Here is a 127,872-nt window from a genome sequence, read left to right as displayed (position 1 = left end):
TCCCCCTCCAACTTGACCCTCCATCTCGGTCCACTCAGATCTTCAGGACCAGTCCAAGCGCCGCACTTCCATCCATGCAGTTCAGCAAGCAGCCGTGCAGCTTCAGGTTTTCACAGATGGCTAGGTTGTCCCAAGCTCTTGGCAGGCGACCGCATCCTGTACCATCGTCGAGCTGAACCTCTCCAGAACCTCAACAAGTCCAAGACCTGCCGACTGGACTTCCCTGGGAGCTCGAGGGCTCGTGGTAACTCGCAGGACTACACCTTGCAGCAGACGTCCTCCCAACTCCGACGTCCGACCCGTACGACCAGTTGCCAGTGTATGGAACTGCCGGGCCGTACTCCAAAATGTCAGACGGCAGGATACCACCCTCGTAGGGGTCATCCTGTGATGCAAGCTCCATTTCGTGCAAGACGTGACCACTTTCTTCCATCCCACTTTGGAGCCCCTGGAAACAAAGAAGATGACAAGCTTGCCAAAGCAGCTCATGGCTTCGACACACCTAGTCTCCACAGCAGTGGTAGCCTTCAGGGGTTGCCATCAAGAAAGTCATCATCATTAGTCACCTCCTAGGCCACTGTACTGCATCTGGTGCCCTCTTGAAACGGCTGCCTGATAAGTTCACCCATAGGGAAAGCTATCCCTCCTCCTCCTGCGCATCGGCTAATATTGGACGGCGGCAGGCGCCCTCCATGGGGGACACCAGTCACCAGCCTGCCCTGCCTCCGGCCAGGACGAAATCGTGGACCACCTTCTTTGTCACTGTCCAGCGCACGAACCCCATCGAAGGCCTCTCGTCCAAGACTACCGGAACCTGGGCCTGTCCTCTGACCTAGGACACCTCCTGCTCCTCAGTGCCCAGCTGCCTTCCAGCCCTTCAAACTGGACTGCCCAATATTTTCGAGCCGCCACGCGGTCGGTGAATCGCCGCGCCCCGAAAATGACGACGCCCTCACCCTGAGTTCCCTCCCCTCCGCCCTCCCGTCCCTAGATATTGAGCAGCACGTTGGTAGCAGTCCCCCAGAATGAGGGAAGCGGAAGACAGCGTTTCCGTTAAACAATAGTTATGTGGGATGTCGTTTCTGCTGAGGACGAATCCCAACATAAAAACGTAACAACTGTTTATTCGATTAGCGATGGCAGCGGACGAGCACACCAACGCTACGCTCGTCTCGGTAGCGGAAGGAAGAACGCCGCTCTTCCCAGCCGGGCAGCCTAGCCACCGTCGGTGACGCATGCCTCGGGTGACGCAGCGGTGGCACTGTGTTTTATCGGTAACGCAGTGCAGCGTGTGGCCGTGCCACGCTGGGCCGGATGATAACAAGGCGGAGGCTGCGCAGAAATATGCGCAGAGTGTGTCGCTCGCCACAGTTACAACAAGCGAGCAGATCTTTAGATATAGCGTTTTTTTTAGAAGGTCTAAAGTTTAAAAAAATGGGATTTTGGGGTAACGAGAATCTTTTTGCGGCTTAGTAATACCAGTGCTGGCAGTCGCCAAAAAAACAGGCGAATCATGCTAACTAGTGAAGTGATTAACTAAATCCTAATGCATGTTTAACTTTTTAACTAATACTGAAAGCCACCTTATTTCAATTAGAGATTTGTAACCAGCCGTTAGTAATAGCCATATCAGTTTTTAGAACTTCGAAAACGCGATTACACTCACCATTGTGGCTCGACTAATTTGGGGCATTTCACGCAACACTCGAAAACCGCGCGCTTGTGGGAAGCCGCAAAGCGACATCATTCAAATTTGGACACACTGTGACGCACGTGCCGCGCGAGAATCGCAGCTATTCTCTACAAAGCAGTGTAAAGCGTGGCTAGACCACCCATGCTATCTCTTCATGTATCAACAGACCCCTACATTTCCCTTCCTCAACAACCCAATTCCCCAACAAACGGCCTTGAGCCCCCCTTAGTAAATAAACAGCTCATTCATTCATTCATTCATTCATTCATTCATTCATTCATTCATTCATTCATTCATTCATTCATTCATTCATTCTCAGCCCCGCACGTGCTGCAGTGCTCTCCGCTCCTCGCCACTTGCAGGACGGGGCAGAGAATCGCACCTGTCGGAATCGGTCGCCTATGGGTAATAGTTAAAAAGTGAACTATTAGAATCTAGTTACCATAATCATTTTAGTAGTTAACATGATTCGCCTATTTTTTGACGTCCGCCAACACTGCCGCAAAAAGGTTCTCTCTAGCTGCAGTGTCGAGAACAGGAGCTCGAAAACCCTATTTTTAAAAATAAAAAAGAAAGTGTAGACGATCGGATTCCGAGCCGGCATCGCCGGAGTCTTGAAACTGTTGTAACCGTCGTCACCAGGAAATCGACCCCCTATCCTCTCTTCCTGTCCCCTCACCTCTTTCATTTAATTTCTCCATTCTGCCTGCTATCCTTTATTTTCGCTGCCCCAGCTCAGGTGCTTCAGTATCGATGGCAGATGCCGGGGCTAGAAAAAATCTTTTACTTCCTTTTTACTATTATTAAAAAAAAAACCACCACCACCACCACCACCGTCGTCACCAAATGAGGTGAGAAGTTTGTAATGATTCGTCTACGGTTTTGCTGTCTCTTTTGTGTCCGAAAAGCTTCTATTTGATTCCGTGTTCTCTGATGGCTACATATTTAGGCTGAGAGCAGCGGCAGCAGCTTCTTGGCTTTCGTTAACGTTGCACAGAAAATAAGTGTCCAGCAGGCCCGGGGTGCGCTCGAAAAGCACAAGCCTCACGACCCACCACAAACGGGCCGAACAGGGGTAGTGCAGAGTAGGGCAGGGCATAACCCCTGGTCGACGCTTGGCCAATGCCACGACGCGTTAAACCGTCGGTTTCCGCCATTTTAATAAGGTTATTCCTATCCTAAGTGTCTGCTGCAGCTTTCCAGAATTGTCGGCTTCTCTAAGCAGGGGGTTCGAATTGCGCGCCCAATTTCGGTCATCAATATTTGTTTTTCTTTGTTTAAAAAATTGTATGCAGCATCAAAATGCTACCAAAAGTTGAATACTACGTATTTTAGTGAGAAATAGTAATAGAAATAGTAATATAGAAATAGTAATAGTAATAGAAATAGTTTTTCCATGGGCAAAAAGAAGGGGAGGTCGTCACCAGTTCGCTCCAATCTTTCATCGTAATTATAGTCTGAGGCGCTAGCTACATTCCGTACTGAGTTAGAAGCGACAAACTGGGATGGTGTCTACTCGGAGGAAAACCCAAGTTTATCTTATGATATTTTCCTACTTAAGGTAAAGGAAAGTTATAACAAAGCATTTCCTTTGCAGCCGGTCAAAGTTTGCAAGAAATCCAGAAAACCCTGGGTAACCAAACAGTTATATAAAAGAATAAAGGCACGCGATAAACTGTACGACAAGTTTGTTCGGTCAAAGAACCTTGATATCTTAGCTGAATATAAACGAACCAGGAACAAGCTCAGTTCAGATCTTAAGAAGGCCTGGTTACAATACTACACGCAAAAGTTTGAAGCCATCTCCAGTAATACTAAAAAGGTATGGAACTGCCTCAAAGACATTATTGGAAAAACTAGCAACAAGATACCTAACGTTCTTAAAATTGATGGTGTTGAGTATAAGGACACTTGTTTGGCAAATAAATTTAACACTCATTTTGTAAACTCCGGGGCTAAGACACAACAGGTGGTAGATATGGATGGACTTGACAAATACTTATCTCTTAGTGTGGTTGATTCATTGTTCCTGACTCCATGCAGTGAGCTTGAAATTATTTGCTGTCTTAGCTCTTTAAGCAAAAATGCTGCCCCAGGGATGATGATATCAAGGCTCTGCCTATAGCATCTGTTGTTGACCTCATATCTCTTCCTCTGCAGCATATATGCAATAGCTCGTTAGCTACAGGAATCTTTCCAAACAGCATGAAAATTGCAAAGGTGGTGGTTCTGCATAAAGGTGGTGCGCATGATGATATCAACAATTACAGACCTATTTCAGTACTGCCATTATTTTCTAAAGTGCTTGAGAAAGTGATAAAATCACGCCTAAGTAAGTTCTGTATTGAAAGAGAGCTTCTTGTGAGGCAGCAATACGGTTTCCGTCCAAATAGCTCAACTGAAATAGCCCTTCTGAATATTAAAAACAAGGTTATCAATAATTTTGAAAATAACCGATTCACACTAGGTCTGTTCCTTGATTTCAGAAAAGCGTTTGATTCTATTAAACATCAAACATTATTTTATAAACTTCCTTTTTATGGAATCCGTAGCGTTGCTCTCAATCTGATTCGTAGCTACCTGACGGACAGATACCAATTTACAAGCCTTAATGGACATTCTTCTATTCTAGAACCGATTGCATATGGTGTTCCACAAGGTTCAATCCTGGGACCCCTGCTGTTTATAATTTATATTAATGATATTGTCCTCATACCAAATACACCCGATATTATACTTTATGCAGATGACACCAGTGTGTTTTTTTCAGGAAGACAGTTATCTACACTAGAAACCCTCACGAACATCTGGCTACATGAGCTTTCATGCTGGCTCCGGATAAACCAAATGCAATTGAACGTTCGGAAAACAAAGTACGTAATGTTTAAGCCACGAAATAAACCTGAAAATTTTAATATCCAGGTCAAGTACCAAGACTCAGCCCTTGAACGCGTTTCCATTTATAGGTTCTTAGGTGTCCTATTTGAGGAAAACTTAAGCTGGACTTCTCATATAAATAAGGTTCACACAAATATCTCTAGATCTCTAGGCATTTTGTATAAAGTGAGATATTTGGTTCCCAGCTCTATTAAACGTCAGTTGTATTTTGCTTTAGTACAGTCTCATTTACATTACTGTCTGTTAATCTGGGGCACCACTACCAAGACAAACTTGCGCAGGCTTGAGATATTGCAGAAACGAGCTCTGCGTTGCATAGAAGATGTAGGTCCGCTAGAACATACATATACCCATTATTCTTAAAACATAATTTACTCAAGATAAACGGACTGTTTCAACTAAAGCTTGCATATCATATATATCATGAAGTCACCCGTGACCCAGTTTCCTTTTATGCATTATACTTCCCTAACTAGAAACCTTATGATTTCAGGTATAGTCACTTTCAAATGCCTCTGATGAGAACGAATTATGGTATGCAGCACATTGATTACTTAATTCCTGATTTACTTAATAAACACCCACGTATTATGGAACTTCTGCAGCAGCCTCGTTCCCCCCGTAACTTCAAGAACAATGTTAAAATGTACCTTCTGTCCCTGTCTCCTCCATAAAGTGTCCAGTTTCTAGTTTTTTTTTTTTTACTTGCTGGGTGTATGTCCAGGTTCGCTATTTTTAGTTTTGTTGTCCAAAAGACGTAGGAGACATGCGGTGCGGTTTTTCATTGTTTTTGGTTTGCGTGCTATTTCTCCCCTTGCCTGTATGTTAATTCTGTGTATCTCATTGTTTGCTATGTCAATTTTTTTGTTTTGTCCTAGAGACATTTTAGCTATGCGTTGTTGTTTCCTTCATTTTTCATTGCATTTTTGTTATGTGTAACTCATTGATCCTTACATATAATTCATGTAGTACGTATGCGATGTTGTTACTTTTCTTGTTTTGCTTTGTGTATTTTGCTGTGTAATTTTCCACCCCCCTGAGCAATGTAACGGGTGACGGGGCCACGTCAGGCAAAAAATGAATTGCCTTTTGTCCCGTCACCTCTGACAAATTGATGTCAAATAAACTTCAAACTTCAACTTCAACTTCAAATTCAATTACCTTTTAAATTATTTATAATCTACGCACATTACCTTCCTTTAGCCACAGCCAGCCAGAGAGATTACTGGTTGCTATGGCAATTGTGACGCCCATCGTTTGGTAACTTCCAAATATGGCCGCTCCGTAATGAAATGTTACGTTATTCCGCCCTCGCAGTGCTGTGGCATGTTGCAAGTTGCGCGTCCGCGCCGTAAGTGTCGCCACGGTCGGAACGATTGCAGCGATCCTGGTATCTGGCGGCTCATGTGTTCTAGGTTTCCATAATGGAATTTATTAATTTTGATTTTTAGAACGATTGTCACTGATATTGCAATGCCCAAGATGCCTAAAATCACTTTTGTACATCGATTGTCACTACTGATGTTTCCTTTAATAAACTGTTCTTTGGAGAAAACTATTTACGTTTTTGGTACTCGAGCGAGCGCCCTAAGCAGCTGCTAATCAGCCGCGCTGGCCGCGCCGCCAACTCCCAGGCACCGCCACCGTCGCATTTCAAAATCGTCCCCATTGGCTCTACGGGAATGTCACACCCTTGGCCCTCGTGTAGCTGCTACCGTGCTGCAGTCCCTGCGCAGTTGTCCTCAGTGAAAACTCTTGAAAGTCATCAGTTTCTTTCTTTGGACGGATCTGCCACGAAACCAATCGCTGACGCTGTGTCAAGCGGCGAGACTGGACGGCATTCACAGCGGTTGCAGCCCGGTTCCATGTGACTTAACGCCGGATGCAGAATCAGTCTCACAGCTGTGCGTGTCGCGCGCTGTGAAAGTGTTGTTTGACGATGAGCCGCTCTAGCTTCAACGAAAGGAGTTCCAGCACATCCTGCGCCCTTTAAAGACAGTGGATTGTGTTTTAAAACGGCAATGGCGCTCAGGAAACGTGGCGAAGCGAAGAAGCCCGCGGTCGAGAGGGCTTCGCCGGATGCCGGCTCAACCCCGTCCGCATCGTCCGCTGTGCCTGTGTTTCCTACTCGTCGAATCGTCGTGCGAGTCGTCGTGTCCGTGGCGTTGCTGGCAGTCCTTTACATTCCAGCGAGGTGGAAGTCGGAGACGGTCACGGTGTTCGCGTCCCGCGGCGAAGTCTTACCGATCAAATCGGAAACAGTGGAGTGCTCCGATGACTACGCCAAAGACCGCCGCCTTTTCGAAGGTGCGTTTTTGAGGTGCTCCGGGTGGTTTTCATGACTTGCAGGAGAGGTACTCAGTGAAGAAAAGTCGGAGCTCTAACTTTACTGAAATATTCAAAACTGAAATTGCTATCCAGTCGTGTTTTCAAAGTTTCCTTTTGATTCCTTGCATAAGTTGTTAAAAGTGGAATGCGCAAATCAGCTGCTATTAAATGCATCCGGAATGTCATATATTTCATTGTCTTAACTAGGGCCTAGTTTGTGCAGCAGTTGGCTTCCCGGGGCATATTTGTGGTGCTGTCATGGGTAGGCAGGAAAGTGACAAGTGTTTCATTGTGCAAGAGAGGAATTATCCGGGCCAATCGGTATGTGACATAAAATTAGCAGTGCAACAGGCAGAACATAGAACAAAGAAGACACACACCACAGTGCTGGTGTGCCAGCACAGGTGTATGTCTTCTTTGTTCAATGCCCTTTCTGTTTCGGAGCTAATTTTATGTTTCATTATGGTTCACCGTCTGTAACCTTTTCCGTGCCTTAAGATATCCGCTGTAGACGCCTTTTGCGTCTTTGTGGACTACTGCTTCTCTTGTCATTCGCAGATGCCATGCATACTTTTACATCTGGCGTAAACTCTTAAAGGACATTGTGGCATGCCATGCTGACCCCATTGTAATTTTGTGGTCCTGTTGCATGCTGTCAATTCCCATCTCGCAGACTGTGCACCGTTTAAGTGCGGAAGAGTGGTGTCTGACAGTGTAGTCACAGGAGAAGAGAGCAGTGCACTATTGAGGTGAGCAGCCTTTTCAATTAAATCTTGTGCCTAAAGGGCACCCTTTCGCACTTGCTGCCTAAGATCGTACTGACATTTTGCATGTACAGAACACCCCACATGTCACGGACAGTTTTGTAGCGATAGCTACATTACGGTAGCATTTCGGGCCTTCAGCGTGGCGGCGCTGCGCCACCACGCTGTCACGTGGTTGGTCACGTGGTGCGGAGCAGCTGCCGGCGGCGCGGCGCCGTGGCTGGTTACGTGGTTCGTCACGTAATTGGTCGCTTGACCGAGTTCCACTCGGCCAGCTGTAGCTATCGTGTCACTACAGGTTTAACCAGAGCTAAACCACCGCCAATTTTTCAAGCGGGCAAAGGTTCGTTTCGGACACAAATGTGAAATATTTTTCTTCATGATATTTTGGAGAAGTAGTACCACAGCTGAGAAATATTAAATGGCGAACAAATTTTCATCTTCTTTGTAGACAGGGACGCATCGAATATTCAAAACTCCATTATGTTTCACTGCCATAGTGTATACGCATATTTCCACAAATATTCTGCGATGAATTTACACCTTATATAAATGAACAGCTCTTTTTTTTTTTTCTTTCTGGCTTCCAGCCTAGCAAAAAGAGGCCTGGCGCTGAGTCGTTCCGATGGGGGAGCATCAATTTTGGACCTCCATTCTGGGTCTATTTCTCTCGGGAAAAAGTTTGTCAATGTTTACAGGCAAGTTGATTTTTCATCTCCAAGTATTAAACTGATTGGTCCTCCAAGTTGACCACATATTGCTTTGATATTCAATTTCCTTACTGCTGCATTTCAGCAAGCTTTATATGTTCTTTGTCCTCAGGCTTCTTGAGAACAAAGGCACTACGCTATTCTCTGACAATGACCTGAAAGTCTACAAGTGAGTTCATCTTCTATCTGCCATAAGTAGTTTGCAGGGTATTTAGCACAAACCTTGTTATAACTGATATGCATTTGCCTTATGATATGTTCAATCCATTAACTACAGTTAATGGACAACCTAATGTTTAACTAGGCATGAAACTCTTCTCGATTTTCAACAAAACAGAACTGTTGCCCCCCCCCAATCCCTACAACACATTGTGGTTAATATTTGAAAAAAGCGCAAACAAAGGGGAAAACACAGGACGAAACGATGACACAGGCGCCGACACAGTCGTTTTGTCCTGTGTTTTCCTCGTCAGTTGTTTGCGGTTTTTTCAAATATGAATTTCTACCAACTCGCCCAACTTTCGGTGTTACTTAACATTGTGGTTAGCCATGACAGCATACTTCTTTCCCTTTGAGCTCCGGGAAACGGATTTTGCACAAACCTTGCTGGCCGCTAGTTCTAAGTCTAAGCTTCCTGTTTTATTGAAGCTACCTGCCCTTAAATCTCGAGTTGTCTAGATAGCCGATGCAAGAAATTAAGTTGTATAGGACTGTTATTGCTAGTGTAAATTGGTATAATGTATGGAATGAAAGCTTCGTGTATACTGCTGAAATCGCTGAGCAAACTGGTAGCTAAGACATGATGTGATAATTGTCAGTGTTTCAGTATGCATAATGTAATCATTTTTAAACAACATTATGTTGCAGATATAGAACAGGTGTGTAACAAAATTTTGTGCTTTTGCAAACCGTTTCCTCTTTTTCCCATTTATGATATTCATCACGGCACATAATGTTTTGTCGTGTCTGCCAGAAATGGACATGGGACAGATCAAGGGCTTCACAGTCTGTGTTGACAGTACACAAGGCTGCTTTGCAAGTGACTACAACACTCATTCAGTCCTGAATTGGTGCTCTTATGGCAGTTCTCACCCTCAGGAGCAAGAAATTACTCTCATTTTCAGTTGCTTCAGCCGTGGAGCTGCAGCAACGTTACAGGAGCCACAAACCATGTCCTGGCAAATGCACTAGCAGTGCGCAAACAGGCCTGCCTACTTTTGATGTTCTTCATATAGTTGTGCTTCCCAGGCACAGCCTAGTGCTGACTAGCACTGGGTTTTTATTTATTTATATATTTATTTTGCAAATGGCATACTGCAGGCAGGTCAAGGACAAGATTCGAAGCCTCATTGGGTTCCAGTTTGGGGTCAAACCTGAGCTGCTGCATCTGACGCATCCGACCTTCTTCTCTGAAATGACAGCTCGGCCAGCTGTCACTGTGCATGACGAATACTGGCACGTGCACATTGACAAGGTCAGTCGCCAGTGCTCGCTTATGATATAGTCACCACCAACTGTTTGAATCAATATTTAAAGACAACAAAAAGCAGTGTGGGTGGTGTTGTAAGGTAACTGCATCGGAAACAGCTCAGCAAGCAGCCAAGGTGCACAGCTTAGAAACATGGAATACAACTTGCCTTCCGAGGTAAGAATGCCACCACCTCCAAAGTTTGCAGGTTGTGAGGACAGGCCCATCTCAGACTCGTGGAGGGCACATGGTTAAGTCACTGCTGTTGTTCAGATACCTGCTGCAGGTAACTGCCACAGTGGAAGATGTGTTGAAGAAGAAGGAGAACTTCTCAGTGTAGCTCTCACTGCCACGTCCTGACCCTCAGTTGTGGCAGGGGGTTCAGATATATATATTTCTTGTTTTTGGTGCAGCCTAACTTTTTCAATTTGTGCTATGAGGTAAAGTGAAACTTGGTTTTCTGATTCCCACCACAACATGTGGATCTGTGGACCCCCGATTCAAACACACATGCGTACACTGTGAACTGATCAACCACAAAATTCTCAGCTTCCATTACAGTCAACTGACTCCTCACACATCTCCCCATTGTTGCTTTGCAGGAGCAGTATGGATCCTTCCACTATACCTCGCTGCTGTATCTGACAGACTACAGTGCAGACTTTGGCGGAGGCCGCCTGTTTTTTGTGGATAGCGTGAGAGGCAATGCCACGGTAGAACCCAAGAGAGGCAAGTCACCGGGGCACAGTTTTCACAGTGCTCTTTATTGCCTTTGTTAGAAGCATCCAGCCAGCCTACTTTGGACAGCATTGAAAGAATAGCTGAGTTGCATGGCAGTGCTTCTTTGACACTGCTTTGAATGTTTTAAAAAGTTGTGCGGATGATCTCCTTCATTCATAATCCTTTCGAAGTGTGCTGTCAAACCAAGTGTGGCCGACAACGCTCAGGGTTGTGGGGATACAGTCTTACATTTGCATGGTGTCATGAGTCGGCAGTTGTACTTTGCAACGGTGAAGAGAAGTCTCACTGTTCCTGCATTGCTTGTTGCCCCATTTATATTTACTATTGCCTTTTCTGTGTTTTGCTTTTCTGTTTGTTGAAAGCATCATGACTGCCTTTACAAATTGTGCCATTGAAAACTTGGGTGATTTATGGTCAGTGCAAGCGTGCAGTGGTGCAGCGGAGCACTATCAGAGCAGCAAAGTTCTTTCCTTCTCAATGTGAAGTGCTTTGTGGGATTTCTGTTATCATAAATTACTCACAGTTAATGAAATACTTTGACATGTCTGCGTAAGCGGTGCTTCAGTTGTATTGTGCAGATCAGAATACGACCTTTTCTCTGCCACAAGATAAGATTTCGTTACAGTTTATTTCGGTTCCAGCTTTGCCTTTGTCAGATGTCTTTCAGTATTCTGTGCATGCATGTTTGACGCAGCTCTTACATTCAGCATGCCTTCTTCCAATAAATCAGTTGCAAGTGCAGTGCTCGTCTGTGCGCTGTTTTCTTATTGTGTGCATGGTTCTTGCACTGCAGTAATGTCTCATGTATCCAGCCAACTTGCCCAAAAGCTTGTTGTACTCAGTACTCAGTAATTGATATAGTGACCACTTATTTACCTTCTAGACTGCTGTTTTATACTGTCATCAACAATGCAAATGCTTAACATGGCCTCTTTTAGGGTTACTCCTGTACATGAAAATATGAGCATTCAAGACAATAAATGTCTTTGTTTTTATTGTTCTTGTATCTAAGCATGCGCCTTCCATGTGCCCCCCCTTTCTTTAGGTCGCGTCTTGGCCTTCACATCTGGCTCGGAAAATCCGCACTTTGTGGAGAAAGTGGACAGTGGCGTACGGTATGCGCTGACCGTGTCATTTTCCTGCGACCCTTCGAAAGCCATTCAGGATCCTGGCAGACCAAAACAGAGCGCCTGAAGTGCATTTTGCTGCAAGTGTGACATGGTGTGCAACCAAGACAATACCGGTGCGGATGAGACTAGGATATGTGGGCAGCTTTTTCATGGCAACATTCCAGAGGATAAGTTATATGCGCTTAGCTGTTCTAGCGCTGTAAAGAACGACCGGTTCAAATGCTCTTGCTGCCTAAATAGTTGGTATGCAGTCCTGTACACGTGTCTTGCTGTGGTGCCGAGGGTTCTAACTGGTACCCAGTTTTCAGGCAGTTTTCTGCTCAGTTTCTTTGCAAACGAATTGAGATGGATTTTTAATGAATATATTAAATTGTTATCATACTGGTTTATATGGGAAAGAACTGTGGTAATGCCTGCTGGCAAAACCAAGTGTCGGCCAAACAAAGTGCAGAAAGCTGTGGACGTTTTGCCTCACTGTCAACAGATGGTGCTACTTTATTTAACAGAAAAATTCCAAGTTTTCTGTTATACACCCATACACAACTTATTGTTTAATTTATTCTGAATACAAAATGTACAGGTCTTTACATGTCTTAACAGACATGGTGGAATACAAAGCATGCCTCCAAATGCGATCTCTGTGCAAAACCTTAGTGAAAGCAAGGCAGTTGCTTACAAAGTACAAGCTTTCATACACGATTGCGCTAGTGTTACATATGCTGCTTATCATAGGACGTTCAATGAAGTACGTTTTTTTATCGAACTACAACAAGCGAGGCCTGATGACTCGCTTGTATAGGACAGGACAGTAACCCCATTTGTTGGTTCAGAGCATGCATGCAGTGCGGGTTGCGTTGTTCTGTTGCCCTCAGTGATCAAGATTCTGCTGTGCTGCGCTGCTACTGTGTTGAGAAATGTGCCATGTTTCCTTTGTGCCTTTGTGAGCCTTTACTGCACTGGAAACATAGCTCGCCTGCAGTCTTGCTTCCTTGCTTGAAACTTTCACGAGCTTGTCCTCGGGTGGTTTATGTATTTGCTAGGAGTTGCAATAACGATCAAATTGGTTTTTCAGCACAGACCGTTTCAATAATTTGACAGTATTAGCATAATTGCGTGTATACTCCTTTTACGATGGTACATTCCACGTTAATAAAAGTATTTTTACTTGTTTCCAATTGTTTCCTTGATGTAATTGCATGGTGCATGCACAGCATTTTTCACTGCAGCGTATTTACTGTATTTACAGGACTCGACTCCAGTGTAAGTCCGCACCCATCTTGTGTAAAACAAAAGAACTTGGAGGTCGCTTAAACTTCCCCTTTAATAGTACAAGGTGATAGCATTACCTGCCCAGTGTCACTTCGGGCAGAGCGCGAGCGCCTCAACCGCACGTCGCCACACTCGTGCATGAGGCACGCAGCGCGCCTCTTCGGCGAGTGGACGCCGCTCACCGGCAACATCGCCGCCCCACACCGCCCGCTGTGCATCGAGACAGAACTCCCGCGGATGGCAGCGGCGCAGCAAGGGCGTTCAATGACAAACTGCCGCCCACGGCGAAGAGAGAGAGAGCAAACCTTTATTAAGGAAACAAAGAGGATGAGCCGGCGCAGTTGGTGAATGCCGACATCTTGGTTCGCGTCCCTGGTCCGGGATGCCGCAATATCCCGCTGCATCGCGAGCTCGGCTTGCGAGGGCAGCTTGTGCCGTCGCACTCGAGGAGGGTCTCCCAAGCCTCTTTAGTGGGTAGGGAGGCGGGGCATGTGTTGACAGGCCCACACCGTGTGGGATAGCTAGGACAGAGCCCACGGCGAAATTGGCGCCGCTAGCCAGTAAAGCGTTCGCTTTAAAACTGGTAAAACGTGGCGGGTAGTCGGCTCATTCCGTCAGCTACCGACTCTCCCCGCCACCACTGCCGTTCCGACTGGCGGTGCCGCCGCGATTAGAACATTGGCCCTTCCGCCAACTAACGACACTCCCGTAAGCGCCGAGTGCACAGTTGGAAGTACACTTCGCCTTTAAGAGTAGAAAATGATAGTGTTATCCTGCCCCTGCGGCTTATCAGCAGCTGCAGTCTGCAGCCAAGCGCGGGTTGCCAGTTTGACCCTTATCGATCCCAGCAACCAAGCCACCATCAGTTGCGGCGCGGGGAGGGGGTGCTGGTTCCAAGCGTAGACAGACCAGATGCTCAAGGCCGGCACCGAGAGGGATGCGATGGAGCCCCACAGCAAAAATGCAACCACACTAGCATGAATGATATCTCGTTTGTCTTCCCTTTATTTATGGTGTCATGCTTTGGTTTCGATTGTAAGTCGACGCCCCCACTTCGGATTTCCAAATTAAAAAGATAGGTCCAGCTGTAATAGTGTAAATAGCGTAATGTGTGCCACATTAACGAAAGTATTTTTCAAATTGATAAGTGGTCAAACCCGCCGCAGTGGCTCAGTGGTTAGGGCGCTCGACTACTGATCCGGAGTTCCCGGGTTCGAACCCAACCGCGGCGGCTGCGTTTTTATGGAGGAAAAACGCCAAGGCGCCCGTGTGCTGTGTGATGTCAGTGCATGTTAAAGATCCCCAGGTGGTCGAAATTATTCCGGAGCTCTCCACTACGCCACCTCTTTCTTCCTTTCTTCTTTCACCCGCTCCCTTATCCCTTCCCTTACAGCGCGGTTCAGGTGTCCAATGATATATGAGACAGATACTGCGCCATTTCCTTTCCCCAAAAACCAATTAAATTAAATAAGTGGTCAATTACCAATCTGTTAATGATACAGGTGGTCCGAATGGAATGTTTTTTTTTCTAACCTGCTTTTTTCTCTTCACGGTGTTCACCTGCCAGCTTTATTCAGCCACATGATAGTACGGAAGTAACTGGAAGGCTGACTGTCGATTACCCATTTGTAGTGAGCAGATAGAGGCTAAATGCAAGAACATCCACGTAAGAGGTCCTTGTCGTGAAATTCAGTATCCTATCATTACTGTTTGTGTGCAGTAACTAAATATGTGTGCAATGTGTAGGAAATTATGAATTTCATTTTCAAAAATGATTTCCCCATGCATGTCCTTAAAAAAAAATTGTGAATTGTGGAGTTTAAAATCCCAAACCAACACATCATTGTGGAGGGCTCCGGATTAATTTAGACTGGTTGGGGGTCTACAATGTGTGCCGACATTGCACAGCACGTGGAGTTTTTGTATTTCACCTCCATCAAAACATGGCCTCAGCCGTTAAGCCATTTTGGCGACGAAATGTCGTTGACTACAGTGTCTCTCACAGTCCACATGCAGCTTTAGGAGGTAAAAAATTCACAAATTTTCTACATATTTTCAACTTTAGCAATATTTGACAGTTTTTGAATTGACCCAATTGATGTGCTACAAAGAGTAAGTCGAAGCATTGGGAAGGGTTATCATAAGGAAAAGCCTTTATTATACGAGTTGTATCAATGTACACAGCAGAAATAAAGCAGCTCCGATATACATATCTATATACTTACAAATATTGCCATTACACCATTTAATTGTTCTTTGAAAATTTGAAAAGCATCATTGAAGCAAGTGACTAAACACAAATCAAGGAGACAGTCACATGAACAGCTGTGCTTGGAAAATAAGAAAGCATTTTTTGGGCATGAAACAAACTAGTGAAGAGAAGCTGTGCTTGCAGAGGGGCAACCGACTCCTGTGCTTAACAGCCAGGTTATTTTTGTTTATCTCTGTAGCAAGAGCTTTTTAATCATGTAATATTCAACTATAAGAGCAGGGTTAACAAGCCAGCAGTGCACAGTTTAATAATGTGCGAGGTCCGAACAGCTGCTGTATTGAACAAAGATTAGACTGCGAGCAAGTTGCCAGTGAAATTGGCGCTAGTGGGCATTAAGGCAAAGAAATTTAAAAGAAATCAAGTTTTTTCCAAACTGCCTGTACAAAATGCAAGAAACACCAAGGCAAAATTTAAGAGCCTCAGTAATAAAAACGTCTGAAAGCCAACTAGCAGCGGCGACAGGCATGCTCTGTTATTGTCAGTTAATCAGTTAAAATAATGATTTTCCAGCTCCTTCATGCTGCTGTAATGGGTTCTTCACTGCTCTCAAGCCTAGCAATCTGCCAGCAGAAAGAACATCCACTGATACACTGCTGATTCAGCAGGGGTAGTAGCAGTTAATGCCTCCTGGCAGACAGCAGCCTGTCCACTGGTTAAACACAACCAGCAAACTACATGTTACAGGAGACTTGCAGCCTGCCTTGTAGCCTGCAGTGTGTGCTGCTGCCTACGGTCTGACTGTGGCATGAAATGTGCCCAGCACTACAATCGTATAGCCTTGATTCCCCCTCAAAATAAAAAAAATTCCAAAAATCTACGATTCTGCTCCATGCCCAAGGCTTTCGCCACTCCCTCTTTCACCGTTGCAGACATCGACCAGCAATGCCCATCTTGTCGAAGAAGAATGACAAAAAGCATCAATTCTCAGTTAAGCAACGCGAAATATACGCACAAACAGACATCCTACAAAGCTCAGACTGTACAACCGCACTTCAAACTGGCCCAACTGAGTCTGTCTCTCTCTCGCCACAAAGTAGAAAGCTTTCTCTTGACCACAAGCAATTAAGACTGTTACGGACTGAAGTGCCTGATGATGGTTTGCGCTCAGTCAAAGCTTATGAGGGCAGCCTCCTGCACTGGCGGAGCGGCCGGGGCAGCGGTGTTGGACTCTGCTGACGGACTGCTGGTTGGCGGACGATGGTGCTGCGGTGGGGAGGCTGGGTTCTCTTGGGGCGGCATGCCGTGCATCATGGGCACACCCATCGGCATAGCTGTAGAGGGGCAAGGAGAGAAGAATTCTTTGTGCCAACTGCAACGGCCACTTTGAGTGTCACCAACAAAAGATTTCCTGTATTTACTAGTACAGCTGATCTCGGATACAGTGAAAGGGGTTGTGAAATAGTTTGATATATAATGATAATTCCATACATGAAACATGGCAACAGATAAGCTTGTCTGCAGTTGCCAAGCAAGAACACGGTCCACCCACACTAGCGGCGTGGTTCCTGAAGCGACATGCTGCCCCTGTGTTAACTAGCAGTGCACTGTTCGCAGGGAGCAGCCAGGCCTAGCCTGTTTTGCGGAAAAGCAGCTGTAGATACTGGTATTGGCCATTGCCTATAACAAGACATCTAATCCCATTAGAAGCATACTATAAACAATACTCAAACAGTAATCGGGATAATGAGAGAAGCAATAGTGCATAGCAATGGGACATCCTGCTAAGAACAAAAGAGGAAGTGAAGAAAGCCTTAGGAGCAATGCAAAGAGGGAAAGCAGATGATGAGGATCAGGTAACGACAGATCTGTTGCAGGACGGAGGGGAGATTGTGCTAGAAAAGATGGCCACTGTGTATACGCAATGCCTTATCACCTAGATCGTACCGGAATCTTGGAAGAACACTGATATCATCTGAATCCATAAGGAAGGGGACGTCAAGGATTTAAAAATTACAGATGGTAAACTTGCCATCTGTTGTCTACAAGGTATTTACTAAGGTAATTGCTAAGAGTAAGGAAAACGTTAGACTTTAATCAACCAAATAATCAGGCATGCTTTCATAAAGGCTACTAGACAATAGACTATACAGTCAAAACTCGATTTAACGAAACCCAATTTAACGAAAATCTCGATTTAACGAAGGTATCCTAATTCCCCCTCAGACGCCCATAGGGTTCAATGCTTTGACTAACCCGAAATAACGAAACCGATTCCGTGATCTGTCCCGATTTAACGAACCTTTTTTCGAAAAATAAAGGTGAAAAAGTGTTAATTTTTGGTCTATTTTGTACACAGCACCCCAAAATTTATTGATTGCGAGTCAGCGGTAACAGCGCGGAGCATCTTCATCCCGTCGCTTTTTTCAAACTGCGTGGCGCAAAACGAGTTTTAATTTTGAGTCGAGCTCACGAGATGGCGCCAGCAGTAAAAAAGTTTCGTGCCACATTTCATAGATGGCGCTTTGCAGTTCACGTGTTTTTTTTTTGTGTGTTTGTGTGTTGTGCTCTGTGTTGTTTTAAAGGCACCAAAAAGCTTCCTGTGAAGTACGTTGCCAATTCAAAGGCGTGGATGTCGCGTGCCATTTTCGCTACATGGCTGAAGGAATTTGACAGCGACATGTGTCGCCAGAAAAGGAAAGTGTGCCTGTTGCTGGATAACTGCACGGCCCACTACGTTGCAGAGGTCGAGCTGACCAGCGTGGAGCCCCGCTACTTCCCCCCAAACGCAACGTCCGTGGTTCAGCCCTTGGATCAAGGGATAATTAATAGCGTGAAGTGCGCATACAAGCGTCGAGTCGTCGACAGAGTTCTCCTCAACCTGGAGCTGAAGCGCGAGACGAAAATAGATATTTTTATGGCGGTTGAGATGGTGGCGGCGGCTTGGAGAGCATTGAGGCCGTCGATAATTGTCAACTGCTTCAGGACTGCCGGTTTCGGTACACTAGGCCCTGAAACTGCCGAAGCTGGTCCGGACTGCGCGAGCGCCGTGCACGAGGATGAAGATGCCTGGGAACACCTTCGCTCAGTGGATGAAGTGCCCACAGGCATAAGTTTCTCAGACTACGTGAACGCCGACGCAAACGCAGTCACAACGGAAGTTTTGACTGATGCCGATATGTTGCGGCTTGTAGGAAGCGTGGAGGGAGTGACGGCTGAAGACGCTGCCGACGACCCTGCAGGTGCCGAAGCTCCCGTGCCGACACCAGGCCAGGTGATGGATGCTCTCGATCTGCTGCGACATTTTGCCGGCGCACACGAGGGGATGGAAGACGCGCTGGACGCACTTCAGACCTACGAGAAATCGGTGCGGCCGTTGCTCACAAAGCGCACGCAGGCAAAGATCACCGACTTCTTTGGCGGAAAATAAATTTGTAGTCCCCTCGGGCCTTTCTTGTCGAGTAAGAATTTTTGTTGTTTCTTTTCATACGCGCTAGTGGCGCCGGTCGTGGTGTTGGCGCTACCCACTCGAAAGTAGCGCGGGGGGTCATGACGATGACCATACGGACCCCCAAAGATTGCGCTAGTTGTATGATTACCAACTTTGGCGCCAATTTGTCATTAGCTGTGTGGCTTGCCGTCCCGTCGGCGGTATTTAGGGAAGATTGTTGCGCCGCTAGCCGAACCGCCCTTTGGGTCGGTGCTACCGGCGTGAATTCGTCACGCGCGAGTGCGACGAAAAGTGAAAATGGTACGTGCTAACCGATACGACCGCGATAAGCTGGTACGGTTTATGCGGATGCAAAATGCATTATGTTCAATGGGTGCTCAGTCGGGGACTTGACTTTACTACTTTTAAAACGAAAGTACTGTTTAAGCGGGTACGTTTTAACGAGGTTTTACTGTAATCGAATGTACTGAATTATGTGCCCAAGAAATGCCTCATTCAATTTAACGAAGTTCTCGATTTAACGAAATAATTCACGGCTCCCCTCAACTTCGTTAAATCGAGTTTTAACTGTATTCACACTGTCAATCAGGTGATAAATGCGCATTTCATAAAACTGCTGTTTTGTCAGCAATGTCTCGCCTTTTTTAGTGCACTGGCACTAAGGCTTTCAATCTCTAAAAAAACCCATTGTCTGAAGCCAGCTAGACCTGCAGAAATAAAATAAATATGGCTGGGCCTTGAAACCCTTGCCCCGAACCAATGAAACGCGACGTGCTGGTGCACATACTTAACATTTGGCCAAGTAAACTGAATCCGCTGTAGTTTTTTTTCTTTATGGCGTTTCTGGGTCCCAGCACTCTTTTCAGGGGAAGGTGTCACAGGCAGCCGGAGGGCAAGAGATGCTCTTCCATCTCCGCACTTAACATAGGTGCCCAGGAGACAGAGCCACTTGCAGCACGCCATCTATATGCAACTCACACCCAAGACGCATGGGCTTACCTTGCTGCATGCTGTATGCCTGGAAGTCCATGGGAAGCCCCATGGGACCAGGCATGCTCACGGGGCCATACTGCCCCATCATGGCGTGCGGTGGTGCCGTCCCCATCATGTACGGCACGGCACCTGGTGCCGCATGGGTCGGTGACCGGTACGGCGGCGGCGCCACCGGCATGTGCACTGGAGGTGGTCTTGCCTGCTGCGGCGGCATCTGTGAGGGCATCGACATCGGGCCCGACTGCGGTGGCAGCGAGTGCATCGAGAGGTGTCCCTGCGGCGGCATCGTGTGGCCCTGCGGCGGCATCACCTGTCCCTGAGGCGGCATTGCGTGTCCCTGAGGTGGGACCCCGTGCTGTCCGGGTACTGTCACGGGCGTGCCGTGCTGCTGTGGTATGGAGTGTCCCGGTGGTGGTAAAATGGTGTGTCCCTGTGCTGTGGACATGGAAGGAGGCATGCCCGGTTGGTGTGGAATGGGGTGACCTTGAGGGGGTGGCATCATCTGGCCTGGTACCGGTGGCATTGGCCCTCCGTGAAGTTGCGGCGGGAGGTGCATCTGGGGCTCCTGTGGTGCCCCCATGCCGACGGGTGGCGGCTGCTGCGATGGTGCCATGCCGACGGAGTGCGGTGGCATGCCTGCGGGTGGCGGCATCCCTGGTGGTGGCTGGTTCGGGAATCCGGCACCGCCGTGGTGGTACTGCTTCTGCAGCTCGTGCCGCATCTGGAGCTCCCGCTCCTGCTCTTGCATCCGCTGAAGGGCGAGCTGGTGCTGGTACTGCAAGTACTCCTGCAAGGACAGGTCGCACATACAAACACTGGTGAAAGATCGTGTCTCGGCAATAAGAAAATGGGTTTCTTGGAACACCGTTTTACTGGCAATAACCTGAGAAACATTCTTCCAGGATGAGCAAGTGGAAAGTGTTTCCAATGAACATCCTGGACAATCAAAAGAAGTGAATCTTCTGTCAATGCCACATAGAACTGTGCTAAATCTAACCTTTAAGCTTTGAAGGCGCAGACAAGCGCAGTACACCCCAATTTTTGCCAGCTGGCAGTGCCACAAAATTCCCGAGTTTTTCAACTGACTTCTTTCAGTGACATGACAAAGAACCAGTTCCTAAAGCCTTGTTTTGAAACACTTAGAGCCTTTAAACCTTGTACCAGTCCAGTTTATACCAATTCCCAGAAAAATGAGATCCGTGAAAAGTCAATATACCCACGTAAGACATGCAAGGCCATGACGGAATGCCTTAAGTACTGTAAGTGTCCACTTACACAAACAGCTTCGAACCACACTGACTGCAGCGAGAGAAACCCACAATGTGTTAAGAAGTCAAGACATTCTGCAATGCATACCAAAATATCAGAGCAAGCACAGCCACATGAATGTCTTGTGCAGCCAATGGTGAATGACTTCACTGAAGCATTGCCCTTCTTGCAAATAGCGCACATGTCTAGCCAAGAAATAAAAAAAGCTTGTGCAACTGCACTTAGTATGTCACTAATCCCAATGTAAAGAGAAACACAGTTCATGAAACAGCGAGGTTATCCATGTATATAACCGACTGCAACTGCTTCCTTGGCTGCTTTAGCCAGTAAAAGCATTCTGTGAACAATTCGTTCACCTCGGATAAAAACTGGAACACGAATTCCATTTCTGTGGCCCTAAAAGAGATAAGCTGATAACTTCAATGTAAAAAAAAAAGCTGAAGAACCTGTTCTTGCTTACCCAAACTAACAAGAGAAGCAAAGTAAAGTGACATCGTGCATTCTGAAAGCCTCCTCACAGAAAAGCAGCCTACAACAAAGTACAGCCGTGTAATGCTGCGTATTTTTACACAGCGCTGCTACTTTGCAAGTGCCAAGCGTGGTGGAATTTGGAATCAAGTTATGTACCACGTACACAAAATATGCCTGGTAGGTAGGCCCAGATATCAGCTGTAAATGGTGCAATGCACTCAGAGTAGCAGCGACGGGCATCCATATGCAAGTTCCATTTCATCAGTGCATACAGCGGCATTGCTGTTCAGAGAACAATAGCTGAATGCAGGCTAGTTGGTGCGACATTTGATGCTTGAATTGCTTGCGGAATTTCAAAGTAGAATAACTGACATATACACAAAAACGTAACGAATCATGAAGAGCTCAGCTCAACTAGCAACTGTAACGCCACTGAAATGTACAAATTTCAGGTAAAGTCAACCGGTGCAATGAAAGGAAATCTGAAAACAGCTAGTATGTTCTTGTTTGTTCATCCTCCAGCACTGAAGTTTTGGAACTACACTGGCTAGAACCTCAGTACAACAAAGAGGGTTCCTAGCCCAACGATCAGCACACGTTCACCCCTCTCGCACCCGTCAACAGTGCACCGAGAAGCATCGACGTGGACGATTGTAGCCTTGCAGCTTTCATTCTGAAATATCATTTTCCATGCGACACGGCTGCAATGAGGGAAAGCCAACTTAGCTGGCGCTTAGTTTGCGGCCTTTGCGTACTGGCGGTGCTGTGTGGGAAAGCCAGCCTAACGTGCTCGTTTTTTTTTTTTTTTTTGCAGCCTCCAGCATCGTCGCAAGCACCCTTGAAACGTTGCTACAACCTGGGAGGTTTCCCTGTATCTCTAGGAAGAATCACCTGAGTCGTGGCCCCTTCACCAACTAAACTGAGCTGCTCTTGTGTGTGTTCTTGACAATATTTTATACCACAAATTCCGGCTCTATCGAACCGTTTTGCGACTTTTTACCTGTTCACTGTAACAAGGTCCAAATGTAGCTGTGTTCAGGTGTTTGCAATTCATTGCAATTCATTGCTGTTTCTACACCTGCTGTTTTCTGTAGTTACACAACTGCCTCAAGCATCAACTGTTATGAAGGTATTACAGCTCAGATCATAGGGTAAACCGGGCGTGAAGATACAGCAGGAGTACTACGAGCTCAAACAGTGTGCCCATGCTGCTGAAGCATTGCATGTGTGTTGTCACCCCACCTGCTTCTTCTGTCGCATGATGTGCAGCTTCTGAGCCATCTGAATCTGGCGCTGCCGCTCAGCTTCATCAGCCTCCCGCCGCAACTGTTCGCGGTGTTCGTCCCGCAGCGCATCCAGGGCTGCCCTCGCATCTCGGATCTGGGCCAGCTTGTCCTGCAGGCCTTCGTAGTACTCTGCACACGACGATGACACAGAGATGAGCTCTGTTTACAGTGAGTGACTTCATATCCCAATGTCCTCTGATGACACAAAGAGCACAGGTATTTGGGAAGAATAAAAAAATGCAAAAAGAAAGCAATTTTGCAACGTAAAACACTTTTGAAGTTTGTGAATTCCAATCTTTCACCCCATACTGTTTCATACACAATGGATCGATACCTCACTCAATGACTGCAACTGAAACATGCTGAATGGCTATACTGTACGTAGAGAAAACAAGTTATAGCTGCCATTTTTTTAGCAGCGCCTGAGGTCAAAGAGGTCACAGAAGGAATGAAAATTACGAATGGGAAAAGCTTTGCTGAACGAATACAGATCAGCACTTCAGCTAACCTTCAGAGGGGTACACAGACAACAGCATTGCAAAGACCGAGAGAGGACATGGGCGCCCTTAATTATACCCTATGTTGGTGATTGGAATTCTATATTGAACCCCTTTAAAGGGAAATTTACAATAAAACTACTTTTGTTGGTACTGGCACACACAGCAGTCATTCCATAGCGAGAGAAGGAATAAAAAGAAAAAGTGATGAACATAAATATGCTATGCTCAGGCAAGTATCCAAGGAGAGGTCCCCCTCCAATCACCTTCTGAAGATCAATAAATTGCCTTGGGCCCCTCCCGAAAAAAAATTTCTGGATATGTGCCTGGCTATGCAGTGCAATGTGAGAACCCAGACATAGCGGTCATACTGGTTATACTGTGCTACATAACAACACCCCCCCACCAATCCACACCGGCTGTCGGTGCATGCCCTCTTGCGTCATACTGCAGCGCCACCCTCCGTACTGCGCCTCTGTATTCCCTCTCACACACACATGCACAGCATAACAACTATCACACCCTCCCATACTCCTTCACTACACGGACGTCTATGCTACTGCCATGCATCAGGTTGTTCCTCTGATTAACAGCTCTGGCTGCAAAAGTGAATGCGCAGCACAGCACAGAGGTGTGCTCACCGCGCAGGTCCTCCTGCTGCTGCAGGTGGTGCAGCAGCTGCGAGTGCATGTTGCTGACACTCAGGAAGAGGCTCTGCACGTATGAGTCGTTGCCCACGGGCCGCCCACGAGCCGCGTTGCTCTGCAGCCGGTTGACAAACACTTCCAGCGTGGAACGAAGCTGGGTGACAAACTCCTCCAGCTGGGAGTCCGCCTCGCCAGCGATGCCATCCACTTTCTGGAATAGCAATGCCAGCCACAGTGCTACATCATCAGGGTACAGCACAGAAACTAGCAGCACAGTGGTTAATAATTCAATGAAGCAAGCAAGCAGAGAGAAAAAAAAAGGGAAGCTAACTGCACTAATTTTATCTTTTTTTGCTCACCAAAATATGTATTTAAAATCATGGGCTCCTGGTAAACCTACACATACACAAAGCCAAAGACTGACTGGCCCGACTCTGAACGCATGCAGGACGGCACAGCAGGAAGCACAAGACTTGGGGACATGAAATCTGGTGAGGGAAGAACTGAACTCCTTTGGGAAGTCCTTGACAAGAAGTGGTCTTTCAGAATTGAAACCTCGAAGAAAGAGATAGCAAAAATGGCTGAATAAATTTTTGCACAGAGCCACAGATGCATGCTCGTATAGAAGCGTGGCTTCCTCTCATACTACACGTGTTCACCAAACAAGCTTATAGTCAGATTTGTTGCATAACATAAGCGAAGTGAAACCTGCCATAAAGAATGGTACAGGCACTGCACAACAGCTGAGCATTTATGCTATGAACTGAATAATATTGGTGGAAAAATGAAATACAGTCAAATTTGGACGCCTGACTTTTCGGGCATACTTGATTATTCGGACTTTTTTGAGGCACCGCGACATAGCCCATAGAGCCAATGTATAAGAGCGCCTGAAATTTCGGACGCACCGCAACTGACCGCTCGATTCTTCGGACCTCATTTGCACTCTCCGCCAGTACCCAAGCCGCCATATAATGTGTACAGTGGAACCTCATTAATTCAAACTGCAGCAGAGATCGAAAACTTGATCAGACAACGAAATTCAAGCTTAAAGGGAGCCTCTTAACTTGCAATGCTGAAATGCTGCGAGAGTCTGCACACTGCACCCGCGTGGTTTTGAATTCGTACTGTTCGTGAATGTCTTCTGCCGCACAAACTTGAACCGTAGTCAGAGTTCACGGAACTCATCTGTGCCGAGTCTTTCGTCTCGAATACGGAAAGAGGTAGCAGCGAAGCGCGTGGGAGGTGTACGGCCTCACGGAGACAGCGGGCGTGGGAGGAAACGGAGGTGCATTTCAGAGCAAGGTCAGCATATCCGCGGCATAATGCACCACAACCAGACTTTTCTATTGTAAAAGCGAAACAACTGGCGTTTCGATGACAGGCAAGACACCTCATTATACATAAGCCACCGCAGAGTGTTTATCGCCGGATATGATGTCGATTTTGGCTCTAGTCGCTAGGCCTAATGGCGAAGGCCAACGCTGACGGAGCGCTTGCTCCAGCCGTTTCTCGGTTCTTGTTGTTTCGCCATTCTCGTGTTCTCGTTCCGGGCCCATCATACTGTGGGCGCAGCGCAGTTCCCACAGTGGAGCGGCCGCTTTCCCGTTTAGACTTTGTCCCAACTCGTGCGTTCATCGGTGACATGCCGAAGGCAGCACAGCCAGGCCAAGCTCATGAAAGCGGTCGCCGCCCGTCGTCTGTGCACATGTTACACGGTGAAATTTAGTCACGAGGAGCTTTATAATGTGTGCAATACAACTGACCCCTTCCTCCGGCATATTCGTTATAAGTTCGTGATTTTCTCAGTGAAATTGTGAAATTTGATTTCCCGGACTGTCCGATTTTTCAGTCGTTTTCGCAGCCCCTAGAGAGCCTGAAAAATTGGTCGTCGACTGTACAAGATAAACTAAACCAAATGAAAGCTGTACAATGATGTGACCAAAAAGCACTGACATGCGATCGTGGCGATGCATTGATCACAAGCCAGCAAACGAACATTTAGTTGTTAGCACCAGTGGCATCCTTTCCACAGTGCCAGATTTTAATGATTTCATGCAGAAAAAAGAAAAAAAAGTTTTACACATAGTGCATGTGAGGCATTGCTAACTGAACAAAGCTATGCCCTTTGAGCTAATCTTTGTCACCAATTGGCGCATTCATACACCCTGACACATTCCGTGCCTCTGACATCGCAATACTTCTGCACCATAAAACCTTTGAAGATGCCCAAGCAGTACTTGCCACAACTGCAGCTAGTAACAACTAGTTCATTCAAGCATAGCCCACCACTGACCTCCGCATTCTTGAGGGGAATGGTGTATGGTGACCCCGTGGAAGTTGGTGCGCTGGGTATGGGGCTCTGCCGCGACGGCAATCCGTCGACCGCGGCCCCGTCCTGTTGCTGCTGCTGCTGCTGCTGCCGCTGCTCCCAGTAGGCGCGGTTCAGGTAACGCGCCAGTTCAGGGTCCCCATCTGCCAGGTCCTTGCGACGCATCTTGTCCAGTGTCTTGTCCCCAGCCTGTTTCGCAGTTAGAAGACAGACTGCTCATGAAATGCGCCTCGAAACAAAGCTGTAAGCATGTATCGCGCAGTGTGAAATGAAAGTTTAGCTCTCATGCCAGCGGTCGCTTTCTCGCACGAACGGCTGCAGAGCACACTTCTGGCAATCTCAGAAGGGTGGGACGCGCCAGAATCCGAAACTACTAAACCGTTGGCTGCTCTGTTTGCCACTACTAAGCCGGGCCACATGCGAGGGTGCTGCTTTATCACCTTGTATCTCCATTTGTCTCCGACAGCTGGCTTATTACTTTAAGCTGCACATGTGCCATCATGCCATTGTGCAGGAAACTACATAAACATGGGTCAGGAATGGGGTGGGGGGTGGAGTGCGAGCACGGCCTGGGTGGAGGATATGCGCTGACTTATATTTGAAATCAACTCTTTTTGTCCAGTGAGGGGCGCGAGCTGAGGAATTGATTTTTACGCGCCAATATACCGTATGCATTTTGCGTTGTGACCTTTAAAGAGTCTTTGAGGAAGTGTTCACAAAGTCTCCGCGCAAATTGCGCAAGTAAATAGGACATTTCATCACAGCTAAGCCAACACAGTGCCACGTAAGCATGTGTACGTAATGATGCCAAACACATCAAATAACGCATGAAATGTTGGGCGAGTTGGTTTTGCACGATGGTCGAACAGTGTAAGTGCACACGAAAACAGAAGAAAAGATGCAACACAGCAAATAAAAAGGCTGCACCCCCTAACTGACACGTCACAGCGGTACGATCACTACAGACTTCACATGAAGCTCTCACAATATGACAAGTGCTTCAGGACAAGCATAAAAGTACGAGGGGACCCTACTATACGATCAACAGCAACACGGAAAACAACCAAAGGGAATTAATGTGGTCCCAAGTGAAAAGAAAGAGAACGTGGCACTCACGTCTGCAGCAGATGCAGGCGTCGCATTGGTCGTGGTGGTGTTCTGCACTGTGCTGGCAGGCTGCCACGACCTCCGCTGAAAAACGGAGGAGGAAGCACAGGTGAAGCGCACGAGGATGAAACAATCCAGAATCTTAGCCAGAACATTTCCTCGTTAGCAGGAACCGCTGTCATCTTTTACACTCCACGGTCTCTGATAAAAAAGCACAGCTTCACTGCACATAGAAGTTCACAAGAATTCTTGCGAGGTACAGTAGCCGACGGACAATTCGGACTCGTAGGATATTTCGGACCTCGATGTGGCACCGTCAGTCACCCCATAGAAGCGCATACATATTCGCGACGAATATTTCAGACTTCAAAAGTCCGAAAGTTCGATTTTTCGGACAAATTTCAGTCACCTATGGGCCAAAATCGGCCATCTTATCGTTTTTTCGCTGGCGCAAAAGGCACCATCTTGGATTGAGGTAGATTTACACTGCAGTTGGATTGGCTAGACATGGTACCTCATTGCTGCCAGTAGAGGTCCCTGCGACCTCTGACACTTCTAGGTGGCAGCCGGATTGTCATCGCCGTCAACTTGCTTTTGTTGCTGACGTTGTTGCGGGAAGTTATCGCTTGTCTCATACGTTGAAAATTGGTTGTTGGGGGAAGGAAATTGTGCAGGAGCTATCCCACATCTCCGAGGGAAGGGATAAAGGAGGGACTGAGATAAGAAAGGAAGAAAGAGACGCTGTAATGGAGGGCTCCGGAATAATTCGACCAACTGGGGATCTTTAACGTGCACTGACATCGCACTGCACACGGGCGCCTTTGCGTTTCACCTCCATCGAAACGCGGCCACCGCGGTCCGGTTCCAACCCTGGTACTCCGGACCAGTAGCCGAGAGCCCTAACAACTGAGCCACTGCGGCGGGTCTCATACGTTCACCATTCGCCGTTTCGTCACTTGGGTTTCTCTGACCGTGTCGACCGAGTGGCGCTCAGTCTTCACGAAGTCACATCTGTTCGCCATTTTGCGATTGCGTCCGGCAGTTCTCCGCTTTGAATGAAAAGTGCCTTATCTTTGCGTGTGCTTGACGAGCAGTGTGGTGCACACTCGGGTTGTGGACAACGTGGCCCTGCCGGGTCCGTCAAAGAAGCGTGGGAAGTATTCCAACTAAATGCGGTGACCTTGCTGTCTAGCATGCACTTTGAAAGCACAACTTTAGAGCAAATACAGGCGCAAATCGTCGCCAGCAAGAGAAATTTTCCACAAGGTAAAATAAGTGACATTTTTAAGCCGATTTCATCTCAATAAAGTGATTTTTTTTATACTTCATGGATTTTTCGAACTGTTCCGATTATTTGGACCATTATTAGGGTTTCTTCGTGTCCGAAAAATCGGTCGGCGACTGTATACGCATCATGAAATGCAGTATTTGGAAACCCCCCCCCCCGTTTTTCATTACGATAACTTGTTGTTCAATACACCAAGAAGAGAAATTCTAAAACTGCAAAATATGGTGAATCAGAACTGAAATGGGGTAGTGCTTTTGCATGACTCAGCAACCTAGTTAAAAAAATATTATTGCACCACAAAACTATTGTTGCACACTGAATGGTTGAAATAGTGGCTGCAAACAATGACTTCATTCACGGGATGTCTAAGATGAGCAAATGAAAGTCTCAAAATATATGTTCACCGAGCAAACAACAGGTACCTGCATGTGGGCAATGCTTGTGCTATCACAAGTGCAGTGATGCCTGTAGAAATCACTTAAACTGGTGTTTCGAGAATGGCAATCTTTAAGATTGATATAAGCATGAACAAAACACTACATAGCTGCCTGAATAAGTGGAAACAGTTGAAATGGTGAAGAGAATAGTATATCTTTCGCTATTTTAAGTGAAACCCCCCCCTTCCCGAGAATTTTAAACCAAGCTAAAACTTTTCCTGAAAGAATGTAGACAACCATCTAAAAGCTTGCTCTCTACTCTTACTATACATCTTCTTAAGATGACTAATGTACAGCTCACCTAACTAGCCACCTTACAAGTCTTCACTGGCCCCTGTAACTACATTCAATGCGCCTTAATCCAGGAGTCCATTCTCCTTACCATTACTTCTAGCACTGTTCGCTACCTCTACGACCCTTGTTGCCACTCACGGTGGAACGCTGGTTGGTCTCCACTTCACTCTTGGAGAGTGCCAGGGCCAGCTGGAGCTCTTCTTCCTCCTGCAGCTCCTGCTCCGATTTTCCGCCAGCAGGCTGCACAACATCAAAGGCACGCTCCTTCGAGACCACATTCTCCAAGTTCAAGCTTTATTTAGTGGGCACACTGTGAAGTAACTCCCCAACAGCCCTGACAGCTCCCAACAGAGGCGAGTACAAAAGGGGAACCCTGACACACCATAGAAGTCCCCTTTTTATAAATTGAGCAAAGAAAGCCTAAATGCCACTGTACAGTTTCCATTGACAGTGCGGTACAGGTATAGACTCATGCATCCCTGATACACACATGTTTGTCTGGGTAGAACACGACTGTGCAAAACAATGCCTTTCAGAAACCTATGCAATGTGTGGAACATTGCATAGGAACAAAGCCAAACTGTAAACGGAAGCTGTAACCTTTTCATACTATACTGACCACTGCTTTGATGTTGGCCCTATAAAAAACAAAATAGGTCAAACCAGTCTTGAAATTTTGGAGAGCTATTGAAGCTGGGTTAAAACTGCTAAGTTAAGTACAGTCCATCTGACTGCCTAACAGGTATAAAATACCTGGGACAGCGCACCTGAAACACACAGTTGCAAGAATTTGCTTTTTGTTTTTGAATTTCTACTGGTGAAGCAGATGCTTGGACTTGCTGCAGCTGACCAACAAGCTACATGCAGAATAAACCCTGTATGCCAGCTGAATTTCTAATGCATCATTGCAGGATGGGCGAATGAGAGTGAAGAAGTTTCACAATGCAACTCACCGCAGATGAGGTCTGGCTAGGGGAAGACTGCTCCGAGCCGCTGCCTTTCTGAGACACCTTAGCCGCCTGAATCTTGCTTGCACTACAGAGCAAAAATAAACAAATAAAGACTAAAATGAAAGGAGCTGAAGAGGTCATCCTTCCAAGCAAAAAAAATGCAAATTGTTAGAAAAAAAAAGGCGATTTCTCTCTTGTAACTACTGTTTCTTTACCCCCCCCCTTCCTTTTTGAGCAACGCTGCAGCCAAGAAGTACACAAAACATGGTAAGGCTCGTTTTGACACCCAAATTTTGAAACATGAGCTATGATATTATTGACTGAGAATTATGGCAGTGAACCTTAACAACATCAAATGCCCAAAAGTTTCAGGCACCACAAATGACTTCTAGAACTTTCCAACCACCTGCAGTGATCTTATCCAATTCCTGCAGTTTCGTTTGACAGAGGAAAAATAAGGAAAACTAGGGAACTGCGATCTACACAAGAGCCTATCAGTTTACATTTTTCAGGGTCTCTCTTTTGCTGACCCTTTTAGAGGAAATGCCTATGTCTTCCCATTTGAATAGAATGTACAAGGCCCACCTATACAAGAAATGCATTAGTTAGGCACACGTGGGTGCAGGAAATAATGAACTATAAAACTACTAGTCAACAATTGCTTTAAGACTATGAGATCTAATTTTAGTTACTCAGTGTTTAGTCAGCAGTTTGCAACAAACGAGCAGTACCCCTGTCACAAGTGGTGGTAGCGGTGGTGAGGGGTTATGTTAAAAAGGGAGCACTTCACTTACGCCGACAACTTCTCAAAGCAGGCCTCGCAGACACGCACTTCTTTCTCGATGCCGAAACGAGGGATGGGCGCGTTCTGTGAGGAACACTTCTGGCAGAAGATCTGGCCACAGTTGCGGCAGTGGTGCTACGGAAACACAAAGGCACGACATGTTGGCTCAGCAAGAACAACGATGTCCAAGAGCTAGGGTCTGAAGAAGGGTCAGTTGGACACTTGACCTTCATTTTCCCCTAGAACAGCACAAAAGATCCTTAAAGTTTTTATGAGTTTTTCTAGTTAACCTAACCAACTGTACCTGCCATAGTGCAAGAGCTGAGCTGACCTTTAAAAGTTATCACTGAGATCATTTTTTTTTGCTTCTTGCTGAAAAAATCTGAAGAATCGAACCCTAAACCACTGAGAACTAAACCAGCAGAAAAACATGTACAACACGTGTAACTTAACAATTCATATATAACTTCAAGGGTATGTAGCTTACCAAAATTGAAAAACATGCATAACACGTGTAACCTAACAATCCACACATACCTTCAAGGGTGTGCTTAGCAAAGTACACTAAAAAATTGCAGTGCTTGAAAAAAATGTGGACCACTGACCAAAGCAAACACCACGCTGCGTTGCAAAACAAGAATGCAGCACAGCAAGAATACTGAGAGAGTCTTCTATTCTTTATCAGAGAATAAGCCAGCATGCCTAATGTGATGTTTAAAAGAATACTAAGGACAATCCCACCAGTACTTTCTTCTTATTAAAATGTGATCATTCAGCCTTTCGTGACTCTATACACATTTGTTCACCCCTACAAGGTGCTTTCACTGCCGCGAAATCTGGAAGTATAAAGTTGGAAAAGTTTCCCCCAGTACAATTCAAGCTCCTGATGTCAGTGATGGCACTATAGGTTGAGAGCTTCCTTTGTTTCATTTTCTTTTTCTCCTTGTGTGATAAAAGTGCCACCATCGAAAACAAAACAGTAATCCTTCATTTTCTGCCGTGTGGAGCACAGAATCTCCCCGTTACTCCAGTTAGCTGTGAAAATGGCCGGCGGTGGTGATAGCCACGCCTTTAATTTTTCACCCTTTTCTAGATTATAAAAGCTTGGTTTCAAGTAGAAGTGGCCCGTCTGTCGTTTAGAAAGTGATAATTCGATGATTATCACGGCAATCTCAATTCATCCTCAGTGCCCCTTTAATACCCTTGTCTGGCTACACTGTAAAACCATGGCAACAAACAGCGCATGCTGATTAAAAAAAAAAATTCAGTATAATTTTCTCCAATTGCACACGTCTAGGGCAGAAGGCATTTCATGGTGGAGGATGATGGATGATAATGACTGACGGATGAGTGACTGTCTAACGGTGCTCAAAATGCACATTTTCATTATTACTGCCTCAGTTTGGTAAACCCATCACTGTACGGCAAGTGTAATTAATAGTTCAAAAATTATATTTTCGGATGCTCACTAGACTGAGCTTTACGAAGATATCATCTGTGACACCCTAGGTACAGCTCCTTATCACAATGGCTCAAAATGTGGACATTTCTGCTCTAATACTCTATAAATAAGGAACCTCGAGGAGCAGCCTTTAAGTGCATTCTGCATTAAAACAACAAACAGTCCGTGGCTTCGGGCAGTACCTTTCTCTGGACGAGGGAGAACTGCACACGGCACCGATGGCAGCAGTCGCCGTCCGCCCACTCGGGAGCCTGGTCTGCCGAAAACATGGCATCGCTCTCCTTCAAGTATGGGAACTTATACCCTGGTTGCAAAAACCAAAAAGGTTTACAAAAAAAAAAAAGAGAAAAAGGCTTACTCAGCAGTGCTACAACCCCGCTACACACATCTCGAAGCAGAGTACAGCGGATTTTGCTATGTTCGCAATAGAAAAATATTTTACAGCACGCTCAATCAGTGAATTAATACGCGGAGCTTTGTATTAAATGCACCTTAAAAAGTTGCCCGATACACAAATCACCACTTCCCCGCCAGCCCAGCTTCTGTTCATGGCATAACCTCATACCATAACAAGTTAATTAGCTCATGTACAATAGAGTACACATCAGTCATACCAATGTAGATGTCAAGCTAACTTCCACAATATGGTTACAGTGTAGAAGATGACAAAGCAAGCAGTGGCAAGACTGCAGTGCTCACACTGGGCTCACCAATCATTAAGCCATGTCATCATCCTCTCTCGTGCTATGTTATTCTTCAGCTTCCTGCCAAATATCAATATCATGGTTTTCAGCAAACAAATTTCACTTGGTTAAGATTTAAAATAACAAATGTACTATCGCGATCAAAATATACGAGATGTGTGTTCATAGAAAAAAGTTTATTGAAGCTCTACCTCGCTACCCAGACACGTGGTATGGTCACGAGCGGAGAGAGCATGCACGTTCCCTCATATCTTGACACATATCAGGTGCCTGGATTACGTGACCGCGTCGGAATAAATATTTTCCCACACATTCGCGTCCCGTAAACTTCCGATTGCAACAGTACATGACACTAGTCACCTTTCTCCAGCGAATCACTTAGTGGCACAATCAGTTTGTCAATCTACTTTTTTAGACTACACATGCATAAGTAGCAATATCAAAAGTTAGGTGGAGACAATTTTTTAAACTTTTTCTTTCCTGGAAAACATCCAAAGCCGTGACACGTTGGTTGCAAGACAAGAGTGCATGACGCACATTTAGATCAGTTTATGATTTTTCCGCAAATATGGGGGGTATGCACTCAAGCCACAGCAGCCATCATTTTGATGTCCATTCATCACGACGAAAAGCACTGGCGAGTTTGTGATAAATTATCGCCTCCTCCCCCTCCAGCCTGCATAACTGAAGCTGAGCGCTGGATGCCAAAATGGCACCCATGATGTCATGAGAATACCCCTACACTTTAAACACCAGTTACCCTACATAGGAGTGAAAAGGGGAGTAAGCACTCTTCTAGTGCACCCATTTCAAGTGCAGGATAAGCTTCCTAAATCCTGGGGTAGATTCCCATCATTAAAAATACGGAATACATATGGTTCACTACGGAAACAAGCTCCCTCTTTAAAACAGCCGAACTTCTAGCAGTTTCGAAGATTTTAACCGAGGTTTCAATCTCCCTTATTTGCTAACCTCAAGACTGCTGGTGCCATGTTTTAAAGCCTCCTCCCATTGTTAACTGCATCAGGTTACTATGCTTTGTAGTGGGAATATGCCTCCATTGACAAGAGTAAGCATCCCAAGTATTTAGTGACTGAAATTTACTCCAGGACTTGGGTAGCATGCCCTGCCCCTAAAAGTGAGTGCACTAGAGAACATACTCCATTTTTACTCCTGCTTAGAGTGTATAGTGCCGACTGGTAAGCAACAGACCGTTATACAAAATGTTGGTCATAATTAAATATCTTACCAGCCATGACAGCGATTGATTTCTGCTTCAAAGAGCAGTGGGCCTCAGGACAAAAAGCCGCAGCTTAACTTAATTTGACATGCCTGGTTAATAATACCTAGGTACTGTCGGCCACAAAAGTTTGCGGGATCTGCGATGCGTGGCGGAGTGAAGCGAAACTGCATTGCTGCGCCACCTGCCGTCACAGAGCACGGTGTCGAGGCTCACGGCCCGCCTGCGGCAGCAGTACTGTCAGTGAGCCTCGACACCATGCTCTGTGACGGCAGGTGGCGCAGCAATGCAGTTTCGCTTCACTCCGCCACGCATCGCAGATCCCGCAAACTTTTGCAGCCGACAGTACTTCAGTCTAACAAAGGCTGCTGAAGCTGAAAATTTTCCAGCTTTGCCAGTGCTGTTGCAAATGGACTGAAAGAACCTCTCGCGCAGGAACGACAGCAGCCAGTCATAAAATTGTCTATATTAGGCTTTACAGGCAGTGGCACAGAGACATATGGCAAGAAGACAAATGGAAAATCGACGTCCACCATCGGTGGCTCACCCTCCATCTTCATCAAGTTGACAGTGTCCTGCACAGCCCTGTAGTTGGGATCGTTGCGGAATGCGTGGGCCCAAGCCTGCACCAGCTCTAGCACCTTGTCCCGCACTGCCTCGTTCGTATTAGCCTGCAAAACGCACCCACTGTTAGGGTAGCGAGGAATAACGGCATGCCTCCTCAGCATAAGGATAAATAGCAGAGAGGTTTGTGCTGCAGAAAGCAGCAAACGCTCGCCTTTGAGAACCGCTGCCCTTTCTGCGCTTAGAGATGCAGACACCAAATTTCAGTGTGGCTTGTTTTTTGTTTTTTGTAAAGATGCTTATGACATTCGTTAGCATAAATCCCATGCCTGAAATTTGCTTGTACCCTGTAAATAATTTATAATTAAATTTCGCCTCTCGTATAGCTTTGGTTTCAGCAATTGAACAGAGGCTGTGATGTGTAAGCAGACTTGAAGTCATATGAGCCATAAAAAAAAGTGCGGTATTATAGCTACTTGTTCATAAATTCTCATTCCAGCTCTTAGTAGGCTGGTGTATAAATTGGAATGAATTAGAACAACAAGACAGCGAGTATACTGCAGTCTGTTTTTCATAATGCACGTAACCTCAAGTCCTCTCGCACATCTCAGCTACAGTTTGGTTGTTGAAACTGAAACAAAAAAAAAATTCAGAGAAGAAATTGGATCAAAAATTATTTACCAGCCACAGGCAGATACCACACGGCGATCATGTCTATCCGAGTCTTATGCACTATTCCACAGAAAAATACAATGTGACCGAAAATTTGGTCTTTGTGTTTAAGCTTTGCACACTACAAGTACTGCCCCTTGCCTGTTCTATCAAAAATAAATAAAAAATTTGTCAGTGGCACTGACTAAATGACAGACAAAAGATATATTTCATGGCTCTAAGTGCAAAACATAACCTGTCACCAGCAAGGCCAGATGCTTGCCACATCCTCCATTTCGTTTCTAAATGGCGTCTCGACCTCCTAGGAACAAGTGTCACTGCAGAGTTTCTCAAGAAGAAATTGCACATCACCTCAAAAACCATCAGCAGACAACAGCTTATTCCAACTTTTGGAAGAACTACAAAAATACCATCAACAAATGAGGCATTTATCAAAATAAACTGCTCCTACCATGTGCAGTTAGAGCACAAGCAAGCTAGCAGATTAAATGTACTGCACTCGATTCAAACTTGTTTCCATTAATGATGATGCAGTCAGTAAACCGGAATGTGCCTTACAGTGTGAGCATGCTTATTTGGTCAGTTTAGCAGTCTATCAACACAGCAGCACCCCGCGATACCTGCCTATTTCTGGTTGTGAAGCAGCCATTAAGCTGGACTAGATCTATTCATAAGGAGTGACAGTTCATTTCTTCAGACATAAACTAAACGGGCTATGAGGGACACTGTAGTGGATGGGGTCTCGATTAATTTAGGCCACGTGACTTTCTTTAGTGTGCGCTGACATTTCACAGAACACAGGCGTTTTCTTATTTCACCTCAATAGAAATATGGCTGCCACAATTTAATAAGAAACTGGATAGCCTTTTCCAGCATATGTGTAGCTCCCGCCTTTGTTGACCAGAATTAATCCCAACACATTTTTTTCCACAGACCACTCGCTTGCAGCAAAACCATGCAAGCAACGAGACATGCACAAAAGCAAGTCACTTTGGCAGGAGACTTGGAAAATTTGTGTTCACCTTTACTAGATCTCTCAGCTCTTCCATAAAAGGTTTTGTGGCAATCTCATTGTGAACCAAGGTGCCGCAGTTCTTAACGCAGGACTCCAAAACCTGCAAGTGAGACGTGCAGTCAGCAAGGCCACATTCTGCGCAGTTCTGAACGGGTGTCACTTTTTTTGTGCACGAAACTGGCAGGACTGGACACAGCAGAAGCAACTGCCTCAATACAGATTGAAATTTACAAATCACCTGAAGGGCAAACAGTGTCACATGTGGGTTTCGGGTGTACAGTCGCTTCTTGACCGCACTGATAGCATACTTTGGTCTGCAACGGAAACAGGACAACGCTTTAAGCAAGCACACAGCAATTCACCTATCAGTGAAGACTGAAGTGCTCACATTTGGGTACTGAAAGTAACGTCTGGGCGTCGGAATTAAACCTGTGAACTTACTGCACGTCTCCCTGGCGAATGCAGTCGCATATCTGAATGATGGAAGGCCAGTCGGGCTCCAAAAGCAAGTGGCTCGTAGCCTTGTCTGAAAACCACGCGACGAGCCGTCAACATCTCCAGAAACTATGACCGTCACTCAAGCGTCACAAACATTAAATTATCGCTCTCTCTTTGTACCTTGCAATCACGAAGATTAATTGCCCTAATCTGCTTATTTCACAAGATAGTCTATAGCACTAATCTTTCGACTCTCCCTCTTGCCCAACCTCACCGCACCTCGCGCCGTTTAAACAACCATCTCAGCTTCAAACGCCTTTCAGGTAAAACCGTTGCATTCAATTCATCCGCTTTGCCGCAGGCTATTGTTCACTGGAATGGTCTTCCGGAACACATCGTCAATATTCGTGATCCAGCTTCTTTTAGGACCGAAATAACAGCCATTTTTTCTAATTACTGACGCGTCAATAACTATTGTATAATGATGTTCTTACTGTTTAATGAGTACTAACAGTCAATCAGCATTATATAATCATGTCATTCATGCTCATTCATGATCCAGCTTCTTTTAGGACCGAAATAACAGCCATTTTTTCTAATTACTGGCGCGTCAATAACTATTGTATAATGATGTTCTTACTGTTTAATGAGTACTAACAGTCAATCAGCATTATATAATCATGTCATTCATGCTCCTGTTATTACCCCTATTTATGTAATCCCCCCCTCACACAATACTCCATGCTTGGAGCCTGTGAGGCAACGTGAATAAAATAAATAAACATATGACTAAGAACCCCCGTCACAACTTGTTGCGTGCAAACCAGTCCGCAAGCGACAAGCGCTGAGAAAAGAAAAAAATATCGCTTCATATCATGCAGTACGGGGCTTGCAGCAATAAGGATACGCGGACGATCACACACAAATGACGTAAGCAGGCAACGCAAGTATCAGCGCGGAACTGAAATTATTTGTACGGAGTATGCACGGTTCAGTTCAAACAAGAAAGAAACTGAACTCAACCGGATTAGAGTCGGCACATACTTCTAGCCACACACGCAGCTACAGATGGTACAGGATATCCCGATGCGGTTCTGGAAGCCGATGACTGTATCTATTCAAGAGCGTAAACACCGATAAGCCCAAAGCAGTGGTACTACTTCTGTCGTGCAACGCTACAGAAAGCAAGGATCGCAGCGCACTGGCAACTAGGAGTCAGTGACGTCATCGCACTGTAACAGAGCTGGTTCGGAGAACGCTGGAACGTAGAGAAGTGTAGCTGTAAACGAGCAAAGAGGCACGCTCACCCAACAGCTTGTCGAAAGCCGCCGTGGACCAACTGAACATCGCGAATTTCGCGGGGCACTGCTGGGGCGGCTCGAACGAACAACGTAGAATGTAGAACGGAGGTTTTTCTTTAGTTTTCTACGGGTTTGAGTCCGCCTCCAAGCGACCCTAAACTGCCGAATGGAATGCCACTTTCTTTGCTGGACGCTGCAAGGAGCGGCCGCACTGCAATCAGGTGACAGCAAATGGCCTTTTAACCGGAAAACAGCCTCTCTTCCTGTTTCTCGACTGACCGACGCGTTACCTAGCGGACAAGAATATTTGATTAGTTTCAGCTCGTACGTTTGCTGTATAGTTTTAAAGCAAAGACCAGAAATAGCGAATTAAAAGTAATGTAAGGCCGTATGTTTTACGTGAGCAAAAAAAAGAAACTACTGTAAAGTAGCTTTACAAGTGTTGGTTTCGGTTTCCTAAGGCGCTTTTTTCTTCCTCCAGTTTTTTTCCTCCATGCGCTCAGCTGCGGGGCGCACTGACTCGGAAGTGCGTTTATCTCCAGTAGGATTAGTGTCTATATTTTCATTTTGAGGCGCGAACTGCAGTTATCGTGCGCGGCTAGACGGTGGCTGTCAGGATCGCAAGGGCAGTGCGAGATGATTACTGCTGTAGTACGTTCAACATTGACTCGCTTGCGTCCTGTGTCAACTCGCGTGAAGTTTGTGCACGCGAGATCCGTGAGCCGTCTTCACAAGTGTCTGTCGTGAGTATCACGTGCGCAGATAGATCGTTCTCCAGAGCTCATTTAATTGTGTATTAAATATTTCTTTTGCAGTAACAATGATACGGATGGCTGCTGGGAAGTCGTGGAGGACCCACCACATGAGTTAAATTTCTCGAGGGATATCATTGACTTCTGGGCGGCGGAAAAGCAGGTAAATTTTGAGTTGAGTGGACAAACTCCTTGTCTAAATCGAACGATACTGTATCAACTGACTTACATTACGCAGATTTTTACTACGCTGGCGAATGTTTTCTGAATTTTGTGCTTGTCTTATTTTCAAGGCTTGGTCTTCTTGATAGCATATTTACTTACACGCGAGCCATTGAGTTCTTTTCCTCTGCGTAGCTGCGTTGATGAATACCCGAAAAATTTCACCACCGATCACTAATTCTCCTCCAGTTGCCTCAATTGAATATTCCTCATACTTTCATATATTCGTATTCTACTGTATGCATACTTCCCAGTTATTCCTTTTTCTATCATGTATGCTAATGATGGCCACCCTAAACATACCTCAGATGACTTAATTATTCTGCCATGTTTTACTTCAAGTGTAGAATTGTTTCCAACTCCCAGGCATGCAAGAGCATTTATCAGGCCTGATACCACTTTTTCAAGTTCCACAAATCACTTCATGAGATCCAGATTTTGTTTCTGTCTCTTTCCTTTTTATTCCCTAGCGCTCATATGGCTCAGCTAGGAGGTGTGTTGTTCGTCCGTGCACTGTTAGCAGAAAAAGTGTACGGGATGTGCTTATATGAATAAAAAATTATTTCGGCAGCGTCAAGTTAATCTAGTCGCACTAAATGTGTGCAGGTTTGAGGGGACATGAATGCGTCATTTGCTGGCATCATTATCATGCGATATAGATCACCGTTAAGCAGTACAGTAAATTTGTTTCTGAGCACGCGCATTCCGTAAACTTCTGCTGCTGACTGTATATATGATCTGATCGCTTGCATGCCATATTTTCCTCTGTGCAAATTTTGCAGTGCAATCATGCTGAGGTCATAATAAACTCAACTACACTCTCAAAACTGCCATCTGCATGCAGGCCCACATATCGCCAGTCTTGGAAATCTTTTCAATTTTCTGCTAGAAGAACGGTATGATATGTAGGTAGGCAACTTACCGCTACTATTGGCCTCATCTCTGACATGATGAAGTCAAACCAAATCTGCTCATTTGTAGTTTTCTTTCAACTACTCCATACATGCATAATAAAAAGTAACAGCAGTAATTAATTAAAATCCCTGCCTAAGACCTTTGCTTCTACACTTACTCTGACTATCTGTTTTTTCTCCATGTCACCGTCACATTGTTCACATTGACAAGGCTACCGCAGCAGTGGCCTTGTCGTTTGAGCATGCTGGAGGTGTGGGGTTCGATCTCCAGTGCTGCCGGGTGCCCACCGGTGATACAATGGGCACAATTAAGCTTTCCCCGTGTCTGGTGCTCAGCTTATTTAGGGTGAAATGCTTGGGAAATGGGTCTTTGACCCCACCTTGAGTAGAAGAAAAAAACCTTGTGTCATGGTGCTCTTTGGCCACAGATGCCCTTGCGCCATAAAAATCCATCATCATCATCATCACATTGTTCTCTTTGCAGATATATTTTTAGTAAACCTGCCATTTTATTAACTGCACTATCATTTTTTAGGATTTGCCTGGAGGTGGCTAATTTGCATTGTTTATGCCCCTGTAATATATAAAAATGCTATCTCCAGTGACTGTTGCTCAGTTGAAGGCTTTCGGGTCCTTCTATTCAAAGGCGTACAATGTGCATGCACATGGCACAAGTGTTGGGCCTTTACTGTGAAGGGCCCTGATGAAGGTCGTCATCCGAGGGCTCTGAAGTGCAAAGGAGCAGCCTTCAAGAAGCTGCGATCATTGCGTCAACCAGCATACAGAACTAAAAGCAAAGATTGGTTTCATGGGGTTTAATGTCCCAAAGCGACTCAGGCTGTGAGGGACGCCGCAGTGAAAGGCTCCGGAAATTTCAACCACCTGGGGTTTTTTAAGTGCGCTGACATCGCAAAGTACATGGGCCTCTAGAATTTTGCCTCCATCGAAACTGAAAAAATTTAAGTAGCAAATAAGCTTTCGAAACATCTCATGAATATAACAAAAGTCTGCCTGGATTAAGTTTTTGGATGTGTGTTTATATTTCATGTTTAATCACAAGAAAAAATGCAGTAGCAGCAGCTAGTGCCTATAGTGGCCAGGACAATAAACACATTCGGCTGCTGTTGACGAGAGAAGCTGCCAGTATTTCTTCAGTAGAGAGTACATTGAAATAAATTTCTGAGCTCAACGAATGAATTAGATACTCTACTTGAATTTTGAAACTCTTATTTCCGTCTCTTTATGCAATGCTAAGGACTCCAAAACCTTCGAGCTTCATTTCAAAGCAACATCACTGCTTCTACCAGGTCTTGCTGCTTTGGTGAGACAAGATGCCATTGTTGGAAATGCCTTCCAGAGTTATCTTCTAGTCTATAACCTTATCTAAAACCATTCTGCAGTTTCACTGATAACACAGCTCACTTCAGGACTATCCTGCAGAATTGTTCCTTGCCTGCTTGCATTGTTTTCCTGTACAGCATCAGAGTTACTATTGTTTTTGGCACTATATCGCTTCTTTCTTTCAAAGCCCTTGTATGTCAGGCCCATCATGCCCTCTTCAGCTGCGGGAATGATGCAGAAAGAATTCATCATATGTTGATGATTTATTTCAGGCTCTTTTATACCTTTCTACTTCCTGTGCTTTAGCCACCAAATAGCCATCACTCAGGTATCAAATGTTTGTGTTGCATGTACATATGAAAAACATATCCCAGGTGAAATTATGAAGTGGAAATTCAAGTGGTCCCACTTGGAGGCAAGTAGGAATTCAAATGGTACGAAATGCAAGCCGCCGCGGTGGCTGAGTGGTTATGGCGCTCGGCTGCTGGCCCGAAAGACGCGGGTTTAATCCTGGCCGCGGTGGTCGAATTTCGATGGAGGCGAAATTCTATAGGCCTGTGTACTGTGCGATGTCAGTGCACGTCAAAGAACCCCAGGTGGTCGAAATTCCCGGAGTCCTTCAGGACGGCTTCCCTCATAGCCTGAGTCACTTTGGGATGTTAAACCCCCATAAACCATAAACCAAATGGTACGAAATGTGGGCTGTAACATCGCAGGTAACCTCTTGCTGTGTCTGCCAATGCTGTTCATGCTTCCTTGTTGTCTGCCTTCGTGACATCCAGCCTTACGTGCACATGCAGTTTCCAACATTGAGTAGCAGTCTCTACTGGAGTTGGCTGTGTCCGATTCCCGAGAAATTAATCCCTCTAATCTCACTTGTTTTTTTAGCATGATTAGGCTGTGCTGCCTGCATATACTGAGCATTATTTCTCCTGCCTTGTCTGTCTGCCTTTATAATTCTTCTATGTGAGTGTTCTTATCCCAATCATAGCGATCTCTCCTTGGCCTTGCATTGCTTTAATCGACGTGTTCCGGCAGGTGCAAAACCAATTAAAACTTTCTCTTCTTTCTTTCCACCATTTTGCTGCTCCTAATAGCGCTACCTGGCCTGCAATAATATTGCATTTTATCCACAAGTTTTCCTTACGTTTCTTTGTTACGTGTCAGTTAACTGCATCGTTAACTATCATTCCTGCCTCCATCTTTGGGTCTCCAGTTTTTCTATTGCACTCTTCCAATCTATACTTTAAGATAAGTGATGTTTCTTCAAGGTCTGTGTGGTGGGCTATCGTAAATGCATATATGTATTGCTGCGCACTTTGCTCCTAACTGCTGCTTGATTTCAAGCCAATATACCGACATTCTAAATTCTTGCGGTTGTGCTGGCTACAGTCTGCACATGGCTCTGTCCTTCGTCCCCCTGCTTTGCTTTTGTTTCTTTGCTTATGTATTGCTTGCCCTGCTCTACCCCACTGCTCGTCCTTCAGCTCTCCAACCGTGCTGTGTACCCATCACGGGGGCCATCACCATCACTGGGTACCATGGAAGCCGCCATCTGCCTGTCGCCAGCTGCTCCTCCTTACAGTGTGCTTTGGGACCCCCTTTAATAAGCTGCTGCTAGGATGCTGCTGCCTGTGGGGTCATCTTACCTTCTAGGCCAATCCCAGCCCCCATGCTGGTATGTGCGGGAGGCTGCAGTAGCCCTTGGGTGTATTAGGCTAGCTGCTTGTCACACTTTGTAATTGCATCTTCTTGCACATTCGTTAACTTGATTTAAGGCTGGCTGAATGACGAGACAACCTAGTGTAGTGTTACGTGACAGCTTGGGCCATATCATGTCTGGCAAAAACTGCAGCTTGCACGGAAGGCATTCTGCACTGGTATTATGCGACGTGGACAAGTATAGCTTGCTTGTATTTTTTATTAGAGAAAATACGCACTTAGAGTAGATCTGTTAAGGGTATTAATTGTTTTCTGCAGCCGAAGGTATATATAAGACCAATTGGAACGGGCAAAACTTTAATTGAAACTGTCAGACTTAAATTTGGCTGCATCTCTGTTTTGGCCCATTCCATTTTTTCTTTTTTTCTAAACTTGGGTGTTAAAACAGGGAAAGCAATGATGTCCTTACTTTAACAGTGCTCTTTTTGGTGCATGAAGTACTGCATGCAGGCACAGGATGTTTCTTGTGTCTTGCACCTGTTTGGCTGGTTCACAAAAAAAGAGCAAGGGTGTACATGGAAAAAATGTTACCTAACCCCCTGAGTTGGCACTTTTGCAAGCAGCTATGATGTCATCAGCAATAGGCATAGATCAATGCAAAATGAGTGGCAGGCATTATCGGTTTGGCCACAGGACGTAACTGCCAAAGACCTCTCCGGTGAAAGCAATTTACTACTACTGAAAGAGCAGGTGTTTAAGGAAGAAGAAGCCAGGGGTTGGGCCTAAGTCAAAAAGATAACAAGCTTGTTGTTGGTGGTTTTCATTGTGTTAGACATGCAAAAATTGGTGTTCCTCAAGCCTACTTTCATAAGCTTGTACCCGTGCAATGTTCAGTGCACAATGCACTGAAATAGCTGTTCTTGACTTTAGCTTTCGTGAGCTATCCGGTGTGGTACTCAATTAGTTCTGCAGAAGCTGAAAGGTGCCTGTTCATTTTGTGTGTGCAGAGAAAAGGGCGTGATGGTAGTCCGGCATTCTGGTTTTCGAGGGAAACAAGCGGTGAACCAGACATCACCTACACTTTTGCTGATCTGAGCACCCTCTCGCAAAGGTAAGTCATATACACTGCATTTCCTGTGAGTTGAGATACATTTCACAGGAGCATGAAGAGCAACAGTCAACACTTTTTTTATTTTGAAGGAATTGCCACACTTATTCGGATACGACATAACTCTGCAGCAAAGCTTCGCTCACATTGACGACTGCTGCACACAATTCTGCCACGATAATAAAGTATTCAATTGCTAAAGTTTTTCTTACCTAAAAAAAACGAAGCTAACCACGAGACGAAATCATCAGCTCAATAGTTTTGATGTCTCTGGCTTGTCTGATGCCTCTGGCAAACAGTAAAACACTTATTTCATTTACTGTTGTGATTGATCAGCAGAGTAATACAGGACACTAATAACAACGATGATCCCGCTGGCTATTCCTTTCGAATAGGAGACAAACGGTACGAAACTGGATCAAGCCAAATGAAGCCACGGGCCATATGGCCCATTGTTACCAAGGGCTGTTTTTTTTTAAGTTTTATTCTACTATATTAGCATAATTAGCAGATAGGCATGTAATGGGCAATCTTTTTTTGAGACAAGAAAGACGTTTTCGTAAAAGGGTTCAATAAGTGCATGCATCTGAGCTTAGCTGCCTGTCTTTTAAGCTTGGTGAACATCACAACTAAGGGTAGTGGTGACAGTCTATTTGTTTACTAACTGGACTTTTTAATTAACTTCCTTTTGTTTCTGACTTGAAGCAGGACAGTTCTAACATCTCAACAGCAGTTGGCAGGGCTTCCGGCGCTTTTGCATGTTTAGTTGTAGATTTAAAGTGGAAAAGTTGGCGCATATCTCAGCAGTGGCTGGCTCCATCGAAGTTCTATAAGTTGCATTACACTGCTGGCTTGATGACCTCCTCCCTTCAGAATTGCTTTTGAAGTATTGGCCTTGAAACGAGCAGTTCGAAAACTATGCAGTTTTAGTTATGAAGAGACTGACTATGGTAGTTTATTGCTTATATATAGTCCGCCGAATTTAAATTACAAATTTAAGTTGGCCTGTATCAATAGGCTACCGCATTATAATGGCCAATAAGGCTACTGTTTTCGCTGAAAATGGAGCTTTAGCAAGGTAGGTGAGACCAGAAAATAAAATGTGCATATCATTGCCACAGGCTGTTTTCAAGCAAACTGCAGTGGCAAACTGCAAAGCGGATAGACTGCACACAAAAACAAGAAAAAAAGATTGTGTACTTCATTCGACAACACAGGGAAAAAAAATTAAATGCATAAACTGTTCAAAGCATTGCCAACAAAGCATAATTAAGGAAATAATGCAAGGAGATTAGTTAATTTCTTACACTGCAGATACACAGTGATAAAGCATTATGCACTACATATACTCTTCGAACAGTAAAAGCAACAAAAAATGCAAGTAACTACATTGCGTGTGTCTTAACGAACAGAGGGATAGTGCCTAGCATACAATACGTTTTGTTATAGCGTTTGCATATTAGTAAGCTGTATCCAAAAATATTTCTTCAGTGCTGTTTGTCTTTCAACTACGAAGGGTACCTCGCAGAAGATCATTCCAAACTTTTGACCCTAGTAATTTAATTCTGGTATCAAAAGCTTTCCTTGGGATGCAGCGCATTAATTACTTTGGGAGGCTGAACATAATTATGTATCTTGCTTAGGTTGCACAAAACAAAGCTGATGGTCATTTCATACTACAGGGTCGCTGGATTCTTTAAGCAAGAACTCGGTCTGGGGAAGGGCAGTCGACTTATGGTGATCCTGCCCAAGACCCCAGAATTCTGGCTGGTCCTTCTGGCTGCCATCAGATGTGGTGAGTTGGTATATCGAAGAAAATGTGTTGACACCATGTTCATGTTGCCATGACATGTTGTAATATCTGCTTCTTTAAATAGCGTTGTTTGGTTATTGCTACTGACTCATCTTATTGTTATCTGCATGCCATGTGAAGCAAGCTGTCTTCTGTATGTCTGCTAGATGTGACTGAATCATGTATGAAAGATTGCGATTACGTGTGATCAGTATCTAATTTAAGATTGATTAAGTTGTTTAAAGTACAGTGAGACTTTGAAAATGGTTTAAAACAATTGGTTGGAGTGGTTGTAAAAAAAGCAGTGGCTATGAAATTTGCTAGCATTCTTCTAAATGGATGTAGCTTGCATTAAAACTCCAAACTAGACAAATTTTTTCTGGCAGTTTATTTCTTTTGTTTAAACTAGTGAAAATTTTTCTCTAAAAACTACTGGATGCAGAAGCCTGAAATTTTGTTTGGGAATAGAAACAGTCATTATACGCAGCTCGGACCAAAAGTATGACCTTTAAGGAAAAATTAGCTTTGTTACTTTTTTTTTGCTGCATGCAGTAAAATTCCCACCCATGAATTTTTTCTAAGTAGGAAAAAACTAATTCCCATAGGTTGTTGATTTTAACTGCAGTCATGTAAAAGGATGCGATTGAAATCTGAGGAAAATTTTGTTTGCTTATGCTCTTATATTTGCTGAGAAAAAGGTACATACCGTATTTACACGACTGTAAGTCGACCCCCCCCCCCAATCGCATGTCCGAAAAAAAAACACCGGTGGAGCGCTTCAAAAACGAAAATTTATTGCATAGATGGGCTATTCATCCTCACTTGAGTCATCTTCAGTGGTACTGCTGTCGTCGTCGCCGCCGCTGCGATCCCACAGCACATCGTCCTCCATGGAAAGCCCGCACTTCCCAAATGACCGCACCACGACATCGCGTGGAACGGCTGCCCAAGCGGAAATCACCCACCCGCACACAGCCGCCAGGGAGGCTCACTTCACGCGCCCCGCTGGCGTAAGTTCCCGCCCTTCTGCCGCCAGCCACTCGTTGTACTCACGCCGGAGAAAGTCCTCGAATGGCTTGTTAATGCCAACGTCTAGCGGCTGCAGCTGCCCCGTCAGACCGCCGGGAATCACCAGCGTATCTGTATCTTCTTTTCGGAGCTCTGCCTTCACTTTCGCGGTAAGGAGGCCGCGAAATGAGTCCAGCATGAGGAGGTTCGGATTGCGATTTTTGAGGGATGCCCCTGGCCTCAAAAGCCACACCCGACGGTACCAATCAATAACTAAGTCATCTGTCATAAAGCCTTTTTCGTTCACTCGCACAATCACACCTTTCGGGAACATTTCCTTTGGCATAGTTTTTCTTTTGAAGACGATGTACGGTCGGAGCTTTGTGCCATCTGCCAAGCATGATAGCATAACAGTGAACCGAAGTTTCTCGTTTCCTGTCGTGAGAAGCTTCACCTCGCGAGCTCCCCGCACGCTCACTGTTGTGTTGCTCGTCATGTCGAAGTAGACAAAAGTCTGGTCCACATTGCCGATTTGGCCGAGCAGGTATCGCCGCGAGTCGCAGAGCTTGAGGTAGTGCCTATGGAAGGCGAGAACTTTCTCCTCATAAGCAGCAGGCAGCTTCTGGCATACACTAGTACGCCGACGAAGAGAGAAGCCAGCCCTCTTCATAAATTTCGAAGCCCAAGCCCTGCTGGCTTTGAAGTCTGTTCGGAGTATTCCAGCTTCCGCAGCAAAGACCCGGGCTTGTTGCGTGATCATTTCGCATGTCACTGGAAGGGACCGATCACGTATTTCGGTGACATACGCTGCAAGCCTGACCTCCAGCTCCAGAAAGTGTCCCGACTTCGGCCCGCGGAAACCTCTTCGCTTGGAGTCGCAATCGAAAATTTTGTCTCGCTGCTTCGCCACTCCCACACCAACCGTTCAGAAACGTCGAACTTGCGGCCCGCCGCGCAGTTGTTGGTTTCTTCAGCGTAAATGATGGCCTCCCTCTTGAACGCTGCAGTGCACGAGCGCCGAATGATTTTCGAACCTGGAGAGCTCATGGCGAAGCACGCGCCCGGCAGTCGAGTCAAAAGCACCAACTCCAAGCACGACCAAACAAAAAGTGATCGGTGTCGGGGCGTCGGCTCTTCCAGCAAACATCGGCATTCCCCAGAAGCGCCGCTGTTACGTATTGCGCAACCAACTGAAATAGCGGCTCTTCCATCAGCTAGCAACACTCCCGGGCACTGGCGCATACTCCGCGATTGGAACAGCGGGTTCCCGCGAGTGAAATGAAATTAAATTGGTTTTGGGGGAAAGGAAGTGGCGCAGTATTTGTCTCAAATATCCGCGGAAACCCAGTTGTAACGGAAGACATAAATAAGGGAGTGAAAGAAGAAAGGAAGAACGAGGTGCCGTAGTGAAGGGCTCCCGAATAATTTTGACCACCTGGGGATCTTTAACCTGCTGTACTGACATCGCACAGCACACGGGCGCCTTTGCGTTTCGCTTCCATCGAAACGCTGCCGCCGCGGTCGGGTTCTAACCCGGGTATCCTGTTCAGTAGCACTGAACCATCTGGTAACGGTGTGCGCAGTAAAAATAAAAAAATGAGAAATCCTGGCCAAAAAGCCCACGGAATACCTGAATGCTACGCTTGGAGCCGTAGAGCAAACAAAAACTTCTAACATCGCAGTAGCGTCCCTGATAGATTGTTTTTCCTGCTTTTATTGGCAGTTCAAGGTTTCCTTTAGATTGTAAGTCGACCCCCCTACTTCGGAATTTTAAATTAAAAAAAAAAGGGTCCACTTACAACCGTGTAAATACGGTAAGTCTGCAAAGATGCTGTTTTGAGATAAATGCAAATAAAGCTTCTGAACACTCCTACTTTTCCGCTCAACATAATGACAAAAAGAATCGGAGAGTATTTTTGAATTCGCAAATACCGAAGCGTAGTATATTTTCTGAAAGTGGAAGAAATGCTCTTATCAGTCTGATGGTTGCAAAACTCAGAAAGTAACTTTTTTTACAAAACTAGTCTCACCCCACCCTAAATAGAGCATATTCAATAGCTACAGTCATTCTGATCCTAAGAACTTCTACATCAGCCCGGTCTTCGGCCTGTCATCATGACTGCATGGCAGAAAGGGACAACAGTCAACCCTTGTGAGGTTGCTCAATAGTTTTGCAACGTTAGGGTGGCTAGATTGGGAAGGTGTGAAAACCGGCCGGGGAAACACGGCCCCACAGCGCGCCGATGCCGTGTGGCGGCGCTGACGGCAGAGGCGCGGTAAGGCGCGCAGCCAGAATGAGCGCATCGCGTAGGCTAAATTTAACCACTGAAGCGAAAATGAGCCCGCTTTGCTTATCACGCGTTTTCTGCTAGTGTCAAAGAATGGATCTTTATCACAAAATAGTGTTTCGTCAACTCGCATCATTATTCCCTTGAAATATGCTGCTTCACAAGCCGAGTTTGCATTGCATAGCTGAACTGATGCGCGTTTTGTGCGTGCACATTTCGAGACGCTGCCCAGGATGTGAGGGACGCTGTTAATGCCGCAGCGGAAGGTTGCGGAATAATTTAAACGACCTGGGTTTCAACGTGCACTGAGTCTCTGCTTTGCGCCGCCAGCGAAACGCTGCCACTACACGTACGTAGGTACCGTGAGAAGAGCAGGTTGTAATGCCTGCTGTAGGACCTCAAAACTGCAGTCGCATTGGCTGAAGGCGAAAATTAAAACTCGTTTTTAGGAAAAGGAAATATCGCAGTATCTGCCTCACATATATCGGTGGATGCCTGAACTGTGCCAGAAAGGAAGAAAGAGTGGAGGCGTAGTGGAGGGCTCCGGAATAACTTCGACCACCTGGGTACCTTTAACATGCACTGACATCGCGCAGCACATGGGCGCCTTAGCGTTTCGCCTCCATCGAAACGCGGCCGCCGCGGTCGGGTTCGAACCCGCGGGTACTCCGGATCAATAGCCGAGTGCCATAACCATTAGTAGCCACCGCGGCGGGTAGAATGAAGGCGCCCCAACGCACAAATCGGTTTTTGTTGCCGCTTGCGAACCTGTAGCATGTATGCCATCTTGACGCTCATGTAAGCAATGAAGCAGCACATCTGGCCATGAAATCGTTTATTTACAAGTCATGGGGAAATTTTTTCAGAATTTGATCTAGAACACACAAAGCTTCAGTATTTTCCGTTTCTTCTCACTATCCTCCTGATTTATACCCTTAAGGGAAAAAAATCCTTGTGAGGCAATAAAAGCGTACAACTGATGCTGTCAGCGCAACAGAATGCTAAAAACGACTAATTTTGGCACATATCACTAATTGATTGTAGAATACCTCTTCCGCAGCTTCGACATGCAAGCGCGTTCGGCTGAACGCATGCGCAAGTTCGTTTTCAAGGATGGTGACAAGACTGTAAAATGATACTGACGGCCTTGGCACTTGGGATCACTCGAGACCACTTGGCAAACATTCTCAGCTGGCAGACAGGGGCACGGAACAGAAAGTTTTTTTTATGCTTTTCTGTATCCCGTGCCACACCCAGGCGCAAAGCACCAACGCTCCGTCTTCTTTTTGGTTGTTGAAGGCATATCGCCCTCAGATGAGAAAACGCTGCTATAGACACTCCAATACAGGCGACGAAACGAACTGAACTGCTACGGGGTGCGCAAGGCCGACGCGGATGAGCTTACCGCGCCGCAACTAGCAGCGCCACATTCTTCCTGGCGGCATCGGTGCGCACAGGGGTCACGCGCGGCCGATGGAAAGCGCCGCGCTCATCACACCTTTCAAATCTAGCCACCTTAGCAACGTTGTTGGGGTTTCCCTGGGTCTGAAAAGATTGACAACCCATGGGCTAGACTGCAAAGAAACTTGGGTTATGAGCAGTCATGCCTTGTGGCACACACAACTGAGGATTTTGATGCAGAGACCAGCATTTTTGTTGATTGAGGGCTATGCTGCTAATGCAGTAAAAAAAAGATAAAATCTGGTATCGTTGATCTTGCCAACAGGAAAAGGGCATACTGAACCAACATGGCCAGTACCGCCATCTGCCAAGGAAAAAACAGAGCGAGCAGATCTACTGCTGCTCTTTCTATTAGCCTTTTAGGGCTTGCAGGCAAACTGCAAAAGTGCCAGTGGCAAACATTCAGTTAATTGAGACAAAGTGCATGATTGCAGTCTCTGCACTAGACTTTTGAGAAGACGGGCCAGGTTAACGTGCCAGTGAGATACCTAAAATCGTTGGCTCAAATGCTGCATACACAGGAATTTCCAGCTTCATCATAAAATGAATGGCTTATTGCTGTTGGGCCAGTCTCTTGAACATTTAATTTTCGGCTTTGAGCATGTTATTTTAACTTCCCCAGCTTTAGACTGCCTTGCTTTGTTGGCCAGCCTCAATGCGGACAGCAGTGTGCTAACATGGTGTGCATTTCAGGAGTGCTTCTCACCACCTGCACCCCGATGCTGACAGCAAAGGATATCAAGTTCCGGCTTTCCAAGTTTGAGCCAGACTGCATCATAGCCGGCTTGAATGAGATGACGGCAGTAGAAGAGGTACTGCAATGTACCCGTTTGCTTGCACAGTGTGCTGTTCCTGTCTTGTTCCTTGAAGCTTACAAGTGTTTTGTAATTTCCCCAGTGCACTAGGATGTTTTCATAATCCATTTATACTGCATTATGATCGAGGCATATTGTTTTCACAAACCTGCTTTTTGCGGTTTTGACTGTGCCATTTCCTTTCTCCAAGAACCAATTTTCCAATTTTTCATCGACCCGCCGCGGTGGCTCAGTGGTTAGGGCGCTCGACTACTGATCCGGAGTTCCCGGGCCCGAACCTGACCGCGGCGGCTGCGTTTTTATGGAGGCAAAACGCTAAGGCGCCCATGTGCTGTGCGATGTCAGCGCAGGTTAAAGATCCCCAGGTGGTCGAAATTATTCCGGAGCCCTCCACTACGGCACCTCTCTCTTCCTTTATTCTTTCACTCCCTCCTTTATCCTTTCCCTTACAGCGCCGTTCAGGTGTCCAATGATGTATGAGACAGATACTGCGCCAATTCGTTTCCCCAAAAACCAATTATATTATTATTATTATTACGGTTTTGACTAGTAGTCAGTAATGAGCTCAGACGTCTGTTCACTTGGTTTTGTTTGCCCATGAATAAATGAAGACATCAGATTATGGCTGTCTAAATTTGAGTGCCACTGCATTAGATATAACCTGGTACAAAACTGGTCACTGCGGCTGGTGTGGCTTTAAACTGTTATCCATAGATTATTGTTTCCAGTGTTGCTGTTGTGCCTATGAAATACTGTGAGATTTTTAAATTTTTTTGTGTATTCCTTTCACGCTTAAGGGAGAAAAGTTGTTTATTTGAGTAGTGATAATCGTACAATCAAAAAATAGAATAGCATTCATTGCCTTGCATCTGAAATTGGAGCAAATTGGTTTTGCAGGTGGTCGGAAGCTTTGATTGCGTGCAGCACAAGGTGCTTGTGTCGAAAGAGCAAGTCGGGTGTGTAGAATTTTTGTTTATTTTTTCATTTTCGTATACCGTCATGGCCAAAGGTGTTAGAAATGGGCGAAGTTACAGATACGAAAAGAAAGAACAAAAAACAATAAAATGGCCATTATTGTTAAAACAATTGTAGATGTGTCTACTCATACCATGTTAGCAGCTAGCTAACGCTTTCTTGAACAGCTAATAGTCTGTAATGATTGCCATCGGTGCCGAAAGACGATTCCACTGTTCTGTGTGCGGTAAAAATGACGAAGAAAATGTTAGTTGTGCAGTATCAGATACCGACTTAATAGACATGATCCAAGCAGGATGAATGGTGATGCGATAGATTTTTTAATGAAATATGTAGCGTGGCACTATGGAGTGGTTAGTTTGTTTGTTTTTAACAAGAACTTGTTGGCTGCTTGTTTATTCCAGAAATGGTTGGAAGTCATTCAGTTCTCTACTTCGAAAGTCTCAAGAATATGAGGTACATTTTCGATGCACACTGTGCTCAATTTGCAGAACTGTCATGGTTCTAGATCTCTTCAAGAGAAAAACATACTTCACAATACTAGTACTCTTGGAGTAAAGTGTGGCATACAATTTATGTTCTATTCAAAAAGTGCTATTTCCAGAAGATTAACAGTATTTAAAATTTGTTGTTGCAAGCACATTTTTTGTAGACAAATATCCTGCCAGAGGAGCCATTATTTCAAATTAATGCTAGTGTTCATGTTTTTAACCATTAAATTTCAATGTAGTTTTTCTGATTATGTGAAAAAAAAAGGTAGTGGAAAATTAAATTTCTCCACTTTTTGTTTACTTCATTCAGGTAACAGATTGCATTTCATAAATGTTTCCATGCTTTCAACTTCCAAAGCAGGCAAACTTTGGCGTTTTCCTGAGAAAATGATAAAAAAAAAATTAGTTTTGTTTATTGTATATAAATTTTTAAAAAGAAACCAGTACCTGAACAAGCAGTAATGATAGTAATCTGTCCCTCGGGGACTTGTGAGTAATTGGTTCACTTCTTGATCTGGGTCCACTGCGTCAACTATTAACTAATGTGACATCGAACTGATATTGGTAGGAGAATGCGTCTGTCAGCAAACCTCTAGGGCGGTTGCAGGAAGCCAGAAATCAAGAGCTTGGTGGGTGGCTGTTCATCTGCATTTTGACAGAGGTCAAAGGCACAGTGCCCCTGTACTGATGTTCTGCCCATCGTTCAAGTTACAAAACCATTTGGAAAAATCCAAAACACAGTTGGAACCAATAGGATTTCATTTAGTTCCAGTTGTGTTTTGGCCTGTTCCAATCTGTCTTTTTGTGCCTGAAGACAAGGCAGATGGCTCAAATTTGTGCAAAGCCTCATACTGAAGAGTCCTTTACATCCCACGTTAATAGCGCACAGAGTAGGTATGGACGGTAAAACGCGGCTGATTCTTGAAACATCTTTTGCTGTTGTCAACAGGGTGAGGCAACATACACGGATGACCCTGCCCTCGTCTTCTTCACCAGTGGCACTACAGGACCACCCAAGATGGTAGAGCATACGCAGGGGTACTACCTTGCTCACCTGTCAACAGCATGGTGAGTTATGCCTTCTCTAACTTGCTCCGTAACGATTTGAAAAAACATTTTAGAGGGAATTCTGCAGGTACTGTTGGGGACTATGTTGCTCTTGCATTTTTACATGTAATAGGCATGGTAGTTAAAGATTTGGAGGTGGGGGGGGCACTCCAGTTGCTAGAGTAATTTGAAATAGTTTAAATTATTCCAGAGCCATTCACTATAGGCACCTCTTTCTCACTCCCTTCTTTCACTCCTGTCTTCAAATTCCTTACCTTATGGCTCATTTGACATATCTACCAAAATGTGAGGCAGTTACTGGGTCTTCCCTGTCCTCATTACCAGGTTTAATTTTTTTTTTTTTTCATTCTGAAGGTGTTTTAAAGATAGGGTGATCCTAAAGTCCCAGAAAAAGTAAAAAATCAATAATTCGAAATGTAGAGCCAGCAGTGCAATGTGTTTTCACAGATGTGTAGAGAAAGACGTGGGATTTCTTGTGATAAGCAAAAATTTTGTTGTCACATTTGTGGTCAAAAGGTGGCGCTGTAGCACCACTGTACAAACTACTGGCACAACTGAAAGACTAAACTATCACCTTTTGGTGGCACATGTAACTATTCTGGTGGTAAAAATTCCCCATTATTAACAACATTTTGGACATTTTTCTGCTCATTTCTGTGAAAACTGCATCGTGCTACTGTCTCTATTTTTAAGATGTATGAATTTTTACTTTTCCTGTGTCTTCTGGATCACCCTGTAAATAAATAAGTCTCTCAAGCTAAGCGGCGATGTTACCTTGTGTCTCTCTTTTGACACAGCCACATGCACAACCCCGAGCAGCACGACGTGTTGTGGTGCATCTCGGACACCGGGTGGGCAAAGGTCGCATGGGGCACGTTCCCCACGTGGCTCAAGGGTGCTTGCGTCTTCCAGGCCCAGATGCCTCGATTCCTGCCTGCCACGATGCTCGCTGCAAGTTGACGACTTTGTCTTGTGCTTGACATAGCAGCGCAGCATTACAATTAATTGTTCAACATTCTTGTGCAGGTTCTCAGGGATTATCCCATCACACAACTGTGCGCACCGCCCACAGTTTACCGCGCCTTGCTTCAACAAGACCCTTCCCTGCTTCAGTTTAAAAGTCTTGGGGACTGCATATCGGCGGGAGAGCCCATGGTATGAGCTGAGTGCAAGTCGTGCTTTTTGTTTTCTGCATTGAGGGCTCGTCCCTCAGTTTTGCACCTTTGGCGTCCGCAGTGCTTGTTGCAACAAAAGCGATGAAGACAAAGTGCCAGCCACATTTCCTTGCCATCGCTGATAGCCCACGCACGAGTCTCATGCTTGAGCTGACTGCTCTCGTTGATGGTTCCTGCCCAATCTGATCTGCCTTAGCTTCTCCACGTGCTTGTGGTCTCTTCAACATCACTAAATCGCCTTTTCAAATGGGATAATGTTTTCAGTGACTTACTCTTGTTAGCTCGTTCCACAGTTTAGATCCGATAGCAAGCATCAATGGTGTCCACTGCACTGACCTTGGCACTGCACCAAGATGCTGTGCGCCAGTAACTGCATAGCATGTTTATGTTATGACAGGAGTGCCGGTGGCGGTCACTCGCTTGGCGAACTTGATAGTGCACCAGGACGCTGCTGCAGTCTGCTGCGGCACTGTATGTATGATAGGAAAGGCAGCGAGACTGTGTGGAAGGGGCATGGTGCACAAGGTGATGCTTGTTTCAGTACATGTGCTTGAGCATTAGAGAGAAGCCTACTTGTTTAGGCCAGAGTAGTATAAAAATTCTTTTCTCTCACACCACAGCTAATGCTTAAACATTTGCGTCACACACATAACTGTCCTGCGAGTTTTTTGTGCCTTCTTGCATGTGGCATTATTGCGGATGCAGTTGCTTTTCCATGCAAAACATGAAGGCACACCTCGACACTACAAGCCTTTTGAGCTGAAGAAATATGGTGTGTGTTACGAACTGGGATTGTAAAAGAGCACTGCAGAAAAAAGGGTGTGGCAAAGACAGAACGAGGCAGGACAATTAAGCATTGACACTTGAAAGCATCAGTGATTGGTTATCAGCAGCATGGCTGGACATTCACAGAACAAACCAAGGGTGAACAAGCACACACTGCATACTGCTTTAAAAATTCACTCTTTACTTTTGAGCAAGTTTTTTGTGTTCTGGATGATGCTTTTTGGCTGCAGTTTTGTTTCAAAGGTGGGTAAATATAGCAACGAGCGTACAGAGAAAGTTAGACGGAAATTGGCAGCACCTTGTTTCATCTTTTATCACTTTGAGCGTTGCACTGATTGCCGCAAATGGAACAAATAGAATGCAGTGGAGTAGAAGGACACTGGATAGTGTTTTTATACGGATCCCCGAGGCTAGGTTTTACCATCATTCACTTCCAAACGATGATACAATGATCATGGAGCCCTTTTCTTTCTTGGCTTTCCAGAGTCTGGATCAAGTGACAGGAAACCTTTAAATCTATTTTTCTCAGCAATAAGTTTCTTTAGCGGCTGGATAAAAATGAAAATAGTTGGAAAGAGGCATAGAATCAATTTTTACGCCGAACACATACTGTCAGGGCCACTTATAATGGCCGCTGCTGATAAAACAAACGCTCATAATTACGAACGTTTGATGTGTACCTTCAAAATATGCATTAGGGCAATGGCAATTGTTCTCAAATACAATGAACATCTGTGGCCGCACAACTCAGTTTTAGCGAACAAGGAGGTGTTGTAAACTAGGCCCCGAAGTTGGAAAACCTGCACTTCCAGCAAGCACAAAGACCGACAAGCGCCTCTCACCGACCTGGAAAGAAAATAAAAAGGCAGAATTGAAACTGTACGTAACCGCCAGTCAAGCACTTGCTGATCTACAAGGTCAATCACTGCCTGCGTGTGCAGCGCTGGTGAAAGCATCTGAAGTGGAAGCACAAGCTACTGCGCATGGTCGTGGATCAAGTAATGGCAGTGATTTTAAATGTTTGAATGCCTCACTGGCTATGCTCTGATATGCACCGTCAGCCTGGTCGGCTGCACCTTTTGTGCTGCACCTTTTGTGCTGCTAGCACGTACAGGTAGCGCTAGATGGAAGACAATGCAGCTGATACATTGTGTGCCCACTTGTGCTGTGCTGCTTCATCACTGCATGTTCGTAGGGACGATAGATGACGCTGCCGAAAGCAGATGTGATAGGCTGCTTGTAGATTTGGGGCAACGTGTTGTTGTTGCATAGCTGGCCAGATGTTGGCTTGGATCACGACTCGGATCACTACGTTTGTGCGGAGATGACATCGCAGAGCCGTGCTCTAATAAAGTCGTTCCATGCAAAGTATCAGCATTCTCCAATCACTCGGAATCTGATTAATGTGACCGGAACACCACCACCTGCCGTGGACTCTTGAACCACGATTAGTTATATCCTATCCTTAAGGCAGATTTTTGGCAATAAGGGCCTTGGCGAGCAAAACATGACTGCCCTGGAGAGCCTAGAAATCACAGCGGTACTTTCTGCTTTCATGATGTAGATGTACGTGACGCAGTTTTTACGAAATTAAAGTCGCTTTTCATGGACTTAGTAATTTTGGTTGTATTTGGGGGAGCCCACTCACTATGAACATCGATACAACGGACGCAGTCCGCATGACCATCACGTTCATTATGAGCAGGCTCGACTGTATTGGATGGAGTTGCCCTTAGTGTCCCTTTTATTTAATCTGAATGGAATGAATAATCCTAGGAAATGATGTTGGGGAAATGAGCTTGCAGTAGTCTTGACAGTGAGGCAATTGTGCGCATGTTTGATTGTGATTCTGAAGTCTATGCTTGGCTTGTCTAGTTTGTAACAGTTGCTGTGTAAATGACTAGACATGTCTGTTTCTTAGTTTTTATAAATTCTCACATATTCGCAATTCAGGGTGATTTTATGAGAAATGTTAAGGAGAACAATTTGCGATTAGGGAAAGGGGAAAGAAAGGGAGATGGACATAAAATGTGGGGGTATTGGAAACTGCACGTACCTCTTGTTACAAGTTTAAAGATCTGCATTTTTAATGTTTATTTCAAATTGGCATTCATTCAGAAAATAAAGTTAACATGCCTTGAATTCTTATTTCTCTCAACAGTCATTGTTCTCAACAGACTCTTCCTTACCAGGTAGGTTTCACAGTAGTAGCATGCTTCAGTGCTAGATTCCTTGGAGCACTTGCCAGAGCAGCGGAGACTGCTTGCCTCTTTTGTCTTTTGATGAACAGCCAATGGTTGCATGTCGCTGTTCTCTTCCAGAACCCCGAGGTCATGCTGAAGTGGCACAGTTTGACAGGAGTCCAGATCAGGGAAGTGTACGGTCAGACAGAAACGGTATGTGGATGCCTCGCCTTGTTCTCTGACCATATGCATGCTCTTACTTGGAGTTGGTGCTCTTGTTTCCAACTGCGTAACTAGAATATGTCATGTGCGGAAAAACTTCACAGTGCCTATTTGATGGAGACATTCAGAACTCTATTTTCTGAAATAGAAGCTCACCTTTTAAACTGCCGCTTTGATGTTTAAGTCTGCATAACAGGTGATCAGTACTAGAAAAGCGACGTAGGCACCTTGAAATAGAAGTTTAGAACCCAGTTTTTTTTAATGCAGGCACAGCGGTTAAAGAGGTGGTTTGATGATTTAAGTCCTGCCAGCTGGTGACCAGTGCTCAGATGTGAAATTTGAATCTAGAAGCATTATTTGTCTTGAGGTGAGTGAAGATTACCTAAGCCCGAGCGGAACAAGTTATGAAAAAATGGAAAGAATAAAGAGGATATTTTGCGCTGTAAATGGGGATGCCGAGAGCCAGGTCTTCCATGGCATGCCCAGTGCATTAGAAGCTAGAATAGAACTGTTTGTTATCCCGCTTCTTCTAATAAGGGGCTGTTGCATTTGCAGGTTGTACTGTGTGCTGCGCCAAAGCATCATCCAATCAAACCTGGCTCCATGGGAATTCCACCACGAAATATCACACTGCAGGCTAGTGGCTTTGGCCCTCCTTCTCATATCTGATTTTGCTTCTGACAGGATGCCTTGAATATGTTCATTCATGCTTTTTTTTTGTATTCAGGTCTAATTCTTGTGAGTTATAAAAAGAAAGAAGTTTTGATATACTAATGGCAAAATAGCATTCAGCTGATACCACTTACGTACTGTTGGCAACAAAAGTTTACGGGACGCGATAGTGCAGAAAAAAATTTATTTTGCTGCAGTCACGTAATCCAGTTTTAAGGTACCAGGGACTTTATCCGCTGGCAGCGATACCATGCGACTAGGCCAAGAGGCATAGCTAATGTATATATTTCCCCAAGAACGCGTGTTCCGTAAGCTTTTGCTGCCAGTAGTACATGTTGACAGGCATGCCTTGCATACTACAAGATTGGGTGATACTTGCAAAACTGTTGCAGGTTTTAAAGTGTCAGCCCACTCAAATTTTTTTAATAATAATTTTTCCGCACATATAATAAAATGCACTTTGAAAGCACATCTGTAACAAGCAGCTGTACATGACTGTGACTTTGGGGCTGGCAGGCAAATGTGATACCTGCATAAATCCCCACAAAAGATTTTGGAACATGGGGACCACAAAAAAGCTTATGTGCTTGGCAGGCTAAACATGCAGCCGCAAAGTGATAAGCACACATTTCGGTGCCACCTGCACAATACACTCCTGAATGTCAGGCTTGGCCTGAAGGCAGTGAGGAAATTCAGCACATATGTGTCTTTCATGTTGTGGAAACTTCTGTGAGTATCTGTTCTTGTTTGCCATTGTGAATTTTCACAGCGTGGAAATTAACCATTTTCAAACAGCGAAAGTCTGGGATAGGAATGGTACTTCAATTTTTTCTAACAGACAACAAAGGACATAATTCATTGTGACTTGTTGTGCTGAAGCATGATTAACAATGAGTTGCATGCATGAATGTTGTTTCATAATTGTTACTTGTTGTGCTGAAGCGTGGTTAACAATGAGTTGCATGCATGAATTTTGTTTCATAATTGTTACATAAACTTTTCTTAATATACCCATTTCTTTGCATAGCATTTCCACTTGTTTGCCTACCTGTTATTCATTTTGCTAGTTTCAGTGCTAGGTTCAGTGGAAACCTTAGAGAAGTCAAAGTTATTTGTAAGCCTAGCCATTTCCTATACCTTTTTACTTAAGTGTTGGCCTCTTTACTAATTTCATTGAAGCGTAACTAATATGATTGCCACCAACTAGCCAAGCTTCATATACCGCACTCATTAAAGCATATGTCTCTTTTGGACTGACTAAGCCTGATATACTCTTCGTTTTATCAGATTCACGACGAGAATGGAAGAGAGGTTGCTGTTGGTGAGACTGGTCTCATAGCTGTTGATGTGGGCAAAAAACGACCGTTTGGCCTTTTCTCTTGCTACAGGGTAAGGTCTCAGTGCTTTGAGCACAGTGTTAACTCATATTTTGGTGGAGTGCAGTGGATATGTCCGAGGTCATAAATTAGAATTTGTCAACGGTTTTTCCCCTGATCTTTAGTGGGGAAAAAAGAATTGAAATCATGATTAATGCCAGGGCTGTGATTGATACAGGGCTACTCTGTAAACTTTGCTCCTGGGCTACAACTTTTTCATGAATGATGTGGTGAAAATGTGCTAGATTGAAGTAATGTCCTTTTTCCTCTGCATCCATACAATATCAGTTTTTATTACACTAGTCCCACTAGCGGCAATGCGCTTCCACTGCTGTTGCACTATAGTCTCTGCATGTCATCATAGAAGAATGAGGGCAGCTGTTTTATGTATTTCACCTGACCTATAGACCTACAGACATATAGACCTACAGACCTCCTTACTTCGTGTCATTGGACCTAAGATTAATGAAGAAACAGTGGAAAGGCACACACCTGGATTTCCATTGAAGGGGTCACCAATGCAGCGCCCCATTGGTGTCAACTACTCCTCTCATCTTCATGATGTGTAGAGGCCGGTAGACCTGTGCACTTGGTGAAAGCGCGTCGCCACTCGTGGAGGCCACTACATAAAAATTAATCTGCGCTTGAGTAAGAGGACATCTTATACTTTCATTTGAACATGACACCTTTCTATACTGCCACTTGGCAAAAAATTTAGTCCTGGCAACACTTACTCATCACCCATTGTAAATTTAAGATTTAGATAAGGGCTTTGTTGTTACATGAACCTCTTTCGTCGGAATGCAAAGCGAGCTGACGGCTGGTATATGGCCTTAACTCGGCCCTGCGTTCAGATCTCTCTTCATACTTGGGTTATTTGCCCAGAACACTCTAGGCTGAAAGCCTTAACAGACCCTCGTTTTGAAAGTTAAGCAGTCTCTTCCTCATTAATGCTGCTATTCCAGGACTTTGAAAAAGTAGGGTAAGAGGTCATAACTTCAATCATTTTCTTTTTACTCTATTACATTGCAGGAATGTAACAACCTAGAAAATTATTTCTGTATTAAAATATTTGTAAATTGGTTCAATTTTGGAGTATAAATTAACCTAGATAATTCAGATTAGAAAATGTGAAATTTAAAATCCATTCTCCAAACTGCTAACACAGCTGTACATCTATTGAAATTCAGGGTTTCCTTGCGGAATGGGTTAGTTTTTGCAATGAGTTATCTTGCAGCATACATGTTATACCTCTGGCGGCTGATACATGAGTTTACACTGAGAAATACTGCATTGAAAAAAGTGGTTAGTGCAATCCGTGTTGATTTAATACTCTTTTGCATGCAGGAACGAAAACTATAGACTTAGATGATTACAGTAGCTCCTGTATGTGTTACACAGGAGCCTACAGGGACAAATTCTCTGTCTTGTGTACATCTGCGTTGTCAGAGTGGTGCGTCATTGATTTCTAGTAGAATGTTATGGGATTGTGTCCTGTGATCTTGTACATACAGTGCACTATGATCTTATCGTACAGTGCATTGAGATCTTCTATAGTATACTTTGATGTTGTAGGTGATGTGTTGACTGTGATGTCGTACCAAATACAGATAGTGCTACTTCCATTGCATCACAGTTGAGCCACACAATACATTTCTATTGTGTGATGTGGTTTCTAGGATGACCCTGAGAGGACAGTCAGCGTGTTTCGGAATGGTTTCTACTACACGGGTGATCGTGCTTCGGCGGATGCGGATGGCTACTTCTGGTTCTACTCTCGTGCAGATGATGTGATCATCTCAGCAGGGTGTGTTGTTTAGCTGCACTTGTCATTTTGGGTAGCTCATTGGCGCAATTAACGTTAAACGCCCCATAGTCATGGGCACCATTCTCTTGATGACTTAATATAAAAGCAAGGGAAGTTTCCTGAATCTGGGTTTAATCACCATACCAATACAAATGCTTATTCAAGGTTGGTGAAAGAATCCTGGATAAATAAAATGTCTCGAAAGAGCTGAGGTTAGCAGATTTACAGCTGATTACTGAGAGGGCTCAAGTTACCCTAGCTGTAGGGTACTTTGAGCAAAAGGTGAAAGGGCAGCATCGTTGCACCTTATGGATCATAAACAGTGCGCATTCCTTTTAGTTAAACAGTTACCTGGACATGGAAGTCCAAGTTTTAAATGGAACCTTATTGCTGTGAAGACGTTGACAGCCCATGTGTTGTAAAATGTCAGTGCAAAGTAATGATCCCTAAGTGGTCTAAATTAATCCCGAACCCTCCACTGCGGCGTCCCTTACAGCCTATATGGGTCGCTTCAGGACATTAAATCCCACATACCATACCATACTGCACCCATGCTTGTGGCAGTTGAATGCAAAATACTGTGATCTCGGGCACATGTAGAGTGAATAGAACAATTTTGTTTTCACGTCATGAAGAATACACTATGGAATCTGAACTGCAGTTCATACACCAGAATGCAGGTAGCTTCCTCTTAAACCTTACTTAACGTTTGAGCATGCAGTTTGGGGCTGTAGGTAACTTTCAAATTTGGAACGTTGTGCCAAGTAATCGGCCCAGAAACGCTTATTGGGCACAGAATTCCCCCTGAACCTGGGATTTCCACTGAGCAGTGATGCCATTGCTGTGCACTCAGCTTCCCTGCGCATCGTCTGTGTCATTCAGGTACCGTATTGGGCCGTTTGAAGTTGAGAGCGTTCTCGTGGAACACCCTGCTGTCGTGGAGTGCGCCGTGGTTGCGAGTCCGGACCCTGATCGGGGAGAGGTTGTCAAGGCCTTTGTTGTGCTGCAGTCAAATTACAAGGCGATGGACCGCAGGAACCTGGCCGAAGAACTGCAGCAGCACGTCAAGAAACACACCGCGCCGTACAAGTATCCCCGGAAGGTTGGCTATGCTTGTCTTACATTCTAAACGTGCGGTGAATGGCTCTTTGACTGCTGGTGTTGTGAGGCAGTCTAGGGTAATTAAGCAAAGGTTCAGCCATCGGCAGCAACACTCTGGTGTGCTAAAACTCTCATGCTTGATAATTGTGAAACAGAAAAATGCACTGAACCTCTAGTAAAAGTAGTGCTCATTTGCAAATTGAGAAATTCCATTCAAAAGGGTTCTTGCATTTTTCTGTTCTGTTATTTTTATTTATTTATTTAGCAATACTATGAGCATTGACAGGTCCATACAGGAAGTGGGTTACAGGAGTATTCACAATGTGTATCACTTTGTACAGGATATTAGCATATCAGTGTCATAAGCAAACACATCATTCCATCCAGGAATGAAGGTTATAAAGGAATGGTACAAAAGACTCCCTTAAAAAAAAGCTCTGTTGAGCCAAATTTGCAGTATTGAGTTCCAGTCATGGCAGCTGCATTTTGATCGAGGCAGGATACTAAAACAACGAGGTAGTGTGTGACATCGCTGAACAGGAAAGCAGCCCAGATGGTCTAAATTAACCTGGGGCCCTCCACTACAGTGTAATAACAGCCCACATAAAGCTTTGGGGAATTTAACCTTACACACAGCACCACACCACACTGCACAAAATTCTCTGGTAAGGTGACCAATTTAGGAGCCTTTTATTTTCCCATGGGTGCCATGCGAAAAACATCTAGTTAATGCAAACCATCCGAATTGTGTACATTGACAAACTCTATCAACGCATACTATCTGGCATTCTGCAAAAAGATGCAGTCAGTAGTTCCTGTTGCTCTGCTGTGCTGTCTAAAGGAAGAGACGATTCCAAATTGTACACGTTGACCGTCTTGGTCCATTTTTGAGAAGTGCAAAGGAACCAATGGTGATTGTTAACTGCGGGCAATCTGACAAAGTTTTGGGAACTTTTACCCCGTGTGCCGCACATTCACAAGACGTGCATTGTGATGTGTATAAAGGGTCATGTCGCGTGTACTGAGAGCAGTTTGTTTTCAGGAATGCTTGAGTGTTGGTAATATCAGAAAAGTGCTCTGGCATAATCGGCATCAAGCTAGATATGCAAAGATAGCAGCTGTTAGGGCTGTGGCTTTTTCCTCTCGTGTGCCTTTCTTTGGAGCTAGACTTATTAACACAGTTTTTTTTATTACAAATTATCTGTGTGAGCAAGGCGATAAGAAATAACACAAATAGAAAGCTGACAGCATAAAATTTGAAATTGGTTTCGAGGAAAGAAAATGATGCAGTAACTTTCTCGCAAATCTCTGTAGACACCCGTCCATAAGGAAGGGATAAGGAAGGGAGTGAAAGAAGAAAGGAAAAAAGAGGTGCCATGCTGGAGGGCTCTGGAATAATTTCGACCACCTGGGGATCTTAGGGATCTTTAATGTGCACTGATGTCACACAGCACAGGAGCGCCTTTTTGTGTTTTGCCTACATAGAAACGTGGCCGCCGTGGTCAGGTTCGAACCTGGGTGATTGATGAGGTTTTTGCATGCCAAGAGAAGTGGTGAGTTGCAGCTGGCCTTGTTTGCTGAAAATGCAGATAAGCTTATTCCGCTCTTGGATCAAAACAGCAGGTTTTTCAGAAGTACGGGAGTAGTCTGTATATGAAGCGCACATTCGGCAGGTGTTTCTCAATGTGACAGAAGAGCAGTCATTGCAAAACAATAAAGAAACCACGTTGTGACCCTGAAATGTTTTAAATAACCCCAGCACTCATATGTGGGGCTGAACAAACTAAACTACTACTGTATTGACTGAAGATGTTTTAAAGTGCAGTACTATTATTTAATGCGCTGCTTAAAAAGTAAATATAGGGGTTTTTTGAACATTTTGAGTTGATAATCACATCACATTCTTTACATTCCCCTCTCTCCGGTACAAAAAGACGTTTTTCAAAATACAATAAAGTACTACGAGTATTTTAAAACAACAGAAACCAGGAAACCGAAAGTGGATTTCAGTCAAAACTGACGTTGCGAGCACTGTCCCAAAACTTCTAATAGCGTGCGTGTGAACGTGAGCAACAGCTTCGGTCGTTATTTGTTTGAAGTGACCAGAAACTAGTGTGAAATTTTGTTGTTCAGGAAACGCAGAGCGAATATCAGTGAGTGTGCCAAACTGTGACATCACACACACAAGGTTGCCCATATAAATCGCCTGAATTGTTGTGATGAATTGGAAAATTTTGAAATTCATATGTGCTGCAACAAGATGTCACCTGGCTGTGAAATTTGGTACAAGTGATCAGATCTGTACACAGAACTTGTCCTGAAAATTTCTCTAAAAGCCATGGAGGTACAAAAATGCGGGAGTTTTTCTTTAATAAGTATTTCCTTGTGAACTCTTACACATTGATACCTGTTTGATTGCTGGTGCACCCTTAATTCCTATATGTTCTCATACAACTTAAGATTTAAGCCACTTTTCTTTAGTTAACTTTCGTAAGCCGCAGTCTTAACAGAAAAGAGTGACTCATATGTGCACAAGAAAGGGTACGATAGATTCTTTTTTGTGTTGTAAAAATATTTAGGGGCTCAGGCTTAGCACAAAGGTTTCAGTACTTTGCAGTGTAACCTTAAAATGGGTGTATTCTCACTATTAGTACTTTCAGATATAATGACTGATTTTTTTTTTCCATCTCAGAATACTTCATGGCTATGAGGGACATGTTAGAGGGGACATGCAATTTTATTTCAGCCACCTGGCATACTTCAGTGCATCTTATGTCTTTTAAGTTCTTGCCTCCATAAGGACATGTCCATCATAGCTGGATATCAAATGTGCGACCCCTCAGCTGTGTGTGAATTCTGACGTTGATTTTTACATCGCACTTCGCATTGATTGCCAGTGCTTCCTTGAATGCAGTCGAGCTTGCATTCTGCTAAATGGTGAATCCTGTTCTCTGAACAGGTGGAATTCGTCGACCAGCTGCCCAAGACAATCAGTGGCAAAATTCTTCGGCACCAGCTTCGCGAGAGAGAAAAGTTGGCTGCTGGCGTCCATTGTTGAAGACTGGCTCGTCGCCAAGCTGGCTCAGACCGCAATGATATCCTATGGGATGAAGCACTGGAAAGCAGGCATTGGTGTTTGCTCAAGGGAAAGTAGCTTTTCTAAGTGGATTTTTATGTAGTAGGACTGTACTAATCTTGCCAGCTTTCCACAGATGTGCACTGTAGTGATTGAATGCATAATATCAGAAGTCACATTTGCACTTTATGAATGTACAAAACTTAACCGGTGCTGACACTGTCACAAGACCTTTTCTTTGTATAGGCTATACCATGACTTTGCGAGCATTTTTAGAAGTGTTTCATTCAGCAGACTTGGCACATTTTTGACTAGCTTGGAGTTACTGTGATGTCCACATGTCCCAGTTTAGGTTTGCACAAGAAGGCACTCTAGCTTTGTGTGCCTGTCTAATACCTGTGCTACACGGGCGTTTTGAATGCCTTCCAAACGAATGTCATTCGACTCGACTGCCAAACCTGCGCTGCTACACGACGTTTATGAACGGCATTCGGTTCACATGACATTCGAGTCGACGGAGCTCCGCGGAGACATTCGAGATTTTGGAATGCCTTCGAGGCGCAAGCGCGACTACTCTCTACCGCAGCGTCTTCGTGCCACAGGTGGCAGCATAAGTTTTGAAGAGCAAATACGTTCGTTAAACGATGAAATTCTAAATACTACTTATATACACAACACGGATCTTTTCCAGAAGTTTTGTTAGCAAGCAAATGTTTACCGCATACGCTGGAATCCATCGTAGGAAAGAAAGGCAGCCATTTTGGCCCGATGCCAGTTTTTTCACTTTGTGCTGTTGCTTTTGCTGTGTTTTGTCTTTTTATTTTGTGGGCATGTGTGTCTGTGCTTCTGTGTGTACATTTTAAGTGAGCTTTTTTTTTATTCAGTGAAGTTTATTGCACTTTTTCGTATTTTTGCGGAACATGCAGGAGATAGAGCCCAATGTAGCCAACAGACCGCACACAAAAAATGGCAGGGCTATGGGCTTGGGCCTTGGTTAGAACAGAGGCGTTTAGTAATGAATAAATAGTAAAATTTATTAGAAATGACATATTACTTTTAAAACTAGCAATTTTATAGCAGACTGTAAAAGCAGCGCCCCTGTAGCTTGGCGGCAGAATACTGAAGCTTTCGACTGCTTTTGGAATAGTCGTGTAGCACCGTGCGGGTCCGTCCAGTCCGAATGCCATTCGAAGTTTCGAATGCCGTTCGACTCGAATGTCATTTCAACGTACCCGTGTAGCACAGGTATAATACATACATTCAGACAAATGCTTTGCATCCATAGTCAGTTTGGCTGTTTAGAGTTCAATTTTGTGCTTTGGCTTTGGTATGTGCCTGTGCGTGCATCACTGACGCTGGTTTTACTCCTGGATTATGGAAACTGCGTGTCAGGAGTGAATTTTTAAAAATTCTACTGGACCACTTTTTGGCGCATTTCATGCTGTCATCATTATTACGCAAAAGCGTAAAGGCCCCATGTCACAGAAAAGCTGATGTCAGCGTTGCCATCGGCGTGTCAGAAAAATTAGGACTATTCGATTACAAGAGGCTTCTATAGATGGCGCCAGCCACACCAGTGGTGCATTGGAAATTCCTGACCCTCGGACCCTTGGGTTGCAAATCAGACATGCTACTGCTATGCCACAGAGACACGTTCGTGCAGCTTGGTTAAAGTAGTGGTTTATATGTACATTGTGTGGTGTTTCACATAATGATATTTAATGTAAAAGAAGCAACAGTGTCTGTGTCTGCATGGGCAAGAGGAACAGCTGTCGCGTCATAATCTTGAAGGCAGAGCTTAAGTGTCCCCTAATTTTTTCCTTAAAGCATTCGTGTCTTTAGTGTCACATCAAATTTTACCAGGCACTGGGAAACTGTACCATAATATCCACAGTAAATTGAGTGATAAATCAGTATGCGATAATTTCTGTGATAAAGCAGGTTTTATCTTTTGACAAGATGTTTTCATAGTTACTGTATTTGTTCACATAAACACGCTTCCCCTTACCCCCACCACCACAAAAGTAAAGAAACGGTTATCAAAATTAGGGAGATGTGTTTGTTATCTGGGGTAATTATTAGCAAAGGTTTACATTTTGGTGACCAAATAGTACATTCATTATGATGGTAAATACAGTACAGTTGAACCTTGTTATAACGAAGTTGAAGAGGTCCAGTGATTACTTCGTTACAGTCATAGCTTCGTTGTAGCCCATGTTGGTCATGCTTCAAAGTTGAATCGTCATTCCTTCGTTATATCCATTATTTCTTTATAAACCGCTTCGTTATGATGAGGTCTGACTGTATGCACATAAAACTCTAGTGCCTGTGTTATTAGTTCCTTAGGGGAGAAATAAGAGCTCTTTAGTACGTGCGCTGCTGTTTCACCTTGTTTACGGATCTATGTCAACTCTCTTCACATTCCTTGGGATAAAATTAACATTTTCAAAACTAGTTTTAAAGGGGCCATGAAACACACCTTTAGTGCATTGTTTTACCTGTTGGTTGCACTGAGTTACAGTGATGTTATTAGGATCGGTTGTACCACATGTACTCCGCTTTTTAATATTTTAATTAGCTCACAAAAGCAAATTCATGGCGCTGATGGTGTCACCACACAGTGATTGTTTATAGCACTGGATATGTACATCATCGGGTGGGAGCCTGATGATTGCACAAAAGTAAATTGACTACAAGTTGTGTTAATAAATGAAGATACGTTTTATCAGGCTTTTTGGTTTTATGTTATATCAACAAAACCAATGCGTTTTCCTTATGTAAAAGCACTGCAAAGCAAGCAAAAAAAAAACCACCAGAGGCTCTGGCTATTGTTTTGCATCGAAGGGCTTCACACCTCTCAGTACTCATCTATGACTTAGCTCATACCACTTAAGGCTACTCTCTGTGTATCTGAGAATGGCTTGGCGAAATCGATCCGACCGAGCCATTGCAGTGGCGTCGCTAGGGTCAGCTGCACACCATACAGTGGCCAGCTCATCACCCCACCTCCCGTCACCCCTCTCTTTCAGAGCATGCCGCTATTGCCGTTCTCTGCCTCTGTGTTTAGCTCGCTAGATACCATACGACATACAGGGTGTTTCACCTAAGACTGTACGCAATTTTTAAAAATGGGCTTTTTCAGTTTGGACAGCACTTTTTTCGGAAAAGCATTTTCAGCGGCATAGTACATAAGAATTAGCCCGCTAACCAGCAGGCTGGTTAACTCATATTTAATAGTTAAGTTTTTAACTATTGCTGTTAGGCTCTTTAATTACTGAGAGGCATGTAGCCCACGATAAGTAATATCCATATCAGTTTTTAGAATTTCGAAAATGCGGTACTTTAGCGCAAGAAATTTTGGCAACTTCGCACCAAAATATATGTGCTTTCATGAAGCTTGCAGGTAAAACAATTTCTCCTGTGCACGTAATTCGTTGATATCACCAAAATTCGTTGGGCCACAGCGCCAAAGGTTACAGTGTTTTCAAAATTTTAAAAACAGATATGGATATTACTTACGGTGAGTAATGCGGCCCTCAGTAACTAAGGAGCCTAACAGTAATAGTTAAAAAGTTAACTATTCAATATCAGGTAACCTGCCTGCTAGTTAGCACATGCTAGCTCTATTTATTATGTACTATACTGTTGACAATGGTATGCCTCAGAAAGTTCCCTTCAAACTCAAAAAGCCTATTTTTAAAAATTGTGTAAAGTCTTAGGTGAAACACCCACTATAGTTCAGTAAGTAAACAATTCTATGAAAAACCAACCTGGTGAATTTGCAGCCACAATTTACAGCGGAGGCAAAAAAAACCCCTCTGAAATCTGGTTTTTGAACAAAGGCACACTAATTAACAAATATAGACAAGAGTGTTTTGAAGGCATGGGTGAATGCGGGGATTGAGAGTGCGAAAAGAATTGCAATATTTTGTGAGCATTTCAAAGGTTTACAATGATATGAGTTGGAAAACTTAGGAGGAGTTAAAAAATTGTTATGAGCAGTCCAAGTAAGACCACCAGAGCTTGTTATCTACAGTAATGGAAATGTGAGTGACTTTGCCTGAAGTTATCTTCTTGATAAATTCACCATGGTGCAGGCAAGATTACTTGGGTGGTCCTTAAACAAATGACGCTGAGTAGCTGCCTGCCCCTACTTAATATGTCACTCACCTGGAGAAGGTAGAAAATCGAAGACTTAAAATGCGTTTTTCTATCGAACCTCGAAAAGGATTTTCCTTCATTTTCTGTTGCATGCTACAAAAGCACAGAACTTCCTTTATATTCGTGAACACTTACGCGACAAGCTGGTGCAGGTTATTTTCCAGCAACTTTTACACTTTGATACGTGCAGCTGCGGCTGCCACATGCCCTCCGCTCTAACGTTAGTGCCTCATAAACCTTTGTGTTCGGAGAAAACATTTCACTCTAGCTCAATAACTCCATTTATGTAAGAATGGCTCAGTGGAAGTTTCCTTTCATGGACACGTACTGATGAGCTCGTGCCGGCCATTTATAACTATAATGCCTGAGCGATGACGCAAGAAAGGAAGCCTGCTGAAATATTAGGCCCGAAGGCACCTTGAGGTCCCCAGGAAACAGGCAGAGAGCTCTGATAACTGAGCTCCAAGAGCCAAGATTCAGTTCCTAAGCTCACCAGATAGCCCGCTTAGGTGAAGGAGACTCCACCTGAAAAACAGAATGACAAGGGTGTTGCAGCCGAGCAGATTGTCACCATTGTCTAAAGTTGAAGATCTACCCCCTGGAGCCATCCAAATTTCGGTTATCGTAAGTAGAGTTGCCTTTTCTTTCGGAACCGCTTCATTAGTTGTGGAAGAAGGCCCATGACGTATAGTTTATGCAACACTAGAAGACGGATGAAGAAGGAAGGCACTGGCAGTAACACTAGGGATTACTCAAGAAATAACTCTAAATAGGTTTTATTCATGCTGGCGGTGGATGTTAGTTTTAGTTTTATTAGTGTGCTTCCCGTAGCGCCGGTCCCGAAGCAACAACTGAAAAGAAGAAATAAGAATGAAATTCCTGAATTACAGCCTCCGCGTCTTTAGTGAACAACACGCATGATTACCCACGAAAAATAAGAAGGGCTACGCAACGTGTAACAAACGTCTACAAAAGTATACGGTAATGTCTAGAAGAAATATATTTTCAGATTTTCTATAGGCAATGAGGCAAAAAGAGGTGTTATGTGCCTGCTAATGCTCCGCCAGAAAAGATGTAGGAAACTTCGTAAGAACTTGTTAAGAACATATTAAGACTTTTATTTTTTAGAAATTTCTCCTTATATGAAGCCTATAGACTCAAGATCAGTATACTATATATTTAGAACCCTCTAAAACCACACCAGTGGTATTTCATTACGTTTAGTGCTCATGCTTTCTTTAGAGCATGCAGATTTTGTTTGCTCAGATATGTGCAGCGTAGCTCGAACTGCAAAGGGCAGGCAGCTGCCCTTTGCAGCATAAATACACATGCAAATGAGGCAAGAAAACCCACTACATCAGTCTCTGCCATATAGTTTCATCAGTTCATCAGTGGAGCTTGAAACCAGCATAGTCGTAGAAATTGTCTCGCGCTCTACTATGTACGGTACGTCCAATGCGCACTCTATATTGCTCTTATTACTCTTATTGTATATTGACTTCGAAGAAGGATGCTATTTGCAACATTTGTTGCGTGGTCATTCCTGCTGCCCTAACGACCGGTGCGCAATTATCCTATGTTAATTGGCACTGAGTCATGTGCATGACTAGCTCAGTCATCACTAATCACCAGAATAAAAGATGCATAAAAAATCATATGATTGGACTTATAGGTTCACTGCGGCATTAGTTTACATCTACTGACTGTTTGTGTCAAGTACTTGGACATACATGCAAAGATATGTTCGGAACAAATTGCTGTAAAAAACCTCGCTAAAACTTACCAAGTAAACTTCTCGTCAGAGAAATTTTTAAAACGTTACGCGGAAAGCGTATATTTAGAGAAGTCTTTAGAACGTTTGTGAATAAACCTCTTGTCAGTATGTTTCTAAAATGTTTGTGAACAAACCTCTTTTGTCACTATGTTTTCAAATGTTTGTGCATAAACCTTCATTGCTGAGATGTCTTTTAAACGTTTCAATCTAGAGTTAGACATTGCTAGATGTTTGAAGTTGTTTGAAGATGTTTTATAGAAGTTATCTGTTTCGTGGGTAGCAAGATATAAATATGTGCTGGCTTTCCTGCTGGAGAGAAAGAGTTGCTGTGACTCTATTCCTCTTCAGTGTTGTCTTCTGGAAAAGAGAGTCCGCATACTATTACGAATGATAAATGCCTGTCTCTATCATATGGCAATGAGAAAAAGGAATCGTTTTCTTGCATTCATTTTCAATGGGGATGCAATTCCCTATGCACTTCAAATGAACATTTGGAGAGGCACTTAAAAATTAATGAACTGTAACGCAGTCACCAAAGTTAGTCTAGGTTAATGATAAGAGGGCTAGGAGGTCGGCGATATCAATCTAACTTACCACTTTTCTGCTCTTGAAAGTGTTGAGGTTGCTCGGTGGTAGCTAATTTATGAACACATCGAAATTCATAAAAAAATACGATAGGCAGACCTGTTCCTTTATTATTGCACGTTCCCAGAGAAAATTCAAGGATTTAAATGTTTTGTCTTGAGGAATGAACAAGAAAACCTGCCGTTGCTCTAAAAAATAAACAAAATGAGCAGCTTTCTAGCTTGTTTTTATTCATAGATATCGATGAAACAAGGCCGTGTATACAAGTTTTGCGCTTGGTGAAGAGATGAAGCAGCCTATAAACTCAAAGCATAGGGAGGAGCCCGAGTTTTGAGTCATAGTCGAAGACTTCCAGCCCAGACAACTTTTGTCCACAAATTCTTGTCCGTCCAGCCACATTTACCCACAATATCTTAAGATCATCGCCCTCTTTTGTTGTCATTTATCTTTTGTTTTGGAGTAAATCGCACATTTGAAGCACATTAAATAAGCACTGTAGAATTTGGTCCCTAAATTTAGTTGTGCCTTTGAAAAAGCAGCAGAAACAAAATTTATGTAACATCAAATAACATAAAAATGAAGATTAGCAAAACTGGAGGAGACACTTCAGCTTTGCCTGACGGGTATGACGCGATAGCGCAATGGGTTCATTGCCATATATGCAGAAAGCCATCCTCTACTTTACATTCATAGATCCCTGTGAGTTCTTACACCCCTCTTGACTCAGTGGTGCAGGGGTTAAGCGATGGCAGCTGCTCCCAGCGGTGGGCCTTGTGTAGCCCAGGTTGCTCTTCCTGAGTGACCTGAGCTACCTGCCACGGTGGGCACGTTGGGATGACACCGCAAGGTCACGTGACCTACGTGGCTGTCAGCCTCCGAGGTTCCTGGAGAGCTGTAGATCATACTTAAAATCCTCGAGCAGCGCTGAATCCATCAAGGCACGATTTATGTAGCTTTATTTATTGGCCTTCAAGGAAATGACCAGCTGCCGGACCACATCTGTGCCCAAGTGTGCACGCAAATTCTCACTGGGGAAAGCACTCCAGAAAAAACGAATTTTGTTCTCTGAGGCGCGTCTCGGGACTCTGGAGTGGCGCCGTTGTCACGCGGAGGCTTCTTTTATTGTGCGAGTTATGGCTTAAAGGTGCACTAAAGAGGAATCTGAAATCGTCTTTTTACCACGTGAACTCGATCTACACTCTCCGAGCATTCTTAGAAACTTGTCCTGCGCGGCCGATTTCCCTAATAAATTGAATTAAAAGTACTGGCTCTCGCCTTATTTTTGAACTCACCTCCGAAAAGAGGAGTCAGCCAACGCGCGGAGTTCCTTTCAGCCGGTTGCGTGGCGGCTTCGCTTTCGCTTTTATTTTGTATTTTAGGTTTGCGTGAATAAATAGTTTCAATCACAGACTACACAGCCGCAAATTAGGCACACAGAAATAAAACTACGCGTGGACTCTTTCTTCTCGCCGATATCGCTCCGCCGATGGGTGAGCGGCAAGCCGCCACGCGACTGGCTGAAAGACACTCCGCTCATTGGCTGACTCCTCTTTTCGGAGGCGAGATAAAAAAAAAAAAGGCGGGAGCCGGAACGTTTAATTCCATTTAATAGGGAAATAGGCCGCACAGAATAATGAGCAGTTTCTAAGAATGCTCGGAGCGTGCAGATCGAGTTCCCGCGGTAAAAAGACAAGCTCAGAATCCTCTTTAAAGCACCTTTAATTAAGGCTGGTAAAAAACTACTTTTTCGTAAAATGCTACCTTGGTGCAAAAGTTTCCGTCAGCGATTTTTCAAAGTAATCTACAACTTCTGTAGCGAAACTTTGATCCTAAAGTCAGTAATGAAAGATTACCTAACTAGGCTTTACTAATTACTTAAATTTGAAGAATGGAAAAAATACTGCAGGCTAGGCAACGCCTTGGTTTCACGGGGCTAGATAACATTCTGTATTGTTAAAAAGCCTGGTTACATTTAGCTGGGACACATGGCATATTTTTGTGGTCGTGTATGTAGCAGAGCCTGTATATGTTTTCTAGCATTTTCTGTTCATGTAGTCGCCTTACACTATACTCCACCTGGAGTGAGTGAGGTAAATCAGGTCGACGATCAATATATAAATTTCACTACGCTTGCCACAGCCGCCAAAAGGGCGGTCACAACCACAAGCGTCGTCCGTTAAAAAGCAATGCAATTAAGGTTCGTGCACCACGAGTAGGGAGTGAAAGCACACTGAGACGTCAATTTAATTGAAACACGTTAACAGAAACGATGGATACAGACCACTGCACTGAGATTTCAATTGCACAGCCATAAAGCTATAGTGAAAGCATTTTTTCAATGCAGAATACTCTTTAGTGCAACACATAAAGGGGACAAGACTGGCGCGGTGGCTCAGTGGTTAGGGCGCTCGGCTACTGATCCGGAGTACCCAAGTTCCAACTCTGCTGCGGCGGCAGCGTTTCGATAGAGGCGAAACGCAAAGGCGCCCGTATGCTGTGTGATGCCAGTGCACGTTAAAGATCCGCAGATGGTCGAAATTATTCCGGAGCCCTCCACTACGGCACCTCTTTCCTCCTTTCTTCACTCAGTCCTTCCTTTATACCTTCCCTTACGGTGCGGTTCATTCAGGTGTCCGTCGAGATGTGCCAGATACTGCGCCATTTCCGTTCCCCAAGAGCCAATTTCCATTTCCTAAAAACGAAACTGGTTTGCCTGTGGAATATAAGTATTATATGCTTTCATTCACAGCGCAAAGACGAACACGGACCCGAGGGGAGACACCACAAAGCGCCGACTTCAACAACGTTTATTGCTGTGCGCAGCGAATACATCCAGAGTACAGCGGGCATGCTCAGCAATGAAAAGGAATGTCACGCTAAGACTGGTAGCACCGCCAAACCGCAAGGGAACACATTATCGTCGGTACAAGAAGGAAAACATTAGGCTAAAACCTAAAAGGCAGGAGGCAGACAAGAACAAAAAAACAATACTCTAGTTCGAAATTCCCAAGATACGATGCTACTTATCACTTAACAGCACCGATGGAGTGCTGACACAGTAATCTCCTTTTTCCGCGATCTCACCAGCCTCAGCTATCTCCTTGGCTGTTTTGCTCACATACTTATGAAGGACTGTGGTTGTTCCCCCCAAAAAAGGGAACCACGTTCCTTACACTGTTGGAAATCGAGGCAGTGTATGCCGAGATGACGAGATGCCCCGATGACGTTGTTGCTATGTTCCATGAGCCTCTCGTTAAGACATCTGCCCGTTTGGCCAATGTAGGCTCGGCCATAGGGCAAAGGTATCGAGTAGACTACGTTTTTCGCGCACTCACAAATGGGTGTCTGTGCCTAACAGTGCACGAATTACTCAGAGTGACGGTGGAATTCATCTTCTTGCACAGTTTTGATAGGAAAAAATACAGCGCGAACATAGACGACGGACGAAGAAGGACGGACGACGGACGGACGACGGACGACGGACAAAAATGTGCGTAACCCAACTAGCCCAACTTTCCATCCTATTACAGTTTTGATAGCTTCTCTGGTGCGGAAAACACCACACGTACACCCGCTCTTTTCCCTATTTTCTTGAGCTGGTGGGCGCGGGTGTGCATGTAAGGTAAAACTTTCACATTCTTTCTCCAATCTGTGTCATCCCCGCCGTTGTTTGGAACCACTTTCCTGCTTTCTATGAGCATGCTCTCTGCAAGCGATAACAAGATAGGATAGGATAGGATAGGAAAACTTTTAATATCCAACAGAAAGAGGGTAGCCAGAGGGCTACCCGCCTAGACGACGGCCGAAAGGTCGTGACTCTCGGCGGCGGCTTCGGCCAGTCGGACGAGTTGTAACTGAGTCGCCGGGTCGGAGCTCAGTAGTAAGGTCTCCCATTGATATTTTGTGTTAATACCTCGTCCCTCCCGGGGAGCATGAGGACATTCCCATAGTATGTGGTCCAAGGTGGCCCTAAGTTCGCAGTTCGCGCATTTTTCTGAAAATTGCCCTGGGTACATAAGACTCCAGAGGGCCGGGTTTGGAAATGTGTAAGTTTGTAACCGGCGCCAGTTGATGGCTTGGTATCTGGACAAGGATCTATCCGCTGGAGGAAGTCTAGCTCGTTGCAAACGATAGTGTTGTGTAATTTCTCTGTAGGTCACCATGCGATCCCTGTCGGTAAAGACCACCTCGCTCGGGTCCGCCCGGAAAGAAAAGCCTCGGGCGAACTCGTGGGCCGTCTCATTACCAGGCAGGGATGCATGTGCTGTTGTCCAGACTAGCGTAATTTTCCGGTCAATTACATGACGGCTTAGAATTGTATTCGTTAGAGGGGAGACCCGGCCCCTGCTGAAATTTAGTATGGCAACTTTGGAGTCACTGATGATGTATCTCGCTTTTGTGCCTACACAAGCCAGTGCTATGGCAGCTTCCTCTGCAGTCTCTGGGTTACCCGAGAGTATGGAGGCACTTATTTTGAGGAGTTGTTTATTATTGACGACCGCGACGGTCATCGTGTTCTTACCATACTCAGCGGCATCCACGTAGACCACGTCCTCGTCTTTGTAGGAGCGGAAGCGTTTCTCTAGCGCCTCTGCCCGCTTGGCCCGGCGCACTGAGTGATGAATAGGATGCATATTCCTGGGTAATGGGGGTACAACTATATTGTCTCGAATTTTTCCGAGCATGTCAACTTTGGCGGTTGTTCTGTTATCTCGGCTAAGATTGAGTTTTTCTAGAATGGCCCTGCCGGTTGTGGTCCCGGCTAAGCGTTCGATTTGGGACGTTCTCACTGCTTCCGTAATTTCTTCCAGGGTATTATGCATTCCCAGCTCTAGGAGGCGGTGAGTGGATGTACGGATGGGCAATCCTAGAGCTTGTTTCGTGCATCGCCTGATAATTCCATTTATCTTTTCCTTTTCTGAAACTTTAAGATCAAGGAAGGGGGCAGCATACGAGATACGGCTTACTACGAACGCCTGTACCAGCCGTAGGAGATTCTGCTCTTTCATGCCGTGTCTTCTGTTGGCAATCCGCTGTATGAGCCGCATAGTTTGTTGCGCGCAGTTTTCCATCTTAGTTATTGCATCACCGTTATACCCGTTGCTTTGTATAATCATTCCTAAAATTCAGATTTTTTCAACATGAGGAATCTCCGCCCCTTGAGTTTGTAATTTGATGTTAGGGATGGTTCTAGTTTGTCTTTGATGCAGAGGTCTATAAAAAAGAAGTTCAGACTTCTGCGGCGAGCATTGCAAGCCCCTACGGCTGACATAGTTTTCGACCTCATTTATGGCCTTCTGTAGCGTACTTTCGATGTGCGCGTCGTGGCCACGGGTCATCCACATGGTGATATCGTCCGCATACATGCAGAAATTCAAGCCATCTATCCCCTCCAATCTCTTCGGGAGCCGTATCATGGCCACGTTGAAGAGAATAGGGGAAAGTACCGAACCCTGAGGGGTGCCTATGCTGCCCAAGTGTATGTCTTGAGACTGACTTTCACCAAAGTGGATGCGCGCTATCATGTCCGAAAGGAAATTGGCAATGTAGTTGTATGTGCGCTCCCCGACGTTTAAAAGAGCCAGGTTTTCTAGTATCGCCTCGTGTTTTACACTATCGAAAGCTTTAGTGAGATCAAGTCCCACTATTACTTTCGCATCCAGCGACTTAGTGTCTAATATGTCATGTGTGAGCTGTATCATGACATCTTGCGTGGACAAATGCGATCTAAAACCTATCATCGAATGGGGGTATAAGTCGTTGTCTTCCATGAAATTGGTTAGTCGCGTTTGTATGACATGTTCCATCAGTTTTCCAACGCAAGAGGTGAGGGATATAGGCCTTAGATTTTCTAGATTGAGCGGTTTCCCTGGCTTAGGTATGAAAATTACCTTAGCGGTTTTCCATTGTTGGGGAATCTCACCCTTCTCCCAGCATTCTTGCATGAAATTGGTCAGCGCCGTTATAGATTTGTCATCTAGGTTTCTAAGCATTTTGTTGGTTACACCATCGGGTCCGGGGGCTGATTTGGTTTTCAGTTTTAGTATTTCTGCTCGAACCTCGAATTCGTGAATAGGGGCGTCTAGTTCGCTGTTGGATTTACCCTCATAGCGCGGTAAGGTAGTTTTGGTGGCGGAGCCTATATATCGACAACGAATTGCATCGAGGAGTTCCTGCTCCGAACCTTCAAATTTATAACCTAATTTCTGTAAATTTTGTCGCTGTGTTAATTTGCTGCCTTCTGGATCGAGGAGGTGCCGAAGGAGGTTCCATGTTTTGGCGAGGCCGATATTGCCCTCAAGCTGGTCGCACATTGTTTCCCAGTTCTGATCGCAGAGTCTAAGTGCATATGCCTCAATCTCTTTGTTGTGGCGCGCTAGGCGTCTTCTGAGATTGCGATTCCACTTTTGTCTCTTTAATCGCTTTTCCATACTAGCTTTGGCCTCCCACATATGAAGAAGGCGGCTGTCTAGTACTTTAAGTTCCACGTTGTCGTCGAGCGTTTTAGTCGCATTCTTGGCGTCCCTGCGGAGTTCCTCCGCCCATTGTTCTATGTTTGTGATTTCTGCCTTTCTCCCGTCCTGGTTACGAGCGTCGCGGAAAGCGTCCCATTCGATAATATGCGGGGAGCGCGTGTGGCGCTTGGCAGGGCCAACGTCAGTTTCCGTGACAAGTATGTAATGGTCACTGCCTAGGTTTAGCAAGGAGTTGGACCAATTAGCTGTACCCGCATTCTTCACCAGGGTGAGGTCTGGGGACGTGTCAGCGCACACGCTGTTACCCATTCTTGTGGGGGTAAGAGGATCCGTGAGCAGGGTGAAGCCCATTTGCTGTATGTCTAGCCATAGCTCTCTCCCCTTCGTACAGGGCCGCGGGTAGCCCCACGCAGGGTGGTGGGCATTGAAGTCACCTAGAATAACCAGTGCGTGCTTGTTGCCGATACGCATCACTTTCCTGAAGAGGGAGTCGAATTTAACTTTCTTTTGACTTGGAGTGCTATAAATATTCAGAATGAAAAGACTGCGTTGAGTCTTTGTGGCCGGAATAAGTTCGACGAGGACGTGCTCTATGTGGCGGATGCCCGTGTCATGTTCAATGGCCGTAATGTTCCTTCTAACGAATGTGGTAACATTAGGTTTGTCGCCTGTGGCGTTAAAAGCTTGATAACCAATTAATTTTGACGCGCCTCCAGTCTCCTGGAGGGCGATAACCTCTGGGTGGACCTTCAGACACGCAAGGAGCTGCTGGAGGATCGGCCTTTTCCGCCGATACCCCCGGCAGTTCCATTGCCACAGCAAGTAGTTGTTATTCTTTGTGTATATGGCCATGTTGAATTTGCTGAATGGTATGTTCCACAGTTTGCTGCCATATATTGATGGCTAAGAGCTCATTCCTGTGTCCTTGTGTTACGTCTGTGAGTCCCTGTATTGCGGAGAGAATCGACTGAATTTGGTTTTGCATGTTTGTTTCCAATGCCTGAAATTGAGCTTGTATTTTGGTGTCCAGGGCCTGAATCTGGGTCTGAATGTTGGTCTCCAGTTTATGGCAGACTTCCTCCAGCGTAAGTTCGGGTTGTGCGCCCTCCAACGATTTTCTCTTGCTGGGTGATGGTAGGGATTTCTCCACCACCATCGTACTCTCCTGGGTATTATGTGGAGGTTTTTCGGCTTCCTGTCGTTTCCTATCTATCTGGATCTTAAGCGGCAGCTGCTTCCTAAGTTCCGCGTTTTCATTTTGAAGGGCCGTAACTGCCCCGGTTAATTTTTTCACCATGCGTTTAAGTTGTAAGATGTCCTCAGACCCACCGGGTGGATGAGTATGGGAGACCTTATCTACAAAGCTCACCCTCTTGTGGTCATCCGGCACGTTGGTCTTTTCCGTGGGCGGCGTTGACCCTTGCTGATGACACTCAGAGCGTCCCTCGATTTTGGGCCGGGCTCCGATGTTCCATTTGTTGCCAGTGTTGTCCCGCCCCCTGGAAGCGGAGCGCTTGCGAGAGCTGGAGTGGCCCCTGGAGCTGGAACGACCCCGGGAGCCGGAACGACCCCGGGAACTGGAACGAGCCTGGGAGCTGGAAGGACCCTTGCAGCTGAGGCGGTCCCGGGAACCCGAGCGACCTCGGGAGTTGGAGCGTCCCGTGGACTGGCCGTGACCACCATAGCCTGTCCCCGACACCAGGCGCGGGAAGGAGTCCTGTCGCATGTGAAATCCCCCTTCTGCCCTGGTTGTTGGTCTGCTCTGTCGTCCAGATGCGTTGTTCTCGCTGTCTGTTGTTGCCTTGCTCTCATTGTCTTGCGTTCGTTCCTTCCACTGTCGCTTCTTAATTATGTGCGGGGTTCTGTACAGTTCCCGGCACTTCCTGTCTCCGAGTATGTGCCCTTTCCCACATAGGGCACACTTTGGGTCCCAAGTATGTTCTTGAGGGGGGTTGCTCATACCACATCCTCGGCACTTAATGTTGTCTTGGTTCGGGCATACGTCGGCTCGATGTCCGAGTTGGCCACATGTCACACAGACCTCATATTTTTTCTTGTAGAGATGGCAGCGTAGCGGCATACTTCCATAATAAATCCAGTGCGGCACTGTCTCATCTTCAAAGAGTAACAACACGCTGCGAGACTCACGCCCAAGTCTCCTGACTCCCATCACCTCCGGGTTACGCGAGCACTTCAACATATCTTGAATGAATTCCACGGTCTGCGAGACCGGAATTCCATGTATAACTCCTTTCCCACAGCCGTCCGGAGTAGCCAGGTAGACGAACGCGTCAACGCGTCCCTTTGGCGTTGGAATGGAGCCGATTTTCAGGTACTTTTGCATCCTCTCCTGGCTGTCAGTGCCAATGAGAATCGAGTTTTGCTTGTGGTTGACGAGCACGATATCTTCCTTAACTTCCGCCGGTTTAAAACCTGCCGCTATCTTCACCGCCTCCGCCACTGTTGCGTCAGTGCGTTCCATGATCAGTTTGAGACCCCCTTTCGGTCTGAGCACTATTTTATGAAGCTCGGGGGAGAGGCGCGCCTGCTGCGTGCCAACAGATTGCCTCGCCAGCTTCCTTCCCTCTCTCTTTATCGCCATTATGTGCGCTGAAGCTTTGTCTTGCCTCCCATCTCGGGTCGGGTCGGCAGCTTGCTCTCCCTCCCCTGTCTTCGAGAGGGCCTTGACTTTGGAATAATTAACCTTAAACCAACCTACTTGAGAGTGGAGCTCTTCAGGCTGGATACTCTCTCCTTCCACAGTTACTTCCATGCGAGACATGGCGCAGCTGAGTTACACCGCGACAAGCCAGCCTGTGCGTCCGCTCGGCGGGCGGCTCGAAGAGCCGCTCACCAGGTTAGGCTTAGCAGCCTGGCCGCGTGGCGTGAGTCCAAAAGTCTGTAGAAATTGCAAAAGAGGGCTGCACTTGCCGAAAGAGTGGTATCCCGGTGGTCGCGAAGACTTCCGGCGTTGAAATAGCTCAGTAGTTTGCGAGCACAAACGACAAAACCGACGAAAACATCGAAAATTTGCGGAGCGCACATATATAGGATGCGTCCACTCTCCTCGACGCCGGCGTCCGCTCCCGCGATAACAAGAGTGTGCAATGTGCATGGATAGCCAGAACTAGAGCGACTCTAGCCAGAGCCACAATCCTTCATAAGTATGTCAGCAAAACAGCCAGGGAGATAGCTGAGGCTGGTGAGGTCGCAGAAAAAGGAGATTACTGTGTCAGCACCCCTTCGGTGTTAAGCGATAAGGAGCATCGTATCTGAGGAATTTCGAAATAGAGTATTGTTCTTGAAGCGAAAAGCTTCACTACGCTAGTCGACACCTCGCTTCGCGCGAGCCGGCGTATGTCGGAGCACGAGTGACGTCACGCACGGCGCAGGTGGCCGCCGCCGATTCCGTCGCCTTTTCTCTCTCTCTCGCTCCCTAGTCACATCGAGCCACAGGTGTTGCACCACTGCGCAGCGCCGCGCTTTTCTTCAAAATGATAATAATAATTGTTTTTTGGGGAAAGGAAATGGCGCAGTATCTGTCTCATATATCGTTGGACACCTGAACCGCGCCGTAAGGGAAGGGATAAAGTAGGGAGTGAAAGGAGAAAAGAAGGAGAGGTGCCGTAGTGGAGGGCTCCGGAATAATTTCGACCACCTGGGGATCTTTAACGTGCACTGACATCGCACAGCACACGGGCGCCTTAGCGTTTTTGCTCCATAAAAACGAAGCCGCCGCGGTCGGGTTTCCTCAAAATGCAACTTTCAGTTTTGCACCTTGATTTCGGTGACTGTTGGCTTCCTAAATATGTTTGTCAAACGAGCCCCTCACTTCATTTGCCTTGTCCGCTAATAGCTTAACGGGGGTCTCGGTTCTGGCATTCTTGATGCCATAGGTAGCATAAGAGGGCTCTCGCACAGTTTCCGCCCTCGCCGTTAGATGACGTTCTACGTCACACTTGCGGTATTACAGGACGTGCTACGTCCACCGCTATGGACGAGGGTGGCGCTGGTGAACTCTCAAGGTTCGCTTACACGCAAAACATGAATACCCACGAAAGCAGCAGATTGGACATCCGTCGCCGTAGCTCAGTTGGTAAGAGCACCGGACGCGATATTCGGAGGTCGTGGGTTCGGATCCCACCGGCGGCATGGTTGTTTTTTCTGCTGCTTTAAAGTAATTTTCTTTTTAAAAAGTAATTGATTGGCACCAGATATTAAAGAAAGAAACATTCCCCTATGCACCTTGATTTCGGTGACTGTTGGCTTCCTAAATATGTTTGTCAAACGAGCCCCTCACTTCATTTGCCTTGTCTGCTAATATATATATATATATATATATATATATATATATATATATATATATATATATATATATATATATATATATATATATATATATATATATATATATATATATATATATATATATATATATATATATATATATATATATATATATATATATATATATATATATATATATATATATATATATATATATATATATATATATATATATATGGTCATTAGCTCATTATCGCTATCAAACAAGTGAGCCGACGGCGTTCATAGAATTAATTTGCGTTTACAACTTTGCAAAAGCCGTTTATTTTCACGAAAGGAAAGGCGCACAACCGTCTCCGTGGGTCAGTGGAGACCTCAATCTCGCTTTCATGTACATGGCGTTGGTGTCAAAAGCCTGCTTTTATTGCGTTCCGCACATTGGATAGGCAGCGCGCCCTCCCTGCCACCCTGGGAGGTCGCATGCAGTTAATGGTAGATCGCGAGAGATTGATCACCAAATTAACGCTGCGGCCTAGCTATTGCTGCAGTGCCGCATGTCAGCCACAACGCTGTCAGCGCTAATTCATTCATTCCACATCTCTCTCTCTCTCACCACGAATCAAAGCATGAATGAGGCGTCCACATATCTAGGGAGCCAGTTTGCTCAAAGCCATCGCCTTCTAGAACATTGTCAACGCCAACGCCAATGAACACAGTGAACGCCGATATATTTTGCTTTGTATATTCTGGATTAGCTGAGCTAACCCGCATTAATTTTTTGTTCTTGTTCGCGTCCTGCCTTTTAGGTTTTTAGCCTAATGTTTTCCTCCTTGTACCGACGATAATGTGTTCCCTTGCGGTTTGGCGGTGCTACCAGTCTTAGCATGACTTTCCTTTGCCTTGCCACGCATGCCCGCTGTACTCTGGATGTATTCGCTGCGCACAACAATAAACGTTGTTGAAGTCGGCGCTTTGTGGTGTCTCCCCCTTGTCCGTGCTCGTCCCTGCGCTGTGAATGAAAGCATGAAATACCAACTCGCCCAGCAACTGATTTAAAACAAGTATTATATGCTTGGGCACAGAAAAATTCCATGCACTTCTGTCTCTCACTAGTGAATATTTGACCTAAGTGAAGCCCAGCCTGAGGGAACAGACTCCTGAAAGAGCATTACCGTATGTGCTTTTTTACAGAAAAACCGAAGGAACTCCGTGATTTATCCCGAAAATATAGAACCGTTCAAACTTTTTTCCCTGCTCGTAAAAGGAACTGTGACGAGCACAAACCCATTGTGAGTATCTCTACGGAGTTTATTTTTTTTTCGTAGCCGACGTACCGTGACATAGAACCAACCACTGTGCAGAATTTGCACAATGCATGTTAGGACTTCACCTGGAGGTTCCTGTCCGTATAACCGTCTTGTAATGCCGTTAATTTTTTTTGTACTTTTTGTAAAGCTGTACTCTTTACACAACTCCCAAGGTCAAGTTTGGTGGACGTTTGACCTTGAGTCGGCAGAGCGGAGGTATGGCAAGTGACGTCATATACGTGACTCGTTGTAGAGAGGCGCCAAAGCTGCGCTCGCTCGGAGCCTCGCCGCTGCTCTACCACGTGACTAGGAGGGTAAAACAACTGCTTCGCTGGCGCTCCGTCACTCAATCTTTCCACGAATAAAGGCACGCACAGGACCGACTCCGGCGCCAAAACCATGCGTAACCATGCTTAACCTCTGCTAGTTTTTCCGCTACGCTGTTCTGCACTGTGCTTATATGGTAAGAGGTGGGCATTTGACCTTAAAAATCTGGACCTCACCTCAACCTCAAAAAGAATTTGCCGACCTCGGTTGAGGTCTCAGACGCCCTCACCTCACTTTTCCTGAGGCCACCGCTGACCTCACTCAACCTCAAATTGTGAGGTTGAAGTCGGCTGCTCGACCTCAGAAAACAAACGAAAAACAAAAGAAAAAGCGATTAAGAAGTTTTTCAGTTAACAATGTTGAGAATCCCGTGAGACAGGAAAGCCAAAACGATGTTGCTATTATTTAATAAGGTGTGTACAGACACTATTCATGCGCACGCAATAGGACAAGCTTATAATCTGGGATAAACCCTCAGAGAGTATATGGCCAGCGGGCAGGGGTGTCCCATACGCGATTACCACCAGTACGTCGGTGAGCACTTTATATGTGTCAATATTTGGCAACCTGCTTCGTGTATACTTGTTCGTATTGGAAGCCTCTCGCTCATTCGCGCATGAACCGGCAATTGACAAACACAGGCTTTCTACACCATCAACCAGAAATTGGGAGGAGGGGGGAGGTGTTCACGATACCCTTTTCAGGCTTGAGAATAGTTACCGAGCATAAGAAACTGGTCGTCGATAGACTTTCCAATGCGACGGTTATGCAGACGCGTATCAGTATATTTCGATTTTCTAGCTCTATCCGGCATAGCGAGTATGCCCTTTTCAGTCCTCTGTATGTTGCCTTCGAAAACACTTAACAAGCTGCGACTGTGGTACACCAACAGAGGCACGTTGTATTTATGCCTGTCAGAAGCGAGCGGCTTCTTTTATTAATGCGAAAGCATTAGATGGCTCACTTTTAAGGTCATATCCGCAAAAAAGTGTCCGCAAGAAACGGCGCCAAGCGACGTCACGAGCCGACGAGTCACGCGACGATGATGACGTCACATAATTAATAATGCCAATATAACTGTACGTAACGCTAAGACTAATTAGTATAATTATTAATGTCGTCATGTGAGTGTGAGGTCATACCAGGTCACATGACAGTGATGTAATGTGCCATCAAACCTAGTCACGTGACGACAGTGTAATATGACATCACACCTACTCACGTAACAACGATGTAATTTCTCGCCATACCAGGGCCCCATCCACCCCCTTTCCACCCCCATTTCAAGATCCATACGGATACCATATTACTACACATGCGCGCATGGCGCATTACAAAGAGTGACCACAACCCGGTCCACATTAATGACATTCGGATTGTCCAGCAGGTAAACGCGCCAGTTCTCATGTGTATCATACCTCAAAGATCATGCAACGACACATGCCTTTGACTCTCGAGATGATGGCGATGATGATGATGCTAACAGTGTATCCTCATGAGCCCGGGGAAGTGGGATATACCGCTACCAAATTAAAGGTTTCCAGAATATTGATTAAATATTGTAATTACCCATCAACCGAAGACAATTATTGTGCGGGAAAATAGGAATACGTGCAGCTGGTAATTGAGCATGATGATGATGTTCCTGGGAGGTCAATACCCTCCCCTTTCCGCCACTTCCCTCCAGGTGGCGATGGTAATGGTGTCGAAATCCTGGGAATTCTCCGATGACTCAGTGAACCCGCGGCATTTTGAAAGAAAGGGCTAGATTACGTCTTCGAAAACTGTGCCAACTATTAAAATCACACGGGTCAAAATAACTGGCCTAGAGTAAGCAGCGTGAACCGCTCTCTTTGTCAAGAGCACCATGGCTCTCCACTCAAATTTCCCCGCAGCAATATATTTTTTCAGCCCCCCCCGCCCCCCCCCCCTCTCGGAAAAAAACAAAAACAAACCGCCTAAGTACTCATACGCCTCAACAGAATTCTGGGTACCATTTCGTCAACCAGTCTCGGCTTCTGATCCGGAGTTCCCGGGTTCGAACCCGACCGCGGCGACTGCGTTTTTATGGAGGGAAAACGCTAAGGCGCCCGTGTGCTGTGCGATGTCAGTGCACGTTAAAGATCACCAGGTGGTCGAAATTATTCCGGAGCCCTCCACTACGGCATCTCTCTCTTCCTTTCTTCTTTCACTCCCTCCTTTATCCCTTCCCTTACGGCGCGGTTCAGGTCTCCAACGATATATGAGACAGATACTGCGCCATCTCCTTCCCCCCAAAACCAATTATTATTATTATTATTATTATTATTATTATTATTATTATTATTATTATTATTATTATTATTATTATTATTTTCCTTCAAAACTGAACTAATCAATGATACGCCAGCATCCTCGACGTTTTTTACCCACGAGCACCGCGCGAGCATTCTTCGAAGCCGTTTAAAGTGAATCAGGGGTCTTTGAAAAGTGGTTAAAGGAAAGATAACGTGTAGTGCCTGTTCGTCTGCAAGGCAGGCCACCAATGTAGCTGATCCCATACGAGAAAAAAAAAGAGAATGATTATAAACCATACAAACAAAAATCGGACACTAAAAACAGAAGCTAACAACAGCGTGCCCCATTAAACGTCATATTAGAAGGTTTAAAACAGCGACTCAGCAGCAAAGCGCGAGCATGTAACCAGTTCCATTCGCACATCTTCATTAAAAAAAGAGGAAAAGGAATCAGCTGCCACATCACGATACATTCATTATAGTTTTGCATTTTTTCGCCGCTGCGACATCGCTATGCTGTGCGAGGTTTCGGCATAATCAGCGAATCTCCGAGAAGGAACAAGGAATGGGAGACCAAAGAGAGGTTATTCGGAAGGATAAAAAAAGCGAAATTATATTTGCATCTGCTTGCATTACGGAACGAGAATATACAGAATTAGTGTGAGATTCGAAAGGGGAAGACACAGATCAAAAGCATCGACAGTGTTATACAGGTTTTTCTGGCTTCGTGCTTTTTTAATCAAATCAACAGGTGTCCTTGTTAGGAACCACCTGAATCACATTCTCTCGCCTGTGCCGACTACTCCAGTTTCTGTTAAGCCAGCTGGTAATGTACAGGAGGATCCCCTTTATTCGACTGCAAGGCAAGAGCCATGACGTCAGTGCCGGACAAAAGCATGAACACGAAGCAGTCTTGTTTGGGGCCATCCGCACTGCGACGAATTTATTGCGTGCTTGTTGGACTGAACTTATTTCTTTTCGGCATCAAACAAAGCTACCGCGGGTAAACGTGAGTTGCGTGCTTTGCGCGATCCCGGGAGTTTGAGCCGACCGGTAGCCAGCCGGGTGCTACGCCAGAGGGACAAGGGGGAGGGAGAGTGGCGTGCTGTGACAGTAAGACTCCTTCCGGGAAGACCAGAGGGGTGCATCTTCCTGTAAGCTCGGACTGAACGGACATTACGGCGTAGCACCGGAAGCTAATAGGGAACTGTGGCATCCGGTTGTCCAAACAGGGGAAACCGAACAGCAAGCGTCATTGCGGTGATGTGCTGCAACTCCGCTTCGGAAGCGGCACTCGTCGGAGTAAGACGTGGCAACTGCAAAAAGTCTCGACCTCAAAATTTCGACCTCACTGAATGACGACCTCACTCAACCTCAAACTCACGCGTGAGGTTGAGGTCTGATTTGCTGACCTCACTCACAAAACTTCGAGCCATCGCCGACCTCACCTCCACCTCACCTCTCGACATGACGTTGACGTCATTTTAAGGTTTAGGTCGACCTCATGAGGTTGCCCACCTGTGTTTATGGTACTGTTCCTGCTGTTTTGTCGTCGCTTCGTTTTTTGCCGCCGTCTCACGAAGGGTGCGGAACTTTGTAGTGTTGGTTTGTTACCGTGCTGATTTATCGCATTGCCATATTTTGCCTGCTTAGCTTACACGTTTTCCCTCTTCTTTGAAACTTCGCCATGCTTGCTTTGCAGCTGTGTTTGAAGCCTCGGTGCTGTTCTTGATCGCTGGTTGGTTGGTCAATAAAGTTTGTCCCAAAGCGACTCACGCTATGAGGGACGCCGTAGTGGAGGCCTCCGGATAATTTTGATCACCTGCGGGTCTTTAATGTGCACTGACGTTAGCACAGTACATGGGCCTCTAGCATTTTGCCTCCATCGAAATGCGACCTCCGTGGCTGGTATCGAACCTGCGTCTTTCGGGTCAGCAGGCGAGCATCTTAACCCTCGTAACACCGCGGGGGTTGATTGCGCTATGACTGCGACTCCCCCCTGGGACTGCGTTTCTCGAAAAAAAATCTCCAACTCGTACTGACGAGCCCCTGGGAATTCCGGTTTCCTGTTGAGGACGTAGGATTAAGAGCGTTAGGAGTTTACTTGTGACAAAAACGCAGAATATAATTGCGCGACCCATCTGTCCATGTAGAGTTTCCCGTAGGCGCTTGGACGTCAAACGTTCTCTCGAAGCTCATTTTCCCCGGATTCATGATAAAGCTTGATCCAGTGTTCTTGCCATCGCAGGCTATCAAGTGGTCCTGGCGACTGCCGAATTTTCTTGGTAGGTGACTTCCAGGGCGCTCGCAGGACGAGCTTGTGAATTATTTCAGCGGAAGACTTTGTTACTTGTGGAATATGTAGCAGCTTTTGAGCATCACAGGCTGTAGGCATGGGCGCTATTTCTGAAGGATAGTGCCCGGGTGCACATCTCGTTACCGCTGGTGTACAGATCGAGTGCCGCCGTCTGGGCGGTACTTCGATGACTTGCTAAAATTTCTGGTAGTCATACGGAGCTGCTTGTCAAGAACAATTACTTATTCACTTTTGAGGTCTTCGGAGGATGCTGATCGCTGGGTTCTCGGCAGCGGAGCATATCAAGGGCTTTGTGGAACTCTACCCTATCGAAGAACACAACAGAACATTTTCTGTGGTCACAACAAATTTTCCCATAGTATTTTGGCACCTGACAAGAGATATTCTTGTAGTAACGACAGAACGCTCTGTGGTATACAGCAGCCTCCTGTCGTAACGACGGAGTCAGCTCTGTCGCAACAATAGACAACTTCGCAATACTTTACAGAAAAGTCAATCGTAACGACAGGGCGACAAAAAATTTCTGTTGTGTATTGGGACTGGCTTCGTCATATTTTTCGACTGGGGTGCCTATAGGGCCTGTGTTCGGGCGCTCACCAATTAAGTTGTGTGGCCACCGCTCACTGCATGGTAGTCGGAGATGAGGTGGCAAGGACGGCTATTGAGGACAGCTTCGTGGCGACGAACTCGTCGTGGTGGGCGCAATCGAAGATGCGTTCATCCAATTCCATGTCAAGACGCTGTCTAACGCGATTTAAAGATGATCACTTCAGGCTTAACCCACTCGGATTAAACTCCTCTAACACTGTTTTTTTTTTCGAAAGAACGCTACAATGAATCTGAGCTTAGTTAGACGAAGGATTCCTACAACCATGTTTGTTGTGGACCGTCACGCCAAGAAAAATATTCTTGGTCCGTTTCAGCAATAACGAACGTGGCAATCTTAAAACTGCGGTATAGACTGTGCATCGTCGGTCGGCCGCTGTCTTGGGCGGATCCTCCAGGATGCTTTTTAGAGAGGCCACGGACTTGGTGAATACAGTACACAGGAGCCCTCGGCGAGATCTCAGTCGGCCAGTGAGTGTGGATTGCAGGGGCCAGATGCTCAACGCTGGGTTGATTGAGCCATCCGGTCTTTGCAACTGCTAGAAGCGAACTGCTCGTTGCGGCGATAGCTGCTCCTGATGATGATGTTCCAGACAAGAAATGGCGCGTACCCACACTATTGGATAGAGCAAGAATTGGGAGATAAGGCATATCAATCAGAGCTACAGCTTGGGAAAGAAAAGTTGAAAGAAAACAAGGTAGAGAAATAAATAAATAAAGGGAAAACCAGAAAGGTGGACAACAGCACATGCAGTGGTCTTAATTAAAATGAGGCAGAAATAGAAATTTTGTAATAATTATAATAGCAGAAAGTGTGATTGCGAAAGCAAATTTTCAACGGCGGGGCAAACAGTCCTGTGTATTGTTTACGCCTACACTGGTGCTGCATAATGAGAAAACGTAGCTCTCACGGCGACACACATAAAAACAAATAAAAGCAAGTAAAAACCGGAGAATTGCGATACCCCAGTGAGATCGGGTCTGATATTTCTTTTATTTACCCTAAAGGCCCAGAACTGGACATTAAACAGGGGGGAGAATGTTTGAAAGAAAGTAGCAGCCGATAATAAGTGATAGAAAATATGGAGTACATAAGCAAAATTGAGATAACATTTACGCATAAGAGAAGAATAAGAAACTCTGCAAACTCGTTGGTACACAAAACAAGCTCAGGCATTTTTCAGCATAGCGCAAGGAATAGCAGAGCATAAGCAAAGCAAGAAGGTACCGGCAAAAATGCAGCCGCATTCATAACAGGAATGAAGCACTATATGACTTATTTTCCGTGTTCAAGAATGTTAATTAGTAAAGCTGTTTGAAAAGGTGATAATTCGGTACGGCTGAAGATGGTCGATGGCAATGCAGTCTATTCGTAATTATTGCCAATACCAGCGGTGATTTCTGATATTTTAGTACGTGAGTGGTAGACATGGTAAACAATAAACAACAATAATTAGGGCAAAAAAGAAAACATTCTATAACATACGCCGACAGACCGACAGACAGAAAAACTTTATTCAGCAAGTGAGTTTTAGACCCAGCTGGGTCCCTGGGCCACTGCGCGGTCCCGCACTGCATCAAGTAGGTCATGCCGGGATATGACGTCGGCAGCCCGAGTCACCGCAGCAAGCTGCGATGTCGGGTCTGCAGACATAAGCAGGACCTCCGAGTCCTCCCAGTTCGAGACGGCGTGCTGTCCCCGCGGGGGAGGGTCAGCAGGGCAGCCGAAAAGGATATGGGAGAGTGTGGCGTGGGGGTCACCACATAGGGAGCATGCAGGGGATGTCCCGCAATAGTGGGATAAAAGCTGAGGGGATGACAGAGAGCGGGTCTGGAGGCGTCTGAAGAGGATCTGTTGGGAGTGCGTAGGAGAGGGGTGGGGAGGAGGGTAAGTCCGACGGTCCAAACGGGGTATTTGCGTGAGCTCCGCAAAGGTGTGCGCCCGCTCCCTCGAGAATCCTGGATCGAGACTGTCCTGAGCCCGGCAGATCAGACCTCGGGCCAATTTATCGGCAGCCTCGTTTCCAGGGTTCCCAGAGTTAGCCGGCACCCACTGAAGCTCTACCCTGCGCGGTAAATTTTGGGTAGGGGTGTTCAACAATTGCCAGGCAGGGCCGTGAATCCTGCCCCTGGAAAAGTTAATAATAATAATAATTGTTTTTTTTGGGGAAAGGAAATGGCGCAGTATCTGTCTCATATATCTTTGGACACCTGAACCGCGCCGTAAGGGAAGGGATAAAGGAGGGAGTGAAAGAAGGAAGGAAGAATAGGTGCCGTAGTGGAGGGCTCCGGAATAATTTCGACCACCTGGGGATCTTTAACGTGCACTGACATCGCACAGCACACGGACGCCTTAGCGTTTTTACTCCATAAAAACGCAGCCGCCGCGGTCGGGTTCGAACCCGGGAACTCCGTATCAGTAGTCGAGCGCCCTAACCACTGAGCCACCGCGGCGGGGTGGCAAAGTTGGACAGAGCCGTTTTGGAGTCGCTGAAGATGTATTGGGCGTCCGAATGTGCAAGGGCTATAGGGCGATGGCGGTCTCCTCTGCCTCCTCAGGCGAAGAGCCCGAGGGAAGACGGTGAGTTAGGGGGTGAGGTAGGGTTGGATTGTAGGCAACTGCTACCGCTTCATGCGCTGTACATGCAGCATCTACCCAAACGGCATCGTGGGCTTGCCCATAGTACTTATGGAGGGCATTAGCGCGAGCTACGCGGCGAGGGATGTGATATTGGGGATGGACGTTTCGAGGAAGGGGTTTCACAACGAGAGGTGTATGGATGTGTCGAGGGATGGGTATAAGGGTTGACTGGTTAGCGGGTATGTTGATGCGAAGGGAGGAGAGTATATGGCGGCCAGTGGCGCTCGTGGCAAGTCTAAGGTACAATAAAGGTGCGCGTCAACTAGTTCCTGAATGATGTTATGCATGCCTAGTGCAAGAAGTTTGGCTGTGCTAGTGCTAGGAGGTAGGTTTAGGGCTGCCTTAGTCGCAAGGCGGATCATTGCGTTCACGCGTTCGGTTTCCGTGCGGTTCAATTTAAGATATGGGGTTGCGTATAGAATGCGGCTAAGCGTAAATGCGTGCACTACTTTCATGTTGTCCGCTTCGTCTAAACCCTTGTTAAGGGAGGACACTCGGCGTAGAAGCTGCAACACGGATTGCGTGGAGGCCTTGAGCCTTTTAAGGGTATGTTCATTTCGTCCAGAATCCTGCAAGTGGAGGCCAAGGATGCGGAGGGCGGGTGTGATGGGGATAGGGGATCCTTTTAAATTGATTTGGATGGGCGAGTTAGCGCTAGATTTTGGCCTGATTAGGAAGAGCGCGGACTTAGATGGGGAACATTCGAGCCCGATGGATGACGCGTGAGAGGAGATGGTGTCTGCTGCTAACTGAAGAGTTTCCTCAATTTCCCCGTCAGTGCCATGAGTGGTCCATGTGGTAATATTGTCACGGGTGGTACAGCTCGGTTGGATACGTCAAAGTAGGTGACTGCAGCGGACGTCAGTAGCAGTCCCAAAAGCGGAGCATTCGCAGCCAGACACTTCGGCTTCTTTTTCTAAGGCCAGCTCGCGCGCGCATTCCGCGCTCTCGTGGTTCTAGTAGAACGACGACGATGAATGGGCGGTGTCAATACTCCCCGGCAAAAAGAAGCATCGTCCCGATGCTGGGAGTGAGTGGAGAGGTCGGAAGGACTGAACGGGGTTAGTGGGCGAGGCTACCGATCGTGATAAGGCTTCAGGCGGACCACGTGAACCACTTCAGGGCACGGGGACCGTCGGGACTTCTGAAATCCATCGGGAATGACCTCGTAGTTGAGGTCGCCCAATGACCTGACCACGCGGTATGGTCCGAAGTAGCGATGGAGGAGTTTTTCGCTCAGTCCTCGTCGCCGAATGGGGAACCACACCCACACACGGTCGCCAGGCGCATAATGGACGTCGTGACGGCGCCGATTGTAGCGATCTGCATCTCGATGTTGTTGGTCCTGAATTCGAACTTTGGCCAGTTGGCGAGCAGCTTCGGCGCGTTCCAGGAACATGTAGGTATCAGTGTGAAGGCTAGAGTCGTCCAGATGTGGTAACATTGCGTCGAGCATCGTCGTCACTGCACGGCCGTAGACGAGTTGGAATGGGGACATCTGCGTTGTTTCTTGCATGGCCGTATTGTAGGCGAAGGTGACATAAGGAAGCACTTCGTCCCACGTTTTGTTTTCAATATCGACGTACATGGAAATCATGTCAGAAAGGGTTCGGTTCAGTCTTTCAGTCAACCCGTTTGTTTGAGGGTGGTACGACGTTGTTCGGCGGTGGTCGGTATGACTGTAAACTAAGATCTCCTGCAGCAGCTCAGCCATGAACGCAGGGCCTCTGTCAGTGATCAGCACTTCAGGTGCCCCATGGCGGAGTACGATCTGATGAACGAAGAACTTAGCGACTTCTAAAGCGGTGCCGCTGGGTAGAGCTGACGTTTCTGCATAGCGGGTAAGGTAGTCCGTCGCGACAATTATCCATTTGTTGCCAGAGTTCGAACGTGGGAACGGACCCAGCATGTCCATTCCTATTCGTTGGAAGGGCCTTGTGGGTGGTCTAATGGGCATCAAGAACCCAGCTTGTTTGGTTGACGGTACCTTGCGACGCTGACAGGCTCGGCACGTTCTGACGTAGTGAGTGACATCAGCACGGAGACGAGGCCAGTAGTAATTCTCTTGGATTCGGGCTAGCGTACGGGCTATGCCCAAATGTCCAGAAGTGGGTTCGTCATGGGAGACTTGGAGGATTTCATTGCGCAGGCTAGGCGGTACGACGATTAGGTATTGCGTATTGTTTGGAGCGAAATTTTTCTTGACCAGAAGACCATTGCGGATGCATAAAGATGGCAGCACGCGCCTGAAAGCGCGTGGGGCGGTCGTGTTGCTGCCGTTGAGAAATTCCATTACGTCTCGAAGTTCAAGGTCGGCGCATTGTTGGTCAGCGAGGCAGGAGGCGCTGAGAGCAATCAGTAAGATGTCGTCATCATTACAGGCGTCGGTAGAAGGATCTACTGGGGCGCGGGACAGACAATCGGCGTCAGAGTGCTTGCGCCCGGATTTGTACACGACAGTCATGTCGTATTCCTGGAGCCGCAGACTCCATCGGACGAGGCGAGCGGACGGGTCTTTAAGGCTTGCGAGCCAGCATAAGGCATGATGATCGGTCACCACCTTAAAATTTTTGCCGTAAAGGTACGGTCGGAATTTCGAAGTGCCCCATACAATGGCAAGGCATTCTTTCTCGGTAGCGGAATAGTTTGATTCAGCTGGTGACAAACATCGACTTGCGTAAGCGATGACCCGTTCTTGACCTGCTTGGATCTGGACCAGGACAGCACCTAAGCCGATGTTGCTGGCATCAGTATGGAGCTCCGTGTCGGCGTTTACGTCGAAGTGAGCCAGAACGGGAGGCGCCTGCAGGAGGCTTTGAAGGCTGCGGAATGCATTTTCTTGCGCTGCTTCCCATGTGAAAGGTGTGTCCGAGCTTGTTAGGCGCGTCAGCGGCTCGGCAATGCGAGCAAAATCTTTCACGAAGCGACGGTAATAGCGCACAATCCAAGAAAACGGCGGACAGCTTTCAGGTCTTGCGGCGGCGGAAAATGGGCAATAGCTGTTGTTTTTTCAGGATCAGGCTGAACACCGGCTTGATTCACAACGTGCCCTAAGAACTTCAGCTCTGTATGCGCAAAGTGGCATTTCTCATTTTTGAGCGTGAGTCCAGAAGACCTTATTGCTTGTAGGACCTGTTGTACGTGAAAGAATACGTGCTCCACGTACGCGTTCTATATATCCGGTCACAAGGAAGAAAGATAATCCGGTAAAACTTAACTTGTTTAATTGGCCGAATGGCAAAAGAAAACTTTACAGCAGAGGTTGGAAACACGGCCTTTCCGTTCAGCGTCCCGCACAACCCCTGTCCCGATGCCGGGCCGAGTCCTCCCTTTCCTCCTTTCCGGCGACAGGCAGACGAGCCGGCCGATGACCCCGCAGACCGCCGCCCGGTTCATCCGGGCGCCCGCCGTCTGGTCCGCCCGCGCGCACACACATACACGTGCACACACACACACACAGCACTCCCGCCGTCCTGGGTTCGTTGGCCGATAACATCGCGCACCGCACGGCGCCGTCTCAACTCTTTTGTCTCCGACAGGACCAATTCGAGGCGGTGAAGATGCTCCTGGAAAGTCGGGGCGAAGACGACAACATCGTCAAGATAGACGAGACACGTCTGCCATTTTAAATCGGCAAGGACGGTATCCATGAGGCGTTGGAAAGTTGCCGGTGCAGAGCACAGTCCAAAGGGCATGGCCGTAAATTCATACAGGTCATCTGGAGTAATAAAAGCTGTTTTTTCACGGTCCCGCTCATCGACCTCAATTTGCCAGTAACCTGACTTGAGGTCCATCGAAGAAAAGTATTTAGCGCTACAAAGGCGATCCAGAGCGTCGTCGATCCGGGAGAGAGGATAGACATCCTTTTTGGTGATTTTGTTTAAGCGACGGTAGTCTACACAGAACCGCAATGTTCCGTCTTTCTTCTTCACAAGGACGACTGGCGCTGCCCAGGGACTCCGGGAAGGACGAATTACGTCGTCGCGGAGCATTTCCTTGACTTGGCGGCCAATAGCGTCGCGTTCAGCGGGAGACACGCGGTAGGGGGACTGTCGGAGAGGGTGCACGTTATCGTCCGTAATAATGCGATGCTTCGCTATGTGAGTTCGTCCAACACACGATGGTACCGAGAAGATGTCGCCGTAGCGCAGAAGAAGATCTTTAACTTGTTGTTGCTGCGTCGGGGAGAGTGCTGGATTGACGTCGAACGTGAAACCAGTGACTGGGCTCTGCTCTTGCGACAACGACATTGTGGAAATACTGGGTGTGCTGCTGACATGGGCGATGGCATCAACGTGAGCCACAACGGTTCCCACGTTCAGATGTTGGTGTGCACCACCGAAATTGGTTATCAGCACTTCTGTTTCTCCGTCGACGAGATTAACGACTCCTCTGGCGACAGCAAGGCTCCTGGCAAAAAGCAAGATCTGGTTGCCTTCCGCGACGCCTTCGAAATTCCGCACAGTCTTGGCGCCGACAGAAACCATAATACTCGAACGAGGTGGGATGGTGGCGTGGTCATCCAGGATGCAAAGTGCGGTCGGATGGCCTGGATCTCTGTGTATTGCGTTCTCTGTGGAGAAACACACGGCCTTTGACTGGAGGTCGATGACCGCTCTATTCTCGGTCAAGAAATCCATCCCGAGAATGACGTCACGTGAACAATGTTCGAGTATAACGAACGTTGCCAGGTAGGTTGCGCCTTGAACTGCTACTCTTGATGTGCAAGTCCCGGTCGGTGTAACTAAGTGACCCCCGGCTGTATGAATCTGTGGGCCCAACCACGGAGTGGTGACCTTTTTCAGAGTGGCGGCGAAATTTCCACTGAGGATAGAGTAATCCGCCCCTGTGTCGACGAGTGCAGTGACGTCTGTTCCGTCGAGGGAAATGCTCAGGTTTGCTGTCGTAGACGGCGTGTGAGCGGTACGGCGCGGTGTTCGGTCACGGCTGCGGTGCGGCGCGGGTTCATTTCGATACGTCAGGTGGCATTCCCGTCGAGTCGGCGTTTCACGGTGTTGGACGGCATTCGGTCGTGGCATCGGGTGGCCACCTAGTTGCGGCGTAGGAGGGTCTGTTACATTTCGTCGGTGAGCAACCTCCCCCTCAAAGGTTGCTGCTTTTAGTTTTCCTGGCGGGGGCTTGGCGACCTTCCCCGAGGAAAGTCACCGTAAGACCGACGACGTGGGGATGGCGACCTGCGGGTCCCACCGGCAGATTCGGCCAGATAATCGTTGATTTCTCTGGGTCGCTGCCCAGGCTGCGGACGTGGTGCATCTGCAGGGAACCCCGGCAGGCCCATCTGACGATACCTGCAGTTGCGGTACAGGTGGCCCGGCTCACCGCAGTGATAGCAGAGAGGACGGTAGTTGGGAGTGCGCCGGATGTCACTTTTACGGGGATACGATGGAGCAGGACGAGCAGGTGGTGGCGGCCGAAAAGAGACCGGGGTTTCCTGAAGACGAGTCGGCGGCGGTTGTGCGCGACGAGCAACAGCGGCGTATGTCATTTGCGGTGGGGCTGTGGACGACTGAAAGGGAGCTGGTGTTGTAAGCGCCTGTTGCACCTCTTCCCGAATAACCTCGGATAGAGCAGTAACCGTTGGCGCAGGCGGCGTAGCCGGGAACAGCTTCTGGAGCTCCTCGCGAACGATAGCTCGTACGGTTTCGCGAAGCATGTGGGTGTTACTGATGTCCGTGGTTGCCGCATTCATGGCCAAAGGTTGACGCTCGTATTGCCGCAACCGCATATCGAGTGTCTTTTCCATGGTGGTTGCCTCCGACAGAAACTCTGCGACCGTGCTCGGTGGATTGCGAACCAGTCCGGCAAAGATTTGCTCCTTGACACCTCGCATAAGGTACCGGAGTTTCTTCTGCTCTGTCATGTCCGGGTCAGCTCGACGAAATAACTTTGCCATCTCTTCGAAGTATACCAGTATGCTTTCATTTGATAGCTGGGTTCGGGACTGAAGGAGCAGATCGGCCCGTTCTCTTCGAATCACCGTGGTGAAATCCTTCAGGAACTGGTCTTTAAATACGTTCCACGTCGTTATGGACGACTCCCGGTTCTCGAACCACGTACGAGCTGCGCCCTCCAGCGAAAAGAACACGTGTTGAAGCTTGGAGTCTTCCGCCCATTTGTTGTACCGGGCCACGCGTTCAAATTTCTCCAGCCAGTCTTCCGGGTCTTCGCCTGGAGAACCTTGGAAGATCGGTGGCTCCCGAGGCTGCTGCAGCACAACAGAAGGTGAACTAATCGTCGTCTGCATGCCTATTTCGGGCTGGACGGTCGTCGACGATGGCGCTGAACGAACCGCTTGGGTTGAGCGAGACTCCAGAAGCCCAAACTCGGGTTGAAGGCCTTGGAGCCGGCGGCTGCCGTGGTGTACAGGCGTCACCTCGATGGCAGATGACCCTCGAGGACTTGAATCCCTGCTTGCTGGGGGAGTCCGAGGCATGGAATGCGTTACCCAGCGCCCTCCACCAGATGTCACGGGTGGTACAGCTCGGTTGGATACGTCAAAGTAGGTGACTGCAGCGGACGTCAGTAGCAGTCCCAAAAGCGGAGCATTCGCAGCCAGACACTTCGGCTTCTTTTTCTAAGGCCAGCTCGCGCGCGCATTCCGCGCTCTCGTGGTTCTAGTAGAACGACGACGATGAATGGGCGGTGTCAATATCATCAGCGTACAGGGTATGCTTTAGGTGTGGGATTAGAGCCAGTTTGTGAGCTAGGGGGATGAGAGCAACGTTAAAGAAAAGGGGAGAAAGGACCGCCCCTTGAGGGGTTCCGAGCTCTCCGAGTGTATAAGGGGATGTGGTAATCTGATCTATGTGCAGGGAGGCAGTGCGGCCCGAGAGAAACGTGCGAGCGTAATTGTAGGTTTTAGGGCCTACCTGTAGAGCCTGCAGTTCCCGTAAGATGGCATCGTGTCGAATTCTGTCAAATGCCTTGGTGAGGTCAACTGCCAGGATAGCTTTAGTGTGGTGGGGGATGGTATCATCAAGCACGTCATGCGCAATTTGAAGTAGGGCGTCCTGCGCAGATAGATGCGCACGAAATCCGAGCATACTGTGGGAGAAAAGGTGGTTGTCTTCCATGTACGTTGTTAGCCGAGCAAGAATTATGTGCTCGAAGACCTTGCCTAGACAGGATGTAAGAGAAATGGGGCGGATGTTGTCTAGGGTGATAGGCTTGTGGGGTTTTGGAATAAAAATAATTTTTCCATGCTTCCACGAGACAGGGAGAGTACCTGCCTCCCAACATTCGTTAAAGTAGTTGACTAAGTCAGAGATGGAAGCATCGTCAAGATTTCTGATAGCTGCATTGGTAATTTGATCATCTCCGGGAGCGGTATTCCGTAATTTCAATAGGGCGGCGCGAAATTATGATTCTGTAATAAGGGCGTCAAGTTCGGGCCGGGGTGGGCCTGCATAATCAGGATACTTGCAAGGGAGACCGGGGGTTGTATAGGCGCATTTCACCTGGGCGAGGAAGGCGTAGGTGTCCTGTCGATGGTTGTGAGCGAGGCGGCGAATGCTAAGGCACGTCTGAGATTTGGATTGCGTGGGGTCTAGCATGTGCCGTAATAGATGCCAAGCGCGGGTTGTGGAGAGATTGCCGCGGAGACCGTCACAAACCTGAGCCCAGTTAGCTTTGCAAAGAGTGGCCCTACATTGTATTATTTGGGATTGAATCTGGGCAAGTTTGAGTTTTAGTCTCCTATTGTGCTTCTGAGTCTTCCACCTTTGCGTTATGTTGTCCTGTGCTTGGAGGAGGTGGGCGAGCTTGCTGTCAATAACAGGGGTGTCTGGCGTAGAGTCGAGCGTTTGAGTGTGTTGGCGAATGTCTTTTTGCAACTGAATAATCCAGGTGTCTAGGTAGAAGGGGGCCTGTGTTGGCTACGCTTGTCTAAATTTGCGGAGCGCGTCCCAATTAGTGTGCTTAATGGTAAATTTGCGCTGAGATCGGCGATAGTTTAGCGTTATTCGAATTAGGTGATGATCGCTGCCTAGTGTGGAAAGCATTCTTTCCCACTGCAGGTTGTCCAAGTTTCTACCAAGCGTGAGGTCTGGGCTAGTATCGGCAGTAACACTGTTACCAATCCGCGTAGGTAAGCTGAAATCATTAAAGGTGGTCAGGTGGAGCGCCAGCGTCTCATTGTACAAAACTGTGCCTCTGTGGTTGGTGCGCCGATAGCCCCAGTCCACGTGAGCGCAATTAAAATCTCCGGCAATAAGTAGGGGGTTTGATCCGACCAACTGGGTTGCGGATTTGAGAAGTGAGGGGAGTAAGTTAATTGGCTGACGTGGGAGAAGGTCGCAGTTAAGAAAGAACAGGCTTGATTTTGCAGGGGTGGGCGGTAAGACTTCAATAAGGCTGTTAGCGATAGGGGAGGTAATTACGTGCTCCACGTAATGCAAGGATTTACTGACATATGTGACCACCCGAGGAAGATCAGTGGGGTCTGAGGGGATAAAAGCGTATCCTGGCAGCTGCCTGCAAACATTGGCGTCCTGAATGGCGATAATGTCTGGTGGGGATGACGAACTTGCTATAATTTGCTGCAGAGGATCGCGCTTTCGCCTAAAGCCCCTGCAATTCCACTGAATAATCTGTAAAGAATTAAGGCCCGTCGGAGGAGCCATGTTGTTGGGTAGTGAGGGGAAGGAGGGGTGTGGAGAGTGGGACTGTGGGAGGATAGTCTGTTGAGAGTCCAGGAGTGAGGCCAGTTAAGCGCTCCTCTACCTTGGTCATGATGCTACATATGACACTGTCCATTAGACGGGTAATGGTAGATTCAATCATAAGCTGGCACTGTGCAGTGAGCTGCGCAGTAATGCCTTCTGTGAGCCTGGCTTCCAAGTTTTGGGGAAGACCTGAAATTTGGCATCTAGGTCTATTGGTTCGACTGGGCTCTCATCAGGCCTTCTTTTTTTAGGGGGAGGTTGAGCGGGTTGGGCGGGTTGGGCGGGTTGGGTGGGTGAAGGGGAGTAGGTGGTGGATGGGGAGATACAGCAGAGGTGGCGGTAGAGAGAGCTGCCATGAGCTGCTTTACCTCCTCTCGCAGAGCCCTCACGTCCGGGTCCTGGGAGGTCCTGGTGTTCGTCCCGGCAGCCTTGGAGGCCCATGTTGCAGTAGACGGGAGGGTCGTTTTCAGCGGAGGAAACTCGTTCTTGTTAGTTTGCAGCGGAGGAAAGTCATCCTTGCTAGGGGGCATTGCCTTCTGGGGCAATGGGTTGCGTGGTTGGGCGGTGCGATTTCTAGCCATGCACAAGCCGGTGCCCGTGAGGTGCTGGCCTCCACAGAGAATGCAGGTCGGGATGCAGGAGGGCACATCTTGCGGTTCATGCTTGTCTCCGCACCGCGGGCAGAGACCAGTCTTGGGGTGCGGGCACACGTCATACCTATGGCCCGGCCGACGACAGTTCGTGCAGGCGTCTGGACTTCCCTTGTACGGCGGGCATCTGTACACTACACTCATGTAGCGTATGGTATGCGGGACTGGTCCGTGCGCAAAGGTGATCAGTACGGAATGAGTCCTTCCCATTCTGCGGGCTGCAATGATATCAGCGTACGGGTTACGGGTCTGGAGGTCCCGTAGCATCTGCTCCGGCGTCGCCTCCCAGTAGGCTTGCGAGATGACTCCACGCACCGCAGCCGCCGGCGGTGCAATGTAGGCTGCGACAGGGTAAGCGGTCTCTTGGAGGACCACTTCCCGAAAAGGCATTAGAGGAAAGCATTTATGTATAACTCTTCACCAGCGGATTGATGGATTTACGTTGATTTTTTTTCTCTTCCTTCAAGTGTTTAATAATTGTCATTGTATACACACTGCAACTCCTGTCTTGGCTCGGGCTGACAGTATGAAGAAATAAAATTAAAAGTTATAAAAATATACATAAGAAAATTTCTGCCCAGAAAAAATAGAAGACAGAAGAAAGAAAACTTTGAAAGGTAAACTGGAAGGAAAAAAAATAGCAGAGGGAAGCCGCAGCAGGATAAAATATATTTCCAGACGGTAAATACTAAGCAGCAAACAGCAGCAAATAGGATCTCAACCAATCATCCCCTGAGAGAGCAGAACGAACAAGGGCAGTGACAACTGTTACGTCCCACAGGTTATTTGCGAAGCTAAGGATAGAGAAGAAACACCCGCTGCTGTGCTTGAAAAGATGTGCTGGCAGAACATTAGCTCGAATTACCGCCATTTTTTCTTTCAAATTCTTCTTGTAGCTTTTAACCTTCGTAGGCCTCTGCTCATCAGTTATTAGTCCTACCTTTTGCTCTCTGTATGTTGTTTCCTAACTCTATTTCGGGGCAAAGCTTTATTATCTTAATTTAGATTTAATCACACATGTGGTCCTGCAGTTTCATATCTTGTTTTACTTCAGTACTTCGTTGCTTGGCGCAAGAAAAAGGATAGTCATTGCCAACAGCGTGGCCGTCGTTTCTGGGGCGGGGGGCACAAAGAAAAAGGAAGCACATGTCACGGTAAAATAGCACGAATGGGTCGAATTGGGTGCCGCATACAGGCTTTGGAACGCGTCACCATCGGACGATGTATGCGTTTTTAAGTTCTAGGGGTGTGCGAATATTCGAAATTTCGAATGCGAATCGAATATGTTTCATATTCAGTTCATATTGGTATTCGTGAAATGATATTCGTGAATTTCCGAATATTCGAAAATTCCCGAATACTCGGCAGCGATCGTATATCGCGCCGACTTTCGTAAATCTGATTGTTGCAAAAGCGCAATATGTGGACAAATTATCTGAATATAGAGTTTAAAGTTCTCTTTCTTCTCCATCGTTTATAGCGTGGACCGATCGGATTCCGATGCCGCTAGGCTTGACCTTGTGCGCAATTCCGCAAGTGGGCTTTCCCACATACCACGCGTGCTGCGAACAACATGGGGGACGACCCGCTTCTAACAATTGCAACGCGAAAGCGCGTTTATTTTTTTTTATCCTTCGGTAATATGTAATCTAATTAATGCCCACACCCATGGCATTCGTTCTGTCACCTTAACTCTCTGAGCGTGACCACCGCCATCTTGTTTTGGTAAACTACGCTATGCGGGAAAGACTACTTGCGGAATTTCGCGTGAGGCTCCCGAAGGGGCGAGTCGAGGTGTCACAACAGGGCAAGCGATCCTGTAAAAATCCCGCGTATTGCATGGTGCACTGTAACCCATGCACCTCTTAACCGGGCCTAACGGCAGGCGTGACAATGTTCGGAGGGCCCCTGTCACTAGGTCAAAACAATAACCTGGCCGCGTAGTTTTGGTGTCAGCCCGCGCATTCGCCAGTAGTCCAATCTTAGCACCGTGCCGCTTCCAGACGCTGACTGACACGTCGCTCGTCATTTCTTTTCCTTTTTTAGAAACAGTCTCGCCAGTCCGACGTCAATGCGCGATCCCATCTCGCTTATCTCGCGACATCTTTTAGCACGCCGAAACTCTGTGCTCGTCACGGGATTACAGGTGCTTGCACGACAGAGCCGCCTCATAAGACTACCGCATTTTCGGTATTTTTTTGGGGGGGAGGCGGGGCATTTTATAAATCGACCTTCAAATAACCTGGGCATTTCTGTCGGTTCTTTGAACTCCGAATTAAGAGGTTTTACTAGCCATGATGTGAATAATTTTTGTTTCCAGTCTTGTCATGTTATGGATTGCATTTTGCCTGACCTCATTACAGGTTGGATACTGTTATGCAGTTCAGTAAAGTAGTATACATTTTTGCACACATCATTTTTTTTTATACGGTGCTCAGGCAGTCTAGTTTTGTTTATGTCAGTTGCAATGGCCATACACTATTTAAAAAAATAATATGAGCAACAATTTTTGCTTGTTCATCTTTTCTGAATTTATTTTTTGTGCTGACCAGATATTTGATATTCGATTCGATATTCGAAGCCATTTTTTCTTCATATTCGTATTCGATTCGTATCGAAAATTTCGATATTCGCGCACCCCTAGTTTTTACACAACATTCTGTGCATCTCACGGCTGTGTTTCGGATTTGTGCGGAGAAATGCTGCAGATTTCTTAGCGCAGGAAGGTTTTAAGAGCGCTCTCTTCCTAGATTTATAAAGTAGAATGTGATGTTTACGTTGTTTTATTTTTGAAAGTAAAAAGTTTCCTTTTTGCATTAAAATGCCCAACGAAATTTCCAGTCCCCCTAACAAACAACACTAGATCTGATAACTGAAAGCTTATTTTTAAACTATACGTAAAGAGTTGGTTTATTTGTGTAATTTTCAAAAGTAGTGTCGTTTGCCACACGTGGCAGTTTGGTTCTGAAAAAGAATTTTTTTTTCCTTTTGAACTGTTCTATATTATAAGATTTTCTAAAACGTTCTCTTCAGCACCTAGTGAAAATATGACGACGGAGGTCAGAGGCTACTTCAAAACGCAGACAAAAAGCCTACCAACTCTAAGGCAGTTTGTGTTGAGGAATATGGAGACAAGTGAGCAAGTCAGCGTGCAGCAAAAAGAGCTGCGCATAGCCTGCACTCCAGTGTTTAGGAAGCTATCGCACCAAGTTGTTCATGACGTCATTACAGGCGTCTGTCCGCCTCAGGCCCCTCGGTGCGACCATTAAAACATTGCACCCACACTAGTGGCCTATCCGAACGAAGCAGCACAGGTAACTGGCCTAATATTGGAAAGGGATGGTTTCACACTGCTCCTTTGTAGAGTCAGCCTTTGCCAATACATTTCCAATATTGGGCTAATTACCTGTGCTACTTGGGACCTATCTTACGATTCGCTGTGGACAATAAACGCCATGGGCATTTGAGAGCATTTATTGAAGGTAGATGAGGTAACCAAGCATGGAAAAATGCGAACTTGTCAAACCAAGGCCGCGTTTCCAGTGGCGATGCGTGGTTTGAAGTTTTTCCTTGACTTCCACCAGCCTGGCCGTGAAGTACATAATTATGAGAAAAACATGGCGGACTTTCTGGCACTTGAGTGGTCACGGGTGCTTTGTGTTCAGAAAAGTAGGTTTTACCTTATTTAGTGCTTTATTTATGCGAGAGAAAATAACAAAAAAAACATGTCTTGCTACGTGCAATGGGTCAGGATCGTGAGGCAGTACACAGTTCTATACCTGGTCACATGTCAAGGTAGAAAAAAGTGCGCCATATTATGGTGCTCTATAGTCGGATGCAGCTTAAGAACGAAGAAAGAAATGCCCCTCAAAGGACTAGTCAGTTGTGTAAAGCGATTCTCATCACGTCGTGGTTAAGAAGCCGGATGCGGGCGGAGTGGGTGAGGGAACAAACGCGGGTTAATGACAGCCTGGTTGAAATCAAGAGGTTAAAATGGGCTTGGGGAGAGCATGTAATGAGAAGGCAAGATAACGGCTGGTCCCTAAGGGTAACGGAGTGTATTCCAAGACAATTAAGGCAAGCGTAGCAGGAGGCGGAAGAAAGTTAAGTGGACGGATGAGATTAAGAAGTTTGCGGGCATACGGGGGGCGCGGCTGGCAAAGGACAGGGTTAATTGGAGAGACATGGGAGAGGCCTTTGTCTCGCAGTGGGCGTAGTCAGGCTGCTGCTGCTGCTGCTGCTGCTGCTGCTGCTGCTGCTGCTGCTGCTGCTGCTGCTGCTGCTGCTGCTGATGATGATGATGATGATGACCAGCTACCGTGACATCGCAGGGGGTGGCAGACGAAAGGGAATTAATTACGGCTGATCGGATTAACCACGGTGTAATGAAAATCGGCCGACGCAATTAGCTGGAAGGCCTTGACTGACGGGCATCTGTCGTTTCGTTCTTGAACTGTATACGAAAATAGTGAAAAGCCATGTACTGAGAGCAACAAATTTCACTCTTTCAACTGACTACTCAGGTACCACTTGGACTTCGTTCATGATGCACAGCAATACATAAGAATGCAAATCCACGGAAGCTATTTCTTCGCTTCGATCAGAAGAATGGCAACGGAAGTCACCGATGACTCTAGAAAGGAGCAACGTCACTTGGACTTCAATGCACACAAGGAATGGAGTATTATATTCCATGTGGATAGATCAATAAACGAAATCGAAGTAAGAATTCTTATGTCTATTCTTGTTAGACGCGGTGTACGGATTCTAAACAATTTTCCCATATTTAATTACAGTCTTTACGACGGTGTTGCAAGTCAGTATTTTTACATCGGGAGTTGCACTACGGATTTTGCGTCTTAGTGCCCAAATTGCTAAATTGAGTAAACGATGGACAGATATACACGGAAAAAGCACGAACAGTGTCTTAGGCCAAAAGGGCCAAGAGATGCCGAGATAATGAAGCATATAGCATTATGGGGTACAACAAATATCAAGTACAGTGAGGTATTTGGAAAAAAATAATGGTGCCGGGCTCACATTCGGGAATGTGATTCTGTGCTTAACGTCAGAAATTCAGTCGAGATAAGAAGTAAATCAGACAGCTGTTGGAAGATTAGCACTAGGTGCCCAAGTGGAAACCACAAACGAGTCAGTACTGGCGGATATGGGCTGGGTGTCTTTCGAGGCACGGGAAGCGCAGAGTAAAATATTTTAAAAGAAGAACGCCTGAGGAAATTGGACGATAGCAAGTGGGCAGCTAAGGTATTTAAATACTTACACAGAAAGACTGTTGACTCACAGTGGCGGAAAAGAACTAAAAAGCTAACCAGTAAGTTTGCTAGAGACGAGGAAGGAGAAATAAAGAGCATTAAACGACAGGTTAAAAACGTCGAAGGTAAAAATTGGATAGATTCAATGAAAAAGAAGCACTCTGTTCATTGAAAACACATGCAAATTGTAGTTTCATTTTCTTTCAGTGCCTCTTCAACGGTCAAGAGGTTTTAAGGGAGCAGAATTTTCCATTAAGCTGTGCGTATTTACTGCAATTTACATTAGCCTTTTTTATGAAAATGAGAAGCAATCCGGTGCGCCTTGCATGCAGAGCATGGTGTTGTATTGTAGGTATGATTCGTGACTGCGCCCGGTTTGCGTGTTATTTCCTTGTTGCTTGAGGAAGACAACGCAAAACAAACAAACCCTGCCATCCAGAGTAATCCTTTCCTCCAGGTTTGGCAAATGCTTCGTCATAGACTAATTACGCGCGCAACCTCTACACATTTATTATTGTGTTAATAGTTTTTGTATATTAACTCTCCCCCTATCTTCTCTTCCTGTTCCCTCACCTCTTTCATTTCATTTCTCCATTCTGCCTGCTATCCTTTATTTCCGCTGCCCCAGCTCGGGTGCTTCAGTATAGATGGCAGGTGCACGGGCTAGCAAAAATCTTTTCCTTCCTTTTTGTTATTATTTTATTAAAACCACTGACTGCTACTACTACTACTACTTTGGCCAACAGAAGTGCAGCATTCCTTGAATATATCCTGCCAACAGGATTAGTTGTTGTGCCGCTTACGGCATTCCCTGCGTTCAAGAACGGCTCAGAAATGGTGGCGAGAGGTCTGCCCATCGTGCACGGATTGTTTATGATCTTCGCTCTCAGGACCGCCGTAAAAGTCGTGCTCCAGGTCTTCACAGACAACTCTGATCCCCGAGTGTCGAGCAGAGCAGCGCATTCTGCGCGCACACGCACGTGCGCACACATGCAAATATATACGGGGCATCCCAGCTGAAATTGATCAAGGCTTGGAAAAAGCGCGCTGTCAGAGAGAAACCAACTCCACTACAGCGGGCGCCGAATGGACCACACGTATGGGCACGTACACTCTAAACAGAAACGAGTAAAAACGAAGTAAGATGTACTCTAGTGCACAGACACTAAACAATTTCTCATCCATAAGGGTGCAAATCAGCTGTCCCCAGACGAACACCCTTTTGGGTGCTAAAAAGGGTGCAAAGATGAGCACTGCTCAGGAAGGGTGCACAGCATGAAAGTTTAGAGGGCGCGCATCAGTGCAAGATTTTTTCTTCATGGGCCACACACAACTATGTAGACACAACTATGCATTCCATAAACTGGAAAAGCCCAGTGCGGAACAGTGGGAGGGCCTGCTCACCAGCAGCGACCTGGCGGTCCAGAGAGGACTCGTGCGGCACGCAAGCGAGGTGGCAACGCTTAGCGGGGCCCTGGAATGAGGGCACCGCCCATTGGAACTGGGAAGATGAAGACGTCCGGAATCCGCTAAACCCAAAGAAACGAAAATAAAGTTTTATTCATTCATTCGTTCTTCATGGGTGCATCAATGTGGAGCACCCTTCCAACATGTATTCATAGAGGCGTTACGGAAAATAGTACCCTTTAATGAGGGTGCAACAATTACATTCTCTAAAGTATCATTAAGTGCACCCTTCCTTAAGGGTGTTGATCTCAGCGCCCTTTTTTAGCACCGTACAATTGGAAATGGGTGTTCGTCTGGGGAAAGCTGATTTACACCCTTAAGGGTGAGAAATTGTTTAGTGTGCACCCAAAAGGGTGTGCGGTGAGGACCCGAACAGTGGACGACGGCCGCCCAAGAACTTCAATTACGGCGCGAATTCGGACTGCTCTGTTCCGTTTTGTTCAGCCACGGCCAGGCCGCGACTCCAGCGTCGCCTTCCCAGGAGTGGGAGGAAGGCGACCGGAGCCGTAACCCGTTTCTAACAGCTAGGATGCCACCTCTGAAGAGCCTATGCTGCATATAGGCGCCGCATATATGCGCTGCATATAGGCGTATTAATGCTTAGTGTGTAGGTCACCACTCTTGGAATTAAATTAGCAAATAGCATAAACGTGTGTGCTCTTGAAGACATCATAATCCCATATAGGCGTATTAATGTTTGGAGTGTAGGCCACCACTTTTTTTATGGGCATCTTGGATTTAAAATAGCTTCTCATATTTCAATAAGAGATATTTTTCTTTTCCGCAGAAAGGAGGAACCACAGTCCTAGTATTTGCCAGATTGTTTTACAGAGCACGAAACCTCAGATCCGCCACTTTGATCAGACGCCCTCACAGCGAGCGGGTTAGGAGGAGGGTTTAAGGGGCGTTAAAAGAGCAAGAAAAGTACGATAGCAGAAGCAGGCAGGTGGTTAAGACGAGAGTTAGGAAAGCTGTCATGCTTTGTTACGTGCGCAATGTCGCTTCCGTTTACCGCCACTGTACTCATTGCGTATATCTTGCATAACGTAGCAGCCTGTCGCTGGGCTCTCGCTTTCCTCAGCATAGCCTAAATACCTTCGAGGTTTTACCTTTTGGGAGATAGAACTGAGTCTACAGTTCAGCCACGGAAAATATATTTATTTTTCTTTTGCAGATTTTCGAATCTGGGAGCATTTTAACATGGGCGTACAGGTTAACGAACTGCACGTCACTTCTGGAATCCCACATCCCGCTTACTATGATCGCACAGATTCGGTGCGTTTCATTTGTGTGCTATGTTTTCTAATTGCGATCAAAATTTCTGCGAATTTGATGTGATATCCTGCACTTTTAAAATACATCCAATGTGCCCGATATAGCATTCTCCTATTCTTTGGTTACTGTGCACGCCGCTTGAAAGCATAAAGTTTGCTTATGCGCTAATTAAAAAGTTAAGTTTTCAATGGTACCGAGCAGCCATGCGGAAGTTGCTCGGGGTGCATCCTGCACAAATTGGGAAGAGCTTCATTCACTCCGCATAATTTTGTGAAATTCTATGAACATTTACGTGATAAAATTTGCAGATTGCCTATTCGAAAACCTAAATGACGTACAACAAGAAAACACTTAGCCTGATGCCCCTTTCTAAGTGCTAAAATTTTCGTCGCAATTTTTTATTATCCCAGCCACTGACGCACATCGTAGCCTTCCCGCCAATATTATGTGTAATAGGCGTTATTTAATTTGTAATGAACTTTAACCTCATGCCTTCGAAGTATTATTCAGCTTGGATGTCGCTCCGGCTCATATCTTGCAGAAATATGCGCCCTCTTTATATTCACGTGTTGTATAACGGCCAGTTTGTGAAAAAAACGTTGCTAAAATTATAACATCAATTTTTATTTTTCAGACGCCATTTATGAAAGCTTTCGTTCGAGTGGAAGTCGGTGACGACGCCACTATTTTCGGAGAGCACAAAGACGAATCAGGGTGCGTATTAAGGAGCCCACATATATTACTCATTATGAAACTCCCTTTGACGACGAAAGAGCCCGTCCGACAACGACACCATGCTCCAGTACCTCCCTGACAGTTAATTACCTCTCAGCGGTCATGGCAATCAACAAGACAGTGCTTCGGAGAATCTTGTTCAGTGTTGTCCCTACTCGGACCATCACTCGGAGTGGGCCTCACTTCCAAGGCTAGTTTACTTAGCTAGTGTGTGCTATGTGCCTATTGAGTTAAGTTATATCCGGGGTCAGCCATGTGATGTGGGTGTGCTTGCTGGTTTGTCATTTAAAGTAACGAGAATGCGAGCGACCCTTTGCATGCAGAGGCGGGACTGTCGGTCGGCAGTGCACCTTCCTAAGCTTCATTATCGGTCTCTTCTGGGCTCTATTCGCTTAAGCAAGCTGTTACCAGCTGTACAAGTATGTCCCTTCCATGTCTTCAGGCTATGTCTTCCATGTCTTCAGGCATGTCTTTAACATAAGGATAAAGATTCCCAGGTGGTTGAAGTTGTTCCGGAGGCCTCCACTACGGCAAGTCTTTCTTCCTTTCTTCTTTGCCTCCCACTTTTATACCTTCCCTTACGGCGCGGTTCAGGTGTCCGCCGATATATGAGACAGATACTACGCCATTTCCTTCCCCCCAAACCAATTATTATTATTATTATTATTATTATTATTATTATTATTATTATTATTATTATTATTATTATTTTCATCGCACAGTTCACGGGCGCCTTAGCGTTTCGCGTCCATCGAAACGTAGCTGCCGCGGTCGGGTTCGAACCCGGGAACTCCGGATCAGTAGCCGAGCGCACTAACCACTGAGCCACCGCGGCGGGGCGCAGGCAATGGGCCTCGGGCGAAAAGCTACAAGGGTATCTTGAGAGATGCTCGAGGCCCGGTAACCTAACTGTGGCACAGCTATGTTCTCCGGTGTCATTAGTGAGCCATCTTTGAATGCTCTAAGCCTTTCCTGCAATGCATTCCATGTTTAACGTATGATGGCCTTAGCTATCTATGTGTCACTAAACCCAACACACATTTCATGCTTACATCTACTCTCGGCGGGGCAGAGGCCACATAGGTTTGGAGAGAGGGGAGTATTTTTGCCGTACGTATGTAAGTTGCGTCCCCAAGTCGCATTTTAAAGGAGGTAGCAAAAACAAATTTTCCCATGAAGCTGTTTATATGGAAAATCTTGTTACAGCAGATGGGAGAGCCATTTACGTGTATGGTCTGGGGCTAGATTACGTAACTGCCAATTAGAAAAATTGTCAAAAACTTGTGACAAAGGTGTCAATAAACCTCGCTCCTATTGGTCGGTTGTGGCCAGCGGCCATATTGCTTTTTTGCGTCATGGGTGGTTGCTGATGACGTCACGGATATGGCAGAAGTGATGACGTTGCACACCTAATTATGCAGCCGCTAATTGACAGTTTTTTGTCACAGTTTTCAGAGCGTCAATATGACCGTTGAGTTTGTGACAGAAAATGGCGGCGGTGTACGCGGCCATACAGCTGAGGCGGCTGCGCTGGCGCGAGCAACGGCGAAGGAGGGTGCAGGAAGGCGCGTTTGACTTGCCGGACGAGTTGTTTCGACGCCTTTTTCGACTGGAGAAGCAGACTGTGGAGTGGTTGTGCGACGAGCTCGCCGATGAACTGAGAGGTTTGCGTGCGAGTGCGCTGTCAGTGCGGCGGCAGGTGCTGTGTGCACTGCGGTTCTTTGCCACGGGCGGCTTTCAGGCTGCCGTTGGTAGCGAGGCGCACGTCGGCATCGCACAACCGACGGTGAGCAAATGCGTGCGGCAGGTATTGGAGGCAATTTGTAAAGTTAGTGCGCAGAAGGGGTGGGTTCCGTAGTCACCTCTTTGACACACAGCTACATATAAATAAGACACGCTTATGCTGGCAAATCACTTTATTTTTCCCAGCAAATGGCACTTCGTGGTCGTCTTCTGTTTCCCAAGGGGAAAGAAACAAACAACCACTCGTCACATACTGCAACACCTCACCTTTTGGTATTTTTGTCATCGATCGAAGGATCCGAACAACACAGACTTCAACAAGTTGTCTTCGTCGATTTCGTACCAAGCGCTTCTTGCAAGTTCGCTCGGTAGACACGTAGCCTTCACTGCATTCGTTGAAATTTTTCTGTGCACTTAGGTCAACCGCACAGTAGCTTGATTCCAGACGCCGCGCAAAAAAAAAAAAAACAATAACACTGCGTGAAACAGCTGCTCCTGTTCAAAGCGGCCTTTTTACTGCCGTCAGCACACCCCCGCGGCACCGAAAGTTATACCCCTGTCACACGGGCACTTTCGATCCTCATTGAGCTCGATCTGCATCGAGATTTTCGAGCACGCTCGAAACATCCGTTGCTACACGGGCATTTTCAATGCTCATTGACAAGTTTCCCTCATGTGTGTTAGGTGGCGCCAAATGTTCCGCCGACAGCCATAACATGGCGATGTCCGGCAACACTGTGCAGTCGGGGGCAGCGGCAGCCAAATCCGTAGCCAAATCTGTACATTGCGTATCTGCGCCAGGTTTTTGTGGCGCACCTCTGCTGCTGTGCGATGCAACCCAAGGGCCCGCAACGCCTCCGCGATTTCTGCATAGACTGCGGCGTTTCTCTTCTGGCGCCGCAAATCATTTAGGTGGTACTGTCAGCAGTCGATGAGAGCGGCTGTCTCGCGCTCGCTCGCTCCACAGTTTCCGCTCCGACGAGCAGGAGGACGCCATCTTTGCTTACACTGACGGCGAAGCTTGGAGCGTGGTGTCGAGATTACTTTCAAATGTTTGCATATAAGCAGGCGTAGTACCTGAAAAATGTTCTGTATTACATTTTAATCGATCACAACAACAACAATTGTGGTTTGGTTTTGTTAACTTGTGTTTATTTTTATAGCTTCATGAGAGCGAGAGTTCTCGATTGTGCTTGGAACCTCAAGCACTCTTGAGGAATCGGCATCGAGTCAAGCAGGATCGAGCTCGATTGCGCTTGAAAGTGGCCGTGTGACAACCGTCGATCTGCATTGAGTTCGATGAGCATTGACTCAATGAGGATCGAAAGTGCCCGTGTGACAGGGGTATTACCCACCAGTCAATTTAATAGCACAACTTCAAACGCTTTTTGTTTTGCCTAATATTTTCGAACTTTAAACAGAATGTTTTGAAAAAATAAAATATTAGTTATTTTCATCGTTGCTTATTTCTTATTTCTTTTTACAAAAAATAAGCAGACGTCCTCGTGCTTCCAGCGCGGCCCTTCTAAAAATGCCAAGGGCTTGGGTGGCAAAGCTCTCTAGCTTTTTGATTGCCCCATCATTATATCCATTCTTCTAAATGAATAGTCCTAAGATTCTGATTTTATCTACCTCGGGAACTGGTTTCCCCTCTAATTTAATGTTAAATTCCCAGCTGCACTTGCATCGGAGCGATGTTGGGTTATAGACGAGTAATTCCGATTTTTGCGGAGAGCATGAGAGACCCCTACTAGCAGCATAGTCCACGACAGTGCCCGCCGCCGCCTGCAGGCGTTCCTCGATGCTCGCATCGCTCCCCTGGTTAATCCAGACGTTGATGTCATCCGCATACATACTGAAATTTAGCCCCTCTATGCTCCTCAGGGCTTCGGGGAGGTTCCGCATCGCCACGTTGAAGAGGAACGGGGAGAGAACCGAGCCCTGCGGCGTGCCCTTGCTCCCGAAGTTCAGTGTGGGAGACTCAATGTCTTGGAACCTCACGCACGCAGTTCTGTCTGACAGAAAGTCCTTGATGTAGTCGTATGTTCGCGCGCCTACTCCGATATCCTGGAGACCGCAGAGGATCGCTTCGTGTGTAACATTATCAAAAGCCTTTGTCAAGTCCAAGCCGAGAATTACTTTGGCGTCTCTAGAACGCGAGTCGATTATGTTATGTTGGAGTCGAAGCATCACGTCCTGCGTGCACAAGCCCGGTCGGAAGCCGACCATCTCGTGCGGCCACAGGCCGTTTTGCTCCATAAAGCGCGTCAGTCTTGTCTGGACTACGCGCTCCAACAATTTCCCCGTGCATGAGGTTAGGAAAATTGGTCTTAGATTTTATAGTTTAGGGGGTTTGCCAGGCTTTGGGATTCGAATTACGTTTTCCCAACAGCAACAAGCTCTGCTCAGCGGCAACAAGCCATCCGCCTGGCGACAGAAGCCGCGAAGAGTCAAGACCTCTTTGCCTGCTTGTGATCGCGGAGGTCCCCGCCCCCGTCCTCTAGGCCTGCGTGCCGGGGTCGGGGAGTAGGGGGCCTCCTTATCTGGTGGAATATTAAAGTTGTTATCATCATCATCATCTTGTGACAGAATTTGTCACAGTTGCGTAATCTAGCCCCTGCATTCCATTTAGAAAGAAACGTTTTTTCTCGGACTAACAGAATAGGAAGTGCCGTATCGCGAAATGCAGCGTCAAAATTGACTCCAGAAAGGGAGGGAACCATTTGTGTAGATTTTGCTCCACGAATGGTTAATTGTTTGCAGAAACAGAAATTCTTTAGCTGGATGGAATGCGCGTACTCGGCCACACTCCTTCTAGAATGAGTGCTATCAAACTCACGACAACTCTGAATGGTAGAATGGTTCCTTCGTCATAGGGCCACCAGCATCGCCAGTACACCAGCGTTTTTTTTCACTCCCTCCTTTACCCCCTTCCCTTACGGCGCAGTTCAGGTGTCCAACGATAAATGAGACAGATACTGCGCCATTTCCTCCCCCTCAAAAAAAAACAATTATTATTATTACACCAGCGTTTTTAAAAGGACAAAATGTTTTTTCCTACTCCAGATGTCACATGCAGAGCTTTACAGCAAAAGTGATGTTCTTTGACACGTGGCTGTTTATCCTCACAGAATTCTTGTGCTCAACACCTCTGAGAAGACGAATCTTTCGGGCTGCCCCGCTGGAGAGATCACGATAGAGGTAACACGAAAATCTCATGGATGCACCTTCTCTGTTCTGGAGCACGGCAAGACAGTGGAAGTCAACAGGAACGCTCTAATCTTGCACTACGACAGCTTCGTACCTCTGTTTGGTGATAACTTCGCTATCCGAAATGTCACAGTAGTAAGTAAAAGTGCCCATGTATACTTGCTCCTTCATGTGTACCAAAATTTTCTGGTGAAATTTTTGAATCATCGCTGTCTTCAGAAATATTAGCGGCTACACAGGACAGGAAAGACCAAACGTCAGCAAGACGTATTATTCAGATCACCTGCGGCAGAAGTGCGCTGGCTCGAGAGCAGACTAATGGAGATCGCACTAGCGGATAACAGACTTGTGGATAACAGACTAGCGGAAGTCGAGTCCAGTAGACATCGTGTGTTGTTGTTTGGCCATAATGTGTAGATAATGCTTATGTGCAGATCTTCGGTAGCGCGTAGTGGAGGCTTTTATTACCGATAATGGAGTCCGTTGCAATGGTATACGTGGCGGTCTTTTGTGCCAAGAAGTACGTCTATTAAAAGGCTTTAATTCGAGCGATCCTTTCCGCGCCAAGTAAGCTGATACTGCGCGATTTACTTTTCCCAAAACCAATTATTATTATTATTATTATTATTATTATATTATTATTATTACGGCTAAGCAGTTGTTTCATTCAGAAACTGGTTGTCCCGGTGTGTCATTTTGCCTGGAAGAAAAATCTTGTGGAGAGCAACTCACGCGATGATTATTGCGCCAGTTAGCTTAAATTACTAGTTTTTGAGATAATAAATTTGCGCAAGGACTGTCGCACATCTCGGTGAGCAGCTCAAGTTTACCCTCTAATTGTCTGACGATAGTGAAACGGTGGCCTCGTTTCGATGGAGGCTAAACGCTAAGGCGCCCGTGTTCTGTGCGATTTCAGTGGTGGTGGTAGTGGTTTTTTTATTAAGATAAAAGTAAAAAGGAAGGAAAAGATTTTTGCTAGCCCCGGCATGTGCACGTTAAAGATCCCCTGGTGGTCGAAATTATTCCGGAGCCCTCCACTACGGCACCTCTTTCTTCCTTTCTTCTTTCACGCCCTCCTTTATCTCCTTCCTTACGGCTCGATTCATGTGTACGCCGAGACGTGAGACAGATACTGCGCCACTTCCTTTGCCAAGAACTAATGTTCCGTTTTCAATCTCTTACGTTTTTCGTCTGCTTCTTGCGGTTCTTTAAAAAAACCACAAAAATATCAGTTTATGGCGAAAGGAAATGGCGCTGTAACGGTCTCATTTCTCGGCGGGCACCTAAACCATGCCATGTGAGGGAAGCGAAGAAGGAGGAAATGAAAAAGGGTAGCGTTGCCGTAGTGGAGGGCTCCGGAATAATTTCGACCATCTGTTAATGATCCCAGGTGGTTGAAATTATTCTGGAGCCCTCCACTATAGCACCTGTTTCTCTCTTCTTTCATTTCCTCCTTCTTCCCTTCTCTCATGGCGTGGTTGAGGTGCCCACCGAGAAGTGAGCCAGTTAGTGCGCCATTTCCGTTCCTCAAAAACCACTAATATAACGCTAAGGCGCCCGTGTGCTGTGCGATGTCAGTGCACGTTAAAGATCCCCAGGTGATCGAAATTATTCCGGAGCCCTCCACTACGGAGCCTCTTCCTTTCTTCTTTCACTCCCTCCCTTATCCCTTCCCTTACGGCGCGGTTCAGGTGTCCAACGATATATGAGACAGATACTGCGCCATTTCCTTTCCCCCAAAACCAATTAATATTATTATTAATAGCTGGGAATCATTAACGTGCGCTGACTTCGTACAGCACACGGGCGTCTTTTCCGTTTCGCCTCCATCGAAGCGAAAGAAGCAGATGCAAAAGGTAAAGGAGAGGCAGTAAATTGCTCCCTCAATGAGCTGCGACAACAGCGCTGCTGTGGCCAGGGAGCTAGCCGCTTTCTGTGCAGAGAACAGCGCATAGAAGTACATAGCACCAACTAAATAACAAATTATACAGATAATGAACACAGGGACGAGTTTTTCAACAAAATGCGTACAACTACAAGAGTTTAGAACATCAGCTAGAAATATATCGCGTAGTTTAGCATGTGTGAGAGTTTTAAATTCACGCTAGAGTTTGATTAGCTTATTTAAAATCACAGGGGCATTGTACGTTAATGACATGAACGCATAACTTGAAGGCATAACTTGTGCGACTGTGAGGCACCAGCCATTGTTCAGAACCTCTTGCTCCACAAGGATTACGTCCAAATGTTAACCCGGATGAACTTCTGAGAAAGCCTTGATAATGGTAATTTGAAAAGTTTGACTGGTACAGAAGACGTTAGTAGGAAAGTTTGAGAATGACAATTATATTGTGGTAGAGTCTCTAAATAAAGATTTCGTTGGGTGTAGCTAAGCTACGCAGTTAACGCAACGTGTAGCATTTTTTTCTAAAAGCAACACTGCTAATATTCTTTTGAGGAGTTGTACCCCAAGCTAATGTGCAATAATTGACATGCGAGCGGAGAAGACAGTAGTAAATCGGAAGCTTAACGTGAGCAGAAAACATGTGGCGCCATCTATGTAGCGCACCACAGAACAAGGTAATTTTTTGCCGTTTGATCTATGTGAGCATCCATGTCACGCGTTACGATGACACTACTCGCTGAACTTTGTGCTCTTTAACTATATCAATATGTGACCTGCCCATTGTTAATTCATTTTTGTATATACATTTTCATTTTTAGGTGGACAAAAAGGCTTAAACAATTTTCGGCATTAATTCTCAAGCTGTTATTGTTGGATTTTTCAAGAAGTTTTGACAAAACATCACTCGCAGAAGAAAAGAGGCCATCAACATCGTCGGAAGCAATAAAAAGACTCGCATGATTAGCCTACAACAAAAATTAAACGCTTCCGCCAACGGGCGCATTATCATTTACATACACATTAAACTAGAACGGGGCTAAGACGCTTTCCTGAGGCACGCCTCACTGTATTTGCTGAAACGAAGAAGTACAATTGCCTTCTAGAACACACTGTTTACGCCCAGCATTATACGATTTCAAAAGTGAATAGGGCACACCATGAATACCGTAATGGTCTAACTTTTTGAGGAGGATACACTGACTGAGAGAATCAAAAGCCTTGCTGTAGTCCACAAAATTTCTAATCTGAGCTGATTAGATCCTACATTTGTTATGGTAATTTCTTTTTGTATCAGGAGTGCGGAGTCTGTTGAGCAGCCTATATATATATATATACTTCACAAAAGTCTTCCCGGATCCAGAAATTTATAATGCAGAAAAGAGGGGCACACAAACGGAAACACAGATTTATTAACGACGTTTCGGCCGGGGCCCGGCCTTCGTCAGGTAATGCACAAAGCATCTGTGCTTGGTGCTTAAATACTTGTCCTATGATAAGCCATAAGACCAGCCACTAATGGCTGATGACAACGTAATAAAATGCGCATGACGTCCAAAGTGGCGCACAGTGATGAGGCTTACAGGCTTTCGAGGTTGGCACGTGCTCCTCGCAAGTAAAGATGGCATAAAAAAGCATTAAAAAAAGTTTCTCTGGGCATGCAGAAAACAATAATAAATAACAAGCGTTGCGGCTTTGAAGGCATGGCACAGAAACACGCGGCCAGTCACTTCGTCATTGAGAAACAATGAGATTAAACACAGAAAAGTACACGGGGCATAGATGATACACAACACAAGTATTGACACGTGTTGGGCTCGAGTCCTGCACATTCTAGAATAAAAAAAATCAAAGGAGGAAGCTTTTACAAACATGCTAAAAAGTACCGCATGGATAGCACAGAAAACAAAAGGCAATCATCAGCACGTGTTGCATTATTCGCTACTTTGAGAGGAAAGATATTTTGCCAGGGTTTTCATTCAAACCAGACGTAAGTGCTCTGAATTTGAAAATTAGGAAAGATTCTCGAACTTCTCTGTCATGGTGAGATTTGAAGCCAGATTCAAGTATTGTGGTTTTAATGTTATTAAATGAGTGGCCGGGAGTCGCGACATGTCTCGAGAGCGGAAGATTAGGAAGGGTATTGCCATGTGATCGGTGGTTATTCAATCGCAACCGGAAAGATAGTTCAGTCTGCCCGATGTACTGAAGCTTACACACACCGCATTCGAGCAGATAGATAAAAATTGCTGCTGTCGCAAGTGAAATTGCCTTTTATTTTACAGTAGTAGTCTGACGCAGTACTTCATGCCAATGTGGTAATGGTCATATGCGTGCACACCTTCCAACGCGGTTTTTTGCAAGGGCGGCAGCCTGTTGGATAGGGGTTAGTTGTTTTTAATGAAGTTAGCATGTCGCGCAGGTTCCGTGACCTGCGGTATGCTACGCGGGGTGGCTGTGGAAAGATTCGTGTCAGGCGGCTGCTCTGCATAAGAATATTGTGATGTTTCCGGAGGATGCGGTTAGCATTGGGCATTGATGCACAATGGGTTAGCACTAAAGTGGGGTTTGATGGTCGTTCCGCGTGTTTATCTGAACGAAGGATTTCCTTGCGATCCATTGCATCTGCGCGTTTTATTGCGTCGTCAATTATTTGCGGTGGGTATCTGTGCCTAGTAAGAGCATTTCGCAGTTTCCCACTGTTGTCAGCAAAGTCGAAATCGTATGAGCAAATCTTTTTAAAACAATGGGCTCGGCCCCACACACACACACACACACACACACACACACACACACACACACACACACACACACACACACACACACACACACACACACACACACACACACACACACACACACACACACACACACACACACACACACACACACACACACACACACACACACACACACACACACACACACACACACACACACACACACACACACACACACACACACACACACACACACACACACACACACACACACACACACACACACACACACACACACACACACACACACACACACACACACACACACACACACACACACACACACACACACACACACACACACACACACACACACACACACACACACACACACACACACACACACACACACACACACACACACACACACACACACACACACACACACACACACACACACACACACACACACACACACACACACACACACACACACACACACACACACACACACACACACACACACACACACACACACACACACACACACACACACACACACACACACACACACACACACACACACACACACACACACACACACACACACACACACACACACACACACACACACACACACACACACACACACACACACACACACACACACACACACACACACACACACACACACACACACACACACACACACACACACACACACACACACACACACACACACACACACACACACACACACACACACACACACACACACACACACACACACACACACACACACACACACACACACACACACACACACACACACACACACACACACACACACACAAGATGTGGACAGATAAGGTAAAGCACCTGCCTGACCGGACTAATCTGTATGTTATCGACATCGAGAGCTTTAGTATTTTCTAGAGAAAAAAATGTCGGATAGACTTCGCTGTCACAGGACTGTTGCCGAAACGCAATTCCAGGGGTGTTTTAATTAACCAGCCGCGGTGGCCCAGTGGTTAGGGCGCTAGGCTACGGATCCGGAGTACCCGGGTTCGAACCCGACCGCGGCGGCTGCGTTTCGATGGAGGCGAAACGCTAAGGCGCCCGTGTTCTGTGCGATGTCAGTGCACGTTAAAGATGCCCAGCTTGTGGAAATTGTTCCGCGGCCCTCCAATACGGCACCCATTTCTTCTCTCGCTCCCTCCCTCCTTTATCCATTCCCGGTACGGCGCAGTTCAGGTGTCCGCAGAAATCTGAGACATACTGTGCCATTTACTTTCCCCCAAAACCAATTTTCATTTTTAGTTTTATTTGAGAGTTAGGTCACAAGCATGCGCGATTTTGGCAATACAGCTAAGAAAAGATGTGTTGAAATGCGCCGAAAGCTCAGAACCTGCAAAGGTCTTCCATTTAACAGTCATTTCATGTTTTTGAGTGTTTTCTGAGCCTACCGAATGCGTCATTTATGATTTTCTATAACTTGTCCGACCGAGATATTGTGGCCTCCTGAAATAACTGGCGGTAATAGCGTTTTTTGGCTTTTCGCAGCCCAGCCGTGAAACGATTTCTGAGCTTTTTTAATAATTGTTGCAAGGATAACTGTATCACATGTTTTTAATGGTTACTCATGAAGTTAATTTCCTTCTTTGATAAGATAACTTATTCAGAAGCAATCCAGGGCTTCCATATTCTTTTATTCAACCTAAAATGTTTGATTAGAGAACAGTGCGTGTAATGGTTGACAAATATCTTTATAAACGCACTGCCAGTTTCATTGGCCCTGTGTTCATTAAGAACGGTGCTCCCATCACTATTCAGGATATTATTTCTGAACTTTTCCAAGGTCTAATTTGCTATGCTCTGGCACATTTAGGCCGGGCAATCGTTCTTAGTTCTCCTGGCTATGAATACCGGACAATGACCACTGATATCGCAGCTTATGGTGCCAGCAGCTGTCACGTGTGTCTTAGCATAACTGACGAAAAGATCTAGTATTGCAGAACTTGTTGCTGCTATTCGAGTAAGAGCTGTAATCACATTTTGGAAGCCACAATCAATCACACGATTTATTACCTCTTTGGATTGAGCCGTCTCAGGAAGCAGACTCACATTGAAGTCTTCGCCAAGGGTTTGTATATATTGTTTAGATTGTGTATACTCGAGAAGCGGGACCACAAATTGAATAAAGAAGTTAAGTTTTCCGGAGGGCGGGCGGTAGATAACACAGAAAATTGCGTCTTTGGTTTCTGTACTATAGTGCCTCGTAGTTATCATCAGTAACCGTGAACTGGCGCAGCTCATCATATACTTCGGTTTCGAGAATATGGAGGGCAACACAAGCACCACGATTTTCTTTCCTGCAGAAAAGGAATATAACTAGGCAGTCAGCCAGGCAGGCAGGCGGGCAGGCAGGCTAAGGCTGGCTAAGGCAGGCAGGCTAAGTACACCAGGTTTCCGTAATCATTACAACGTTGAATCTGAAGCGAAATTGGTCAAGAAACAAAGTCGCGATATTCTTTTGCTCGTGACCGGACATTGAGATGAATAGCAGAAACAGTGCTGCGCACAGAAGCAGACAGCTTAACAAATTCAGGTTCGACTAATTCCTGGTAGAGTATCGGGGAAAGGAACGACCTGGACCAATTAATAACGATGACTAAACCATTTTTGAAAGATCGTCCTTAGAAAAAAAACATGAAAAATTAGATTGCCATCTCAATTTCCGTGCAAAGATGCGTCTGTCGCGTGTCCACACCTCCAATTCACTTCGCGCTTTCCAGCGATAGTTATCGCTAGTAATGGCTTAAGGTTTGGGCACAAGTGGTTTCTGACGAAAACGGGAGGGTAATCTGTTGAAGCAGAATACCCATCGTTTACTGGCTCGTCAGTGCCTCCGGGCATGCTCAATACACTGTTATTGATGCGCCGTTTGTTTGAGAGCGTAGCTGTACACGCCGGGGTACAACTTCGGAAAACGCCTCATGGCGCTACTTAGACCTCCAAGATCAGTCAAGGTGAAAGCGGGACTTAGTCGCTACTGTCTAGCTATTGGTCTAAGCATAGTATACGTCACGTGGTCAACCCTGAATTTAGAAAATTGGTTAATTATGAGGTTATGTCGACTAATTTTTGGGCCGAGCTAATTACCGTTAGTTAAATGCAGGTAAAACCAAATTTTACGCTATAGTACACAGTCATATACCATTGGAAAGCTTAGGTCAAGTGCGAATGTTCTGTGCTAGTTAGCGAACCGAATTAATTAGCGTTCATTAGTTGATTGTAATTCAAACCAATACCAATAATAACCACAGAGCCAACACTCTACTAACTACGCCTTACAGAGTTTGACCGTTGCAAATTTTTTTGTCCTTTTAAGTACCTTATCCTTCTTTTGCCGGCTCTTGAATTGATCACGTGATGCACATGATGGCAGGCTTCGATTTCTGCAAGTAAAATAGGCTCTACTGCAACATCGCCCAATTTAGCCACCAGTTTCACAACGTCTTCCTGCTCCTTCTGAACAATGTTTCTGATTTTCAGGTTGAACCTTCGCGAATACTGCTCACGCTGTACAACCTTCTGTCAAGACGTTTCGCATGCTTTTCATTTTTAAGTCTTTTCTCCTGAAAGTTTTCGTTTCCCTTCTCCAGTTTCTGATTTTCTTTGCGCATGCTCTCCAGCTGTTCCCCCAGTGTCTAGAATTAACCATTCATGAAAATGACTCAGTCTTAATTAGCAGCTCTCGGTTCTCACAGCGGAACAATCGGTTAGGGTCGTTAGAGCTTTTTATGATTTTGGAACAGGATTTATGGTTACAAGAAAAAGTGATGAAATGCAAGCACCAAAAACCCTTTGGCCGCAGCAGTGATGCGATGCAGATGTGAACAGTAGCTTAGACATTGTGCGTCACCAACCTGCACAATTTGGTTGCAAAAGCTTGATGTAGTGCTTCCACGTGCTACCGCCGCCGACTCTGGTGCAGTTGTAGGTCAGTGAATGACTGATGTAGTTGCGGGAGCACCGTCTTGGGCAGCTGTTTAGTTTGTGAAGCAGTAGTAACATCTGTGCCTCGGAAGCTCTCGGAATGCGAGAAGAACGCACAGGGAATAATAAAGGCCATAATGTGAGACTTACGTAAAAAAATCTATTTAAAAGTTACAGGGGCAATGCATTGACCACTGAATGCAGGCAGCGGTTCAACGGTAAGTCGGTCGAATGTCAGATGGCCGCGTTATATCAGCTATAAATCTTACCTCTGCTTCCCTTTTATGGCCCTCTGTGCAGCGTTGTGCATACCACGAAATTACGGTGGTGGCGCCGTCTGCCGCTTCATTTGGCATGCACTTTTCCCTGCTGTACCACACAGCTTACAGGAGCGCGGTCTCCACCCACCCTGTCAAGTGTGTGGACGACACAGCCGGACATGTCTTCTAAAATATTTGGTCCAGACCCATGTGATTTCTGTGATAAATTAAAATCAGCCGAAATTTTGAAAGGGTGAACCGATATACATCGATTTTCCAAGCCGCGCTGATGCAGATATTGTTTTATACTGTATTCTTGGGCGGTACTGAACTCGCAAAATGCACTCCGCAATCAAAGTTAGATAGGAATAGGCCGGGTGTGACAGCGCATATTCTTCTCTGCCTGGTACAACATGTGACGTGTTTCGTCTCGCAGACTTAATGACACGACGCAAACAAAAACTTGAGTTTTTTGGTTGTGCTAAAGCTTCTGTAGACGATGTGCGAGGTTTCGTCCGGGCGTCGATTTAAGACTGCTCCTTTCTGGAACTACTGCTGGAAAAATATGTCTGGATGGTAACGCCATCGTGGTTTAGAGACCAAAAATGCCTGAATTATTGCGAGTGACCTATTTCCGTCATATTTAAGGTCTCGACAAACTTGGTTCAAGCGGCGCTGCATTTTTCTAGGGCAATTTATGTCGCAAATCAGCGAAAATAATCGACGGCGCTGGTGGAACAGCCTGTAGACTAATTGTTGCGTTGTAATCAAGAAAAATGGGAAAAATTCTGCCCGCTGATGCTTATAGGCCCGAACTGCTTCGTTTGCGCCTTAATGAAAATTCAGAGTTTTTTGGTTTGTTTTGGAATACTAGTTATGAAGGCTCTCCGAGAGTCGTCCTGCTTGTGGTCACGGAGCTGGTTTTCTAATCGTGACTTACTGCAAGGCTAAGACAGTAGGTAAATATCGTTCGCAGTTATTTCGTGCTTGTTGAAGTTTGCAATTTTTGTTTTAGCTGAGAGAAACCTACTGTCTGGGCTGCAGGACAGCTTTGAAATTGAGATTAAAAAGCCCCTCAATACGGAGATCGTTCTTCTACGTCAGTGTAGTACGCTATTTAGAACACTGTGGATTTAAAGAAGTAGGCTCAGATGCGAAGTATCCTAAACTTGCAGTGCAACATCAGATATGACTCAGCGTTACGTACTCACTGGCGTGTCGAAAGAGGACTGCACCAGTGTAGGTACTTTTAGTGTTAACTATCGGGGCTCACTGAATCCGTGTTGAGTTACAAAAGCCGCACGGTGGCGTTTTACTGACACCTAGACGTGACTGCTTAAACAAATGGAAAGACTCTTCTACAATGCCTGGCGAATGCTCCGTACAGTGAACTTTCTCAGTCGTGGGAAGAACTTGGCGATCAGAGAGGGAGCAATCATTTACGTCGCCCTTAGCGCGGCCATATGGCTAGGGAGGAAGGCTAAGTGGTACTGGGGAATGGTGTTAGTGTCTAGTCTGCACATTTCATCAACACCGTTCCAACTTCGAGTTGACCGTCAATCCGGCCGTGCGCTGCCATCGACTATTTTCTGGGTTAGTATAGTGGTTATGCAACTGCTCCGGACAGGCAGTGGTCCCGGATTTGATTCCTTGACCAGGATGAATTTCTCATCAATTGTGAAGTTTCCGGGAAAACTATACAGCTTCTCTGCAGCTGTGCGTCTGCGCTTGTGTGAATGATAATGAGCAATAACTCCGTCACATAAATTTACTTCCCATTGGGGTTTCCTAGGATGCGTTGGGGAATACTGTGGGGGCAGAATTTTCTGTTGTTTCTACAAGGAGCACTAGAATCACACAAGATCAAAGTATTCACGGGAAGCAAATTAGCCATCCACCATTTGTTTGTGCTGTTATATGCATCGCCTGGAAATAACAGTTGCTATGTAAGTATATCCGGACCAAAACTAGGGAGCACCTACGAGGTAGTCAGCATGTACACAACAGAAAGCCTGCTATAAACTTCGAACTTTTAGCCGTATAGAAAGAAAAATTAAGGCATTAAAATACTTTTACAACACTTTTGCAGCGTTTCAATTGGTGTGGTTATCGAAAATAATTGTTTCACACTAATGTGCAAGACAAAAGAAGAAAAAAAATTATTACCCAGGTGGCTCATAGAGCAGGGGCGCTGGAGAATCTTCGCTGTACGACCACGTGATTGATGTGGCCGTTTGATTGAGCACTCTTTATGACAGGGTGCCGCTTTAAACGTGGGACAGTTCTGTGGTGACTGCGATGGCACATCTAACGCTTCCTTACCATTTACGTGATGGAAAAGTTTTCCGAAATCTTTTTCAATCAGTCGACCATCGGGCACGAGCACTTCGCCAAGACTTACTTCCATTTCAAGGTTATAGGCAGGAAGCGATGCACACTTCCTCGTTGCTCTTTTGGTTTTCGTCAAATTTCACGAGTGCAGTCCAGTT

General features: G+C 46.0%; 4 protein-coding genes across 6 annotated transcripts; 3 read left to right on the top strand and 1 right to left on the bottom strand.

Annotated features, from left to right (window-relative positions):
* Positions 1-6,299: 6,299 nt before the first annotated feature.
* On the top strand, positions 6,300-12,902 carry LOC144102060 (2-oxoglutarate and iron-dependent oxygenase domain-containing protein 3-like). The gene is made up of 7 exons (XM_077635332.1): positions 6,300-6,898; positions 7,593-7,668; positions 8,274-8,381; positions 8,506-8,562; positions 9,714-9,867; positions 10,464-10,590; positions 11,648-12,902. Exons 1-7 carry the CDS (start codon positions 6,613-6,615, stop codon positions 11,794-11,796), a joined length of 957 nt encoding a protein of 318 aa, XP_077491458.1. The 5' UTR covers positions 6,300-6,612; the 3' UTR covers positions 11,797-12,902.
* Positions 12,903-15,136: 2,234 nt separating this feature from the next.
* Hrs (Hepatocyte growth factor regulated tyrosine kinase substrate) lies at positions 15,137-38,652 on the bottom strand. 2 transcript variants are annotated; one of them, XM_077635328.1, is made up of 15 exons: positions 38,419-38,652; positions 37,062-37,199; positions 36,912-36,987; positions 36,681-36,773; positions 34,970-35,093; positions 32,661-32,782; positions 31,027-31,151; positions 30,236-30,317; positions 29,421-29,522; positions 27,273-27,347; positions 26,121-26,345; positions 23,819-24,035; positions 22,637-22,809; positions 19,661-20,441; positions 15,137-16,544 (listed from the first exon to the last, which is right to left on the bottom strand). In XM_077635328.1, exons 4-15 carry the CDS (start codon positions 36,705-36,707, stop codon positions 16,378-16,380), a joined length of 2,220 nt encoding a protein of 739 aa, XP_077491454.1. In that variant the 5' UTR covers positions 36,708-36,773; positions 36,912-36,987; positions 37,062-37,199; positions 38,419-38,652; the 3' UTR covers positions 15,137-16,377. The 2 variants fall into 2 exon arrangements, with proteins under 2 accessions (XP_077491454.1, XP_077491453.1); XM_077635327.1 differs by having other exon boundaries at positions 37,115-37,199; positions 38,419-38,645.
* A 241-nt stretch (positions 38,653-38,893) lies between these two features.
* On the top strand, positions 38,894-69,432 carry LOC144102059 (acyl-coenzyme A synthetase ACSM3, mitochondrial-like). 2 transcript variants are annotated; one of them, XM_077635329.1, is made up of 16 exons: positions 38,894-39,155; positions 39,228-39,327; positions 44,311-44,414; positions 46,094-46,206; positions 51,654-51,772; positions 52,673-52,731; positions 53,155-53,206; positions 54,191-54,309; positions 55,107-55,260; positions 55,336-55,464; positions 58,592-58,666; positions 59,231-59,311; positions 60,635-60,736; positions 62,403-62,530; positions 63,413-63,632; positions 66,591-69,432. In XM_077635329.1, exons 1-16 carry the CDS (start codon positions 39,049-39,051, stop codon positions 66,687-66,689), a joined length of 1,761 nt encoding a protein of 586 aa, XP_077491455.1. In that variant the 5' UTR covers positions 38,894-39,048; the 3' UTR covers positions 66,690-69,432. The 2 variants fall into 2 exon arrangements, with proteins under 2 accessions (XP_077491455.1, XP_077491456.1); XM_077635330.1 differs by lacking the exons at positions 38,894-39,155; positions 39,228-39,327 and adding an exon at positions 43,129-43,319.
* A 1,780-nt stretch (positions 69,433-71,212) lies between these two features.
* On the top strand, positions 71,213-119,405 carry LOC144100684 (uncharacterized). Its single transcript, XM_077633541.1, has 8 exons — positions 71,213-71,492; positions 85,182-85,279; positions 107,322-107,520; positions 108,279-108,330; positions 110,713-110,813; positions 111,448-111,527; positions 116,423-116,636; positions 119,226-119,405. The coding sequence occupies exons 1-8, from the start codon at positions 71,406-71,408 to the stop codon at positions 119,241-119,243; spliced, it is 849 nt and encodes a 282-aa protein (XP_077489667.1). The 5' UTR covers positions 71,213-71,405; the 3' UTR covers positions 119,244-119,405.
* Positions 119,406-127,872: the final 8,467 nt, after the last annotated feature.

This window comes from Amblyomma americanum, chromosome 8, assembly GCF_052857255.1.
Source record: "Amblyomma americanum isolate KBUSLIRL-KWMA chromosome 8, ASM5285725v1, whole genome shotgun sequence".
Classification (NCBI taxonomy): Eukaryota; Metazoa; Arthropoda; class Arachnida; order Ixodida; family Ixodidae; genus Amblyomma; species Amblyomma americanum.
Note: the sequence above shows the minus strand (reverse complement) of the source record. Positions and strands in the feature narration are given on the sequence as shown.

What these genes read in the sequence shown, in the direction of transcription:
- LOC144102060 (XM_077635332.1), top strand. Translation starts at nt 6,613, where the DNA reads ATGGCGCTCAGGAAACGTGGCGAAGCGAAGAAGCCCGCGGTCGAGAGG. An exon ending in GAGAGCAGTGCACTATTGAG is followed by an intron (nt 7,669 to 8,273) that starts GTGAGCAGCCTT and finishes TCTGGCTTCCAG; the next exon opens with CCTAGCAAAAAGAGGCCTGG. An exon ending in CACGGTAGAACCCAAGAGAG is followed by an intron (nt 10,591 to 11,647) that starts GCAAGTCACCGG and finishes CCCTTTCTTTAG; the next exon opens with GTCGCGTCTTGGCCTTCACA.
- Hrs (XM_077635327.1), bottom strand. Translation starts at nt 38,458, where the DNA reads ATGTTCAGTTGGTCCACGGCGGCTTTCGACAAGCTGTTGG. An exon ending in TGCTTTGAGAAGTTGTCGGC is followed by an intron (nt 30,318 to 31,026) that starts GTAAGTGAAGTG and finishes TTTGCTCTGTAG; the next exon opens with TGCAAGCAAGATTCAGGCGG. An exon ending in CTAGCCAGACCTCATCTGCG is followed by an intron (nt 29,523 to 30,235) that starts GTGAGTTGCATT and finishes GATGTTGTGCAG; the next exon opens with CCTGCTGGCGGAAAATCGGA.
- LOC144102059 (XM_077635329.1), top strand. Translation starts at nt 39,049, where the DNA reads ATGATTACTGCTGTAGTACGTTCAACATTGACTCGCTTGCGTCCTGTG. An exon ending in GCTCACCTGTCAACAGCATG is followed by an intron (nt 54,310 to 55,106) that starts GTGAGTTATGCC and finishes CTTTTGACACAG; the next exon opens with CCACATGCACAACCCCGAGC. An exon ending in CACGAAATATCACACTGCAG is followed by an intron (nt 59,312 to 60,634) that starts GCTAGTGGCTTT and finishes TCGTTTTATCAG; the next exon opens with ATTCACGACGAGAATGGAAG.
- LOC144100684 (XM_077633541.1), top strand. Translation starts at nt 71,406, where the DNA reads ATGACAAGGGTGTTGCAGCCGAGCAGATTGTCACCATTGTCTAAAGTT. An exon ending in GTGACGAGCACAAACCCATT is followed by an intron (nt 85,280 to 107,321) that starts GTGAGTATCTCT and finishes CTGACTACTCAG; the next exon opens with GTACCACTTGGACTTCGTTC. An exon ending in ACTATGATCGCACAGATTCG is followed by an intron (nt 110,814 to 111,447) that starts GTGCGTTTCATT and finishes TTTATTTTTCAG; the next exon opens with ACGCCATTTATGAAAGCTTT.